At 38.9% G+C, this 144179-nt stretch overlaps 6 protein-coding genes across 18 annotated transcripts; 3 read left to right on the top strand and 3 right to left on the bottom strand.

The window, feature by feature from the left end:
* Window positions 1-4134: 4134 nt before the first annotated feature.
* On the bottom strand, window positions 4135-6292 carry LOC129774699 (FAD-dependent oxidoreductase domain-containing protein 1). Its single transcript, XM_055778572.1, has 3 exons — window positions 6109-6292; window positions 4379-6053; window positions 4135-4325 (listed from the first exon to the last, which is right to left on the bottom strand). The coding sequence occupies exons 2-3, from the start codon at window positions 5766-5768 to the stop codon at window positions 4186-4188; spliced, it is 1530 nt and encodes a 509-aa protein (XP_055634547.1). The 5' UTR covers window positions 5769-6053; window positions 6109-6292; the 3' UTR covers window positions 4135-4185.
* A 6553-nt stretch (window positions 6293-12845) lies between these two features.
* On the top strand, window positions 12846-23231 carry LOC129774697 (apoptotic chromatin condensation inducer in the nucleus). 2 transcript variants are annotated; one of them, XR_008742756.1, is made up of 8 exons: window positions 12846-13093; window positions 13306-14808; window positions 14864-15074; window positions 21063-21354; window positions 21419-21531; window positions 21600-21836; window positions 21903-22030; window positions 22633-23231. XR_008742756.1 is itself a non-coding variant. In XM_055778570.1 (7 exons), exons 2-6 carry the CDS (start codon window positions 13307-13309, stop codon window positions 21798-21800), a joined length of 2319 nt encoding a protein of 772 aa, XP_055634545.1. In that variant the 5' UTR covers window positions 12846-13093; window position 13306; the 3' UTR covers window positions 21801-21836; window positions 21903-23231. The 2 variants fall into 2 exon arrangements, 1 of the variants encoding a protein (XP_055634545.1); XM_055778570.1 differs by having other exon boundaries at window positions 21903-23231.
* A 4131-nt stretch (window positions 23232-27362) lies between these two features.
* Window positions 27363-75238, bottom strand: LOC129774693 (uncharacterized). 6 transcript variants are annotated; one of them, XM_055778553.1, is made up of 8 exons: window positions 74995-75238; window positions 45367-45499; window positions 41861-45309; window positions 29214-29593; window positions 28243-29150; window positions 27984-28181; window positions 27781-27924; window positions 27363-27711 (listed from the first exon to the last, which is right to left on the bottom strand). In XM_055778553.1, the coding sequence occupies exons 2-8, from the start codon at window positions 45439-45441 to the stop codon at window positions 27532-27534; spliced, it is 5334 nt and encodes a 1777-aa protein (XP_055634528.1). In that variant the 5' UTR covers window positions 45442-45499; window positions 74995-75238; the 3' UTR covers window positions 27363-27531. The 6 variants fall into 6 exon arrangements, with proteins under 6 accessions (XP_055634528.1, XP_055634533.1, XP_055634532.1 ...); XM_055778558.1 differs by lacking the exon at window positions 74995-75238 and adding an exon at window positions 63480-63617; XM_055778557.1 differs by lacking the exon at window positions 74995-75238 and adding an exon at window positions 63432-63578.
* A 5623-nt stretch (window positions 75239-80861) lies between these two features.
* LOC129774703 (repressor of RNA polymerase III transcription MAF1 homolog) lies at window positions 80862-94752 on the top strand. Its single transcript, XM_055778577.1, has 3 exons — window positions 80862-82369; window positions 89755-90032; window positions 92192-94752. The coding sequence occupies exons 1-3, from the start codon at window positions 82025-82027 to the stop codon at window positions 92253-92255; spliced, it is 687 nt and encodes a 228-aa protein (XP_055634552.1). The 5' UTR covers window positions 80862-82024; the 3' UTR covers window positions 92256-94752.
* An 11483-nt stretch (window positions 94753-106235) lies between these two features.
* LOC129774694 (ubiquitin carboxyl-terminal hydrolase CYLD) lies at window positions 106236-139736 on the bottom strand. 7 transcript variants are annotated; one of them, XM_055778563.1, is made up of 10 exons: window positions 139587-139736; window positions 138340-138909; window positions 137052-138081; window positions 125538-125862; window positions 125284-125474; window positions 125061-125215; window positions 124778-124996; window positions 124480-124714; window positions 124078-124416; window positions 106236-107542 (listed from the first exon to the last, which is right to left on the bottom strand). In XM_055778563.1, the coding sequence occupies exons 2-10, from the start codon at window positions 138787-138789 to the stop codon at window positions 107349-107351; spliced, it is 3138 nt and encodes a 1045-aa protein (XP_055634538.1). In that variant the 5' UTR covers window positions 138790-138909; window positions 139587-139736; the 3' UTR covers window positions 106236-107348. The 7 variants fall into 7 exon arrangements, with proteins under 7 accessions (XP_055634538.1, XP_055634539.1, XP_055634536.1 ...); XM_055778564.1 differs by having other exon boundaries at window positions 138340-138938; window positions 139587-139725; XM_055778561.1 differs by having other exon boundaries at window positions 138340-138945; window positions 139508-139721.
* LOC129774702 (uncharacterized) lies at window positions 116577-118267 on the top strand. The gene is made up of 2 exons (XM_055778575.1): window positions 116577-117489; window positions 117687-118267. Exons 1-2 carry the CDS (start codon window positions 116577-116579, stop codon window positions 117734-117736), a joined length of 963 nt encoding a protein of 320 aa, XP_055634550.1. The 3' UTR covers window positions 117737-118267.
* Window positions 139737-144179: the final 4443 nt, after the last annotated feature.

Raw genomic sequence — 144179 nt, 5'->3', positions numbered from 1 at the left:
TTAGGGATTTTTCTGTAAATAATTAATTTACGCTCAAAATGCTATGTTTGATTACATGTTATTCTACATACTTCAAATACATTAATAGTAACTTATTCTATATACAGTTAGGATAATTCTTCAATAACAAGTAATTAACAAAAAAACAACAACTGTCATTACAATGATTCTACGAGCAGAGTACTAGGGGACAGGTCTAATCGCAGCGTCAACTAAGTCGATCCCATACGATTTTTCCATTGCCATCTGTACTCGATCATGATCCAGTTTCTTCCATCATTCAGGGAGAAGAATCATCTGGAATTAGCAAAAGCATAATGTGTGACCGAGAAGTGTCTTCCAATGTGCAAAGACGAAACTTAATCAATTGTATCTTTCGGCCTTATTCTGCGTGGCGTGTGAGGTGAGATGACAATTGTCACTTATGTCACGCGATTCCACCAGGCGTATGCCGTGAGAAATCTCACTTGAATGAACTCTCACTTTATTCCCGCTCTCAAATATACGTGACGATTGTCACATGAACTGGGATTTCTAGGTGACAATCGTCGACATGTCTTGAGGTGTCGGCAGTGCATGAAAACAAATGAAAAAAGGAAGAGGAATAATAAGTGTTTTTTTGGGTCGTATAGAATCGATAGTAATGGTATTATATGTATCAATAAATTCAATTTATCTTCAATTTTCACAGTACGAAAGACAAATTGCAAGTAGTTTGTTTTTTTTTGTGAAAGCGGTAGTGAGTCTGTTATTCCTCAATTGGACGAATAAGCACACCGAAATTCTTTTCATTTCATGAAATCTATTTATTTTCTCTAAAATGTATCTATCACATGGATCTTGTGTTTCATCTATCTATCCGCGAGTCATCGTCACCGAACTGCATATCCATTTCAGAAGCCGTGGTATATGCCCGAGCCGGAGCCAGAGCAACAATTTAACACTGAGAGTGCAGAGAGCAGCAGCAACTACGACCAAAACAAACAAAAATGCTAAACTTTACAGGATGCAATCAACTGTTTCACCAAATCTAAATCAAATACCTGCAAATTCGGCAGAATGTCCTGATACACTAACAACAGGCCAGGTTAAATCAGATCTATAGATACGGTACTGACTGCAGCAAAACAAATATCTGACCTCTCTGAGCGAAACAAATAAAATTCTGGGATGCCAGATGTTTTTTCTCAAATATATGCGATAAAAATTTGAAATATTTGTAAATATGTGCTAATGTCTGACATACTGACCAGCTTCGTTTATCATATGGAATCAATAATGTTTTGTCACTATTTTAAATAGCCTGCAGCAGGAATAAAAGGTTGTGATAAAAGTTAAATGTCTGCAAATTCGTGAACACATGTGCGAATGTGGCATCTTTGATCAGATTTGGCAACCAGCAGAATGAACGCCTTGTCACTTGCTGTTCATCCTCTCACATACATCAAATGAACCTCTCACGGCATCCGAAACGACTGTAGGAATAGAGTGAGGAGAGTTGCGTGATGGTGATGTGACAATTGTCATCTCACCTCACACGCCGCGTAGAATCAGGCCGTTTGTTTTTGAGTTGTACGTTGAAAGTTCCATCCGAATCAAACTATTCATTACAACGCTCACAGAACAACACGTGCTATGAAGACAGAAAATCATCAACTACTGACCATATCATTGGACTTGATGGCGTAAAACATCCGATGACGAATCCTTATCGTGAATGAACCATATATCTCGAGGCGGATTTTCGTAGTGAATTTTGTGCCAATCATCCCAGGAAAACGGGGAATCCATCACATGAAACATTGTGTACACATGTCCTTACGGATGTATGTCTGAAATATACAGTTTCATATCTGTTTGTTTCCAATCAAGCAAATACAATTACAGTACCTCAATTTACTCCATGATGTTTCCTCACAAATCGTATAAAAACATGCTCCGTCGGATGTGCGATCAAATGGTAAAGATTTTATGAGTTAATGCTCCACACAATCTCCACGTTGTGTCTCACTACTAGCCCTACTGGAAGCTTCCATCGATTGTTCGTCCTCCTCTTCTGAATCAAATACATCGACGTTGTTTTAGCGATACGATTTCACTAGGTGCGTACTAGGTACTGTTCGAGAACTATGTCCATACTTTACTATATCGGACGGCTCTGGTTTGATTAGTATCCGAAAAAAAAACAAATGTTCACATCCGTACTGCTTTCCGGGCTTCTTTTCCACCGGAGAAATCACAATCACGATGTGCGCATTTCGCAACTTCCCAAATATGACAACGAGGTTACTCACCCTGCGAAGTAAAATGTACGAATCGTTGGTAAAGATGTATATTGCATTTGACATAGTTTTTACATAATTTTGGTAATATTTACTAAAAATGTGTACATTTTACCAATAATTCGACTTCTAAAGATTTGGTAGCTGGGTTTACTAATGTTTTTCTCCAGTGTAGACAACTAACTAACGTTTCACACACTGACGAAACTACTCATGCAACATCAATCATCCGCGTTGACGGCATTGAGCTTCGTATTACGAAATGGGGGAGTAGGCATGACAATATGGGTTTGCAGAAGAAATGAACGCGCTTTTAAAATAAAAATTATGAATGAAAATTATTTTTACCCAACCAAATTAGTACTCTGTGTAAATGAAAATCACTTTTGCTTGCAAGTAGTGAAAAAATATCATACACAAACTGTGTCTAAAGGTAATTTTGTATTATAATGGTAAGTTTTGATGAGAATATCTGAAAATTCATAAAAAATAGTTTAAATTAGGGTCAGAACAACGTACTTCTAGTAGGGAAATAACGCCAAGAAAAAAAATTTCATACAAATTTTAGCAATATAAAACTGCCTTAGGGTCGACTAATCTGATGGAGAATAGTTGGCCTCACACAAATTGATATCGTATCCAGATGTCGACACCATTCCGGCGTCAACGCCAATAGTTACCCGTAAGTCGGCAGAAGAAAATTGACAGCTCTATCAGTCGAACTCTAACCGTGATGGCGAAAACAGTTAAGCTACTCCGTTCAGAAGTGTGCGCTTTCAAAGAACGGTACCCCGCCGCTTTGAAAACGAGCATCATGCGGCACTTTGTGGACGCCGGATACGCCCGTTCCGGCACCTACAATATATTTGGATCGAAAGAAAACCCGGTTCCAGACAGCCGACGACCCTGAGCGACAAGAAGCTCCAAAGGATGACGTAATGACACAGCTTCAGAATAAGATGGTCATGTCGATTTTCCCGGCGAATCGTGACGTGGCGATGGTGATGGACGACGAGACCTATCTCACCCTGGATGGCAACGACTGGCAGGGCACTTCTTATTAAAACTTCCCCCCACGAAGAAAGTGAGTTCCGAAGTGAAGTTTATTTCACACGCCAAGTTCCCCAAGAAAGTGCTGCTGTTGCTGACAATCGGCGAGAAGGAGATGTCAAAGCCATCATTAGCTCCGGACTGGGTGTGAACGTGGAAATTTATAGTGCGAAGTGCCTGTCGGAAGTTGCGTTGTCCATCAAGAAACACCATAAGGACGAATACGCGGTGTTCTGGCCGGATCTGGTGTCGGCTCAAACGGCTCGAAGCGATCGTTAGAGGAGATGGAGCGACTGAATATCGATGTGGTACCCAAGTTGGCGAACCCGCCCAACGTCCCCCAGCTGCGTCCCATCGAGAGTTTCTGGGCAAACCTGAAGCGTAAGATCTACTCCAACAATTTTGTCACGAAGACTGGGAAGGAATTAATAAATAAAACGACGAAAGAACTCAAAAACATGCCTACACGCATGTTTTCGTCTGCCATGGCGAATGTTCCGGTTAAATGATGGAAAGCAGCTGGCAAGGGCATACAGTAGTTTTCCGAAAAAAAAGTCAATTTTTTAATGCAAACGTTAATGTGTTATAATGTGTAATGTATCAAACTCTATTATTCCCATCTCATGTTTCCTAGATAATTTCTTAAGTTATCATGATTGTTTCACAAAATGGTAACGGGTCAGACGGGCCAACCAGACGAGCCCGATGAGCCACAGGTTGAGTATAGCTTTCCCAGACCATCGCCTCTGGAATAGATCCTCTGATATGCCATAATGGGAATTTAAGAATGAAACAGCAAAGAAACGTTTCAAACGTTTATTAAATCTCACATTTTCTAGTTGTGAAGCTATTGTCATACGATATTTGCCTCGTAAAGCGGTTGATCAACCAATATTCGGTCAAAGCCAAAACGTTTCAAATCAATTGTCCGGAAGTCACCGTCAATTATCATTTCCGAGATAGCTCGGCCGATAGCAGGTGTTTGTTGGATACCTGCAATGGAATGAAATATAACTCACGCCACGTCAGACAGATTGCCTCCTTACCATGCCCACTGAATCCTGTTGCGATGTAGAGATTGTTATAGTAGGGATGTGGTCCCACGATTCCATTTTCATCAAACGTGTTGAACTCGTAATACCCGGCCCACGCGCTTTTCACTTTGATCGCTTCGAAACTTGGCACCAATCTGGCCAGATTTGGCCAGACGTGGCTGTCGAAAAACGCATGGTCTACATCTAAGTTGTCCACCGATGGTTCCTCTTCGGGTGGTGGACTTTTTCCGCCGAGATAATTACCCCCTAGACCGTCGCGTCTAAAATAGGTACCCGTGGGGTCTATCGTAAGTGGCGTATTTATTCCTGGACCTCTATCGTTTTCACACTGGTACACATAAACGTAACGTTTTCTCGGTTCAACAGGCAGTGGTACGGTCAGTATGCCCTTCCCGGCTCCGATGCGTGCCATTTTTGCCACTTTCCCCGACTGCGCTCCAGCAGCAATAATGGCAATAGCAAATTTTATATCGCGTATTTCTCCGTTTTTCAACTTTACATATGCCTTATCAAGTCCTTCATACTCACCCGGACTCAAGCCTTCCACAAGAATATCTGATTGTTGGCGAAATTCGAAACCAACAACCTCTGCATCCACATAGTGCGCACCAAAGGATATTGCCTGCTTTCTGAATCCCGACAGTAGAGCCCAAGGATCGAACCAACCCTCCTTTTCCAAACCATGGCATCCAAGCTCAATTCCGTCGGTGTTCATCCATGGAAACCTTTCCTTCAATCTTTTCGCCGTTAGAATTTCATTTTTAGCTCCCAACAAATTCTGAAGTTTTGAGTTTTCCTGCAGCTGTTCTGCTCCTTGTTCAGAGGCTAACATTAGGTAGCCGTATGGGGTGAAATTGATATCTACTTCCTCCCCGAGGTGCTGCTTGATATTTCGCATGAATTCGGCGCCGTATAAACTCAACTGAATGTTCTCTACAATTGAAAATTGTTGTCTCAATCCCCCAACCGACAAACACGTGGATGCCTCCTGATAAGTAGAGTCCTTCTCGACTACCACCACGTTGAGTCCACTTCTGGCACGTTTTTTCAACCAATAGGCGATTGACGATCCCACGCCACCACCACCGATAACAAGAACGTCGCAATGGTTTTGGAAGTCTTCTCTTCGATATCGTTCTAAATAGCTATCAGTGCTATCTTTTTCCTGCTGACTTGGAAGCAGAAACTCCTTCAAATTTTTCATATCATTACCCAGCAGCTTCATAGTCCTTGAAATGGGGTTTTGGGTGTTAGCCCCAACTTTGCTAGGCGTTGGCTCATCGCCTTTAGTTCGATCTGTTGATGATAATCTGTTCGAATAGCGTTGCAATAATTTGAAACAATTTCGATGTAACAGGAAGCTTTTGCTTGTGTAGATCATTCTGGTATTGTTTTCAGTACAATAGATTTACTGAACTGGACACTACGAATCACTGAACCAGAATGCTGCACACTCTGTTTGTAATAGATATTATCTTATCAGTAGATGGCTTACTTCATTCAAGCATCGCTCTGTATTTGCTAACTGTCTTGGCAGTGCAAAAATTAATTTTTAATGCATATATAGGTTTCCGGTTCTATTTGCGCTGGGATGGATTAATTCCGCAACTGTGGGATGCTCTGTATTGCAAATCAGTCTGCAATATTCATGTCAAACGCCGAACATCTGTTGGATGAACACTTTTCAAATTCCTGTTGCTGGTTGGGTTTATCGGTGATACCTCTTCCGATATCTGATTAATATCACTTGTTTGTAAAACTAGTATTGTTACCAATCTCAGTAGGATGACAATAAATTATGCATCAACAATTTATTGAGAAGCTTTGATGTGAATTTTGAACATTCATTCAACACAATCTGTTTTTCTCACGTTTAACCAGTGTTTTACGATAAATGTAAACAATTTGAACTACTGCAAGACTGACAGTTCAACGTAAGCGTTAATGCTAGGTGTATATTCTGAAAAACTATGCTTGGCTAGTGACGTCATTGGATCTGGCTCGTCACCAAACTATTAGCAAACCCGTAGCCAGAGATGTCACCCTTCCGGATTTTTCAGGATTTCCCCGTTATTTTGGCACGTTCCTTGATATCCTGACAAACACTCAATTTAACCCGATTTTTCAGAAATGATCTTGATTTCTCGCGTAATTTTTGAAAAGGTTCTATGTAACATTCACAACTCGAGAAAAAAAGAAAGTTGAAGACCGGAACATTGTTCCGCGAATTGTTACAAAAGGAATCGATCTTTATCACTACTTTTACCACTAGCAGTCAATAATAACTCTTCAAAACCAATCGTAACTGTTGTTGTGTGGTTTTAGTTTGAAGTTGAAGCCTCCGAGCGAAAAATGTTACATTGGACTTTTGACTGACCGCTTCGTACATTGGACAAATTTCTTGTTAATTGAATAAAACACGTCTTGGTTGAACAAATGAACAATTACGAATGAGGTATATTTCTGATTATTCTAATGACATAAATAATCCTAGCTTACTACGACCATTTCCGTTTCTACAACAACACTCCTCCTAAAAGGTTACGGTCAGTCCAATCAGCTTGGCTAACTTCTCCAGTCTAATGCGCTGCAATGGTTTTGTCATGAGGTCTGCTACCATATCTTCAGACGGGCAGTAGACACACTTCATCTCTTGCTTCTCTATCAGGTTTCGAGTAAAATGAAACTTAGTGGCTATATGTTTCATCTTCCTCGTTAGCTTCTTTTTCTCCATAATCTTCAGGCAACTTTGGTTGTCTTCGTGGATGACTACTTGCTGCTCATCGTTCAGCTCTTGCAGCAGTAACTTCAACCACAGAGCTTCTTGTGCAGCCTCAGCCAGGGCGATGAACTCTGCTTCAGCGGTTGATAGGGCCACACAGGTTTGTTTACGACAAGCCCAGCTCACCGTTCCTCCATTAACCTTGAAAGCGAATCCGCTGTGTGATTTTCGGTCATCTCGATTTTCAGCCCAGTCAGCATCCGAATAACCGATGATGGTTCCGGTTTCACCCTTCTTGCTCAAACGTAGCCGATAATTGATCGTCCCCTTGAGATACCGCACCACGCGCTTGAGTTCATTCCAGTCCTTTTGGGTGGGATGATTTGTCTTCCTGCTCAAGATGGATACAGCAGTCGAAATGTCAGGTCGTGTGTTTACAGCTATATACAGGACTTTCCCAATCAGCTTCTGGTATTCGGTGTTGCTAGCTAGTGGGATCCCTTCATTCTCGCTCTTGAAGTATCCTGGATCCAACGGAGTTTTGGCGATCTTGGCATCCGTCAGTCCGCTTGACTCCACGACTTCTCGAATATACTTCTGCTGGCTCAAGAAGTAGTCTCCGTGATGGTCCTTTTCGATTTCCATACCCAGGTAATAACGGATGTCACCCAGCTCGCTGATCTCGAACGACCTCTTGAGACTTCCAACAAGTGCTGCAATTATTTTCGGATCTTCACTCGCTATCACCAGGTCGTCAACGTATACGAGCACGTAACACCATCGTCCATTTCGCTGCTTCCGGTACAAACACGGATCGGATGTACATCGTTAAAACTGCTACCGCTCCAACTCTTCATGAAGTCGTTGGTTCCATGCCCTCGCCGCTTGTTTCAACCCGTACAAGCTTCGGTTCAGCCGGCATACCTTGCGCTCGTTGCCTTGCTGTACGAATCCGCTTGGCTGCCGCATGAATATCTCCTCCTCAAGATCGCCATTCAAGAATGCGGTCTTGACATCGTACTGCTTCACGGCCATCTTCTTCTTCGCTGCGACTGCCATCAACGTGCGGAAAGTGGTTTGCTGAACTACCGGAGCGAACACTTCGTCGTAGTCCGATCCATACTGTTGGCTGAAACCTTGGGCAACCAAACGAGCCTTGAATCGAACCATATGTCCGTTATGTCTCGCTTGAGCTTGTACACCCACTTGCATCCTACAGCTTTCCATCCTTTCCAGCCAACGTCCAGGTCCTGTTGGCGTGAATCGACTCCAATTCCTCCGTCATAGCCTGCTTCCAGTTCTCCGCGTACGGCGAAGCCATCGCGTCCCTGTAGCTCTTCGGTTCATCCGATGCAGCCGATCCATGGTTCGAATCCAACGCCAAGCATTGATGTGGACCGTCGTCCTCATCACTGGAATCCTCGACGTCTCGCGGTTCATCGGGTCTGACCTGTGGATTAGGATTGACGGGGAGACCTTTGCTCTGAACGTGAAAGTCTTTATACTTGCCTGGAAGTACGTGCTCCCTTCCGCTGCGCCTCAACACCTGTGACCGAGGTGGATTTGAAAATTTTCGCGGAGGGAGCACAGTCACATCGTCAGAGTCAGTAGAGGTGTCATTGTCGTCTTCGTCTTCTGAGATTTCCTCTGCGGTTTCATATGCAGCCTCATCGAACTCTTGATCAGTAGGAACGACCATCGATGGAACGCTTCCGAAGTCAACCGGAACCACAGTTCGTTGTTGGTTTGCTGGAAGTCCCTTTTCGCCGATGCACTCGTCGATGAAACACACCACTCTGCTCTTCAGGGAGCACTTCGTCTTGGGATCATACAAACGGTAGCCTTTTGTCTCCTCCTCAAATCCAGTCAATATACAAGGTCTCGACTTCGGATCCCATTTCTGTCGTTTCTGTTTGGGCACTTGCACCATGGCCTTCGTTCCGAATACCCTGACATGGGAAATGTCCGGTTTCCGTCCGCTCCACACCTCTTCGGGAGTCAAGTCATGCCCACGAGTCGGAGATCGGTTCACGAGATAAACCGTCGCAGCCGTTGCCTCTGCCCAGAAGGGTTTCGGAAGATTTGCCTCGAATAACATACAACGTGCCCGTTCGGTAATCGTCCTGTTGGCACGCTCCGCCAGTCCGTTCTGCTCCGGCGTATAATCATCGGTTGTTTGGTGCCGTATTCCCATCTGTTTCAAGAAATTCTGAAACCCGTTATTGGTATACTCCTTACCATTATCTGTTCGCAGGATTTTTATCTTCCGCTCGCACTGGCACTCCGCTTGTGCTTGGAATTCCTTGAACCGACCAAGAACCTCCTCATTAGATTTTGTCTTCAAGAAGTACACGAAAATCTTCCGTGATCGATCGTCTATGAATGTAACATAATAACGGCTTCCAGATGGTGACGATACCTCCATTGGTCCTGCTATATCTGAGTGGATCACTTCCAGTAAATCCTCTGCTCTAGATCCGCTCTTGCTAAACGGAATACGGGTCTGCTTCCCCATTGGACACACAGTGCAATCGCTACGGTTTTCGCTTGAAATTTGTATTCCGCTCGCAACGTCATTCGCCAGCTTCTTCACGCTGTTGTAGTTGAGATGTCCCATTCGCTTGTGCCAGGTTTCTACAGATGCACTGGCGGAGCTCAACATTGCTCGATCAGCTCTAGGACCAGCCCCTTCCAACTGCGCCAGCTTGAATAGATCATTCTCAATGACTCCGGTTGCCACCAGCTTACCTTGAGGATTATAGATCTCACAGCCACTGGATTCGAATGCAACCTTGAAGCCCTTCTTCACAATCTGCACCACTGACAGAAGGTTTGTCGACAGATCAGGGATGAACTGCACATCGTGTACTGGAATCTCGGTTCCGATTTCCTGGCACGCTGGATGGAGAGTTGCCGTACCACAAGCTTCGATTCTCATTGTTTCTTTGTTGGCAGCAACTACGACTCCGTTTCCGCTACACACGTCTTCCAGAAGTTCCAGATCCGGCGTCATGTGGCGAGTCGCTCCCGAATCCAGGTACCACTGGTTCTTGAATCGTCGACAACACCGTGCAAAAAACATCTGCTTTCTTGCTTCCGTTTCCTAAATTCTCCGGGCAGAACTTCGCGATATGGTCAAACTTGCTGCATTTTCTACATTGCGGACCTTTTGACTGTGCCGAGCTTTTCTTGCTTTTTCCGTTGCCTTGGGCGACTTCCGTTTTTGGTTTGAACTTACCCTTAGCAACGAACGCTGTTTTTTCACTTGGCAACAGCTCTTCCTGCAGCAAAATGGTCTTTATCGAGTCCCCCGTTATCGCTGTTCCCGAGTTCTTCAGAGCCATGACCATGGGTTGATACCGCTCGGGAAGTCCAGCTAGCAAAAGAACACCTACAAACCGTTCCGGGATCGTGAATCCAATTTCGTTTAACTGGTGGCATGTCGAGATCATCCTGTTCGCGTAGGCTTCCATGGTTCCGCAAGATTCCAGGTCGGTCCGGATCAGCTCGTAAAGCAGACCAACTTCCCGCGTCAGACCACCTTCCTCGAATGCGTTGTTGAGCTTCGTCCAAGCTTCCCGAGCTATTTTTGCGTCACGTACATGGTAAAAGTTTGCCGGTTCCAGGAACAGGATTATCTTCCCTCTGGCCTTCTTATCCTTGACGGGATCCACCGCTTCCAAACTTCCATCTTCTTTTTTCATCGGTTCGATAGCTTCCCAAAGGTCTTCAACCTCGAGATACGTTTGTACGACGAATTCCCAAGTACTCCAGTTCTCTCTGCCGAACAGTCGTTCAATTCGAATTGCCCATTTTCAACTTCGTACTGGGCCCAAAACCTCTTGTTTAGTAGAATAAAACACGTCTTGGTTGAACAAATGAACAATTACGAATGAGGTATATTTCTGATTATTCTAATGACATAAATAATCCTAGCTTACTACGACCATTTCCGTTTCTACAACAACAAAATTACGTTGTACGGTGACCATTTGCAAATAACTACGAAACAACGCTTCAAATACTTGCACTTTGTGCCAAAAGCAGATCATTATTGTTATAACTCGTTGAATTGCACTGAAAACGATATCAACACCCGAAAATAACAAAAATTATTCAAGGGAATTTTCTTGAATTCAAATTCAATTTAATTAGATTTCCCGTGGAATTTTCTCGTCAGTTTATAAATAGAATCTACATCAAACGTGAAATTATAGGAAACAACATAGGAAAGAAAAAAAAATAGGAAAAAAAGGTATAGAATTATTAAGCGAAGATGGCGAGAGATTTTGATATTAGCCATCCTGATTTCTTCCTGATATTTATTCATTCTTCTTGACGAGCTAAAAAGCACCCCGTCTGGTGTCATTCAATAGAATACGACGCCAAACTACGATGTTGAATATATGTATATGGAACTGCTCACGAGTTCAAGTAAGGAATACCTGGAGGGAGATGTCTGCCGATAAAAATGACAAAACCGTTCTGTTTTGATGGGATTTGGGCTCACAATCTTTCCAGCACCAACAGCTAAAGTTAAAATATTTTCTTTGTATAATATTGATTGAACTATAAAGGAGATGACAAAACTATAGAAAACGTAACCAAACTACACGTATTTTTCTTCGAACAAATTGTGAAAGCTCCACGCTTTTAATTGGCATTTTTCAAACGTCGTAGTTGAAGTAGTTGAACCTCTATAATAGAAAAGAAAAACAATCACCCAACAAATACGCTTACAGACGCTTGTGATGATTTAAGTGCGCTGCACATACAACGTCCCGTCACCGTGAAGTGAACGTAAAGGAATGAAATGTCAAAAATTCTTCCAAAGAAATTGTATAGTAGCGTTCACATACACAACCACCGGCCTTAGCCCCGACCCTTATTCAACAATAATAGTATATAGACTATTTTTCTCAACTAGTCGCGAATGATTTTGACTCCTAAATTTGGAACTGAGAGATATGTTGGTATAAAAAATGCAACCAAAATTAAAACAAAAACCGAGACACGAAGCCCAGACAAAAACCCAATGAACCGTCCGACTCCGTCAATTATTCTTTTCTACAAATTCTGCCGGTCGTTTTCGTTGAACGTATGCTGACGGGTCATTACGTTGCTAGTGTATGTGAATGTTTCCATAAGAATTGCATGGGAGAATGATAGCCGTAATGTGACGTGAAAGTAACGTGGATGTTGCATGTGAATCGCACTTAAGTCCAAGAGAATGGTTTATGGGACGGTGGCGGTGACGCTGTATGTGTAGCGCACTTTAATTGCAAAAACTCGTAAAGAGTATTCCTATCGCTCTTTCATTGTGTTCACACATCTCCTATCTCGTATGTTTACAAACGTGTCGTGTCTACCTGTGTATAGTTACCTTGGTTTAAACATACCATGGCTACCCCAAGACGGGTCTATGGTACTAGGTGAGGCCGTTTCGTCACTAAGTTGGTTAGGGGAGCGGTATATGAAAACAGTACGGAAGAATGCAGAAGGGGAATTTTTTCCTTGAAGTGTGAAAGAGACAGACTGATCACGAGCGAGCTTGGGCACAAGCGTATTGTGTTTTGTTTGCAAACAAAACACAGTAGACTTCCAAGATGGCTGAAGAGTGGTTTTAGCAAGTTGGCCCACCTTAGGATATACTTCTACGCGCCTTGGGCTACCCATTGCGGGGTAGGCTTTTCAGAACATTTAATACAACTTTTCGACCATCTCACATCAGTGTGTACTGTTTCCATCAACGGTAACAATCATTTTCGTGTGCTTCTGTGACACTCCAGCTTAACAAAAAAGAAGAAAACTCTTGATGGTCGCCAAACGTCGCGCGTTTGATTTTACGATACGGACAAGCCTTTAATATTCCCGTCGTTCGATTTCGAAATTACTCTATTTTGAGTATATTTGTTGGATTATTGGGCATCGTTTCGAAAAATTGCGTCGGAAGTTAGTTGAACGCGTAAATTAGGCGTTACTAGGTGAGTTTGACGTCGCCAATGTGTCACCCAGTGAAAAGCAAAGCAAAATGTCTATGGCAAGCGCATTACCCGGCTTCCGAAAATATTTAGAAAAAAAATCTTGCTAGACAATCGAAGTGTTTAAATTAAATTGTTTGTTCAATATTATGGATTGTTATTTTTCAACAGTTGATATAAAAACTAAGAAGTGTTATTTTTATCATATTTTCTAGAATGCGGCGTAAAACAGCTGATAAGACAAAAACCTCGCCCGAGAAATCTTCCAGGCGGACGTCGAGACGGGGGCGAAAGTCTCCCACAGTAAGCCCGGAGCGTTCCGAGGAGCATGATAAAGATCGCCCGGAAGAGGAGGAAGGAACAAAAGACAAAGAAATTACAGAGCCACGTAAAACGGTCGCAAGTGATTCTGAACAGGAGGAAGGACAGAAAAAGTATCGTTCTCGTAAAAGTTCTCGGGCCAAGGCATCCGAGGAAAGGATTATAACAAAGCCCCGAAGATCTTCGCGGCGTAAGTCACAATCCGTTGAGCCTTCCGATAACGAGGAAAGTGAGAGGGAGGAAAATGGTCAGAATGAAGCGGAGAAAGATTCCACCATGATGGAAACTATTCCTGAGGAACATCCCGAAGAACTACCTACTAGTGTTGATGAACCTGTGGAGAGGCATGCCACCGATCAGGTTGATGCTGATGAAGAGAAGAGAGATAGTGAGGAAGTGGCAAAAGTTGGTGACAATTCCGATTCAGAGCACCAAAATGGAGCAAACGTGGAACCGGAAGAGACCCGAGATACCGTGCTCACAAAAACTGATGTTTGTGAACAGTCTCGAGAATCTGGTGAGGTGGACTACGAAAGCGTGCAAGAAGATGACAGTCAACAGGCGGTTTCTAAAAAAGAGGAAAAGAACGAGGACAAGAAGAAAGAGACTTCCGAAGATGATTCATCATCAGAGAAATATCAACGCAAGTCGGAATCGCCCAAACCTGTGAGAAAATCACGTTTTAGATCTCGTACCAAATCGCCCGTAGCAAAAGATGTGACTGAAAAGAAAGAGGACCAGGAAACCGGAGGAAATGCCAACGACGAAGAGCTGGAAGCAGGAGAAATAAAGGAAGATCCTGTTCCTAAGCGTAGCCCTGAGAAAAAAACAACAGATGAGAACGTAGTTCGTAAACCTCTGCAACGAAGGCGTCGTTGGTTGTCCTCTAAACCGGATACTAAATCATCGGTTATAGCAATTTCCACAGACTCTTTGAAAAATATTATATCTGAACCAGTTAAACCGGTGCCGTTGTCAGATGTGAAGTTGGAATCTTCTCCAGAACCAGAAGAAATCATCGATAGCAATGAAGAACAGCCCACCGGAGAACGTCGTCGTTCAAAGGACAAACAGCAGGACAAGTCGAAGAAATCAGATAATGAAAATGTTGAACACGGAACAGAGCAGGAGTTCAAGATGAAACCGGGGGTCGAGAAAGCTGTTGCTGTTGCGCGCAAGATCAGTATCGTCAGTGACGATGGCAGCAATGCTGTGGCCAGACCACCGAGTCCTGCTCGACACCATTCCAGCAACATACTATACATAACGAATTTGGTCAGACCATTCACGGTGCTGCAGCTGAAAGGGTTGCTCGCGCGCACGGGAAAAATCGTGGAAAACGGATTTTGGATCGATAAGATTAAATCCAAATGCTACGTGAAATATGAGACGGAAGAGTAAGTATTAATGTAACAATCTTAACATAACATACTTATTATATGTTATTTCCAGCGAAGCGGTTGAAACACGCCATGCATTGCATGGAGTTCGGTGGCCAGTGTCGAACCCGAAGTGCCTCAATGTTGATTTCGGCACAGAGGCGGCTATGGAGAAGGCGATCATTTCGACACTGGACGATACAGGAACCACGCGTATCACAATTGAAAATGCGAAGGATACCAAAGAATTTGGCTGGAGCCGAGATACTTTGATGCAGGCTGAGGTAAGCATTGAACACAATCGGTTAACCAGTTATAGCTTTTTTTCTCTTGTTGGGTGTGAACCACTGCGTCTATTATTTTGAACTATTGTGGTATTTTTTCTACTATGCTTCAAGCTTATCTACTGCTTATTGATGAAGGAGTAGGCGTAGCGAGATAGGTGCCAATCAAGAATAATTTCTCTGATGAAATTTACAAACCTGATCGGCGACACAAACCAAACGTCCTTAGGCCCCAGAGAGGCCTTATTAATATGTTGAAGTCTACGTCTTGTTAGAGCTCCGCAATTGCAGAGTAAATGTTCCGAGGATTCGCTTCCGGCATTACAGAAGCGACAAATATCATCTTGTACTATACTTATGTTTCGAAGGTGGTAATTGCAATTGATGAGTAATTTTAATACTCGGACTGATTTTTTTGACTGGTTAAGTTGCACAGTCAACCAATTGGCCGCCACTTCCCGGTCTTTCAATTTTTTTCAACACACAATCACAAACAGTGCCATAAATTATCAAATTTCATTTACGACAGTAAAAGTTAACTTCTTCCCAGTGTCTGATGAATTCTCTTCTGCTGAAACACAACATCATATCTCTCATAGTGAGTGTAACGCAAAAGTCCATTTCAATCGTGTCAAGGACGCGTGAACTTTGTTTACTATATTGTATGAAAACAGCACGAATGAATTTCGATAAACATGCATTCGCGCACCTTCCTTACTGCCAATAATTTGAGATGATTATAAGGCAGGCCAAATTGATATTCATCGCTTGCTGTGAACTTCTATTAAATACGATTCTTATGCTAATTAAGAACAAAGAATGCTCCTACGCAGGGCCCGAAATCGTCGACGGTGAAAAATGAAGACCGACTCTACTCCCAGTAGCCCGCTTCGACTAGAGCTGCTTCGGCAGTCACCGCCAACAAAGAATGACTTGACTAGAAAATGAATTGAGCGAGGATGACTGGTGAACTAGTCCAGTCAGTTGTTATTTTAACTGACTCGACTAATGAATACAAATCTGCCTCTTCATTCAACTGACTTCAATCCTCATTTCCATTTGCCCCTGACACTAATTTTGTATCCCCGTATGCAATCTTATTGTACGTCCATATAAAGAGGAACGAAAACTCGATTCCTGATGCAAAAAAGTAGTTACCCCTTCAATGGACGATTTATTTTCTATCCATCGTGAACTGAAACCAACGAACTTAGACATTTATCAAGTATGCTATAAAGGTCCTCGCGTTAGTATTAGTTAGTATTTGGCGTGCAAAATAGCGCACACAGAGCACGCTTTTTTATACGTGTGAGTAATTTTCGTGTCTGATACAAAAAAATCTAGCTCACCTGTAGCGTTTGTCAAACCACGGTGAACTCAAATATCGATGCATGCATAAAGATACATGGGAAAGAGAGAGGAACGAATTTGTTTTGGGAGAAGTCACTTCAAAATGCAATGAGGAAAATTTGACTGGGAAGAATGAAATGATATAGTCGATTTGGTAGAGGGAGATAGCGACTAAACGCCCGACTGACTGTTCAGTCGTTTTGGCGAAGAAACTGCGTGAAGAAGCCAAAATCCATTACTAACTGACTACGGATATAGTCAGTCGACTATCCTCAGTTGACTATGACTATGCCGGGCCCTGCTCCTACGTACAGGAGGCTTTGGATGTATGTAATCTTACCCGCCACTTCCTCACCCAGCATACATATACTGCGGTTAAATGCGGTTAAATGTGGCTTGTTGAATGAAATCGATTTTGATGCGAAGAAGTCAAGAATAGCGGCGAAATGTCTCATGGCCTTCCCACTTCACACGCTTCTAACTTTTTTTAATTTTATTAATTTCCTTTTTTATATAATTTTTGCATTTTTAAATAATTAATAAGCAGAAATAGAAAAATGAATATTAAAAAAATATATTTTTTTATTTCTTCAGAGATAAACATAAAAAAAATCATGCATCCACACTAGCATACCCTTTAGTCAGTTCACTCTCAATTGGTTGCCGTTAAATTTTTGTGTTTTGATTCTCATCAACACGCAATGATATTCAATTCTGATGACTCAAATATCACGGCGATATTGAAGACGCAATGAAAAATTAACTTCATAGCATGTTCACGTTGATGTTGATTCCACTTGTTTTCATTGATAGTATTGTTTCATCTTTATCGATAATCGCTTGAGCAGTAGGTTGTCAATACAAGGTAGGTTGAAATTCGCCATATTTGAATGTTGTGAACGTGACTATTTTCGGCACTGGTCGCGAATTCCATGGTTCTGGACCAGTAAAGGGTGAGTTTGAGTCGCATCTTGCGAGTCCATCTGCTTGATCATTTTCCTCTATACCGCAGTGGTCAGGAATCCAGTACAGCTTTGGTTTCCGTGTTCCCAGGGAATTTTTGAAGAGCACGTGAAAGAATTAACACGTTCGTCGCCCAAAGTGACTTTTCTGAGCTATTTGCGGAGCCCAAATTGCGGATAAATTATTTAATGAAGATCAAATTTAGTTTGTAGACAACTTTTACATGATCTAGCAATATATTATTTAATTTGAAGATGAATTGACAACAATAACACATGCCAATGTCATATTATATGGGTTTCGCAAAAAGCTGCATTACAAACCATCCGCACTATACGTTAACAAGGAGTATAGAATAAACATTATAATGATATGGTTATAATTTTATTATCTTTCTACATATCCTATAGTTACACTTAAGTGCCTATTCTATCAAGTTTCTTTTAGAAATACTATTCAATTTGAACGAGGAAAGTCACCCATATCTGGATGACGCACAGTGGTCACTGAGAAATTTTAGGCGGCCAAAACCCAAAAAATGAAGTTGCATAAAAACAAAAAAGTTTTATAGTTCCTTTTTCTAGGATGTTCAAAGCTTCTAGGATCACGTGTTTCACCCCATTCCGCGGGCGCATCATTGCTCTGGCAACGCGATAAGATACCAGTTTCGCATGCTCGCCGGTGCAACTATTTTGCGTGTGTTTTTCTAACATGTGTTTTGGTGAAGTTTTTGATCGATTTTTGTTGGCTCATTATGTTTCTTGAAGCATTTTTAACGGAGAATTTGCATTTGTTGTCAGTTTCAAAATTCGGTTGGTTGTAGTATGTGTTAACTCCAAAGTAAGTACTACTTTGGAAATTTAATTTTGCTTCGGATGGATTTATAAAACTTGTCCCGCAATCCCCGCAAAACTTTTTTTATGGAAGTGTTTTTCAAAGAGTCTTTTATCACTCAGCATTTGAGGTTTTCACCCGAAATCATCCCCCCTTTTGGATTTTTTCTAGAAATCAGCCATTCCATGTCAAACCGATATAGTGGTTCTCAGATTTTCGTGAGAAGTGGTAGTTTTTAGTTTAGTCGAGAGTTTTTTCCAAAAATGACTTTTTTCAAAAATTTATAACTTTTGAACTGCTAAACCGATTCAGATGATCGACATATCAAATTTAAGCCATTACAAAATGTTCTAAATCTGTTCTCGTTATTATTGATTGTATTCGTTTTCTATTGTTTTCATAGGGTCGGAACCGAGTGCGCTATATTTTTAATTTTTTTTCTGAATGGCTGAGGATTTTTCACATAGTATATTTCGAAACCAGAGAGGCATTTTTTTCGTTTTTGAGTTGCGATTTTTCAAAGTTAACCGATGGTTCGAAAAATCAATTTTTCCCCTCGTTTTTTTGGTGAAACCGAGTTGAAAAATGAACTCTGCGTATCCGAAAACATACATTTTGATATCAAACATGATAAAAACTAAAAATTTTGAACTTTGTCCCCTTGCCCCTCCTCCATGAACTGAAAACTTTGAACTATACCACCTTACTTATGTGTTGCATCCAACTTTAGTGATTTCTCGCCAGTAAGAAATTCCAACTAAGAAACCAGCGTTTACACATGCCTGAATTTATTCTATATATTCTACACATATATACCTCGAAGAAGTGTATCATATATATTCTCACCCGTTTACATCTATTTTCGGCTGAATAAATCCATCTATAGCTATAGATCTCCCTAATGTAAACCCGCCATAAGAATGAAATAAATAAAAAAATCACACAAACCAAAGCATCGTCGAGTGTCAATGGAGTTTCGGTCACTACTTCAATTGATAACATCATGACAAGCGGCTTGAATGGAGGTGCGGGTTTTCAACCGAATGGAAGAGATACAATGAGAAGAGATGTTTATTCACGCGATATTCGGGTGAAGAGAAGTATTGTCAAGCATGACTGATGGTCATTGTTCGTTGGAATTCAAATGAATGAATTGATTATTTTCAGCACTGCTTCTGAGGGAGTTTTTGTGAACGACCCGTAGTCCTTCTTGAGAGAACCAAGTCCGTTCGAGTGGTCCTATGCCAGAGCTTTATTGAGTATTTTCAATGCTTTTGCAATTATGGATCCAGGTTTTTTGTTGGATCGTCTTAGTCCAGTCCGAAGTAATTTTAGCTCTATTGAACAGCTGTTTGCGATGCCGAACGGCCTTTTGTTCCACCAAGTAACGATCCTTGTCGAAGAAACTTTTCTTAGTGGACAATTACTGTTGTAGACAGACAGAGACTATCTTTTAGATTGACTCGAGTTCAAGGGAATACCGTTCCCAATTGTTTTTTTTGTTCTCTCTGCACTGTCAAGCCAACATCCCATTCAAGAAGAATGTGTCTATGATCAGACAATGACGCCTCTTCGGAAACGTGTCAGATTTCTTGTTTGATGGCGTTTGTGAACGTTGGTTCATTACCTTACCTGTTATTACCTTATTACCTGTTAGCAATGTCTATGTTATTTGACGAGAGACGTTCTGGAAGACACTCTTCTCGGTTATTAACACTAGATTGCCCATGGAAGTCATTTTGATTGCTTTTGAATTTCAATCAGAAAAACAACTATGTATTCATTGACACAAGTATTTTAGAATGTTGTGATTTTTTGTACAACATTTAAATGCGTTTATTGATTATAGTAGTTACCTCCCCCCTTTTTCATTTCCGGTGTTATACCTATATTGCCCAAAGGCAGTCATTTTGACTGCTTGGGTATTTGAAATTAATCTAATGACTCTTATCATTGAATTGAGTAAATTTCTTATATGACCAATTCTGCTTTGTATTATTTTTCAATTACCGTACCCAAATCCACATTAAGGTGCATATTTGATAAGTTGCAACTTCTCTAAAGCTAAAGTAGTCCATGTTGTTAGAATCTTCATGCATCTATACATGCGCCTTAGTTAGTTAGGTTGTGCGCTCGCTAGGTTCGTTTGGGAGAGTCGGAATCTCATCTGTTTTTTAGAAATTATATTAAATTTATTACTTTTTCCAGTATCCGAATTCGTTTGGAATCTGAAGTGAGATGGGGTTTGAAGAAACTTACCATTTTTATTCAGTTTAATCGAAGTTCCCAGCCTGGTAGCGGTATCCGCTGAGTTTGTGTCGCTTGGGCCAAGAACTGCCAAATTATCAAGCTTTATGGTTTACGGAGAATCTTCACCAAGAATCTTCGCTTTATCATGTTGACGTCTCTTCGAGCTTTCTGTGACACTACAAGTTTAGAGCCACTAGCCTCGGAAGTTCAGATTACCAGGGTTTTTAAAGTTTCGAGGTTCCATGTTCCTGGGCCCCTGATCTTCTCTGAATACACTGGAGCTTTTTTGAGTTGTGATTTGGCGTTGCTTTGGATTAGTTATAACGAGTAACATGAAATTGACAAAGTACGCCTGATCCTTACATGATTTTTATTCCAACTGACCTAACTTAACTGAATACGAGACCCAAGTCATCTGAGACGGGCTTAAGTGCAGAAAACTACTGCTATTACTATTCTCTCACTTCAAGGGGATAGCTCAAGTGAGAGCGAGTTCCTCTACTGTCGCCATCATTAATAAAACTGAATATCGTTGCAGAGTGGGTTCGGTGGGTGAAAGCTTTCCTAATATTATACATCAATATTCCCCAGGACACTCATGTTATTCGACCGGTGCGGGAATGGGACCTTGGAAAAAAGGATGCATTCGAACATGACCGCGAGCGGGTGGAAGTCGACAGGAGTGGTCGCAGCGAGAATCGAGATCGTGAACGGGAACGGGACCGCGATAGGGAACGAGAACGTGACAGGGATCGTGAGCGAATTGGACGCATCGACGAGGGACGACCGGATCGTGTTGCAACGGCTGGAAGGAGGCGTTCTGCAGAGCGGGACTTCGCAAGGGATAGGGATCGGAGACGTAATAGTACCAGTTTGTCACCAGGTAAAAACGCTCCTTTGTAAGAAAAACAAAACAACACTAAAACGCTTTTACGATTTTATTTCAGCACGAAAATTCAAAAAGAAAGAAAATGAACCTCCCATCAGACTATTGGATGATCTTTTCAGGAAAACAAAAACGACACCTTGCATCTATTGGTTGCCGTTGACTGCTGAACAAGTAAGTTTGTGTTTTTCATTGCGATGATTGTTATTTTTCATCAACCTCTACCGTCTAATTTCTTCTAGATCGCCACTAAGGAGGAACAGCGTCGTAAGATCTTGGCCGAGACGCAACGTCGCCAAGAGGAAGCCCGTAAGCAGGAGGAAGAGCGTCGAAAAGAGCGAGAGCGTCGCGACCGTGAGCGCCGTGAACGTCCTCGCTCGAATTCGCGCGATCGTCGTCGTCGGTCGAGATCACGCGATGATGGTCGACGACGTCACCGATAAGCGCGTTGCGAATGTTGAAACGAATGAAGCAAAAGAGTAAGAGCCACAGTGACAACACGATGAGGGAAACTAGAATCATTCATTCATTTATTAACTCGGCAGAGATGGTTTTAAGCGGACAAAACGAGCGTCACCGAATCACGTGGAGATGTTTCGGATGAGAACTGAGAAACGGTGTCCCAATGAAACCCGTTCATCCCTTCGTTCGCTCGATGACGAATTCGAATAGGGTCTGTGCGGCATATTATTGTTTCTATTTATCTTTATCTCTCATCCAGATTTCAGTTTCCCCCTGGCTCTTGTTTCCATTTTCGGCTCTGTTTTTTTGTCTTACAGCTGTAGCTGATTGTTAGAATTTTACTAGCTGCGATTTTTTCCCCCGATTCGCACACAGTTTTTAACACTAAGCAAAATTTCAATCAAAGTAAATTTTCGTCGCTTTCTAGATTATTACAGGAAAATAGCGATTGATCTTGTTTGCCACAATCTAGCAGAAAATTGTTTTGTTCTTGGAAACCAAACAGTATTTGCTAGGATTTGTCATTTGCACTGATTTTATCGATTTCAATTTACTAACCGTTTTAAGCAACTGTTCACAATATTCAACACAATTATAAAAAAATAGATAGGAATAACAGTAACACTACTTGCGCAAGAGAGAGAGAGAAATGTTCCAGCAGCTTGTTCAAAACCCAGCAGGAATCCGAATATGTAGCGGAAAATGGAACGCAGTTACACAAAACCTGAGACCTAAAACATTATAACCATCAGCGTCGACTGTCATCAGATCAATAAGCAACATTCTCTTCTATATATTGTGTATTCCCATCAGAAGCTGAATTCACATACGCGCGTGCACGTATCTTCCGCCATAACGCAGCTGTACACACTTGCCACTGACCGAACGTGTGAGCGACAGAAAGTGAATACAAAGTTTCCGAGATATTGGGCGGCTTCTGAATCAATAAGAGAAGGATGGTTCACTCGGCACGGTGCGTGAGTTCGAGCTGAGCCGAGTACCAAGACGTTGATTCGATATGGAAGAACCACTAAAAACCCTTCCAAATTATCATGGCTGATTGGACACGATGCAATTTGCTCGTTGCTCCCTCGAGGCACCCAACGAAGCACCATCGTAACATCAACTCGACAGAACCGGAACACTACTGGAAATCAATATGCATCTTGCGCGGAGCTGGAATACCGACGGATTAAAGATATACCAATACAATAGTGACTAGAAATCATCTCTTATCAACTCTAAGGCTTCATCGTACAGACATTCATAGAAATTGAAATGTCCTTTAGTTAGATTAACATTGCAACTATCATTAAATGCGACCGTACACCATTGTAAGAACTATGGTTATTTGAGCACTTGTGGACTACACATACATGAATTCAAAATACAGTTTAAACATTGAAATGAAATGATTCGTAGTGCGTAATTATCTTTGTTTCGTAAGAAGAGCGTACAGATAGCAAGAAAAACGACGGCGGCCGGAGAAAATAAGTGAAAATCCGATTATTGATGAACGCTAAGGGCATCAGTAAGTAATGCGTGACCTAATTAATACACATTTTGATCCTAACAAAGATTATTGATAATAAAATATAATTATTAGATACCCCAGTAAAGTTGTTTCATTTCTCAGTTATTTGTCGATCGTGTGCCGGTTCAACAAGAACATATACAAACATTATCATGTTCAAAGTAGAGATGGTCGAACCGTTCGCGAACGGTGTAGCAGACATGCTACCAGTTGTATAATAAATATTAGTGTAGCGAACTGCTTTACAATATTCCTTGCGCACAACGGCATACATAAATTGTATACAAGCGTTGTGTAGTTGGACGCAAGCGCAGCGAATCATATTCCGTCACACACCTTTCAAGGTTGAGTGGATGAAGTGCCTCGCAATTGGGTCACTTATGCGCGGCTTAGCGAGAATTCCGAGTCAGGTTCCGAGAGGCGATTCCGAAACTCGCGAGAAGTTGACTCAACCTGGCTCATGAGAGCGGACAATTGTTTCTTTGCTCTGTTTCAAACCGTGGGCGGGGGAAGTTCGCGGATTTGAATAGAACATTATTTGCTTTAGCAAATATTGTTCTCCTGGGGGTAAAGATCAGGCACTGATTGTGTCCTGTGCAGTGTTTGGATTTCGATAAAAATCGAATGATACACAATGTGTCATGCAAGTATCCTCTCACGAACATATAATTAAATATGAGAGGATCATTCAGATACTTGTATGAATGACAGTAATCACTTGTGTAACATTGCATGACTATACTAAGAGAGGAACGAAGACTGTTGTTTGCATATTCGAGCTGTATCAAACATCGCAAACCATTTTCGAAGCCTGCATACAAGTTTGAACCGCATATATCGTCCCGCTCTACTATAGCGAAACCCACTGTACAGGCAAGTGCAAAGCAATAAATGATACAAGAAAAATTACGTCATCATTCGGTCACCATTTGCGGAGAGCAACAAATGGGGAAACAGAGCGGTGTTGCTGCTGTGTCGGTGTTGCTCATGATAGCGTCTCGCAAGTGATTGTATTGTATTGATGGATTATTGACACAGATGAAGACGTTGTCGTGACTACGTCAATTCATCGAACGACACACATAAGAACAAGGAGCGCACTCTCTTGTTTGTTTCGTCTCCTCCAACCACATGTTTAGAAATATTAATTCAAAATGAGTAATGATGTCCTAATGATTGAGTTAACTGTGGCGCATTGGATCTACACACGTGTTCTCCAGCCGGTTTTTATCAGGATTGCCTCAATAGCGTGATTGTTACTTCGCATTTCGAGAATGTGTATGTTCAGAATAATTTCAATAATTTATTGTGCTCATCCAAAAAGGCTTCCAGCTCGCCGGCAGTGCGGCTAGCTTCAGTCGGATTGAGGTTCCTTGAGTATGTATGGGCTGATAGTTCGATTAAGAGGATGAAGCGCCATCTGGCATTTAACAACGTAAATAAATTCGTCCTGTTTGAAAAACGAGCGATGGATCATTTATTTGGTATTGTTTATGTAAAAATACAAATACCTCGATTGAAAATAGGAGTTGGGGTGAAAATTAGTTATATATGTATTTTTTCGAACCAAATTTATGCAAAAAATACAGAAAACAAAATTATTCAGAAAAAATTTTTTTTTTGCATAGGACCACCCAAATCGGTATTACCACTCCTATACTCGCGCGGAAAATCTTAATTTGTATACTCTAGACTGTGCGCGTCTCTGTGATATTGCTATTGTGTATTTTTAGGCGTTAATGGTATTTATTCAAAGAAAAAGATAATTAAGTGAAAAAACTCTAGAAAATATTTTTTCTTCAATTTCATTCAGTGCAAAATGTTTTCCATCATTATAGGTAGCATGAAGTGCACTATAGCTACAGCTACAGCTAAGCTGAGCGGTATATGGGTACATCACGATTTATAAGATTTGGACTTTCTCAGTTCATTTGCCTCTAGCTTTGAAAAAGGACAATTCGGAAAACTAAACTAAACTCTCGGCCTTGAAAAAGGCCACTTGGAATGCCTCGCTGCCACTGTTGTCTGGTCACTAGCTGGATGACTGATAAATCGTGAAAGGCTGCACGGGATTACCGGCACAAGAAATGAGGCATGATTACGATGTCTTCGGCTCAAAGGCCGTGCAGTGGTAACCCACACACTTGCTTGATTGAGGACGAGGGCTGACGATCCCTTTGGAGTCCGGAGGACGAAAGCAATAGAGGGATAGCGGTCGTATAAGAGCACGATAATGTCGTTTTTCTTATGTAGGGGAGGTGGGGGTGAAACGGACATGTTAAGAACTTCAATTATATCTTTGGAAACTCATGTTTCCCAAAACTTTGATGCAGTTTCTTGCTATTCAATATACTGTCTCTCTACCTAATTGGTCAAATATTTTACAAAAAAGTGTTTTTCAATGTTTTTTACTGAAATTAAAACAGACTGAAAAATGCAACTTTTTTTTTCGGTGCGGGTAAAATGGACATATAGTGGGGATAATATGGACAGGTTTGTAATATATGAAGCGTAGAGGTTTATCGATCGCGAGAGGAATAATTTTATTCAATAAAGGTCTGAACTCATCACGAATGTCCGTTGAATGATGAAAAAATCGATTTAATCCACCTAGAAGTGATATCGTGCTTTTCAGCAGTATAAACGGACAGACCCTCGACTATTTTGCTTTTGGTTCCATTTGTAGACGCAGGGCATTCCTTAGGAATAGATTAAACAGACTTTTCACAGTCCATCTCACTTCCACTGGCAACTGTCCGTTTTACCCCACCGGTACAATATTTTCCACTCAAAAATGAATTCACTTTTCCCTACATACCTAATATCGCTTCTCTGTTAATTCACAAACTAAAATCAGCGAATTGAATTTTGATATTAAACCACTCAGAATGCTTAATATCGAAGCAGCTAAAATTACATCCACACGCGGAATCATTCATGATTTTCGGTTTTTATTTCCCTTTTCCACTTTTGATCAGTATTCATTACCATAGGGTGGCTTAAATGTTATAGAATAACATGTAGAAGGTATTCTCATTAAGAGAAATTTAAAATTCAAAATGTAACTATACAAATCAACCACCTGACCATATTACCCTCACTGTCCGTATTACCCGCGGTTCCCCTACAATATTTCTTTTCTTTTTATTCTTTCCATTCTTGATTTCCTGTTAACCTGTCCCTATTTTCTCTTTCTTCTTATTTACCTTGTTTGTGACGTCACAATTTTTCATACGTTATACTTGCGGAATCTGTTGTTTAAGTTTCCCTCTCGGTCTGTGTGTTCTGATAATGTCTCCCAAACTCAGTCTTCCAGCTGCCTCTGCAACTTCGTCGAGAACTTAAGCGTTTCCAGGTTCTCTTCGGCACGATGGCGGATATCGAATGCAAACTTCCATACAAAATGGCGTAATGCAAACTTCCAAAGGAGCAGCACAACTGCTTCTGTTAAGCTGGGAAAGAAACGTACCGTAAAGTAAAAGGCCCGCTGGACGGATCTTTTCTTTGCAGTTTTTTCAGCTTTCCTCTTCTTATTTTCCTTTTCCTTCTATGGTTCTATTATTCTGTTTCCTTGTATCTCTTCTATCGGTTTTCTTTTACCACATTTATTCACCTATTTTTCAATTTTTCCAACTTCTCCAATTTAAATTAAATTTTCCATCGCGCAATTCTGACTTCCTTACCCTTTCTCTACGGTAGTGTGCTGCGTCGGAGTGCTACCGCTTAGACACAGCTGAAAATTATCTAGTAACCGGCGGCTTTGAATAAATTTAATGAAATTTTCGTGCATTTATTTGAATTGGGGTAGAGCTCAAATTATGCCTGTTAACCAACGGTTACAAGCGGCCGGTCGCTGGTGTTTGGCGTACATGTATTCAATATGTGGCAACGTCCGTCTCGTTATTTTAGAGCTACACGTTTTATCCTATTTCAATGACCATCGAATTATTCAAGTTTCCAATCTGCGACATAGCTGGACTTCAGTCATCGAAAATAAAATTCACACTAATTACATGTTACACAGGTTTTCTTTCGCATTATACCGCTTAACCTATCAATAAATTCGATGAAATCTGAATCAACATCCTCGATACGTAGTGTAAAAATTTAATAATAATCAGGCGAACGTTCTCTTTGGCATATTTTCACTAACAAATTTGATTTCTTCACTTAACCTCCTAGTGGCAGTAGTTGCAATCTGGATGGCACTTTTTTCCGTTAACCCCACAACGGCAACCACCACTTGTATCTCCTTTCCCGCCGGGACCCCACCGTGGACCTCGTGTCACCCAGCAAATTTCAGTTTTGCACATGCTACACTTCAACCAATCGCATCCCCATTTCTTCATCATAACAACCTAATCAAACGTAGGGGAGAAATAGATGGAATATGATAACGTTTTCGAGCTACATATTCAGATACAAACCTGACACGTGGGACACATTATTGCGTCTCCCTTATCAACCATTTCCTGTAGCATGGCTTTGGTTCGTCTCGCTTCAATGTTCGTATCACAGTCGCTACTCATTCGATCTTGATATTGTTTACAGTCGAGCCCATCATGAATTGCCTGAAATATATGTACTTAACTTTATGAAATGTTCATTATATGTGGAATGATTAGTTTACCCTGCAGGTAAGACAATTCACAATAGTGCAAACGGGGCATTTGAACTGATTCACATTGTCCTCGTAGATGCACCATCCACGACAGTTGGGGGTTTTGCAATGGAAGGTGTTGTCTAAACTACTTTCAGCCTGACGAATTGATTTCGCCAGGTAAGCTTCGTACATATCCTTGGTGATCAGTGCTTTAATTTCTCGCTGCTGCTAATTGGAATAAAATCTGTTTTCTGTTTCTATAACATTATAGAGGTTTGGTTTTTACCTGAATGATACACTCACAACTGTAGACGTCGTCCATGAATGGGCACTTGATCTCAGCTTCCTCACTGTAATTGATAGTATTCACCAAACATTCCTTGCAGAATGAGTGCAAACAGTCGCGTAGTATGATTCCTTCATACTGTTTGATGTTTCCAAAGCAAATAGAACAATCGAAAGGGTCAACATTGGCAATAAGGTCAGCAGAGTCCAGATTAACCAGTTCCATGTAGTGATTGGTTACATCACTGCCATCCTCGGGCATAACAAGACCATTTCGACCGAACTTGACAGGTTTGTCCGAATTTTGTTTGAGTAAAACTGCTCGCACTATTGGACTGGCGGTAGTAATTACAGGGCCGTCAGTCTTTGGTGTACCGACCAATCCATTAGTGTAGGAGTTCGGGTTGAAGTTATCCACCCCACGATATTTGTTCCGCGTTATATTGGGACTTGCGAATGCCGTCATCACTATGTTCTTCTGTTCGGGAACCTGGATGTGGCTGGTCGTCAACAGCTCTGTGGTACTTGGTCTAGCAGAAATGGCTTTGTTTTGCGTAGGACACGCTTTAGATTCATCCAGTAGAATGTTGAAAATATCTGAAGACTTGCGATTACACGAGGCACGATTCAAATCATTACGTGTTTCCTTGTTTGAATCCCTGAGCTGAACACTCGTAGTTTTCGCCGAGCTATTTTTAATCAATTGTTCGACAGCCTGAGGAATAAAATTATCGTCCGCTGAGCGGTATCGGGCAAGAACCACATATGAAGAGGGCCTAGCTTCGGAACATGCTCCACAACCGGGCCGATTCGGGGGATTGATCAGTGTGCACAGTGGACAACTCCATCCTTCTTCGATGTCATTTTGGGGACCTTTGTCTTCAGCTATTGTTGGAAGTGCGGTTGCTCCTATTAAATGAAATTAATGATTAAATACCGATCACTGACTAAATTGAGAAGTAAGTGGTTTACCGAGATTAGATTCATCTTCACCTCGTAGATCATTCTGATTGTCGGAACATTCACCATCTGAATCAGACAAGGTCAACGTTTTGGTTTCATTCGGGCCAGAATGTGATTGCCTTTTCTTCGTCTTATGTTCTTCGCTTTGCGTGGGAACATCAACGATATACAAATTCAAAATTTGATCGCTGTCATGGATTCCATAGTCTGAAATCATCTTCTGCTCGTCTAACAACTCTCTGCCGTTTAAAATCCATCGTTGGATGTGAATAGGTATACCGAATTCTTTATTTACTTTTGCCTTCAGCTGAGCGGTCGTCGCATTTATTGATATGTTGATTTTGAGAGGACCTTTTCGACTTATTTTATCTTTTACAAATATAATAATACTGTGAAATAAGTTTCTTTGTTATTGCGTTTATTTATCAACAGTAATAGCTATGAAATTTCAACTGAGTTTGGATCCACAGAGAACATACATACAGTTAGCTTCTAACTTGGATTGTCATTGGAGGTCAATTTCAAATTCAAAAGTCCCTGTTTTGAAACAACACTTGGATCATATGATAACAGATCCTATGATCGGTTTGAAGCTGGAAATCGTTGTTATTCAAGTATCTAAAAATTAGAGACGAACCAGCCTCCGGCTGAAAGTCTCCTAAATAAAGATAAAAAAATGTAAAAAAAAAGTCTATTTTGATTTCGACATTTGCTTTTCAGTTATCAAACTGGCGTCACTATTCGCACGTCGAGTTAGTTAAAAGTGGCCAAATCACGAAAAGACTTTTTTTCATTACCCATGTCGGACTGGATCACTCAATGGACGCTCTCTTACTTGACAAACCGCGAGGGGTTTGTTGAGATCAAAGGCGCAAGATTTAGCACGTTCAACATCCCTTCTGTTGCACCACAGGGCAACTACTTAGGATGACTCATTTTCCTGATCTTCGTCAACGACATCTGCAGTGTTCTTCGATGTGATTGTTTGATGTGAGCACACTGCAGGCTTTTTTTAGCCTATAGTTTGGTCGGGTTGGGATTCTAGTGTGCACACCGAGCCAACCAAACAGTCGGGTTGGTCAAGAGTGCGCACACTAGCCAACTTTCGGCCGAATATTCTCGAAAGCCTATATTTAATTTGTGTTTGACAACGGAGAAGAGGAGCGTGAAGTAAAATCAAAAAGAGATTCAGAGAGCATTGGGTACATTACATTCTCAGTGATTCACACGGCACGTATGTCGGATGCCAAAATTGAGAGCGAATTGAACTATCGGCCGATAGTTGACCGACAGAATAGTTTGAATGCAATCGGGAAGCCTATTAAACATTGTTATCGGCCGGTACAGAATCGGTGTAGTGTGTGCATATGCATATCGCTCCTTACTGATTAAGTCGTCCGACCAATCTATCGGCCGACAAAAGTCTGTAGTCTGCGAGGGCTCTTAAGGACACAGAGAATGTCAATTTTGTCGCCTTCTAATCTAGATCGGATCTCATTATGTTGGACGTACAGTACGAAGAGTATCGAGTAGGGTTCAATCAAACAATGTATACAAAATTAAAGCATTTAATTGTATCAGCATTGATTTTTAGGATGTTTTCCACAATCACGTCGATTTTCGGAAGGTTTACTTTTTCTTTAACTCTGTTATATGATAAATCAAAAAAGGTACAAAATGGTGATACTAAAATCATGCTGGGTAACGTTGGCCACCACTAGGGGTATGAAGGCCACATGATTTTGCCGTATAGAGGATTTTAGTTTCCTGCAAAATTGTAAATCAAGGTCATTGATCAAGTCTGACAAGAGTGGAAGGTGTTATTTTCCCTGAATTACTTATAACGTGCGAAATGCGCAACTCTTATCATAATAAAACATTATTATATGTGGCATCTGAAAACAAATCAAATTTACTAACAGTACAAGAAGTGTGATTTTCTCAATGAATTCGTCAATTACCTGCGTTCGAATGATATCCTTTATGGCACATCTCTTACAATAGTGGCCGTTTTAACCCAGGTATGAGTTTAGTAGAAGAACCTTAATAATTCTATGAAATGCTCATAAAAACATACCCTTTTCTATATTAGCACACTCAACAGTCATGTGTGTTTACTATTATAACATTGGTTTCACGAGACATGTACATATTCACCACTAAAACACTAAAATTCTAGTGCGCAAAATAATAAATCGGTGCTCGTCGTCATCTGAAATGTTTATTTTTGTTGTTTTATCATAACGTTTCACCTATACATACACCAAAATGGGTATATATAATTGAGGGTTATGCAATACACAAAAATAATGTATTATAACTGTTCAATAGTTGATCGTTTCAATAATCTAGAGAGTGACCATCTTACCCCGGGTGGCCGTCTTCCTCTACCATTGTCATGTATTCGGCCCTGATGTCCTTTGTACGGAAACTCTTGTTCGAGGGTTTTCATCAATCCGTTTATAGATGTTGAGCTTGGGCTGGACCTTTATACCTTTGATTGTTGTAAGTTAGAGTAAGTAAGTTTTTCCTTGATGCTCAACTGTTCTGCAGATTTCGCATCGTCCAGTGATTTTTTTCCTCCTGTTGTCCAACTACTGAATCAATATAGTCATCGTCAAATTAGATCAAATCAGGAACAATTTCAAATGCCTGCTTGATCAATGCAATCCGTGACGTTTGATAGAAGACGCCGAAGTCACCAGCGACCAGAACTGGTCCGAGGATCAACCAATTCCTTCATCGCTGAAGCTTATCTTGCGTTTCTTTTTCAGATCCAACAGTGATTTTTGGACTGAAGTTCGGAGGCCGTAGAATCGGCGCAACACTGCCAGTTGTGTTTTTTCGATCTTATTTCATTCTCGAGTAAAATTTCAAAGCGACATAAAGGCAAATATTATTTATGGTGCAAAAATAAAAATTACCGAAATTACCGGTAATTGATTGTAAAATGACCGGTAATTCGGTAATGGAAAATGACCCGGTATTATCGGTAAAACCAGTTAACAATCTCTAGTGAGCAGATGACCCGAAAATCTACCGTGGATCCTCGTCGTTGGACTGCAGTGTGCTACAGGAGGATCTAAATTCCCTACTGGATTGGTGCAATTGAAATGAAGGTGAGTAGGTGAGTACAAGATTCAACGAGCACATCTCCCCCAACCATCTCCGGTTTCCGCCACAGCATACGCTTCACTTGGTTTCATCCGACGCAACACGGTGGCCTCTTTTGAACTCTTGTTTGAAGCATACTGGAATATACAGTTCAAGTTTGGGCTCCATAACATAGAGAGAAAATAATCCATATCGAAAACGGCTAGAGATCGTTCATAAGATACGGTGCGCCGCTTGCCCAGTGTCAATACCGCAATACTACCGTAATATGAAGATTGCTGCAAATTAAATAAGTTAGAGATCAAGCCAAGCGCCGGATGAGTATTGCAGCTACCTAATAGAGAATCTACACTTCCATGCTCCTGCGCAAAATCTTAGGAAACGAGTCTTTGTGCGCATTCCTGCTCATCGAACTCCTCCTAGTTTCATCCGCTTATCGCTAGTTGCACTCTTTTCAATGAATTGATTGATAAACTGAAGTCAAATTAAAAAACTGCTGCATGAAAAGTACTTTCAGCGGTAGAGTAAGAGGCTTATAAAAATAGTAGTGTGTACTGCTTCTAAAGTTGAAGGTGATATGAAAAAAAAAGGAGGTTGTGTCCAACACACACTTTAATTTAAATGAAGTCGCTTGTTTATAGCTTTGGTTATAATTTTATATGCTACGAGAAAAAACGATTTTAGAAAAAAAAATTAGTGGAATGGTTTGGTCACCCTGAAATGGTTTTTGTTATTGTAGAATCAGTTGACGATAATTCATTGATGATTCAATCTTGTCCTCGCAGAACAATACACTAGCTGATCGTATGTTGTAATTTGTTTCATGACAATTCCGCTGGCCTTTTTCATGATATTCCGGTGGCCTTTTTCATGATATTCCGGTGGCCTTTTTCGCAATTGTCATACACTCGGCTACAGTCGTGTATTTACTTGATGCAGCAGCACCATTGTTCCACTTCTCATAACTATCTATCTTTGGCACCGCATGGAAACAACAACAATGGCAATACTTGCGAGTATCAACTATCATGCTACATGTTATTTAGTATAGCCTCAGTGGTATCGCATCCCTAGACATCGTTCGTACAACGTAAACCAACCAGCACCAAACAAGCGTTCAACATAGCATGCATACAGAGCCATTCATTGGGGGCTTGAAGCAACTAGGAATATAAATATTTCTCATTATTTTGCGCTATTCTCAAAAGAAACGCTTCTGTTAGTATTACAGGTCGGCCTCGATTATATATAGTCGACCGTTTTTTTCAACAATTATTTTCAAATTCTATACATAATCGAATCTCAAGAAAACCATTTTTTCATTAATGTATGAATGTCAAACATTAATAGAAAAATAGCTTTTTTGTGATTCGATTATGTGTTGGATTCGAAAATTAACGTTGAAAGTGAAATTGCGATTATATATAATCGAGTCCGACCTGTACTGGCTCGAAAAAAGTTGCATTACTTTCTCATGCTCAAGATAAGCGCAGCTGTCAATTTAGTGGAGAATATTTTGCTACTAGCAAGCGAATCCAAATCACACACAAAATTCAAAAACGACATTTACTTTTTTGGTGACTAAATAAACCAAATAAACTCTTTCTGTTAATCTCAACTACCTCGAAAAGAGTAACATTGCTTCATTAGGATCAAGATTAGCGCAAATGCAATCCTTTGAAGGCAGTTTTGCAGCTGGGACGCGAACCCAAATAACTCATAACATTCCAGCACGACATTCAAGATGCTTGGTATTCACCAAATATTTTTTGGCGCACAACCTTAATGCCTGCTTCGCCATAGTGTCTGTTCAATGCAATGATCCAATGTCAAAGGCACCAACTAAGCCTTTATGATGACGGAAAACAAATACTGTAAACTGTTTGGAAAAAGATTGAATATTTTCCTCAGCAGAGATTCCTTACTAATACCCTAGCGCAAATGTTTCCGTCCCGCTATTTTCCCTCCTTCAAATAATCGTCAATCATAGCATCAAAAAATTAGGCGATTGTTGCATCGTGACAGGCCCAATGCACATGAGATCAGATACAAATCGGGTTTCAGCGTAGCAAATATGTTCTATAGGGTGGCAGCGAAAATGGTCATGTCAAATTTCAAAAACCGATCATGCACATTTTGTTTATTGGACCAACAAAATTACCTGTGCAAAGTTTCAGCTCAATCGGATCGGCTTGAAGCAACTAAATATACACACACTTATCTCCGTTTTGCGCTCCTCTCAACAGAACCCATTTCTGTTAATATTGTCGGTCTAGATTAGCTTAGCTGTTATCTTTGGTGGGGAGAGTTTTGCTACCGTCATGCGAAACCAAACCACAGACAAAATTTCAGAACATTTATTTATTTATTTATATTATAGCCAAGCTTGATGATTCCCCCCACAATTGTGTAGCTCAGAACCTTAATGCAATGGCGTCAGTTTGACAATGCCAGAGACATCAGCGAGTGAGTTATTTGGTCGCGTCCACAGCTCATTCGGAACCATTCTTTGTGTGGACACCGACTGGACAACATCGTTGCTGGACGGGCTGGACGGCGAGGGATCGAGTGCCTTTTAGAGATGGGCAAATCAGCTCATCGTGGTGAGCGGCTCAGAGCCGTTCAGCTCATACAAGTGAGCTGCTCATTTGGAACAGCTCATCAGCTCAGTTGAGCTTGCAGTTGTCCACACAATTGCATATGAAACGTAATCACCATGGGACATTGCATAGTGTGCATTTTTTTAATAGACGGAAAGCAAAAAATAAACGAATTTAATTCGTCATTGTACAAAAACTAAAACTGAAACATAGAAGATGCTTAGGATATGCTGAACTTAAACAACAGAAAAACCAGCAGTAGCCAAATAGAATGCCTCCAGGAATATTGGCCGAGACAACGTTTTTTGAAAAAAAAAACCATCGAGATTTTTTTTTGTATCCGAGGATATCAAAATAAATCCACTAATAGGTGCAACGAGAAATAATTATTCGCGATCACAAAGGTAACAAAAGGACCAGTATCAATCATCAACATTTATGCCGGGTGGTTTTCTGAATTGTTTTGATTCAGCACGCGGAAATAAATGTATGTGTTTCCACAGTAATGTTTAAATAACAATGTAATATATTAAATTTATTTACAAGCATATAATAATAATACACATTATAATTGTTTGGCCATATAAGAAAAATTTAATGAAGTAATGAATGATGGAATATCTTCAAAACAAAAACCTTTTTCCTATCTGGCATCTCTGCTAAAGCTAAAGTACGAGAGGGATACACGAAAACAAACTGACGTCATGCCATGAAGCGCGGGAGACGAAAAATCCTTTCGCGTCTCGCAATTCACACTCTCTGCAGCTTTTGCGCTCAACAGCTCAACAGCTCAATAGCTCATCAGCTCAACAGCTCATCAGCTCATCAGCTCATCAGCTCATCAGCTCAACAGCTCAATAGCTCATCAGCTCATCAGCTCAACAGCTCAACAGCTCATCAGCTCAGCAGCTCATCAGCTCAACAGCTCATCAGCTCAACAGCTCAACATCTCAACAGCTCAACAGCTCTTCAGCTCAACAGCTCAACAGCTCATCAGCTCCAGCTCCGTAATGAGCTGATGAGCTGCGTTTTTTCGATTGCGAGCCGATCCGAATCCGCTCACTATGATGAAGCGATTCGAATGAACAGCTCATGAGCGGATGGCACATCTCTAGTGCCTTTCTCAAGGCAAGAGGGCGGAGGTGGTAGCGCTGGAGTAGAATAGAGTAGAGTTTTCAAAGGGCTTTTCTCAAGGCTAGAGACGAATGAACTGCAAAAGTTTAAAGGCTCTATAATACAATACCTTCCTTCCTTCATTCGGAACGAAGACGCGTGATGACGCAAACAAGGAAGAACAAGCGATGTTCATTGCTTTGAATACAGACTGAAAGTTTGCCCCAACGAGAGCCACTGTTTATACTCTATGCAAATATTCCCCGCCGTTCTTCTTCTTTTCCTTTGTTCATGGAGACTTTAAATCTTACGATTTCCCCTTCGTTGCTCGTCGATAAGCTGCTCGTTATTGACGACACGGGTAGAAAAGCTCACAAATCAGCAGAACAAATGTATGGGACAATGGAAACGCTATTAGTTTTCATTAATTTTAACCATTTACACACCAGGGAATTGTAATGCATATCAGACAACTTTTAGGGAATTTCCGATTCGTTTGGTATGTAAATCGCCAAAATCAGTTCGCGGCAAAAATAGTTATTAACGTTACTTTATTTCATAACAACGTGACTTGTTTTCTGATTTGGCACCCTTAGTGAAAGACGTAGTTCTACTTCAAAAAGCGGTCGAAGCACATCATTTGCTCGTGAATCCTTATGGTAAATTTCGGCACTTCAAACATGAAGGACAAATGCACTAAGGGAAGTCGGTTTTGTATCGGATTGTCACTGGTCACGAAAAATCATGGTTTCCCCCTGGTGATGCCGGCCCATACACTGTAAAGCCAAATCACGCAGAATATGCAATGCAACTTTCTATTGTGGTTTTATTGTGTAAGGCAAAATGCAACGACGCAGATCGACGATCATTTACGGTAGTATATTTTTTAAAACGCTAATCCGAAGCTACCAGGTGAATGGAAGGCTGTCGAAATATTGCCCACGCCTTACGTAAGATACCCAACAGCAAATCGGGTCGACCAAGGAGGAGAGTATGATTTCAGATTCCTTGGGCGATTCTACTGCTTGAAAGGGATTTCTTTCCAGTTTACGACCGCCTGCACACCACAGCAAAACACTTTTGCGGAGCGGAAAACACGCATAAAGCGTATCGCCCGATCCAACGACAAGGTGGCGTGCAGCGAAGACGAACGTTATATGGGGTTTGGAGCAGAATCTCTCTAAATTGAGCCACCTAGAGTGATGCAGCACCGTACACGAGCAAACGAGGAACACTATGAAGTCATTCGGAAGCGCCAGCAGGAGCATCGATATTGTGACGAAATGGAATAGCTGTACCGTTCGAATGATTCGCAGATGCTCTAAGAGAACAGGAACGTCGACGGCGAAGCAACAAGTCTATACCATAAAACATTGACAACATGAACGACATGAATGACGCTTCGACGAACTCTGCAAAAATGTCGGAATTACAATATACGCACGCAACAAATTGGCATAGATATCAGGACAACGTACGACCGAGAATAGCTATGGAAGCTGATGCACTAATAAATTAGTTCGACTCATCAGAACTACCATGGAGTGAATGGTGTGTTTTGTGCCAGTTTCAGGGATACTGTTGGGTCTCTTCGAATCGCGCAGAGGATTACGTCGAGACAGAGGATGGTTGATTATGTTTGCTGTTCAACTTAGCCTTTTTAGTAAAGTGGCCATCGAATGAGAGAAGCACGATCGTTTAGCTGCTTGGCTTCGCCGACGACATCGACATTATTGCGCGCAACTTTGGAACAGGGGTGGAAGCGTACATCAGATTAAAGGCTGACGTGAAGGTGGATACGTCCTCCTTCGTTCTGGAGAAGAATACGGCAAAAAATAAATACGTAAGAGAAAAAGGTTACAAAAACGAAAATCTACGCCTCCCACCTTCTGTTGTTGCATACGGCGACAAACCGGAGGTGGTATACGAGTTTATGTACTTGGGATCGCTGATAGCAGCAGACAACAAGGAGATCCGGGGACGCATTCTAGCGAGAAACCATACTTTTCCGGTGAATCCTTCATTCGAATCAAGTGCGTCTCCGTACGAAACTGAACCTGTACCCAGACGGAGTATGGCGTAGGCGCTGGAATATTAAGTCGCAAGGGTGGGCTGATAATAGACACACGTGCTTGTATAATACGAATTAAATGAATTTCAGAAGCGCGCCTGGTGACATGTGGAAGTAAACGCTAAGTAAAGGCGATTAAAACAACGCGCTGTTATCGAATTTTCAAATGCTGCACAGTGTTCTCTCCACCTTGCTCCTTACGATTTTTTCTCTACTCGAGAGAAACATTAAGGGTAATCATTTCAGCTCGGATGGTGAAGGTAGCTATCGCGTCCAGGGTTCGGAGAAGTCGGAAGATTTTTTCAGTGACGGTATGAAAAAAACTTGTTACCAATTGGGAGAAATGTATAATGCTTATTGGTGACTATATTGACAAGTAAATACATGATTTTCAAGGTAATGATTTGTACTTGACTTATCAGTCTACCCTCGTGCGACAGATACTCTATATAGCGCCTGTTTTTGTGGCTAATGAAAACAGATAGAACGGCGCAAATTGGCCAGATGACGCGAGATTGTGGAGCACTCATAAGACACGACTCGCGTGACGCTGTGGCTGAACCACAGTTTCTCGTGCTGGTCGTACCGGTCGGGTGATTGTGTTAGTAAATAAATATATCGCGCAAAACTGTGTGAATCAGACATTGTATGCGAGTGGCACGTTATTTACACCAAACTGCGACTGAATATGCGCTCCACCACGCTACGTTTGTGGCACGTATGAGTCGTGTTGGTGGTCTCGTGTTCGTTTACGAGCGCTATACGCTTCTCAATTTGCGCCTTGCCTAAAGGCGGGATTCCACCTATTCGATTTGATGCATGCTACAAGTAAATGCTTCTAGCTCATTGGAGTGTATCATTTTACGCTATAATTGGTATTGTTGAGCGATGTTGCCCTTATCCAATGGCTTGCGGATCGGTGCAGCGTGTATAGCACAACAATGTTGGAGCAACTACGTCATTTATTGACGATTATCATAATTCACCAGAATAATGGAGCAACAACATTATTGATTAGAAAAACAATAACATCAAGACATATGTTGGAGCAGTGCGCGATCGCACATTACTGTGTAGTGGTTGAGGTGGAAACAAAATAAAAAAAAAAGTGCAAATATCATATCCATTGTTGTTTACGTTTAACTTGTAGCATGTATCATGTTGAATAGGTCGAATTCCGCCTTAAGAACCATCAATTGTACACACCACAAAAGGGGGAAAACTGCGGAGGGCGGGACAGAATGTTAGATTTTAGCCCCGTTAAAACGGTTCTCCTCAACAACCCAGATGGCTCCCGATGGTGAAGAGCACTATGCGTTAGATGACTCGATCAGGTTGAGGATGGTCTGCGGATACTATCCTGCCGATGCAATTGGCGAAACATAATCCACGACCGATTAAAATGAAGGCGACTAGTGGATATGTCACGACCTACTAGAACTCAAACCTGCTGAAATTATGTGAGGTAGTGGATTTATATACTCGAGTGAGGCAGGACTGATTGTGCTTAGGATCAATGCGTCTAAGACCAAATATATGCCGACGGGAGTTGCTGAACATAACGCTTGGTAAGAATGTTGTAATCGACGACAACAAGATCAAGGTGATCGACAATTTCGTCTATCTTGTCTTCCTGATAACGACATATGGTAAATGATCTTGGTTTGTCCAATTTGGGGTGTTTTTACGCAATTAGTATCGATACGAGTTTGGGTTTGTTGAAAAGCCCTAAGTCTCTAGTTTCAATACTATCATGAGGCGTTGAAATTGTTCAAATTTTTATGTTTTTTACCGATTACCTTTTTATGATCATGGTTTAACCACCTCTGTTCATGGTTTGTCAAGAAAATGATCATAGTTTGTCCGGCTTTAGAAATCACCATTTTTGAATGAAAACATTCGAATTCTCAAGTAGATGTTGCATTTATCATTGCTTGAATTTACTTGAATTTACTTCGTCTTCATATTGATCCATTCATAATTTAAGCTTTCTTCAGAATTTCGCATTTTCTTGGGCATTTTAAAAGTGTTCACTTCAAGACACTTAACATAGAGAAACATTATTTCTGCTATACGCGAAGGACACAATAAACAAACTGCAGCGCTCCAAGCGGTTGCCATAGAAATCATGTGGACAAAACAACATTATTGAATTGGACAACTCATGATCAGAATTGAGTTCATTAAAATGCGTTAATTTACTGCTTTAGCTATGTAAATCTGATACAAATGGTGTTCAAGAATGATGTTTACAATATTTGTAAGTGTTATAATCCAGAAATGGTCTGAATGCGTGCCAAATAATCATCTGTTGGTTGATTAAAAGTTAGCTCAAGTGAGGGGCGCATTGACACCAATAGAATGTGGATCTTATAATCCTTTAAAACATGTGAACCCGTAAAAATATACTATATAACTACTGTGAATCATGAAGAAGACAATATTATTTATATGTTTCGAAATATTCGAATACCTAATTTGACACAGGTGCGCTGAACTAGAGCATTCAAAACCGTGGACAAACCATGATCACATTTTCGACTAGACAAACCAAATTAATTTATCTTGCAACAATACCAGCATGAGTTTTGAAACGCATAGCTCAAAGAAAGTAGTGGTACAATGTGTTAAAATCTCTGACTATATCCCCTTATAAGGTATGTAAAAAGTATGTTGGATCAGGTTGAGCAGGACTTAGAGAAAATTGGAAAGACGAGGTCGAAAAAAATGGTATAATTACACATTAGAAGTATACCGAAAAGTCATCTCAAACATTTGATACCTTATTACTCCAAAATGGATGCATATTTTCTGGATGTGTATTCACAGCATGTTTTACCAAAAACAAAAAATATATATCAGCAAGTCACTTGTTTACGTTTGCAGAGTTATATAGTTGGAAAACCAAAAAAAAAGGTTTCGCATATTTAGTTCACCGAGAAAAGCGTGACATACAATCAAATCATCAAAATTTGCTCGAGGAGTGTGAAACGAATAATTGAAAAGTTTGGCAATGATTATCTGCTGAAGGATCTGCCAAGAAGGACCTGCACGTAAACCCGGTTCTAGTGATCCTGGATTAACCAGAAAGTCGAGGATTATATTCGTAAGCTTCGATCTGTCTTTATCTGCGACTTGGCCAAGAGATATGGTACCAGCATCGGAATGATCCAGCGGATTAAGAAGAGATATGATTTGAAACCTGCGAGAAGCAAAAAGCACCCAAACAAACTCCGGAATAACAACATCGTTCTAAAAGGCTCGAAAGCTTTATGAGCGTATTCTGGATAATCTTAAACACTGCATCTTGATGGATGACGAGACATACGACAAAAAGCATTTCTGAACGCTGCCGGGGCCTTTGTGTCTAAATCAGTGATTAAATCAGTTTGGGAGAGTGTATCTACTACGGGTACGTCTGTTGCGGAGACCAATCGACCAATCGAACGTTATTGGGCAATTGCCAAGGGCATATTCAAGAAAAATGCTCCAGTGTCTCGGGGCATATCAAACTCCAGGAAGAGTTGTTCAGCAGCGTCCAGGAAGTGCACGAAGGCTACTGTGCCGAATTTAATGAGAGGTGTCAAATCCAAGGTACGATCATTCTACAAAAATCAGCTATCTGAGCGTATGATTGTTTTCTGTGTTCCATTCATTGGTATTGCCAGAACTAAAATAATCGACTCCACAATAACCCATTGCTTCAAACTCTGATCATGGAATTTCATAGAAGGTTATCGGTTTTCCGTTCAACTTACCTTATATCGGTGAGGCTACTGGCGGATCCAGAGTTCGACCTTGCAGGACTTTGCCGGGTTACCGAGAGAGATACTTTCATTTTGGCAAGATCCATCGCCAGTTTGGCTGCTTGATCATGCGCGCCATCACCAATCGCATTCTCCAGATTCCTTAGCAGCTTATTGATCGCCAGCGTATTCGTTCTGTTCATCGATATGCTCGTGTGTTTTAGTGTATTCCGGAAGTTCTCCACACCTTGCACCGAACGCAACTGATTGGATATTTGACGAACCGTTTCTTTTTGTCGGTTTGAGAGTTGGGATTCTTTTTGCTCGACGCTCAGTGCTTCGAATTGGCTTTCGTCCATCGCTTCATAACGCAGCTTGTGTACATCGTTGGTTAGAACCAACTTCGACTCGTTCAATTCGGTCACTGTCTCGGGTATAACCGAAGTGCTAGCCTTCGGTTCCTTTGGCACACCCTCCCATTCTTGGTTTATAATTTTGGATTCCGTCGATGTGTTGATTGGTTTTATGTCTTCAGGTTTCCGAATGAAGGATTTTTTAATTGCTCCCAATTTATATGGTTCCGCTACAATGGCAGCGTGCTCTTCGATGGGTGGTTTACGAACCATCTTGGGACTCATTGTGCGTAACGGACTAGGGCTTTTAGCACTTACAGGAATTGCGGAAACGAACCCATTCTTACGCTGTACTAAAGGTGATTTACTATTCGCTGGGGGTTTCTGAAGAACAGGATACTTATCAGCTAAAGCCTTTGCGTTCATAGCCCGTATCATTTCGCGTAAACGTTCTTTTTCTTTTTCCAAAGACTCCTCATCCATATCCTGGACATGTTCTGGCTGGTCGGCGCTTTTCTGCGTTTCTGAGTTTTCATTTCGGTAACCTTCGATATTCGTACTGAATTTAGCTATTCTAGCGTTTCTCACTTCATCTAAATTCACATGCACATAACCACTCTTGTTTACTACACTTTCAGACACAACTCGCGCAGGGCTCACCGCATTCTCCTTGAGTTTTTCATCATCAAATTTATTGGTGCTGTAGGCTTCGGCATTTGGGTTAAAGTTTTTTATGCTATACAGTTTGTCGGGTGAAACTCGATTCATCAAACTTTTAACGCCCATTTTGGGCGATGAAAGCATTTTTGATTGTCCGAACGATTTCTTTGGCACCTCAAGTTCACTGAGTGAGTTGTTACTTACACTAGGGTTCGTTTTGGGCATAAAGTACTTCATCACCCGTTCAGTCTTTTTGTCCCACTCACCAGCATTGGGTTGCTGGTGTTGTTGTTGCGGCGACTTCGGTTCGGGGATAGGCTTTTTGAGTGGATGATTTGGCCTCAGCGGTGGTTCCTCTAAGATGCTGAGTTTATCGTAAGGTTTTATACGTTCGCAAGCTTCGCAAATTATTCTCCAGTTGGGGTTTTCCAGGGTGCAATAAGGGCATGGCCATACTCCGAGTAGATTTTTATCGCCCGGAGTCTGCGTGACCTCCTCTGGTGGTGTGGATTCTTTTGTAGCAGTACTGCTTGAAGTAGATGGCGTCTTGATGGCTTTTTGTTCTACTCCGAAATATTCTTTTTTGGGAACAAATGAAGCGTTAACAGTAAACTTTGTGATATTCGAAGAGTTTGCCTCAAACTTAGATATTAATTCTTTGGTTGACTTCGGTTTGTCGATAGTGTTTTCCGTCGGTTTCACCGCAAAGGATTGTGTCCTCTTCACCAGTTGCTCGGGAGCAGAAAAGTAGATCTCCCTGTCATTTTCCCGTTTCAACGCATGTTCCTTGTTTATAATTTCCGCTGCTTCACGATCGAGCTCACTTATGTTTGGAATACCGATGCCCGATTTACGTTTCTCGTTGTCCTTCTCTCGACGTTTTGTGTCATCCGATTTTTCCGTCATTTTGGCAAACAAATTGAATTTGGCCCCACTACCACTACTACCCGTGGTTCCACTGTCTATTAGCGAATTTCTACAATAGCCCACTTCCGGTAGATCTTCCTTTTCTTTATTCTTGCCTTTTCTTTTATCTATAGTCTTCAGAATAATGTCTTTCTTAAAAGGCAACGAGCTCTCTTGATGTTTCGTTCCTGAAATTGGTCGTTTGTACCAGGGCCTCGGAGATATGGGAGATGTAGGAATACCCGGTTTAGTACTGCTAGTCACTGCTTCTACATACAAATAATCATGAATAGGCGACCTTGTTCCATTCGTGTTTATAAAATTCTCCTCTAGTTTCATAACATCGCTGTTTGTCAACATGAAGGGTGACGATGGATTATTCGTTGGGGTAGGAGGATCTCTCTCCAGTGGGGCTTGAACCTTACGAATATTGTCGATAAGCTGCTGCTTTTGTTCCTCCGTCAATCCGCCAGGTGTTCTCTCTTCCGAAATCCCTGGCAATGGTGTCGTTCTAAGCGACATCGTAAGTTCTGGTGTAACTGATATAGGTGTTCCTTCAATAATAGCTTTTATTTCCTTATCTTCAAGGAGACTGGTATCAGAAATGGCTTCACCTAAGGTCGGAGATGCTGGCAATAGTGGTGGCGGTGGCGCGGGTCGTTTTTTCCGCGACAATGTAGATCCAGGAGACAGTGTGCCATATGAAGAATTTGTCAGTGTTCTGTCTATTGTGTGGTTTTCGGGATATCCTTCATTGCTGTCGAGAATGAGTGGCGGTGGTGGTGGCGCTCGTCTTTTACCTTTAACATGTACATAGGCACCGGCTTTCCTATCCTTAGAGCTGTCACTTACCGTTCTTCTATGCTTCTTGACTGTGCTCTCTTCCTTTCCGCTAGTACAAGACTTGTTAGAAACTGCCTTAGCGGCGTTGGGCAAACTTAAATCAACATAGGCAGACTTTTGATTGTCCCTAGTAAGTGTAAGGTCTTTTTCATGAGTTAACACATTTTCTCGCAAACTGGAAAAGATGTTATACTTTTTTCGGAGCGTGAGTTCGTATTTCTTGTCCAACTCTCGTGTACGATCTCGCTGCCGTACGCGACGCTTGTAACTATCAGTATAGGGACCTGGATTGATTACGCGTTCAGCTTTTTGCCAATTTCCGACGGCTTCGTAGCAATTCGGAGGCACAAACGCGAAGCCGTTTGTAGCTGTGCTTAAGATACTATCACAACTCGAGCTCTTGGATAAATTATTACAGTCTATAACAGGACTAGGACTCAGCGATAAACTATGCGCTCCATTATCTAGGCTTTGGCTCACCTCATCCGAGGAACTTTCACTCGAAGTAGTACACTGCGATTGCGGCTTAGTTACGTCTCCACTGGCTCGGTTGTATTGTTGCTGTGCTTCACCGTCCTTTGGGAGATCAATCTCTGAATCTGTGTGCTGGTTGATGTCGTCTTTACGAAACCATCGGAAGAACGAATGCAATCCGCCACTTCCGGTTGTGGATAACCGTGAATCTGGAGCATTTTTGGTCTGAAATGAACTCAAAATTAGTCTTCCTTCAAATGGAGATTGACTGAGTCAAAGTACTTGTGAATATTTTTTCTTGCTGGCGCTTTTTTTCCTTTCGTTGCTCAATACTTTATCGCCATCCGATCGGTTCATATTATGCTCGAGTGGCCGTCAAGAGAACACTTCCAAGTATCATTATTTCGCCGAGTTTCTGTGAGAGAAAATGTCGAAAAATGTATTGGTTAACATGTTTCAACTTATTATTTTATGCGATATATACGTGAAGTAACAATAATTTAATCCTATTGCCAAACTGCGTTCTCGAGACAATCTCAATTTTGCTACACAATCTGTCGGAGCACTCTCCGCACAAGCGTGAGTATCCGAGTGAACGAAGAATCTTTTTGAAAGATTTACATCTGAGTTCTTGCTTCAAGCCGGAGATGCCACGTTTCTAATAATAACGTCGTTGCAGCATAGTCCTGTGGTAATGTGACAATTAAAAAAAACTAAAATGAATGAGAACCTTCTTGTTTCACCGATTTCTCTCTCTTCAGCCTAACCACGCAAACCGATGCGACCTTACGGAAAAAATAAGAATGGAAAGACGGAAACAAACCAAGCAGATTTATTATTACATTTGTCTCATTGCACGTCCGGTTTCGGATGCTTTGTGTGAAAACGAGCTGTGAAATCAAGCTGAGGTGTTGTTGATTCTGTTGAATCTGTTATTTTGATGAGCCAGCGTGTGTAAGTGGATGCTGTGAAATTTGCGCGAGTACAAACAGTAACTACGTATCAGGCAGCTCCATTTAATTGTTTGTAAACCAACCAAATAATCTCGGTAACATTTGCGCGAAGTGTGCCGAAATCTTGTCTTTTTTCTTTCGAATGCTTCCCGAAGAGCCTTGAACTTTGATGATGTTTTAAATCAAAATCGCGGTCGATGTGGTTGAATGGAAATACCAAATCAAAATAAGCAGATGTTAACCGTTAGATTTTGTAATGAACGATCTCTGAACGATCTGATTGAAAGATTTGGACTGGAGGTGAAAAATTTTCAAGATGCATTTTTTAGCCCTTCATGTAGTATGATTATCTTTTTTAGTGAAACTTGTTTAGATTAGAATTTGAATCATTAGGTCTAGCATTGTTGGCTGTTACAATGTTACAGGTTCAGACAACCTTTCTGACAAAGCTTGAGATAAGATTTATTTAGATTTCAGACTTCAGATAAGATGCACTGTACACGTTTCTGTTAACGTAGGACTACGTGCAACAGGAATGTAGAGGATGTAAAATGAAAACCTAAAAAGTTTGCTTGTAAAGAAAAAAATAAAGATTTTGAACGCTCATAGCTCGACCGTTTCTTGATAGGTCGCAGAGATGTTAGAATCAAATGATTGAAAAATTTCTCCCATCTATCACAATAAAGAGAATTATATCATCATATTGCATATACAGCCATTCCATGCCAAATCGATATAGTGGTTCTCGGATTTTCGTCAAAAGTGGTAATTTTGTTCTTTATCGCAAAACCTAGACCCGTATTTTCTTAGCCTTTACAAAAATATTTGATAAGTTTAAAGAAAAGGGATTTAATTTTTTTTTAATTATTGGTTGTAGTGGTTTTTTATTGTTTTCATGGCTTTGGACTAGAGGGCGCTATATTTTTTTATATTTTTTCTTGAAAGCTGAGGATTTTTCACATAATATATCTCGATATAAGAAATACTATTTTTTTCGTTTCCGAGATATGATTTTTCAAAGTTAACCGATAGTTCGAAAAAACAATTTTCCCCCTTTTTCCACTACAAAAATTCCTATCTTTTGGACTACTGGACCGATTCAGATGATCAACATATCAAATATGATTAGTTTTGTTTGAAAAAAATACTACTTTCGCGGAAAATTAGGATTTTCGTTTTTTGTAATTATTGATTGCAGTGTTTGGATTTCGATAAAAATCGAATGATACACAATGTGTCATGCAAGTAAACTCTCACGAACATATAACCAAATATGAGAGGATCATTCAGATACTTGTATGAATGTCAAGGCGCGTCCACATCATGCCGAATGATGCCGATCGGCCTGCACCAGGCGGCATATTCGGTTCGTTATGTAATGTGGACGCCCCATCGGGTGCACGTAGCCGAAGTCCCATCGGATGCACGAAGCCGTCACGAACACACGAAGCACAATGCCGTCAACGCTAATTTACCTCGTTTTATTTTGGTTCGACTTTCTCGAACCGGACCCACTTGTTTCGGGTTGGGTTCGGTTTGATTCGAGTCGGTTTTCGGCACGTCGACAAGCCCGGGCGGTACGTCCACACTTAGTCGGCTTTACCGGGCGGCCAAGGCCGATTGGCGTAATGTGGACGCGTCTTCAGCAATCACTTTTGTAACATTTAGTGATTAAACTAAGAGAGGAACGAAGACTGTTGTAGCATATTCGAGCTGTATCAAACATGGCACACTATTTTCGAAGCCTGCATACAAGTTTGAACCGCATATATCGTCCCATTTTACTATAGCGAAACCCACTGCACAGACAAGTGCAAAGCAATAAATGATACAAGAAAAATTACGTCATCATTACGTCACCATTTACGGAGAGCAGCGAATGGGAAAAGAGATAGAACGCGAGAGTTTTTGCTTCTCACTTCAAGAGACGAATGAACTCTCAGAGTTTAAAGTCTCTCTAATTCATTACCGATTACCGATTCTCACTGCATTCTTTGTGTGGACACCGACTGGACAACATCGTTGCTGGACGAGCTGGACGGCGAGGGACGGAGTGCCTTTCTCAAGGCAAGAGGGCGGAGGTGGTAGCGCTGGAGTAGAGTTTTCAAAGGGCCTTTCTCAAGGCTAGAGACGAATGAACTGCAAAAGTTTAAAGTCTCTATAATACAAGACCTTCCTTCCTTCCTTCTCACTGGAGCGGTGTTGCTAGTAAAACTATGCGGTCTATATGAATATACACATTTCAAGGGATAGAGGCGTTAAAAATGGAAAATATAATCTGCATACCCTTCCCTTAGCCTCTATCGAGCTAAATAATCATATAGTTTGCACTCTCTGAAACTTAAAAATCAGGATCTGCTACATTAGCTGAATATGAATCTTTCGCTTTGCGTTGTCCGTACGATCCTGCTGTTTCATGATGCATGGAGAGGTCGGTACACTGGAGGAAAACATTAGTAAATGCAGCTACCAAATCTTTAGTAATCGAAACATTGGTAAAATGTACACATTTTTTGTACATATTACCAAAGTCTTGTAAAACTGATGTCAAATTCAATGTACAACCCTACCAACGTTTCGTAAATTTTACTTCATAGCATTGCATGCTTAGCAACTGTGTGTGTGCATTCTCCATTTCTTTAGTGGAAGTGGAGCGATTCGGAGGTAAACATTTTGTTTCTGTAGATTCATTGTACCTAAATATTTATTTTATTTTTTAGAAATACCACTATTCCACGTGTTGCTCGCGGTTGTTACAACGTAAGCCACATCAAGGAGAGCGGAGAGCGTACGACATGCATTGTCGAGGAATGATGTTTCGATGTCTCGTCCGACTACGTAGGTGAATAAGTGGGTATATGAAAAGCGCTGATGGCCCAACTGCCGCTCACAACAAACTTCAACGAAAACGAAAAACTGCAAAGGTTTGTGTGAATATTAATATTAGAATATTAATAAGAATAAAATTATTTGAACACAGCTTCCGATTTGAAAATTTATTATTCGATAAATATCGTTATTACTGTTATTATCCCTTTACAAATGAGGGCCAACATCTCCATTGATATTGCCCCTAAATTGAGCCAACATTGGATTTACAAACCGTGTTTTGTTTGAAATTTATGTCTACCAATTTGTTTTGGTAGAATGTACTAATAATTAGTAGGGTCGAAAATGACTAGCGAATTGGTAATATTTACCAAAAAATTGGTCATATATACTAAATTTTCCTCTCAGTGTATGCATATGTTAGAGGCAAAGAAGAAAATAAGCTTTCTGCACCGAAAGCGTATAGGATAGCTTTGCTTGCATGCTGGTGTGCAATGAAGTGCGAGCCGATGCAGAGTTGTCTCTTTCTCTTTTGTGTCGTGATTTGCAGCACATAACAACAATAGAATACCGCTGGGGAAAATGTTTCCCGAAAGATCATATTTGAACGAACGAAAGCGATTTTTCAATGAGTGGATCATTTGGCAAACACTGATTGATTGTATAAGTGTTTCATAGTTTTCTAGGTTAAAGATGGAGGGCGCAATATTTTTTGAATATTTTTTCTGGAAAGTTGAGGTTTTTTTACATAATATATCAAAAAATCAGAGAATTGTTATTTTTTGTTTTTGAGTTATTATTTTGCAAATTTAACATGTTTTAAGTTTCCGTTAAATCTTCCTATGTGACTGGACTAGACCTATGCGACTAGAATTCAATATTCTGGCAACAATGATATGTTTTCAAAGAAGGTTGGCTTATTGGCTAAAACATAATATGTCGGTCATCTAAATCGGTTCAGTTATTCAAACATTATGAATTTTGAAATAAAGAGGGAATTTTTCACGCTTTTACCGTGGGCTACCGATTACTTCTTCATTTCTTCCACCAACCATGCTGCCGTTTTCTCCGTCGGAATCAAATGTTGGAGGAAATCGGAGTTGTTGTTTGGTGGCGCTATGTGGATGATATTTTTGCTACTGTGAAAGAGCGCCATCTGCCGCAGACTCTGACTGTGTTGAATTCTCGACATGACTCGATTAAATTCACACTTGAGAAAGAGTCGGATGGAAAACTCCCTTTCTTGGATCTTATGATCACAAGAAAAGAGGATAATACTTCGAAATATGGCATCTACCGAAAGTCTTCCTTCTAACATCCGACTCCAACCATTTCGGTGCACAAAAGTAAGCTGCCTTTCGTTCAATGTCACATCGTCTTTTCAACATTCCGATGGAAGAACAAGAATTTGAAGCAGAAAGGAAGAAAAAACACGAGGTAGTTTCCTTGAATGGTTACAACGAAGATTTCATAAACAAGATCCTCCGAAAACACGAACGGAAAAAACACCGCCAAAACACAACCAAACTTCAACCGCAAAAAGAAGAGATTCAGAGGATCAGCCTTCCGTTCTACCCGAAAGTGACAAATGCCATTCAAGGAGTCCTTAAACAACATGGGTTTCAAACAGTCTATAGGAGCGTTTATACACTGAAAGACCTTCTGTGTTCCCTCAAGGATAAGATCCCGCCGGAGGAAAAGTCCGGTATTTACGAGATTCCGTGTAAATCTCGCCCGTCGTTGTACGTTGGCTTAACCAGTCTTAAGCTTAAGGTACGTTTGAGGAAGCACAGAAACGCCGTGGAAAATAAGCGCCCCAACGAATCGAGTGTAGCAGCTCACTCTACGGGGATAAATAATGAAATTGACTGGGACAACGCAAGACTCAAAAAGTGTATCAGGAAGGCCTCCCATCTGAACGCATGGGAATCCATGTTCATTCACACTGCTGAGCCGTCGCTTATGAATGAGTTTGAAGCCCCGATTACATCGAATTTATTTATTTATTTGAAAATTTATAGTTGAAATTATTCAACTTAACCAAACAAAACATCCAATGACTTCATCTTTCTTGACGTGTACTATACCAGTACAAAGCTGTTTCTTTGTGTTGTAATCAGTCTACCACCCTATTTATATTTTGTAAGTACCATAAGTGTTGTGCCACTTATGTGTTCCGGATCCAAATTGTCCGGAATTCAAATCATGATTGAAAAAAGTGTCCGCAATTCAAATCATGATTGAAAAAAGTGTCCGAATTAAAAATCACAGCACAATGAAGAAATTTTCCATGTAAATATTTTTTAGTAGTTGAAGCTTTTATTGTAAGCGCTTAAGTGTCCACATTTCGATGCATTACGATATAAACCATTTTCGCCTCTCAGTGGAAGCATTACGTGCCCTTGCACAATACAACCAAACACAACCTTCAACTCACTAGCAATGCATACCGCATCCTTAACGCTACTCTTCGTGGCCAAACAAACTTGCGTAGAAGCCCATGAAGTTTCTTTAATTTTGTTAATTACTAGCGGAAAACTGCAGATATCCCGTCTAAGGAGGATCGGAAATCGTCCTCTGTTCCGGAGATGTGGGATTTGTTTTCAGAACACTTTGCGTAAGTGTTTGTAGCTGATGTAACCACCACGTCCGAAGCCGAGAATTCTGCAGCTAGCGTTCCGGAGACTTCAATAAACTCGTGGTTATTCGCTGTTACTCCAAAGATCGTTAAGAAGGGCATAAAAAACAGGAAATGTTTAACAGTTCCTGGGCCAGATGGTATTCCTGCAATAGGTTTTTGCCGCTGGGCTACAGCTTTGGCTTTACTACTCTCCCGTATCTACACAGTTTCGCTAGATCAAGGATTTTTTCATGACGAGTGGAAGCACTTGTTTATGTATCCCGTCTTCAAAAAGGAGACAAGTGTATGGTGACTAACTATCGTAGCATATCCACCTTATTTGCTGCATCTAAGCTTTTTGAGCTGATCATAAACGGTTAACATCAATCTTCTCAAGTTTTCATCGTTTTGTGTCAACCGCCTAGAGGGACGCGTTCAAGTTCAAACATTCGCGTCTTGGTGCCTCTGAAGAATTCATTAACTGGTTGAGGACCAATTCGTGTATTGGTGCCACCTGAATAAATTCACCATCAGCATCACTAAAGGGTCCCTCACACGATAAATAATAATGACATTAATTCATCAGAATGACAATAACAATGATCGTGTAAGGTTGACAAAATTGATACGAAGGGCAATAATGATGCAAATCCGAATTTTCTGATCTCGCTCCATCATTACTGTTATAGAGCAGGGACACTATCATTCGAGGTGTCTAGGACACTGTGCGACATCTTGTGTCAAAATCTATGTTTGTGAGCCAATTTACTCTCTATCAGATTAATGGGCCCAAAGCAATTTAAAATTCTTAAAACTTGGATGAAAGTTATTATTTGCTGTTACTTGAATGTATAAACCACGTAGCACTGAATTTTCTATAATTTTTCTGAAATCCCTACTAAAACTCATTAGTATAAAATAAAATTACCACCAGAATTAGTTTTAGCTCAAGATTTACAGAAAACCTCAAGTCTTAGCTCAAGAATTACAGAAAACCTGTTGCTCTATTACATAGAGCAACATATTTGATGCGAAAAAAAAAGATTTTCATTTATACTTTTTGATTTTAAAAGTTTGTTTCTTCTACCTGGAAACCCGTTATCATTTTCGCTTCACTACGATGGAGCACGAAGCTTAAAATGGTAATTCGCTATAGCGACGGTGCAGTGTCGACATCTTTTGCCCAAATGAGTGGGTGAAGCATACGGGTGAGATACGGTGTCGACATCTACGAAGGTATTAAATGGTAATGAATCAAGCAGAGGCTATTGAGATTACTATTGAAAAATACAGTTTTGAACTGCGAATAGATCAATGAAAAGAGTTTCAAAATTGTTTTCGAATGTTTATAACATATTGTTTTGAATCTTCTTTATCCATCACTGAAAGATATTATATTAACATACCAAATTGTTGAAATAATAATTAGAAACCATTATTAGGAACAACTTTCGTTCTAGATTTTTTCATTGTTTGCAGAAAACCTTCCTAACCTTCCTAAAACGTAAAAAATATTGCCCCTTCATCGTCGCGCTTTCGTCACAGGCAAACTCGCAAGCACACGACGATAGTCAGGTCGTGTAATTTCGCGAAATTTCGAGCAAATAAACGCGTAATTTCAAGAAATCGCGTAAAAAAAGAATCCAGTGTATTTTGAACCTTTTTTGTTGAGAACATTCCGTTCCAAATTCCCCGATCGTCTGATTTTCTGTGTAATTGACACATCTATCACTGTAGACAGTGATTAGTCAAGAGTCTTTATAAAGAATTAATTTTGAAGTTTTCAAATGGGATTTTGAAATATCCTTTCCTAAAATATCCTTCAAATACGATTATCATCGTAATAAACTTAACACTAAACCTACCACGAGGGATCAAATGACCCATTTTTATCTTTTAGTCAAAATTTTCTTGCAAATTACATTGTCACAACATCATTTGCCTACACTACTTTTCCTAAAACATACATCGAATGTATTTTTCAGTGTTTACTCCTCTCTTGTTATTTTTTTTACTGAGAAATATTTGTAATCTGCCTCAAATACCGCAACGGATCATTAGACCATTGCAAACATTTATATGATATCAGATAGATTTGTATGTGTGGTTGTGATACAAAACCATTGCATTACAATTTTTTTTTGCAATTGCTTTATATATTTTGTTGTATTTGTGAATGAAATGTGAATGATTAAAATTAATTGTATTGCTGACTATCCAAGCGAGCTAACAGTAACCATTCCAAGCTACAGTGCTATTTTGCGTGTAAAAAATTGTAATTTCAATATTTTGCTAATGATTGTTATTCCAAAATGTCGAAATATACAGGAGAAATATGGTATGTCACGTTTCTCAAAAAAACTATATAAATCGAGTCATTGTGCACTAACTAGCTATGAAGGGTCACTTGACCCGTTGTGGTAGGAATAGGTATACATGAAACATCGGTAGCTTTAGTGTTAAGGGATAAACAGGTGCATCAAAGAGAATAATTGAGTAGTCCTACGTTAACAATGTGGTCGTGTCTTGGACACCACTTGGATCTATTTTTTCATATTCTTCACGGATTGTTAGCGTTATGAGGTTTATAGAGGCGTTCATACTCGAATTTGACTTAGGACAGCATCTTCTAGTAATAATGAAATAATATTAAAGTTGATAACTATTTTTGCTACGAACTATGAGCGGGGCAAAGGTGCGCACGGGGCAAAAGTGCGCATTGACCTTTTTGGAGCAAACGAGCATAAAATTTCGAAAACAGTGTATTTGTTTGATACATTATTACACCAGCAGCTCACACATATAAACAAGATACATTTCATGAAAGTGGCAAAAAGTTATGAGGTGAAAAGAGTTTTGCGATGTTTAGATCTATTTTTTCAGTTTTGGAGATGATGATTAACGCACCTAAAATAACTGGAAAGTTCGAAACTACACTGTCAAGGAAATCTTCATTCTATAGTAGATGATAGTGCGTATTCGTTTTTGTGGGAGTCTCGAACCGTCGGATTGCGGCAGACCTCGATATTTCTGAACCAACAACCTCCAGCACGAATTCAACCAAGTTGCAAAACTGGCAGGAAGAGATTGGGATTCTACTTTTATGAGGAACCATCGTCTGTGTCTTCGAACCCCACAACAGTGCAACGAAGCAACAGCGCTGCAAGGCAAGGGTTGGAATCCCTAGAACCGAATCCAAGATTAGAAAGAAAAATAAACAATTGCTTAAAAATAATTCAGAATGAATTTCAAATGAAAAATGTGTTTATTTTCACCATGCATTCAATTCAATAACCTTTTTTTTATCCCATTTATTTATTTATCAGGCTCTTAGCATTTTATCTGTAACAGAGCCGGGTTTTTATCGTGTACATGTACAAATGTTTATGTTTCTATAAATTGTAAATTACACAGTAGTAGCAGTAGCCATTTAGGCGTTAGGTTTTCTGTGCCATTTCATTATGGAAAATTACACTGTAGTAGCCATTTCGGCGTAAGGGTATTCTATCTGTTCTTCCATTGTTCAGCAGACCGGACAGCGGAGGCAGTTGATATTGATCATTGTTGGGTTATTTATAGAACAGCAGCCCGATGTTTCTTGCGGAGCAGAGCAGTTGTATGGATGAATCGATCTTTGTTCCACCGTGGATCGATCTCCATAGCTGATGATGGTTGCGTGGACGTAGTTATTCTATAACAACAACACAAAGACGGTCAATTGAGGGCCCTGAGTTTGAACTCACGATCGATCGCTTAGTAAGCGAACGCGTAACCAAGTGGCTACGAAGACCCCCTTCAATAACAATTATCTTTTCTTTTTTTTTATGTTTCAACATTTTTTTTTTTTGAAAATGAGTTTCAAACAAATCAAGTGAAGGTAACTATAACCACTATGGGGCAAAAGTACGCATTTTCCATTCTGTATTAAAATAGGTTTTTGTCTAACTACAAACAAAACTCGAGAAATTCTTGTACTACGTTTAGAAGGTGATATATATATAGTTACAATTTGGTAAGCAAACTGAATTTTATTTGCTTTTATTTCAAGAGTTATTGGACGACAACAGTTAGGTGCGCACCTTTGCCCCGCACTACTCTACATATCAGTCGATCTCTAAGATTTGTTAGTTATACGATACATGACTACTATGTAAATATACTACATACTAGAAAATGGTTTAAATTGATGAAAATTAGAATTAGAAATTAGAATAAGGATCAAATGGGAATACCACTACGAATCAATCGCACGTAAACGCACGTCGGTCAAATATATGTCACATGTAAACGGACACTGTGGAGAGAGGGAATATTACAATTTGTGCTCCGCACAATGACAATTTGCTCATACCACCGAAGCATAAAAGCAGAATATTTGCAATTAATTTGCCATTAACCAGTCTTTCTGTTACGTCGCAAACGGAGACAACATTTAACATTCATTGCTGCAAACAGTGATTAAAATTTTTCTTCGAGCTAGCCAGAGGAGTTTATTTCAAGTTCACAGGTGTATGTCGTTTAGAAACGCGCTATAGAAAAAATATTATTGATGAAATTATTAGAATGACCAGCGCTGTCTCCAGACATGAACGTCACTTACATTAGCAGTGTGTTTATGATTTTCCCTTCACTGTAAACAACAACTATATTCAATGAAGCTTTATGGAATATAACACCACATTTTTTTATAGAAACGTACATTATTTCCTTCTGCCTTCAATTCTAGGATCAGCATGCGAAATCCGTTCATTAATAAAATCCGAAATTGCAAACAGAACATCCACCACCACCGTGTATGACCTCATTAATGCCTCTCATGAAGTGGCTCGAAGACTTAAAATAGTTGCCGTTGAAGTAAACACAGTCATATAATGTGTGTAATGGAAACCGCGAATGTTTGCCCAAGCAGCGATCAGTTGGAATCAACCAGATGCCCCGTCGTGTGCATATTTTCAACGAGGCCAAACTTATGGTTGCAGTTCTAATCAGAAGTAATTGCGATAGCATTGAAAATAGGTAGGGTAACACGGGGTGAGTTGGGCATATGGGGTGATTTGGACCACCCCTTTATCTCAAAAAGTACGGCTCGACTTGGATTTTTTATAATGTCATCTCCTTTTATTGTTAAGCCGTATGTACCTAACGTAAAAAAACTTTGGTAAATTCGACAGGTGGAAGGAAACGGTAGCATGAACACAACAAACACTTTGATTGTCAAGAAATGTGAGTTTTCTGATCGTGGTTTTAAGGTTTTTTTTCCGCTGTGCAGTAAAGTACTGTTCGTCTACAGAAGAGGAACAATTTGATGCAGCGAAACTGTAAGTTTGATAACAATAAACAAAATTAATTGCATTTTAATTTTTGCATGTTGTGTGGGGTGACACGTTTCTGTTGGGTGAATTGGTCCTAAAGGTTTGAGGCTTTTCTTTGGTCTAATTGATCCCAGATTCCGGAGAATTACAAAAAGAGGATGGGCAGACAACGTTGGAAGAAGGAGGAGCTTGAAAGAGCAACTCAGCTATCAAGAACGCATTTTTTTAACCAAGCATCGAAAGTGTTGGAAAATGCTCGAACAACAGTAAGAAGGTCCATGCAGAATTCGAGATGGTCTCAATCCAATTTTTCTGATTTCTTTCTGATTTTTCTGGAATCTGACCAAGACACTTGGTATCGATCCCAGAACACTGTTACTGATTGTAACATTATCCCAAAATACTTTACATAAACATAAGTATTTTTTTTTTCGATAAAACACACACTGGACCAAATCACCCCACAGACGGCATCAAATTTTAATGTCCAAAAATCATCTCTTTTATTTTATGATATATTTGGTAATTTGAAACTTGATATAATGATTAAACATTATTGATTGAGAGAAAACAAGTATAGCTCAGTATACAATGTGACATTTTTTATTTAGACCGTATTGGTTTAAAAATATTAGGATTTGCTTGGGGAGTCTAAATTCCCCCCCCCCCATTTCCCCTACTCGTACGTAAAACATTTCCCTGTATCAAATTCCTATTGCATTGATAAAAATGCATACAAATATGTTATTTACATTACAAAATCTTCTTGTATGGCACTAAAGTTCCCCGTGGAGCCTTCGCCGTTTAAACGTAGGTATCATTTGAATTATTTTATTAGTGGTACTAAGCTGTGATTGTTTATACCAAATAACACACCTTAAATGTATTCTGAGTGGTATGCACTAGGATACGCGTGACCACAGTGAGTACATGTCGGAAGAAAATTCCTTGACGAAAAATCCCTCGACCAGAACGGTAGTCGAACTCGGACCCTATGATAATGTGGGGCGCTAACCGCTCGGCGACGAGAGCCCATTTACTAAATACAACACCCATTGGAATATGCCACCTTCAATCACTAATAATCAAATTCGATGTTTAACCCTTTACCTACGAGCGTCGTCTATAGGCGTCATCCGCGCGAAGATTTGTGTGTACGAGTGTCGCCTATAGACGACATCAGGGTGATATTGCACATCGATCACACCAGCGCGATATGCATACTTTTCGGTGCAGTGCTCCGTTCAGCGGTAGCACTTCGGCGGAGCACACTGTCGTAGTGAAAGGATTAATTAAAAGTAGCCACAGCTATCAGATTTCATTTTCATTTGCTCACGAATGATGCATCCTAACAATATTCTTTCGATCACAAGTTTTTGTTTCCCCGCACAGAAGCAATGGTTATTTCCGGCCAATCGAGATATAAAATTCTTGCCAAAGAATCATGTCAGCTCTCGCTACTTTTACATGTGTTTTAGTATCTGCTGATTTTGCCGATCTGTCACTTCCGGGATCCCGGGCAATGATCAGAATTTCTCCGAACCTTTTAAGAATGTCACACACCGTGAATTTCGTGAATTTTAAAAGTTTTGCTAACTCTAGACTTGCTGGATAGACCGGGATTTTCATTTCTTGTGTGTAGAATCATCAGTCCTGTCCGGTCAGTCGTCTATAACAAATAAATACAAAATTCCTTGTTTAACACTTTCGACGCCCCGTTACCCAGATATGGGTGACACTTTCCACGTTCAAATTGAATAGGATTTTCAAAAGGAATTTGACAGAATAGGCACCTAAATGTAACTATAGGATATGTAGAAAAATAATAAAATCATAACCATATTCATATAATGTTTATACTATACTGTTTATCAATTTATAGTACGGATGTTTGTACTGGAGTTTTTTGCGAAACCTATGACTATATATATATATATGACTATGGCATGGGCTATCGTCGTCAATTCGTCTTCAAATAGAATAAAATTTCACTAGATCATGTAAAAGTTGTCTACAAACTAAGTTTGATCTTCGTTTTATAATTCATCCGCATCTACGGGAAAAGACGAATACAACGGAATATAGATGACTCAAATTGAACCATTCCTTCCTCGGGTTTTGCGCTAACCAACACATTTCGCCTTCCATTTTTATTTATAGATATTACTAGCTGACCCGGCAAACTTCGTCCCGCCTAAAATTTGGTTTTTGTTATCAATACCTTCAAACATTCACGTTTTCTTACTAACGCCAGTTCTCGGGCACAATCGCAGAACTGTTCATTGATTGATCAAATCGACCCCGTTGAATTTACCTTTTACTATAAAATTCCTAGTACTTCTACCAAAACTCATCATTATAATATCAGATTATTTTCAGACACAATTCGTTGGAAAAAATCGGATCGATATTCCAAAATTAATACGGTAAACTCGGCGTTCTCGAAGTAGTATAACATATATGTATGTATAACATAATTTTTCGTTACATTTTTCGTAGAATGACCCCTCTTTGTACAAATGGAAGACGTAATCCTACGTCAACAACCGATTCTGACCTGACCTTCTTCGTTTTTTTCCTTCAAAACATTGTACATACCGTGGCAGCTTCCTAAAATTGACTTATTTAAAAAAAACTTCGGGATGAAAAACAATGCAATTTTGACGAAATTTGTGTTTTCATAGAGCTATACTGCCGTTCTACGCATAGTTGTCCCATGTTACTTTTTGACAATTTCTACTTTTCTTCATAAAACGATGTTCTTATGCCTAGTCTTTCGGAAAAACACAAAAAAAGTTATAGTTTATTCCCAGCTTTCAAAAAAGCAACATCAAGCTCAATTCTCCCATGTTGATATTCTATTCATAACTGTCCCACCATACATTTTTTATGGATCCATATCAAAAAATCGATTCAAGTACAAGAGTTTCATGTAACGCTTTCAGCAGGGCTAAAGTACTCATTTCTGGTTTGGAAGAACGAACTAATTCTCAAACAAATAAAAAAAAAGTTTAACACCTTGTTAGCGAATGCCTAATAACAACGAGATTTATATTCTGCAAAGTATTGCAGATCACTCCCTTCTTCATAAAACGAAGTTTTTAAGCATAATCTTTCGGAAAAACACAAAAAAATTGTTTGTTCCCAGTATTTCAAAAAACAACATCAAGTTCAATTGTCCCATGTTGATATTCTTTTAAGCCTGTAACCTTAATTAATTGATTCAAGTGAGGGGATCTATTCACATTTCATTAAACAATAGTTCTCTGCATATGAAAAACCCATTGAATTGCTAAACCGAAATGCCTTAAGCTTCTGGTAGACAAATATGCTAGAAAACTTCGAATGCGTTTTTCTCAGTTGCTGATTTTGGAACATAGGACAACTATGCGAAGAACGGCAGTATAGAACGTTCAATCGCCAACACTTTCTATTGCTTTTTTTAACACTTACACATATTTGTGATTTTTGTGATCCGTAAGTTTGATTTACCATTTCATCATTTACTATGGCATGCTATTGTTCGAGTAACGCCGGATTTCACAAGGAAACTTTGTTCGACAATGGAACACATTTTTGGTTAAATAGATATCGTGACATCGTGAAAAGGTCACTGTTTGGTGCGTTTTATGCGCCGGTGGAACCATTGCTTTCTTCACGAATGACAACGCTCATAACGTAATAGTTAATGTTGATCGCTGCAGGCCCATGATTACCATCTTTTTTTGTACCTCAATAGAGTGTCTTTGATATGGAGGAGCTATGATTTCAACAAAACTATTCATTCAGACGTCAGACGGTTGAAGCCTTGAAAGACAACATTCGCTACGTTATCAGTGATATATTGGGTTGGGGAAAAAGAAATATCATATATTGTCAATATATGGCAACACTTAAACATATCTTGTGTTCTACTTATCGCATCGGGTCATACTATACGGCTATTTGAAGACGACAATCTGTGCCACAAGTGTCGTTTTGACAGTGTTGTGATTGTCCTTTTCAGACTCAAGTTATAGCGCGTCAAAGATGGAGTCCACCAAGCATGAAATTCGCCATATTTCACGTTTTTAATACCTGCGAGGTAAAACTACAACGAAGGTGGCCGAAAAAAATCGTGTAGTTTATGGACCCGATACTGTAACGATTCGCACAGCATAGCGTTGGTTTGATCGATTTCGTTCTGGTGTAGTGGCTGTTGTAGATACACCCCGTACTGGTAGGCCAATCGTCGTGGAAACCGATAAAATCGTTGAAATCATCCAAGTAGACCGGCATGTGAGCACTCGCTCGATTGCCCAGGAACTGGGTATAGACCATAAAACCGTTTGGAACCATTTGCAGAAGATTGGATTCCATAAAATGCTGGATGTATGGGTGCCACACGAGTTGACGCAAAAAAATCTTTTAGACCGAATCAACGCCTGCGATGCACTGCTGAAACGGAACGAACTCGACCCATTTTTGAACAAGATGGTGACTGGTGATGAAAAGTGGATCATGTACGACAACCTAAAGCGAAAAAAGTCGTGGTCGAAGCGCGGTGAGCCGGCTCAAACTATCGCCAAGCCCAGATTGACGGCCAGGAAGGTTTTGCTACGTGTTTGGGGGGATTGGAAGAGAATCATCCACTATGAGCTGCTCAACTATGGCCAGACCCTCAACTCGGTTCTCTACTGTGAGCAGCTTGACCGTTTGAAGCAGGCGATTGACCAGAAGCGGCCAGAAATGATCGATAGGAATGGTGTTGTTTTCCACCAGGACAACGCTCGGCCCCACACATCTTTGATGACCCGCCAGAAGCTACGGGAGCTCGGATGGGATGTCATATTGCACCCACCGTGTAGTCCGGGCCTGGCTCCGAGTGATTATCATCTCTTCCGGTCCATGCAAAACGCTCTTAATGATAGTAAGTTGGCCTCAAAAGTGGCTTGCGAAAACTGACTGTCTGAGTTTTTTGCAAATAAGGAGGGGGGGGTTTATAAGGGGGGAATAATGAAGTTGCCTTCTAAATGATAACAAGTTTGCGAACAAAACGGCGCATATTTAACTTATATTGGATAATTTTAAGTATGTAAAATAAAGCGTAAAATTTCGATCAGAAATACGACATTTCTTTTTCCCCTACCCTATATAAATAGTCTCCATTGCAGTAAAGGTTGGACTTCCCAATTGGAAGAATTATCTTTCAAATGGAATCAAACTCATGACAATTTACACAGTTTATATGCATTTTATTTCTATTAACAGTTATATGTCTTCGTAAAAGAAACGTCCTGCATATAGTTTGAAAAACAGAGGGAATCGGATCGGCGGCTGATGAATTTGACGATTAATTTCTCTATGTTGGTCCATGAATTCAAAATCACCATTCTCGAAGCGTTGAAACTACTCAGTCAGCAGCTTCACCATATGTATTTTAGAGCATTCGTAAGTTTAACCATGAATTTATTCATATACAAAATTAAAGCCTTCCGTCAATGACAAAAATGTGGCTCGTCAACTCGAGAATAGCATCATGATGCAACACACAAATTAGATAATGTTTCTATGGGTTCAAGTTTATTGTATAGTATAGCAGTATTCTCTCTTCTAGAGGTGAAAGGAGGAAGCAAGGTTGTAAACCTGATGGAGCATACAGGAATGGTCCATCGAATGGTGATCCAATGTATTTTGATGATTGATCTTATCGAAGACAAGTTGATGTTCAACCCCAACTAGGTAAATTTAAAAGCTTGGCAGATAAAATCGAATATAATTATCACGGGCTATGGCTGCTATGCGTTTGATCATCTGGTAGTGGAATCACCTGATTTTGTAAAAAAAAGCAATTATACTAAACACAATTAACCAATCAAATCAGTTATCAATTCTCTATTCAAAATATTTTTCTTCAGGACAAGTTTCGCAAATTGAAACAGTTGCAGCGACGTAGATCAAATCTCTCGAATCTCGGCTCCTACTGCCTGCAGATGAGTAATGTATAGAAATATCTGTGCTCAGTAAAAAGTGCAAGACGAATTTCGTTTCACATCCCTATGACTCATTCAACAGAAGAGTACTCTGGTAGCAGTTGTTCTCCACCAATGTGTTATTTTTTGTTCAGTCACATCACTCCGCCGGCATTAAAACATCATTATAAATAGGAGGATTCATTCTGTCAAGTTCATCTTACCGACTCTCGGATATCGCAACGAGGTTAAACAGTCGTCCGATCGTTCCTGACACCGGGTGCGCAGCGGAAAAAAATAAACTTCTGGATCGTCACTTTTTATATTCTTATTCCATTAAAACAAGTTGTGATAGATTTATTGTCAGCGAAATTACGATTTTCAACAACACCAATCAAGAAGAGACTTAATTCACATCCGTTGTCCATGTCGATAGCGCACATCTTTTGTCATACCTTCACGTTCATATGAAGAAAAATAATCTTCTCTCAGCATACCATTCAAAGAAATTGCTATGAACAATTTCAAAACACTATAACTTTTTGTGATGTAACTTACGCATGGAACATAACAATGCAAGAGTCACGGTCTAGGCGCGAAGTTGTTTATGCAAATCTTGCCCATTTCCTTAACCGCGTTCTAGAGCGCGTGCTACAAATTTTCACACCCCGTTTTCGCTCACCTAAAATCAACCGAAGAATCACGTACAATAATAATTTTTAGTGCTCACCGGCGATAACCTCCAAAATCCCGAACCGAGTCGTTACCGTACATTTCGATGAGATGCGCGGAATTTCGAAACCGTTCGCTCAGCGGATTGAAAGTGTACTGAACGACCGGCACAAGCAAATATTGTGATTTTTCGAAGTTGGGTTTTATAAATATAGATATTTTAAAGAATCCACATATCCGTGCGAACACACTTGTGGTGGTAAGCTAGTTTTGTGACGAAAACGAGAAAGAAAAGTGACGAAGAAATCTTAACGACAAACACGGCTCACTCAACAAACTTCGAAAGTTGTCTCATGGAACGTCGAGCTTGATGAGTACTAATTTTAGTCTAATGAAATAATGCTGCATGGAACCCGGACAACTCGAGTATTTTATTCCGCGTGTTGAGAAGGATTGCATAGCGCTTACCGGACTAACTGATGATGGAGTGCAAAATATGAAAATGTTAGGACAAACTTTTTATGTCTCCTCTTTTTCGGTGGGTCCCATCACATCGAGTACAATCATCGTGTAGTTGAGCCATAACCTATAGGATTCATCAACACATAAATCGGGTTGGAGAATGATCCAGTTGAAACTCGGATCGAAGACTCCGATGATTGACATTCATATGATTGCATGCATGTAATCGGTATTGAAAAAAAAACATCCAAAACATACCGAAAATTGTTCAAATTTGATATATATATATATATATATATATATATATATATATATATATATATATATATATATATATATATATTAGGCTGTCAAAAAAGTTCTGCGGTTTTTTTTTTGAATTTTCATTTGTTCATAAAATTTGTTACAATCATCTGTTTTAAGTCAAATATGCGCCGTTTTGTTCGATGACTTGTTCCCAACGAGATGCCAACTTCATAATACCCCTGTTATAGAAGCTCGCTTCCTTATTATCGGCAAAAAACACGGATAGCCAATTTTCACAGTCCTCTTTTGTGGCTAACTTCTGACTACCTAGCTCGTTCGCCATGGACAAAAACAGGTGGTAGTCACTTGGTGCAAGGTCCGGACTATACGGCGGATGCAAAAGAACCTCCCATCCGAGCTCCCGGAGCTTCTGGCGCGTCACCAAAGAAGTGTGTGGCCTGGCGTTGTCCTGATGGAAGACAATGCGGCCTCTGTTTATCAAAGATAGCATCTTCTTCATGAGTGCTACCTTCAAGCGGTCCAGTTGTTGGCAGTAAAGGTCCGAATTGAGCGTTTGGCCATAGGGAAGCAGCTCATAATAGATTATTCCTTGACAATCCCACCAAACACACAGCAGAACCTTCTTATTCTTCTTGAATGGCGTTAACGTTCCCTTGTGGAACTTTTGCCGTCTCAACGTATGTATTAACTAGCGTCATTTATTAACACTTGGTTGAGATTTCTTAAGCCAAATAACACGCCTTAAATGTATTCCGAGGGGCAAGCTCTTGAATACGCGTGACCACAGTGCAAGTCGAAGAAAATTGCTTTGACGAAAAATCCCCCGGCCGGAACGGGAATCGAACCCGAACACCCGGCATGACAATGTGAGACGCTAACCACTCGGCCACGGGTGCACAGCAGAACCTTCCTGGCCGTTAATGAGGGCTTGGCCACCGTCTGAGCCGCTTCAGCGGGCTTCGACCACGACCGTTTGCGCTTCACGTTGTCGTAAGTGACCCACTTTTCATCGCCAGTCACCATCCGCTTCAGAAACGGGTCGATTTTGTTGCGATTCAGCAGCGATTCACATGCGTCGATACGGTCAAAGATGTTTTTTTGCGTTAACGTGTGTGGCACCCATACATCGAGCTTCTTTGTGAATCCAAGCTTCTTCAAATGGTTAATAACGGTTTGATGACTTATCCCCAGCTCTTGGCCGATGCTACGGCTGCTACTATGCCGGTCTTTCTCGGCTAATTCAGCGATTTTGTCGCAATTTTCGACGACAGGCCTTCCGGAGCGTGGCGCATCTTCGATGTCCTCTACACCAGAACGAAAACGTTGAAACCATCGTTGTGCGGTGGAAATGGAAACTGTATCGGGTCCATAAACTGCACAAATTTTATTGGCAGCTTGAGATGCATTTTTGCCTTTGTCATAGTAGTACTGTAAAATATGTCGGATTTTCTCTTTATTTTGCCCCATATTTGCGACACTATAACTCACGAACGACTTAACCAAACAAAACACTGTCAAGGACTATATTATAGCGCGCAAAATACCTTTCCAACAAGCTATAGTTCATACTGAGAAAATGTGATAACTTCGAATAAAAATGTTTTGAGGGTTTTTCGTCTGAAAAGTCGATTTTTAACAAAAAAAAATCGAGACGACAGTAAATCTCGACCTTCCATGCAATATGGCATCATCGAATTTTTTTTTCGAAACCACCATTTTCATGTATGGTGGTTTTTCGATTTTCAAAAAACTCAAACTTTGATCGCTTTGTGCTACTCTCCCTCCGATTGCGTTGAGGTTTTTCGAGGCCGATTGAGTTGAGGTTTTTCGAGGCGGTGAGCATTTTGTGTAGGGTATCTTTTTGAAATTTTAAGGTTGATTTTTTCCCATACATTCATTGGCACCTTGATATACAGTCATTCCATGCCAAACCGATATGGTGGTTCTCAGATTTTCGTCAAAAGTGGTAAGTTTGTTCTTCATCGCAAAAAATCAATTTTTCCAATTTTTCTCAAAAATGATTTTTTTCAAAAACTCATAACTCTTGAACCATTAAACCGATTTTGGTGATCGAGATATAAAATTGAATTCAATGAGCTAGCTTTTTATTAAAAAAATATTGAACTTGCAAAAATAAAGGATGTTATTCTCTTAATTCTTGATTGTAGTCGTTTTTATTGTTATCATGGCTTTGGACTATAGGGCGCTATATTTTAACATTTTTTTTTCTTGAAAGCTGAGAATTTTTTACATACTTTTTTCTTTGTTTTGAGTTATGATTTTTCAAAGTTAAACGATGATTCGAAAAAACAATTACTCCCCATTTTTACCACTGCAAAAGTTCATATCTTTTGAACTACTGGACCGATTCAGATAATCGACATATTAAATTGAAGCTTATGAGTTAGTTCTCTTTGAAAAATATTACTCTTGCGAAACATTGGGATTTTCGTTTCTGTAATTATTGATTGAGTCTGTTTTTTTATAGTTTTCTCGGTTAAAGATAGAGGGCACCATATTTTTCCATATTTTTTCTTGAAAGCTGAGAATTTTTTATATAATATATCTGGATATCAGAAATGCTATTTTTTCGTTTTTCAGTTATTATTTTACAAATTTAACATGTTTTAAGTCTTCGTTCTAAATTCCTACGTTACTAGACTAGACCTGTGCAACTAGAATCCAACCTTCCCGCAAGTGTGATATTTTTTCAAAGAAGATCAGCTTATTGGCTTAAATTTTATATATCGATCATCTAAACCGGTTCAGTAGTTCAAATGTTATGAATTTTTGCAAAAAGTCATTTTTGGATAAAGGGGGAAAATGATTTTTCGAACCACCGCTCAACTATGAAAAATCGTTTCTCAAAAACGAAAAAAAATAGCATCTCTAATATCGAGATTTGTTATGTAAAAAATCCTCAGCTTCCAAAAAAAAGTATACAAAAATATAGCACCCTCTAGTCCAAAGCCATGCAAACAATAAAAAACGACTACAATAAATAATAACGAAAATAAGTTTGTTTTGGTAGTTCAATATTTTTTATTAAAATTTTATTATTTATTATTGGCTTCAATTTGATACGTCGATCACCTAAATCGGTTCAGTGGTTTAAAAGTTATGAATTTTTGAAATCAGTCATTTTTGGGAAAAATTGGAAAAAATGATTTTTCGGATCACCGTAATGAAAATGGGCACAATAATAAAAAAAATGGGTCTAATGTTTTGCAATGAACAACAAAATTAACACTTTTGACGAAAATATATATACGAGGGCAGTCCCCGCTCGCTTTTACACACGGTCAAAACAAAACTACGATAAGGCGTCGTGCACAAATTACGTAACGCGAGAAGGGGGGGAAGGGGGTCGAGTTTGCGTTACTTACTGTGTATTAGAAATAGGAAATTGGGTTACGCAGGGGGAGAGGGGGTCCAAAATCTGGATTTTTAGCGTTACGTAATTTGTGCACGACGCCTAAGTAATCTCTCTTGCGAATACTGACACCATCGGGCGATGAGGCTGAGTACTTATCGGACCGCCCTCGTATACTGTATATAGCCATTCCATGTCAAACCGATATAGTGGTTCTCAGGTTTTCGTGAAAAGTGGTAGTTTTGTTCCTTATCGCAAATAGAGCCGCATTTTTATTGATCCATTATGGTTCTCATTTCAATCAAATCATCTTCCTCTTTTTACCAAAAATGATTTTTTTCAAAGATTCATAACTTTTGAAATACTAGATTCGGATGATCGAAATATCAAACTATAACCAATCTTTCCTAACTAAATATCACATCTGTTGAGAATTTGGATTTAGTTTTCGTAATTATTGATGGTATCTGTTTAAATAGTTGCCAAGACCGCGATTGTTTATATAGTTTTTTGAAAGCTGAGTATTTATACATAACATATCCAAAATTCAGAGAGGCGTTTTCTTTCGTTTTTGGGTTATGGTTTTACAAAGTTAACCGTTAAATCAAGTTCTCCAAAAAAAATATAACTTTTGATCTGCTGGACCGATTCATATGATCAATATATCAAATTGAAGAACCAGAAACGGAAACAGAACCGAAGCCGGAACCAAAAACGGAAACGGAAACACTTGACCGTTCAACGATCAACATGCAAACACAAACGCCCACACACATATTAAAAGCAAAAGGTCAATTTAGGACCACCCTGCCTTTTTTCAATTAATGGGCATGCCGTGTACTACAGGTAGAAGATAAATTCTATTTATATAGCTTGTTTTGAAGAGCAGACCATAAGCAATCAAAATTGTCTAGTAATTGTAAATTGTAAATTTTCGACATCTACAAGAATATTCAACTCATTTTTCGTACAGTTCATAAAACTAACTTCCTTCTTTGAAGCATTGAAAACACACAATGCAACCTAAACGCTAGAATGAAGGGAGCTGGAAAAGATAATTTTTCTTCCAACAACGATTAAATGAAAAAGATTCAAATATTTCCTCATATAGAATACGTATACGTATCAACGTTTATTCGTCGCTAGATGATCTTGATGATCATATTTCGGGCAACGCTAATTCAATTGTGATTATGGAACGTGAGCCTGAAAGATGACATTTTTGGTTAATTTCTTTGTAAACTAAACTTTGATAATTCATCAATCGTGCCAAAAGATATATAATTGAATTTCCGAAGAAATATGCTATGTGTCCTGAATATCGGGACTATCCTGTACCGCCGAATATACTAACGACCTGGTGTAAAATATCAAGGGAATGGTTGGATAAAAGAAATGAGACCGGATCTTGCATTTTTGGGAAGCTTATGCCCTCAGAAATGTTTTCCTAAAAGGATTTTTCTATATTTGATTTCGCTGGAAAGTTGAAGCCAAAAGTATGAGGTAACCTCAAGAGATACAGTATTGCTGTACGAATTTTTAAACGCGTTTTTCTCGAAACCATGTTCTTTCAGCTGGTGGTATCAATATCTCAGGATCTACTCGACCGATTTGGCTGAAATTTGTTATCAGTATGTAAAAATTATCTAAAGCGTCACATAGCAGTTTTTTGATATCTCATTTTTTCGATTTTTTTATGAGCTTCTAAACAGTGATTTTTTATGAAAAATAACTCATTTTCAACTAAAAAAGGCCGCCATTTGGCAATTTTTCGAATGTTCAAAAACCTCTATGTAACGCTTTAGGTATTGTCCTAAAATTTCAAAATATTCAATGGAATTCGTCCTGCGACACCTTGCTTTAGAACCGATATCACCAGTAAGGTACCGATTTTCAGACAACATCTGAGCATCTAGCTGTCAACAGCGTGTTAATCATTATTCGTGCATTTGGAAAAGACATTTTCAAATATACCTTAACCCCGATGCGTAACGCCGGTCCAGACAGGGGTCCTCCCTTAAAGAATAACACTCGGATGTAACCTCAAAATGGCAAAAGGAGCAACCGGAACGATAAGAGCTGAAGGTGACCGCAAATGCATGCTTTGCGACGACCGCTACAGCAAAGACAATATGGTCCAGTGCGACGTGTATGACTTCTGAGCCCGTTTTAGTTGGGCTGGTGTCACATCAACACCGTAAACAAGCTCCCGTAGATGTGTCCAAAGTGCACGTACATACTTCTAGTGTCTAAAGAAGCTACGAAACTCCTCCGAAAAAGCCAATTAGCGGGAAGAATAGTTCGAAGAGCGACAATGAACCCGATACGGGCAGAGGAAGAACGAGGAAGCCTAGTGGAACCGCTGGTGCAGTTGCATCAGGAGAAAAGCGAAAAAAACGACAGAACCAAAGGCTTGGGAAGAAGAAATACAGATTTTAATAAAAAAGAATAAAAAAAAGTGCCTTGATCGTCGTGGCAAAGGAAGAAGTACAAAACTCAGGTCTTCTCCAGAAACTACGATTCGATCCGGATCCGAAGGTGCTGTGAGAAAACGTGATGAAAACTAGGCGTACCCAGAAAAACAAGATGCAAGAAATCCGGCTTTTTAGAGCTCAGACTTTATCTCAAACCCGCATCTGCAAACCTCACTGTTATGCAGATGTCCCCAAAAAAGGTAATTGAGTGCAGGAATTTGGTCGAAATCACTACGAAGAAGAAGCTTAGGAGTACGCTATTGCTACAGTGCGCTTTAACCCCGTTTGGTCATCATGTAAAAACCTGCAGTGGTCTTGACACATCTAGGCTGTGCACTGCACAGTGTGCAAGAAGTAGGGTAAATAATCTTGGTTTGTCCAATTTAGGGTGTTTTCACGCAATATTCATAAGTGTTATAATCCAGAAAAGGCCGGGAAAAGTACCAAATAATCATCTGGTGATTGATAAAAAGTTAGCTCAAATGAGGGGTGCATTGACACGCATTGACACCATTGTTTTTTTTAATAATTTAAAACATGTGAATCCGTAAAAATATACTATACAATTACTGTAAATCATGAGAAAGACATTTTTATTCATAAGATTTGAAACATTTGAATACCAGATTTGACACAGGTGCGCTGAACTCGAACATTCAAAAAAGTGGACAAACCATGATCATATTTTCGACTGGACAAACCAAAATCATTTACATTATGGTAAGGAGATTCATGTCGCAATAAACTGCACATAGCAACCGAGGTGAATGCTATGGGCGAAAACGACCGTATGAAAAAGTGACCAGCGCTTTTAAGCTTACACTCAATTCGACAAGTTGGAAGTTCCACACCCAACAGTGCAGCGAGCCAAGAAGAGTGTCGAGTCCTACAAGAAGATCCGAATCCCAATGACAGGCAGGACGGCCAAACAACGGTTCATGAATCTGTATACGGAGCCCTCCACGAAGTTCGATTGCTTCGAGACGGGAAGTGATGGGTGACGAAATGTACAAGACAGGAGTTTTACACGGCGAAGAGAAGAGTAACGATGGCAGACACCTTCAATATCATAAAACTATCCAAGTTTGGTGGACCATTTGCACCTGCGACTGGAAAAGCGATATTTTTATAGCCACCGGCACTATAAACCAGGGCATATACGAATACAAGGAATACCTGAAGAAACAGCTGCTATCGTTTCGCAACAAATACGACAAATCCGTTTTGTTTTGGCCGTATTTTGCATTCTTACATTATGTAAAGAAAGACAATGGAATGGTATATAAAAAATAACATAATGGCTAAAGAAGCCGCTGCAGAAAACTTATTGGCACCCGAACGGTTATTCGTATTTGCCAAAATGGATACTTCTTCTTCTTCTTGGATGGCACTAACGTTCCCAGTTGAACTTTTGCCGTCTCAACGTAGATATTACCTGCGTCATTTTTGATAGTAGTATTTAGTTGAGATTTCTATCCCGAAAAACACGCCTTGGTGTATTCTGGAGTGGCAAGCTCTAGAATACGCGTGACCACAGTGCAAGTCGGAAGAATTTTTTCGGACGAAAAATCTCCCGGACAGAACGGGTATCGAACCCGAACCCCAGGCATGATAATGTGTGACGATCACGACTCGGCCACGGGAGCATGGATGCTTAAAATTCTTTTTTTTCTTTGATAAAATTGATTAAACTACTAAAAAATGAATGATTTCTTGAAACAAACCACATATTTTTCTCCGACCGAATTTTGATCGTTCTACCCTTCAAGGGAAATTCAGATCGTTTTGCATGTTACTGAAGCTTAGAAAAAAATACCTTAGCAAGAAATTTAAAAAAAAATCCTTTTATTTAACGAAGTTATAACCATTTTAGTGATGCGATATCTAATCTAGTACGGTCTTCACGCAATACTTCAAAATCGTTTTTCTCGAAACTGCTTTTTCCAAACTGGCGTACGCATAATGTCAAGTTCTACTGAGCCGATCTATTCCAAATTCGGTGTGAATGAATCTTTATACCGCTTTCTACCACATGAACCAATAAAAAATCATGATTTATCAATTTTACTAATTTAAAAAAATTAATTGTTCACTGATTCAGAATCTTTTCCTTTTTTTTGTTTCAGATATCCAGAAGGCCTGGAATCGTGTACGCCATGGCACAACTTTTTCCCCCCTTACTTCACCAGATTGTAACTATTTTAATTTTGAATAAAATAATGGAGGAGATAATGGATAGTAAAAATATTCTTTGTTTTTTTTTTTGTTCAGAGCTTGAAAAAACGTCAAAAATTGTTGACACTACCTTAGAACACTCACTCAACGGGAGATAGTTTATCAACGATTATGGAGCCCAAACCAGATCGATCTCACTCACTACCATGCAGCAGAGCACATGCTGTGTGAACAAAAAGTAACGTTGCAATCATTGCAGAACCGTATCGAGTTTCTCCCGATGATGCTAACTGGGTTGTGGAAAGGTCAGGGTTGGCTGCAATACAAATTACGAATATGCACTCCAATCTAGAAGCAGTATCCAAGTCATACGACGGCTTTGTGATCACAGATATCAATGGCATCTTCATTTTCAGTGCCTAAACATCGCCAAGATGATGACTGTCGGTACGGCAAAGATTGCTGATCGGAAGACAGTTGTCTTCGAAAGGGATTTCATTGTCTAGGCTGTAGCGTGGAGAAGTATATAGGAAGCTATGACTATGCTAGATTGAAGAGTCCGTGACGTCACCTTCTAAGGTTCCTCAATGACGGAAAACATGAGTTGGATAGTGTGTGAGGAGTATACCAAAAGTGGCCACCAGGCGATCCGAAATACTAAGACCGACAAGAAGTCCAGAGCGGATTGGTCGAAGAACTTCGTGGATGCACGTGCAGCCCATGAACATGAACATGAACGCATATAAGGTAACCAAATCTTCAACTATCGCTTGCAATGCTACAATGCCTAGAAGGAATGTGGAAAGAACAATTAGCAGTGTCCGCGCTAGCTGTCTTAGCCCAAAAAGCGCGTCCAGAGTTCTAGAAGTACTGGAGACAGGAGTATGAAGGGCTCTTTCGTGCGGCAAGAGCCGCTGTGAAGAACGAAACAAAAATTATTTAGTTTGCTACAAAGATGTGTGCGAAAAATTGAAAGCGCATTGCATGATATCCCCAAAACAGCTTTGAAAGTGGCGATCCAAGCGTTCAAGGATTAATTTCGAACGGCGATGCAAGAATGCCTGGACGCAGACCACTTCCATGGCAAGTGACCATCCATGCGGTGATATAGATGGAGATGACGGAGTTTCACAAGACTCCATCCTTGTGCCAACGCTATAACCTCTAAGCGCAGACAAAATACAAAATAGAGTGAGAACAGAGTCATTAGTTTTTGGGCAAAATACTTATAGTACAAGACCATGGACATTATCCACATAGATTTTCGTAGTTTCAGCCATCGGTGGATTCATGATTTTGCGGGGTCGAATACAGATTGATGAAGGCTTCTGGATGAACATTCAAGTTTTGCAGATGTTTTAGAAAATATTCAAATACAAATAAACACGCTCTCTAGTCTTTTTTATAGTCCCGTCACCTAATTTAATCTTAAAATTTGGTTCATATCAATAATAGAATAAAATTCTACAGTCTCCTTAATAAATGTGAATAAATTTTCATGACTTTCATCACTTGTCCTTGAAATATTCGTATCCAATGTAATAATCTTCAAACACGTGACCTTCAAAAAACCATATATCATATAGTCATTTTCATTACTTTTAGTGAATACGATTCGAGCTCCAATGAAATTTTCCTTGAAATATTCGTAATAATCTTCAAACACGTGGCCTTCAAATCGAAAGATGCAATATTCTGATCGACAACAGTTGACAAATTGCCGCTACTCGAACAGACACAAACACTTGAGACGATTGCTCAATTTGCATTGTTAGACGGATGGACTCACTGACTAAACTTCAAATTCCGAACCATGCCTTGTAGAAGCAGTTATATTGTTATATTCATCTCATCACGATTTTTCTATTCCGAATATTCAGCTCGTTGTGATTCATCTTGTACCTGCTGTAGACTCAACATATTGAGCATTGACTAGGATTACCCTTTGTTTATGTTTTACGCTAATATGTATTGTTTACTTTGAATCTGCAATGTGTTTTTGCCAAGAACCGACAAAGCAGGAATGCGTCATATATACTCACATCTAAACAAGATCACTTCGGTATTTTCGGTTACTTGTATGATACTGTATTTTGCCTAATTATTCTTACGCTTTCCTGAAGTTCTCTAAACAAACATAGCAAAACTCAGTGCGTCAATGCCGGCCGAGAGAATGTTCAATGTTTTCGACGCCGCAATCAGATATATTTTTAAATTAACGAATTTACGCTGGTTTGTATTCCTAAACAAGGCTTTTATTTGATGAATTAGTTATAAAGCTGACATTTAATAGAAGCCTATGTTGATCGCGGGTGCAATAGCGACGCATTGAATTTCCTCAATCTTATATTCATTTATGGAAATTTCTCCGACAAGGACTTGTCATACCCAATCATTAACCTATAACCGGTGATTAATCTGACTCACTTAATCTATGTCAAATTGCTAGTTGTATGTGTGCATATGCAAAATGAAACCAGAGAATTGATATTCGGATCCCGCAGGTCGAGGAATTTGCGTCCAATCCACAACGCTACAGCAAGCGGATAAACACATTTTCTTCACACTTACACTACTGTGAGGCGCTTGAGGCGTTCAAATATCAGCTCGAAATATGTGCAAACGAACGACATATTCGTGCCATGTGCATACTTCAGATTGTAGATGTGCGACCCGATCATCGTGACAGTGAGAATAAACCTCCCCCTCATCAAGTAATAAGAGTTGAACAATAAAACTAAATTAACCACTCATGGAATCATTAGCAATAAGAATTGTCACTCGTCTGGTACTCTGCACTTTCCAGAGCAGATGATACGTACATTCTACAAATACTTCGGAGAGGCAGAAGGCAATTAAGACGTACTTCTCCCCGTATGGCTCCCAGCGGCTTATTCCGTATTCGATGTTGATCTAAGCACGTCACTTTGGCTGAAGAAAAATAGTTTACTTTTTTTCCCACGCACTGTTGAGCAATTTAGTCGATGTTAGTGAGATGACGACCGTTGGATAATCCCAATTCCGCGAAACCTTGCAACAAATCTAAAACCGCGAACCGTTCGCTTAGACTGCCGCCGAGAAACTGAGAATAGTGACGTTCGCAACGGACTCCCGCGTATTCAAGAATTGATCATATTTTCACGTTTCGTGATTTGCTCGATCACATTTGCGTATGCGATCTCTTTCTCACGTGCGTGCTATTATTTGTCACTAAGTTGAGATTTCGGGAAACTTTCATTCATTCAACATATGCTATCATCTTATGTGCAAAATTTGAAAATAGAAAACTATGTTTACTTACCACTTGTGAATTTATCGGTGTGGTTCTCGTTTGAGTTTTTAGTTATTGAAGTTGCTCAGAAAAAATCGTGAAATTAAAGTAGAAATTTTTAAATGTTTGGTTCAATTTTTCGGTCCACTTGTTTCTGACATATTGAGCCGTGTCAATGCGTCGAATTGAAATTGAACAGGAGTTGCAAAATGAAATGAATATATTAACTGTTAACCATAAATTAACTGTTTCATACTATTTTTAATGTTTGAATAGATTGAAATCCATGCGTATAACAGGGGATGGCAGGGGAATTATTTTAGTGTATTGCATTACTCTCAATTATGTATACCCATTTTAGCGTGTGTATAGATGAAACCTTATGATAGACAACAAAACTAAACTTTTCAGATAGTGACGAGCACCGATATATTATTTTGCCTGCTAGAAATTCAGTATTTTAGTGGTGAATTTGTAAATTTCTGGTGGAATCAGTGTTGTAATAGTAAACACACAAGCCTGTTAAGTGTGATTAAATATAAAGAAAACATTAAGCATTTAATAGAATTATTCAGGCGCTTTTACTCGACGCATTCCGGGAGTTAGACGGCCACTATTGTAAGAGATGCAATTTGCCATAAAAGATATAGGGGAACCGCGGGTAATACGGACAGTGGGGGTAATATGGAAAGGTGGTTGATTTGTATAGTTACATTTCGAATTTCAGATTTCTGTTAATGAGAATACTTTCTACATGTTATTCTTTAATATTTAAGCAACCCTATGGCAATGAATTCTGATTGAAAGTGGAAAAGGGAAACAAAAAACAAAAATTATGCATGATTCCACGTGTGGATGTAATCTTAGCTGCTTCGATATTAAGCATTTTGAGTGGTTTCATATCAAAATTCAATTCGCTGATGGTTATATTTCGGTTTGTGAGTTAACAGGGAAGCAATATTAGGTATGTACGGAAAATTAAATTCATTTTTGAATGGAAAATTTAAATTATTGAAATAATTGTACTGGTAAAACGGACAGTTGCCAGTGGGAGTGAGATGAACTGTGAAAAGTTTGTTTAATCTATTCCTAAGGAATGCCCTGCGTCTATAAACGGAAATCAAATCGCCAAATGTGGACTGTTTAGAAGCTGCCTATAACCAAAAGCAAAATAGTTGAGAGTCTGTCCGTTTATACTACTGAAAAGCACGATATCACTTCTAGGTGGATTAATTCGATTTTTTCATCATTCAACGGACATTCGTGATGAGTTCAGACCTTGGTTATTCCTCTCGCGAACGATGAACCTTTACGCTCCATATATTACAAACCTGTCCATATTCCCCCCACTATATGTCCATATTACCCGAATCGAAAAACAATTTGTACTTTTCGGTCTGTTTTGATTTCAGTGAAAAACATTGAAAAACACTTTTTTGTAAAATATTTGGCCAATTAGGTTGAAAAACAGTGTGTTGAATTGCAAGAAACTGCATCAAAGTTTTGGCAAACATGAGTTTCCAAAGATATAATTGAAGTTTCCCTTAACATGTCCTTTTTTCGCCCACCTCCCCTAATTTGAACGCACGTTATTGACGAATTGATTGAGAATATCACTCCACATGAATTGTTGGTTGAATAACTCAAGGCGCATTCATGATAAATTTGTTTTTTTTTTGTGATGCAACATATAATAATTTTTAATTATGATAATTTCACAAGAGTTGCGCATTAAGCACGTCATTCTGGGAAAATAACCCCTCCCACTCTTGTCACGCTTGATCTAAAGTACAACGGCCTTGATCTGTAGTACAACCACAATCGAACTAATCGAACGAAAATAATTATTATTTTCGTTTTTTTCGATAAATCATATAACTTTATTCTAATTTATATAATGCATATTGGCCAACATACAAATGTACACCTAGGCGGCGCTGCGGTGAAAGTGATGATGGTTTTGAATTTTGCAATGTGAGTTCATGGGAGGTTTGTAGTTCATTTCATAAATTACAATGTTATAGTCATAAAAGATTATTTGATTGCGATGAGTTTGGAAGAAAATTAATTCTGCGCAATTTTATATATAACATGTTATTTTCTTACCTCATTCAGTAGTGAAAACTGTATAAATGTTGGCAATGGTTGATCAAAAAAGGAAATTCGAGAGCACAATTAAAAACAAGTTGAAAAATGCATGGTTCCTGCATGTGAGAACTACCTTGGAAAGTCCGGAAGTAAAACATATGTGATTTGTTTTTGAATTTTAGGTTACATTATCATAATTTTCTTAGTTCAAAAACAAAATCCAGATGTCTCACCGATCGTTTACGTTTTGCGTTAGATCACCAATTATGAAATCCACTTTTGATGTTTTCTATATTTATTGCAGTAAGTTTTAAAAATACGATATTACGTTAAGGGCATTGACCGTGACTTATCATAAGCATTCAGAAAAATACACGTACATGAAAATGAAAATTGTCGTTGATTAAGTGAATAAAAAATAATATAAGACACTGGAGAAAAGAGTAACCAATACCACTGAGAATGTATAGTAAATGTTTCATTTACTATACTTTCAATTTCAATGTTCGGTTGAAGGTTTCCCAGAAAAATATCGCATACACACATGTTTTTGCAAAATTAAACATCTCAAAAATCAATTGAAGATATTTTATCATAGCTGGCATTCTTGTGCTGGACTGTTTACATGTAGAACGGTATGAATTGAAACGTCGAAAAATGCGCGATCTAAAGCGATCAGTATGTCATAGCACACACTGAGCTCCGATTAACCGCTATGCATCGCATCTCATCGCACCGCATCGCTTTTACTATGTCTTCCGCCTTAGATTAGGTATAATTCCCGATCAGTCAAGGATTTTCCCAGGTTAGCAATTTCCTCGAGATGGCATGGAACGAACATTAAACCTAAAGTAGAAACCAGAATTAGGCGGCGGTGACACTGGATGCAGAAAAGTGGTCGTACGAATTGTATGCAATAGTGAAGCTAAACAACCACATTGAGTTGTATTGGTGTGGTTACATTGCTTCCCCCTTGCTTCGTTCGTATTCGTCAGCTTCTATCGAACAAAATTGTTTGTTTCTATTCGTACAATCAAATTTTCGTGCGTACTCCTATCCAAAGTAACCTTAGCCTTATACTCAGCATTGCGCAGCTGCATGGAAGCGTTCGCATATCGTTATGAGCCATTTAAGATTGGCGAAAAGAAGCATTATTTGTTTTTTTATAGTTTGTGCACAATGGTCCAGGAAGTACATTTAAGTGGAAATTAGCATCTAGAGCTCGACAGTGATTCTCTAGACGAAAACTTCTTCGATAAAGTTGATACATATGATAAAGCGCTTATTTTGATGTTGTCTACAATAGGGTTACCAAAATTTTCAATGAAATAGAAAATCTAACTTTCTTATATTTATAGATAGAGGTAAACATGGTTCAACAATGTTTTAGCCTAGGTTATTTTAAGCAATTTTGAAGCACAAAGTTTTTTTTTCTATCTCTTGAAAAAACCGATATAACGCTTTTTTTTAAAGTTGTTTTAGGGTAACCGTAAAAAAAGGGTTTTTTGCTCGAGACGCTGATTAAGAATAATCCTCAGTACACGACACATGAATTAGCAGCTTCATTACAAATACAGTAGAGCCCCGATTATCCTTGAAATAGTCTGGCAAGGTCACCGCGAATAACGAAAATCGCGGATAACGCGTTAATGATGCAACACGAAATAAAAATATTTCAACAGGAAACATTTAATGGATCGTATTTCCGTCATCTCGTATTTCCAAACTCACAGTTTTGAAGCAAATCGTGACTGGTGATGCTAAATCTAAGCATTCATAACAATATTGAGTGAAACAAAAATCTTTGAGCTAACCAAAATGAGGGACGGTTCGTTTGGTCTTTGTCTGGGTTTTGTGTCTCGGATTTTGTTTTGATTTTGGTTGTATTTTTTATGCCAACATATCTCTTAGTTCGAAATGTCGGAGTCGAAATCATTCGCGACTAGCTGAGAAATATAGTCTATATATTGGGTAAGGATCGGGACTACGGGGTTAAAACATTCAAATAATATAATTCAATGATTTTCATTAAATTATTCTTCATATTTAGAACTGATTCTAGGCATACTGATTCGAAAGAGGGCATTGCAATTTAAAATTGTTGTAGGTGGCGACACCATAAATAACATTAAATAAATCATTCGTTTGATGTAACGATGCTGGTGCAAGACTGCATGTTTGAATTGGTGGAGACGTTGATAGAACGTGGACGTTCTTTTCCGTACCGTTCTATGTGAATCGCACATAATGCGGCACTGTCATCTTATTGTATACTACAGATCGGACTCGATTATATATAGTCGACCATTTTTTTTCAACAATTATTGTTACGGACGGAAATGTCAAATCAGGGCCGGTGGTAAAATTTGTTTACGATCTAGGGATAATAAAAGAAATATGTGTTTCCCTATCTCGAGCAACGGCGAGAATAGGAGAAACTGAATTATGAAACACATGTTTTCCCCGTATCTCGTATAGGAGCGAGAAAGGGAGAAAACAACTAGAAAATAGGTACTTAGAATGACGCAGGCAAAAAGAGATTGCCGGATAAGCAGGTAGAACACATGGCAGGAATAACTGAAATGACGCAGGCAAAAAGAGTTTGGCACCAAGGCAAAAGAGAAGTAATGAATACCCTTGCGCACCAACAGGCAGTTATTATTGTGATAAGATGTTCAGGTAGCTTATCGCTATGTGTGGTGAGGGTAGAATTAAGAACTGGGGAGATAGTTTTAGTATAAAAACTGTAGAAATCACAGAAATAAATTACTCTCGATTCGTCCACGGAAGAAGCGTTTTCCTTGTGAGTAGAATCCGAACCAGCTAGTCAAATTACTAGCATCTAGGGAATTTTGACATTCCCTAGATTAACAATTATTTTTAAATCCTATACATAATCGAATCTCAAGGAAACAATTCTTTCATTAATGTATGAATGTCAAACATTAATAGAAAAATAGCTTTTTCGTGATTCGATTATGTATTGGATTCGAAAATTAACGTTGGAAGTGAAATTGCGTTTATATATAATCGAGTCCGACCTGTATATGTTTTGAACTATATCGGAAATATAGTTATATAATTATAATTACATTATTATAGTATTGTAGTTATTAGAACTTTACTACAGATATGATTAAAGTTCACTGTACATCATTTTTCAAATAAAGCCTAGTTAAAAAAATAATATTGCATGTTTGTTTCGACTTCGTATCACGCTTTTTATGGCTTCCACCTAAAAGGCTTTTTCCGTTACCCGAGCTCCTGGTCGATTCTGTTATGCTCTCTCATTCTTCCACTCAACGTCAGTATTGCCATCTCAGATATTGCTTTATTCCTTCACTTCAGTTAAACGCTTCGCTATATATCGGATTGCAGAAAATTTTCTCACAAGTAAAATAGCAGCAAAACAGTTTAAATCGGTCGTAAAATTTAGCCAATTATTATGTAAAGTAGAGTTTTGAGTGTTGCGACGCATCTTGTAGTATTATTTTTGTGCGTGGAACTCAATCCCGAGGCGAATAAGTGAATTTATTTCATTGTCCCAAAGGGTTACGAAGCAAAGATGACGGAAAAATATAAGTCCTCTTTATACATCTATATGTAGCTGTGGTAGATTTGACCCTGCTATACGATTGTGTGCGTGAAGTGTATTCCCAGACGCGAAAGTTCAATTGCGTGTGTTGACAAATATTACGCGATAAATATGCTTTGAAAGTGTGGGCTTATGACTGAATGATTACGGACTCAATGCAAGCCGTGATTGTGAAGGCACCGTGGTAGTGTGAGACTATTTTGTTCAAACGAAAGACGCTGAACCTTTTAATAGGTTGGAGATTGCCTTGTTTTTGTTTATAGCATCTCTGTCGTGGACGCAAAAGATATTTGAAGATCTGAGGTAGTAGGAGGTGAAACTAGAAATCAGAGTGGAACAATTCCAACAAAGAAAAACTTTCTCTTGCGTATCTGACTCCGGTTGACTTTAGCAACGAAGTTTACTCGACGCAACAGCGGTAATCTCGTAGAATTACCGCACGATTTGATTGATATTAAATGTGCCCCCAGAGAACACAAATCTACAGCAATCGCCGAATCGACACACCGAAGATATTGAAGAAAAGACTCTGTGTGCACCCTACGACCATGTTCAGAATCGCCAGAGTCAATAATAGTCTTATAAGAGAGCGATCGCCCAAGATGGTCAAGTACTCGATTCCACAGTTCTGTGCTCCGTTGAGTTCGCTTCACTGTTAAATAATCAACTTCCTTGTAGGAAGCATCTTGTTGTAGATCAACAACATCTAAGCTTAGTTTTGTAAGCCAAAACTGCATCGTTCGAGGGTGTAGAAAATTGTTCAAAGTAAACCAACATCTAATACATAATTTACCGTCATATAAGCAAACATTCACACAGTCCTACGAGTGGAAACAAGGCGAAAGGAATATCCCAAAATCTTGACTATTATCTTGAAAACAACATCAAACGAATCAAAATGAAGCTCTTGGAAAGTACCAGCTTTGAGGCGATAAACAACGCTTTGCACATCCAAACCGGGGACAGTACCATCCATGGTCGCATCGAGAGTTATTCCTGTAAAATGGCGGGCAACGATAAGGCTCTATACAAACGTTTCACTTCGGAGCAGGCTCCAACCGATTTGCAGGCCTTATCGCCACCGCAAACACTGCAGGATTTCTCGCCGCAAATCTTCCGTAGCTCATTATCTGGAGACGAAGGTGCTACCCTCTGCGATACGATTTCACGCAAGACTTTGTTCTACCTGGTGGCTACGCTAAATTCGGCATTTGAACCGGATTATGACTTCAGTGACGCAAAGGTGAGTATAGGTTTGTTAGCAATATTCGAAAGCGCGCATTGTGATGATTTGTCGGGAAGCATTTGCAAAACAAACTACTCGACAAAACAAAAATAGAAATTCGAGAAATAGCTTTCCGGCTGTGATTGTGTATGCGGGAATGTTTGTGATTTTTCAGAGGACTGTATCGATCAAGAAGAAAACGTCCTCTCGCCGTTGAGCGACTATTTTTAGATAGATACAAAATTATACCCTCGGAGGAGAGGTACACGGGTAAACAAATCGAGGGGCTCGCTTTCTTTCATTTTGCTTTTTTCCTGTCAAGAATTTGAGTTTCTCGATCACATAAAAAAGAAAATTAAACACAATCACGGCTTCTTTAGTAAATACAAGAATTAATTAATTAACCATCATCTGCTCTTTCGATGACATGGATATTTGACTCAATCGACACGGATGAGGTTCAAATTTAGTGATTCGTAAGTGAAGCATTTAAAACCAAGGAGCCTGACTTAAGGAGGTATTCTAAGATAAGGGCACGATTTTTGGACGTTTTCTCGAGCTCTGAACAAATGAAACAAAGAATATTTTTACTATCCATTATTTCATTATTTGTTTCTTTGTCTTCTAACAATACAACAAGAACTCAACGGAAAAAATATTCAAGAATTTTCCAAAATTTGTCAGTGAGACGTAGGCGCTTGCTCTTTTGTTTTGGCCATAGCTTTCATTTAATCTGACAACTGTTGCACACGATCTTGCAGATGGATAGTTGAATGTTTTCTGTATTGATAAAACATAGTTTTCATTCTGAAATATATTTATTTCACGTTTACACCTCATTTTTAGTCGTACATCGCGTACATTTTCATTATTCGCGGTGACCTATCCAGACTATTTCGCGGATAATTGTTCTACTGTATTTCAACCTTTGAAAAGTAGTACAATTTTAAATATATACAGTTTTCTATTGGTTCATGCGATAGTGAGAAGTATGTATAATGATTTATTCACATTAAATTTGAAATAAATCGGTTCAGTAGAACTTGAGATATCGTGTACGACCGCTTGAAAAAACTTGTTTCGAGAAAAACGCATTTGAAACTTCAAGGTACCACATCACTAAAATCCATAAAACTCGGTAAATAATGGGATTTTTGAAAATTCCTTTCTTGGGTACATTCTTGAACGTCTATTCTTCAGAAATATAAAGAAAACAAAATGATTTTTGAAATTTCTAAACTAGAATGTCCTCTCATGGAAAATCCTACTCTGTAAGATCGAAAAATAACAGATTTTCGTAATTTTTTCGGAAATTGAAATCAAAGTTTTTCGAGATTGATTAAGATGTGACTGACAGACTGTGAACGGGACTTGTCGATTGATGTCGATTATCTGAATCGGTACAGTAGTTCAAAAGTTATGAATTTTTGAAAAAAGTATTTTTAACATGAAATATTCACCGTTGAAAGATACATGTTTTTCCAATAATTTGCTACAGAGGCGAATGCCACATTAGGCAAAGTCTCTTTAAAAAAAAATAAAAAAATTATTTGCTGTCAAAAGATTTCAGATACGCCTATTACTAGCGCTGCTGTAATATAAACAGTGATTCTAGATTCTAAGGGTGGGTTTAGACTAGTGATATATTCGTGTGAAGAAATATGATGAGATTTATAGAAATCGCATCAACCGTTTACACTAGCGCGAACTTATATAATGCATATATTCTTATTCCCGTGAATTTATTCACCTGGAGTAGAACTGCATCCAACTTTAGTGATTTCTCACCAGCGTTTACATATGCCTGAATTTATTCTATATATTCTACACATAGGGGCTGTCCACATACCACGTGGACAATTTTAGGGGGGGTAGGGGGTATGAAAATGTCCACGCTTGTCCACGGAGAGGGGGCAGGGGGTATAGGCTATGTCCACGTGGACACGAAAAATGAATATTTTTTCTAATATAATCACAACTTTCCGCCTAACTTAAGTATTCAGTATTTATGAAGAAACGAATTGAGCTGCCTGAGAGTGCTTCATATATCATTGAACTTCTGTAATATCATTGTAATATCATCCTTCACTGAAATCCATATTCTAAGATAACTCGCGTAAACTGTGAGCGACCGAGATATTTTGTATGATCCTATAACTATTATAGTTGCGGGCTATACATAGACGTTCCTAGCTCAAACCTACAAAAAATAAACGATTCCATAATGGTTAAGTTTCCATGATATTACACATATGGTTTTTTTTTATCAAATACAATTTTCTATAGAGCATGTATAGAGCTCTCGAGAACAATTAGTCTTAGGATAATAATGTCTGTATAGTTTGTCATGCAGAATTTCGTGTAAAATCATTTTTTCTCGAAAAGTTAGAATTTTTCAAAGTACAGCGCGGACTCGATTATATACAGTTTTTGATTTCTTTTCGTATATAATCGAATCCTGTATATAATCGAGTCAAAAAAAATTGTTTTTATTCGTTTTTTACGCATGTATTTTTCATTTTTTGAATATTTTTATTCAATTTGGTTTTTGATTCATCTCCTTTTAAGGTAAGTGAAAAACTTAAAAGTAATTTTTATAATTTGTAATATTTTATTATTAATTTCATCGTAAAAATTTATATTGAACTAGATTGTTTCTATCGATTAAATTGAAGCTCTTCAACCACCCTACAATTTTTTCTTTGACACCCAACTTCTATCTTTCTTAATTAGACTGCAATATCGATATAAACTATTCTTGGTGAAAATTCAAGCAAAATCTTCAAAAATCACGATTTTTACCCCACTGTTTACCCCACATGTAATAGCCACTTAAATTGCATTTTAACGTTGAAAGGTTACATTTCTTCTTGAAATAAGTCATATTTGAAATATAAAAAAAAATATTTTTTTCCAAACTGTATATAATCAGGTCTATAATTGTATATAATCGAATCACATATAATCGAGTCCGTATATAATCGAGTCTGTATATAATCGAGTCCTATCTGTATTGGAATCCCGTCAATTTCTAGGAATTAATATTTCATTTGCTTGAAACGATCCATGCACCACTAGTCGTCAAACTTGAATCAATTGACCCAGTATTCTATTTTTTTTTTCAGAAAATTTCGCATAGACTGCAGTTGTAAAACATTTGAATTGATTGATTGAAGTGCCTTTTAGAAGTCGAAAAATACTTAAAATTTTTCGTTTCTTAAGGGTTTTATTATTTTTTGATGATAAACTCGATTGTTTCTATCAACAAAATTAAAGCTCTCCAATCCTTCTACAATTCCTTCCTCGACACCACAATGTTATTCCTATTGTTATCTTTCACTATTTAAAATGTTCTACAACAGAATATTATGGAAAATTTTCTCATCTTTCAAATGAATTCAATTAATTTTTTTTTATCTGTATTATAGTGACTTTCAACTCATTTGGCTGGTTCGTCACTTTTACTTCCATTTTTGGAATAATGTCGGGAGTGAGAATTGATTGTTCTATGTAGCGTACTTTTGAATTGGGATCAATTTCATGCAAAAACTGGTCTCAAGAAATGTTCAACTTTCATAGTTGAGATTTGAGCTCGATTTCATAGTTGGGAATCAATGAATCGTGAGTTTTCTGATGTAATGCTTCCACGCGAGCACTTTGGAAGCCATCTAGACACTCAATGCAGAATGGTCTATAAGGATTTGAAAAATAATAAAATATCTTAATACGCTATTAATACCCTCTGAAAATTCTCCGAACTATGGCGGAAAAGATTTTGAATTGCGCTACCGAGTAAAGGTGAATCGGAAATCCAGAGATTAGCAGTGATCGATCATATTCCGGAGTGGGCAAAGATTTTTTTCATCTAAAATTTTGAGTAACACTGTAACTCTGCCATAAAACAATGCATCTCTGTAGTAAAATGTTCTACTGGAATTACATGTGAATCAAATGGAAGCAAATTAATCAAGTTGATTGGATTATTACTGGTGTCTATGTGATATCAACGTATTTTTTTTGCAAGTGTTTAGAAAATCGTTTCCATTTATCCATTTATTTTTATTCGATTGGCGATTGGCAATTCAGATGCGAATTGTTCCTCATCTAGTCAACTGTAAATTGCGTGTTTCCGTGTTAGCAAAACCAGATAGCCTTTATATATTCGCTTATAATGGAAAAACAAAAAATATCATATACTCACAAGTATTTCCAAATTAACCTCATATGAAGCATGTGCTTTGTTGTTCTACCCATTTCTCTACCATACAAAAACAATGGGCCACAACTGGTACAGGGTACAACTAGTGAAATTTGAAATAAAAACAACCTAAGGGGGGACCCCGGTCTGGAAAATCAAAAAAATCGAATTTTTGTTTGTTTTTGCATTTTTGGGAAGCTTCTGCCCCTTTTAGATATTTGATTTCGTTGGAAAGTTACAGCTAAATGTATGACCTCACCTGTACGAATTTTGAAACGCGTTTTTCTCGATACCGTGTTTTTTCAACTGGTGGTATCAATATCTTAGCATCTATTCGCCCGATTTAGTTGAAATTTTTTATCAGCCTTTAAAAATGGATTATATAAAGCGTTACATAGCCGTTTTTTGATTTTTTGATCTCATTTTTTCGATTTTTTATGAGCTTCTAAACAGCGATTTTTTATAAAAAATAACTCATTTTTAACAAAAATGGCCGTCATTTCGGCAATTTTTCGACTTTTTAAAAACCCCTATGTAACACTTTAGGTATTGTCCTAATGTTACAAAATATTCATTGAAATTTGTTCTACGACACCCCGTTGCTTCGGAATCGATACCACCAGCAAGGTACCAATTTTCAGACAGCATCTACGCATCCAGCTGTCAACAGCATAATAATCATTATTCGTGCACTTAAAAAGTGAAAAATACATCTACACATATACCTTAAACAATAACTAAAATACCCGAGCTCTTCACTTTATTCGTAACATTCGAAAAAAATCCAAGAAAATTAATTATTTTCCGACCTTCCAGACAGGAAAAAAGTGGAATTTAGGTGCAAATCAGTTCTTTCCTTAATTATTTTGATTATAAAAGGAAAAATGTCCACGTGGACAAAGGGGGGTAGGGGTATGAAAATGTCCACGCTTGTCCACGGAGGGGGAGGGGGGAGTCTAAAACCGTGCTTTTTCTGTCCACGTGGTATGTGGACAGCCCCATATATACCACGAAGAAGTGTATCATATATATTCTCACTCGTTTACATCTATTTTCGGGTGAATCTATAGCTATAGATCTCCCTAATGTAAACCCGCCATAACTGAATCATACCTTAGACAATACTCAACCTTTTAAATAGATCGTATCGAAGTCCATTCCTAAATATAGATAGTATAAGAATAGAACTCAAAAATCAACTCCGTAAAAACTTTTTAAACTTTGTAAAATCATAACTCAAAATAACTGCTTTAATTTTATATGTCGATTATTAGATTCGGTATAGTAGTTCAAAAGTTATGATTTTTAGGAAAAAATAGGAAAATATATTTTTCGTACCATCCTGAAATCGAAATGGTCAATTATAGAATTTCAGGCCTGGGAGCTATCCAAAATCCTCCTTCACGTACTTCTCGTCATCCATCAGCATGCATCCTTCGTACTTCGTCTTCGTCTTTTGGCCACCAAATTTGGTTTCAGCGTCCTGTTTGATTGCTTGTAGGCACGAAAATTACGGTAACCTTCTTGCATACGGATTCTTCGAATGGAACTTGGGTAGAGTTGTTTTTTTGGCGATGTCCTAGTCCGAGAGTTCCGTGTTTGGTTTAATTGTTCTCAGTACCTTCAATCTCAGCTTCCGATCGTAAGTTCAACTACGAGGCGTCCTCTGATCCATCCGAATAACAATTGAACGTTCACGGAAACGTTCCAGCATATCATACGTGATCGATTCAGCTACTCTCAACGATCTCGCGGTTTTAGCACCTGATCACGCCGGAATTTTAATGGGGGTGTCCAAACCCAAATTTCTTCTCGGTTTCCATCCTGCAATATTTTTTTTTCAAAACAAAACGAATTCACGTGAATTATTCACCATTAAAAGATACATGTTTTTCAAATAATTTGCTGTAAAAAATGAGATGATATTTATGATATTTAATGAGATGAAAGTTGGAATAAAGAATCCGTGCCTGTTACAAGTCGTTGGGTGCAAATATTTTCAGAAATTGAAAAATTTCAATAGCAATTTGTGAATCATATGATCATATTTTGTGTCTACCTGGTAGTGCCGCGCCGATTGAAAGGCGTATTTTCGTAAGATTCTATGGTGTGTGGACAACGGAATAGAGGGAAAGTAATTGTTGAACAGAAATTTGATCTGGAATATGACAAATTCTATGATGAAGTTTGTAAAAGTCATAATCTCCTTTGTAAAGTTTTATCATCATCTAAACATTTCTTTGTTGTATAGAACGAGGCAGATTCACCTAAGACTGTTTGATTTTATTCTAGGTTTTATTCATTTGATAAAATTCTTCAAAAAAAATGTGGATATCTGCGCGGGGATAAAAGTTCGACAATCGTCGGCCTATTTGTCGAAACATTTATACAGAGGCAACGCGTGACCAACTGAGCGGTCTGTTCAATCAACAATGGTGTGTGTTTTTTATATCATTTCCATCGGCTTCGTTCAGCAGAAAACTTTGAATCACAACTATCATTTTTACGCAAGACAACACATTAGTAGTAGTGATCGCTTCACACATAGCTGGCTGCGTTTGCCCTGTCGCTCTTGAAGATGCAGAAAAGTGTTTGAATGACGACGGGTTCAGATGAAATGTTAGAACCCGGTAGTCATTACTGTTTATTTCGTAGTGTTGTGTTGTGTTGCGTGCGGGTTGTGTGGTGTAATCAAGTGCAGCCATCAGATTACATTTTTTACGGTGCGGAGGTTAACCCAAACAGAAAATAAAATAAGAATTTTTTAACACTCGTCGTTCAAGGACTCCAAGTGCTCCCAGGCCTCTTCGAGTATTGTCCACGTTTCGTGCCCGTAGAGGACAACCGGTCTTGTGAGCGTTTTGTACATGGAACATTTCGCACGATTGTTAAGTCTGTTTGATCTTAAGTGTTTGTGGAGACCACAGTAGGTACGACTCCCATTGATAATGCGTCTCCGGATCTCGCGGCTTGTATTATTGTCAGACGTCACCATTGAGCCAAGGTAGACAAATTGGTCCACTTCCTCGAACCCATCGCCGTCGATCACTACACTAGAATCTAGTAGGGTCCTGTCGTGCTCGGATCCGGAAGATGTTGTCGTAGCAAGAATAAATGTATGTCAACTGCTTCTGGATATCGTAACTAATCAAATAGTTTTGTTTTAACAATATTACCAACAAAAATTTTCACTTTCTTTTTGTAGAGTCACGAGTTCAGTAAGGAGCCATCGTTGCAGTGGGTACTCAACTCAATTGAGAGCAATCTCTCGGCGGTAGCTGGTGAACAGTATCACAAGATCCGTACCGCCCTCTGGTCCACCATCGAGGATGAAATCTCGCTGAACGATTGTGACATTTATAGCTACAATCCGGATCTCAACTCGGATCCGTTCGGCGAACCCGGATGTTTGTGGTCGTTCAATTACTTTTTCTACAATAAAAAGCTGAAGCGCATCGTTTTCTTCACGTGCAGGGCCATCAAGTAAGTAGATAAATATGTTTATTCTTTCTTTCATAATGTGTATAAGGCAAAGGTAGCATGTTTTCACATGAGAATTGTGAATTAAATGCAATTGTTGGGTACGTTTTTTAACAATGTATTTAATATGTTAATTTTCTTATAAAGTTCATTGAACTTCCAACAATTTTGTTGAATTTCATATTTTCCGCCCTATCGCTGGTTTTTGCAAGAAACCGCATGTGGAGACTGTTGCCATCCTCGTAGGGTTTATTATTTTATATATTCTTTTCATATCCGCACAATTTTTATGAATCTTGATAATCGATCAGGTTCATACCTACGAGTGTTGACCCTTGCTTGAAGGGGCTGGAGATTTTGACAGATCAGAAAAGACCACGCAGACCACGGCTTACAGAGACAAGGCTAGTTCTTTAGCGAGTAAACTTTTTTTTTATGACGTCATCTGATTCGTCAGTGTAAACAGTCGCCAGTTGTATTTTGTTTTCCGACTTACGCGTGAATGTTCTTGAAATGAAAAATCGAAAATGGTTCAATGCGCTGTGAGCGGATGTATAAATTATGAAAATGACGTTATCGGGCCAAAAAAGAGATTCTTTCGCTTTTCGAAAAACCGAGAATTATGTTCTTTGTGGATAAATGTTTGCGAAGCCAACAGTGATTTGAACGTAGCCAAAGCGAGGGTATGCTCCGATCACTTTTTAGATGAGGACTACCGATTGAAGGACATTCTACTAAACACCGTATGAAGCAAACGAATGCTGCGGGTAGATGCGGTTCCAAGCCATTTATGCGGGAAACAATTTTGTTGCGAAAAACGAAATCACCGTATCCGAACGGAAGGAAATCGTACAGGAGGCTATTTCTGAGTACGACAGGTAAGGGAATTTCAAAATGTTCCTCCTTGTTGATGTTCATCAAAGTAAATCCAGAACACATTGTTTACTTCAATGAATCAGATGACGTCACTAAAAAATGACTGATCCGGAGTAGCTAGCCTTGTCTCTGTAAGCCGTGAGAAAAGACGGGAATGATGGAGAGGATGGAGAGATTCGCGTTGACGGCGGAATGGTGTCGACATCTGGATACGACATAAGTTTGTATGAGGCCAACTATTCTCTATCAGATTAGTCGGCCCTAAGGCAGTTTTAAATTGCTAAAATTTGCATGAATTTTTTTTCTCGGCGTTATTTACCTACTATAAGAACGTTGTTCTGACCCTAATTTAAACTATTTTCTATGAATTTTCAAATATTCTCGCCAAAACTAATATAAAATTATCATTAGACACAATTTTTGTATATCTTTTCACTACTTGCAAGCAAAAGTGATTTTCATTTACCTAGAATACTAATTTGATTTGGTAAAAATAATTTTCATTCATAATTTTTATTTTAAAAGTGTTCATTTCTTCTGCAAACCCATATTGTCATGCCTAAAACCCCATTCCCTAATACGAAGCTCAATGCCGTCAATGCGGATTGGAGACAGAATGAGAAGCTGTAAACAGTGGTTTGGTTATCGCAGCTAATTCTCAATGAATCCCCGATTGAGAAATAGCTGCGATAAACTCTGCAGATGGCAGTAGAACGGAGCTTGTTTCCGGCCAAACGCATCAGTTCAAGGCCATAGGTGAGGCGGCTGTTGATGATCGCTTTGGCCATCGTATCTTCCTGTTATTTCTCCGATGGGGTTTGGAGATTGTTTTAGGCAAGTACAACCGACTTGCGCAGCTCTTCTTTACTTCTTCCAAGTGGCGCTGGAAGTTGAGGTTATGGTCGACCAATACTCCAAGGATCTTCAACGTTTTACGACGTGAGAAGCCGTTATACAGTTTTATCCTGTAGTTGGAACTCTCCCTAGGCAGAACCAACTCCTGATGGCAAGAACGGAGCCTAGAGGTTGCTGCAAATCGAAATTATTTAATTTTTAATTTTAATTTTTTTTTAGACATACGTTATTTGTTCAAATCAGTTCATTCAAATTAGCCTAAATAATATCCTGGAGTTTAGATGATAATCATGCATATTCTCCAAAATAATTTGGTTTCAATATATTACTATCGAAAGGAATTGAAATGTATTTCACATCATCTACCATACACATGAAATTGTACTTGAAACAATGTTACCTATAAATTATTATTTTTCTTTACATTTCAGTTCGGTTTATGCAGATTCTGGATTCAGCAGTGATTTTGCAATGGAGGACGAGGAATGCTACTAAAACTTGAATCAACTATTTTGCACTTTCGCCGCACAATATGTGAACATTTAATGAAATAACTTTGCTACATAATATTGATGACCTTCAAATAACCTTACCCGTTTGAGAAAACAAGCAAAGCCAGTAATATTCAATGTAGACAATTTGGTACTTTTCATTTCATTTCAACGGAAAATAATGGTTACTTTACTTAACGAGAATTATATATTATTCCTTCATACTTTCTTTTCAATGATTAAATGCAAAACCGATTAGGTCAAACAATGATTAAACGATTTATATGCTTAGCAGCAGATTTGCTGATAGAATACCCAAACAATATTTAAAGACATTGGATGGAAACACAATTTTGAACAATTTTTGCAAAACACCACACAGCACAGCATTGTTACGTGAAGGCAGGTGAGAGCTGCGAAGTGAGAATTTACGTAACCATGAGTGCGCGATGCTGGCAATGCGTAACCAACTGGAAAACACACTTATTTAGCGTTTAAGGCATATTGACTATTAACGAAATCATACATATATAGATCTAGTACTTCAAAAAAAGTTCTTTGTTTTGTGATTGCACTGGGTCGAAATTTGGATGCGTTTCTCGGGCATAGCGAATACTCACTGACAAAAAAATTCCATCATCTACCAAACACTTATTCAAATGATGAGCGCAAAAAAATATCGCTAGAGAGTGTCTGAAAAAAACAGATATCGAAACCAAGAAATGCATATTCTACATTTCGTCTCAGCCTGCAGTCGCCAGTTGGTGAGATTGCCCCTGTTTTTGGTTGCCAACGAGTTGCTTTTCTTGGTATGGTTTTGGACAAACATATATCAAATTGAAAACTAACAAACAAAATGCGGAAAAGCTTCACTCCAGGAAAGTCATAAAAATTCGCCAGAATACTGGATTTCTCCTGGTGTGGATATTCGTTGGTGACCATCAACAGTACAACAGTACACTCAGTAGGATAGGGCGGACTTTTTTGGCTGTCATCGGTCAGTCTACGGAACGCGATGGCGGTACCGCACGTGAGAACTATTCTTTTGACTGTACTCTGTGATATTAGATCTTAAGAAATCATAAACACAATTTGTAAAGGGCAACTGAATTAAAATGCTTCTGAAAAGTTTTCGCTTTAAATGGATAAAAACCTTTTTTTTGTACCGACACATAGACAAATACTTTGTCTGATACTGACATTTATCTGATCCCAACATATGAATCTGACTATATAACGAGGAACGATATTTGCTTGTCGAGCATAGGAAACCGTGGTACTCATCTTATTGTCATCACCATCAATCGCTGAAGTACAAAATTACTCATTGTGATAAGTAGCTTTAGGAATAACATATCACGGTTATCCTCGCGGCAAAATATATATCAATACGAGAAGAAAATCTGCCCCTGGAGCTCAAGAATTTGACTCCTTGTGTAATGATGTGACGCATAAAACCAATTTAGGATTTCACCTGAATTTTCTGTTTCACATCAATTGAGTTCGATTTGTATTTTTGTTTTGTGCAATTGGAGGTCAAATCGAATAAGTCAATCAGTCAGTCAATCAACGATTGAAGTTATAGAAAACCAACTTCCCATAATGTGAGCGCATTGAACACAACCAATAATAACACCCAAAAAGGTCAATCACCATTACTCAGTTGATTCCACGTCCGAACCAAACATGGAAATACACATACATCACGTGCTGTTGCTGCTTTATGTTCGCTGCAGTTCTGACATAAAAGCAAAATGGAAACACGCGATGGAAGCGAATGCTTCCATTCGGTGATACACAATGAAGCCCAAGGTGTCGACAACCTTTTCCGTTTAATGTGTTTTCTGAGCGGCCGGCACCCGAGCTGATTGCGCAAGATAACAAAATATTTAATTGTTGCGAGCCGTATACAATTCGAATGATCTCACAACACCGACGCCCCAACTTGCACTAAAAATATTTACCCGGTCGATTATTGAACCAGTCATGTTTGATTGCTACAAAACACCTCCACCATACTGCAATGGTGCCAGAAACGATAAGAAGCATGCGCTTGTATATCCACATCTACTGATAAAGACCAGTTTGTAAACAAAGCATGTAAAGTAAGATAATAGGCATCGAAGACAGGTATTTCCAGTAGGGGCAGAATATCGGGCAAACGTATCTTTTCATGGTCGGACCAGCGGAAGCTTTCGGACTAAACACCCCTGAGTTTAACTATTTTCTTTTACTTTGTGATGGATTTTCCGTAATTATTGTTCTTCACATTTGTCCGTAAATAAACGGTAAGACGAAACGCAAATATTTGCAAGAAAACATTTATATTACTCACATGATTGTGCACCTTGGATAATATGGTGATATAATAAGGAAACAATATTTATGTGTTTAGTAATTAGTGCTGTTAAAGAAAGAACACAAGAATCATTACAATGTTGTTTGAATTAATAGTTCTCTATAATAAACCTATCTTTCTAATAATGAACGATGAATAATCATTATCTTCGTTCGTCGTTTATTATTCCGATATATCACATCCTGTTACGCTAGAAAATGCAGAGAACGACTGTCGTTTACAACACGAAAGCACTGAATTGTCAGAATAATGAGAATATTTGTGCGGATTCCGTTTGTAAGATGCAGAGAAACAATAGTTTCAATACGCGAGTGACGATTTGGTTCCTCTGAACAGCCTGAGAACACTGTAACCTTATTATTTTTATATATTAGTTCCATAGGGCTTGCACTGGCTCAGAAGAACTGTCTAGAATATCGTGGGATGAGCAATGGGCCCCAAACAAACAAACAGCAAACAGACCCTCTAAGCGAATTGACGCCATTATAAGCGTCATTGCCCAGTCCTGGTGATACTCAGGACTAGAAACAGGCAATATCACGATGGTCCTCCTGCGAGATAGTGAAGTTGATCGCAGGTCTTGCAAGCTTGTTGTGGCACAAGAAAATTTGAACCGGACAAATCGACATAGACCCAGACGACGAAAACGGACTAACGATTGGAAACTCGGGACGTGGAATTGTCGATCTCTCATTTTCATCGGAAGTACGCGTGTGTTTTGTTTTGGTTTGGGTCTCTGTATTCTCCTTTGGGAAACGTTTTAGAAACGCTTAAATATATGCAATTTGTAATACCGCGATGTACTCATATACCGCTAGGCTAAGATAATGGGCCTGATCACGAATGTCTCTTCACGGTTAAAACCAAGGGATTGCTAAGATGTCCGCCTTTCTGTAGCCAACATAGAAACTTATGAGCATAGAAATCATAACCTGAATTTAAAAATGAAGTGCTCCGTGCGATCCTGTGGCAGTTATTTAAATTTAGCCAAGAAAGCTTCCGGATGGATATAAAAACATCGCTTGCCGAAGGAAACTATCCAACGTAATCAAATATCAACAAATATGACTCCAAACAGTAAACAATACGTGAGCTCCCTTAGCGCGAGCCCAATGTCCTGGAAAAAAGGTAATGAAGATGGTGATTTTTCGAGCGACAAAGCATGCGCTGCCATAACTATTTTTCAAATAGTGACGTCAGTCCGTTGTGTTTATATTCGATTGCCTACCACATCCATGTGAAAATGCTATTTTCTGTTTGTGTTTTATCAATGAAAAACATACATTTGATTGAAGTTCCCGCTGATTATGAATATAATGTTACAGCGTGCAGTGGATATTTGTGAAATAACGTTGAAAAAGACGAATAAAAGTGATATTTCAGTACAACATTTTCACTCCCCCACGGCCATAGAAACGAACGAAGTTTCGTTAGTTTTACCGTACCATAAAGATATTACTATGGCTCTCAGTGTCGGTTTGTGTGATGTGGGAAAATAGTGTTCAATTTAGCAGCATTTCACCGAAAATGTTAACGCTCCTGAGGACTAAGAATACAACTGTTCTCTGGACCTTTCTACAGTATAAATAAAGGATATAAGTAACAATACAATTGTCATCTGTTAAAAAAACCGTTGCAAGATTTCATGAGAAACTGGGCTCAAATCATCATGAAACCGTGAGTATTTTGAACATTGTTTTGTCTCTTCCATATACACTTCATAGAGAACGCAAATAATTACGACACAAAATTTTGCATGCGAATAAAAGTATACTTCGCCTATTGCTTCACCTCGATATGTACCTCATTGGCGCGAGCCCTACTTTATGCTGCCTACGCTCAATTTGCATTGGTTGGGATAGGGTTGCCAGAGCCCCGGTTAAAACGAAATATTTGGATGCAAGGTTATATGTACTCCATTTCGTTTTCACCGTGAAGTGACGTTCGTGATCAGGCCCAATGGGGCTGATTCTGATACGCGAATGAGAAGAGACAGCTTGGAAAAATTGCCTCACTCAATTTCCGAAGGCGACTGTGGTGAGATTTTTACCGTGAATGAACTCATAAACACTCACCCAGTTCTCGTGGACGATTGTAGTGCCTTTTTGTGACTTTTGAAGACGAATTCTCAATTGTTATCGACTAATACGTACAATGGAAGCCAAAAAGTGAGTGCGATTTTTTTTAACTTCATTTATGATAGAATTTTATATTGGGTTGGGGGAAAAGAAATGTCGTATATTGTCAATATATGGCAACACTTAAACATATCTTGTGTTGTACTTATCGCATCGGGTCATACTATACGACTATTTAAAGACGACAATCTGTGCTACAAGTGTCGTTTTGACAGTATTGTGATCGTCCTTTTCAGTTTCAAGTTATAGCGCGTAAAAAACGGAGTCCACCAAGCAAGAAATTCGCTATATTTTACGTTTTTACTACCTGCGAAGTAAAACTGGACCCGATACTGTAACGATTCGCACAGCACAGCGTTGGTTTGATCGATTTCGTTCTGGTGTAGTGGCTGTTGAAGATACACCCCGTAGAAACCGATAAAATCGTTGAAATCATCCAAGTAGATCGGCATGTGAGCACTCGCTCGATTGGCCAGGAACTGGATATAGACCATAAAACCGTTTGGAACCATTTGCAGAAGATTAGATTCCAAAAAAGATGAGTGGGTAATGTCGGGGACATAACCGGAGTGACGTAGGACTATACAAAGGGTACAGCTTTTGCTAAATATATATTTTAAATATATTGTTTTATTTTCTTCTCCTACGTGAATACCTACCTATCTAACTGAAAAATGGATTAGTTTACTGTTTACTCTTTATGAACATGTTGGGGGTTCTGAAAAGAACCTCTGGTGTTGTGTTTTTGCGTTTTTTTACAAACTTTCTCAATTTTTTCTCACTATCTTATAGTTGATTCTTGATTTTTGTCTGAAGGCTTTGTACTTATTAAATGTTCTACGCCGGTCATCTTTCGGCGTATGCAAATATCGTACAATCAAAATGATGGCTATTGAGCACATTACCGTACCTTAAACTGTGGTTTCGGAAACGAATGAATTGTAAGATTTGTAGTCTTCGCAAACAATGTAAATAAAAATGAAAAAGAACTGAGGTTTTGGAGACGAACTCTACGATCTGTCGAGAAATAGACGAGCTATAAGCTCCTTAGTTATGTTTCTATACAATGCAGATGTAACCTCAGTCAATTTTCAATATCAGTTATCAACCAAAGAAAGCAGTTTTTGCTACCGAGAAAATTCGTGAATGCCATCCTGCATACAATGTGTTGTAATTTGAAGCCACTTTCAATTCGGGAACCATGCATGGGTTTGTGAAAACTGAATGATCAATTTAAAAGACGCCAACCACCAATAAGTTCAAAAACAAGCATAAACAAAATAAATCAGTTCATATTATATATCATATTATGTATCTTTAGAATGCATTGGTATTGTGAATAACTTTTAGTAACTCCTCTTTAAATGGTTTAATGGCCCTGAAAAGCGCCGTGTTTTACGGTGGCTGGTTTTGCCACCAAAGCAGTCTGTATAAACAAACTTTTTCCTTCTTCTACCTGCTGCCGTTTTGCGATTGCGTTTGCCACTCGCTGAAACTAGTTGTTGCCACCGAACCGAATGTGCTCTGTTCTGTAGGCGGGTTTTCTTATTGTCGTGAGCAGCTTTGCAAGCCAACTCGAGCACTCCGGCGGCCGAAATTCTATAACCGCTATTAGGTATACTGGTGCGCCGGCACCAATCCGTTGATGCGATGTGATGTGAAACGATGCCATACAACCACACTGATTTACGGTTTGAAAGAGAATGATATATTTTTCAGCGGATCCGCGCGTTTTGTACTTTAGCGGTACACGCTCACAGGATAGAGACAAATCGGCAGACTCAGCCAAAGGGGCGAGTCCAACGAGACGAACGAAAGAGCGTTAAAAGGCAGCGATGGCAAAAAAATACATTCATTACGATTTGTTCGCTCGTTGGATTCACATGCAGACTAAAAAGGGTCCTTTTCAGGATCACAAAATTATCTTTAATCTAAAGAGTTTATTGTTTTGTTATCACTTGATATCCCCATCTTGTTCGGCTAAACCTTCCTGTTTAACGATTGCGTTTGCCTCTCGCTTTCTCGCAACAGCTTTCACAGTTGGAAAATTTCTCCCATCCAGCTTGTGACATGTTGTACAGTAAAGTGTCAGTGTAGCATTGGAGGCGATTTAAACCTGTAATTGAACAGTGACAGTGGTACAGTGTCGACTTTCAATGTGGGATCCTAATTTGGACCCCGAACTCTATGTTTACAAAAATGTCCAACTAAATATGTCGCATTACTGGTCCGTCAAATTAGCTAAATGTCGAGCTAAATGTAAATTACTGTACTTTCAATCTAGAAGTAATTTAAGAATTGGTGAAAATTGAATAATCAGGAAAATCCCCAACCATCAATAAGCTCAGAACAACTGCCAAATTCACATACTCATCATATCCTGGCAAACAAATTAAGAAAAAATCAATTTGTGTTTTATTATTATTTTGGATATTGTTTTAGAAAGCATTGAACTGTATTTCCTAAACTCTTTTTTGGAAGGGTTAATGGCCCTGAAAAGCGCCTTGTTTATGGAATGGTTTAGAAAACTTAGAAAAAAAAACCATTTCGAACGCCCTCGATGCCACCTTGTTTGGATTTGCCACCAAAGAAGTTTGTATAAAAATCAAACGTTTTTCTTGTGCTACCTGATGCCGTTTTGCGATTGCGTTTGCCACTCGCCCCTCGCTGCAACTGCCTTTTGTCTTGATGTCCACCGAACCGAATGTGTTGTGTTCTGAATGCGGGTTTTATTATCGTCGCGAGCAGCTTTACCAGCCAACTCGATCACTTCGGCGGCCGAAACTATATAACGCCGGCTAGGTGGACTGGTGCACTGGTACTAACGCGCTCGGCCTAGCTACCCTTGCGGAGCAATTGGCGGATACACATACGGGGAACTGGAGACCAACACGGTTCGAGCGGGATTTTGCCTTTCCCTTCACTTTTTCTCCTTTGTCATGTCCAGACATGGATGCTTGTGTTGGTTTGTTGATGTGATGGAATGCGAAACGATGTGGTGCACGGTTTCGATGAGAATGATCGTTACGGCAGCGGAGCGGGGATTTTTAAGCTGACTGGCTGGCTCGAGAATTACGCATGTGTGAGACTGCGACCAATGTTCCGTTTATATTTTTTCTTTTTCCTTTCCAATCGTGCTTCATTGTATTTCGCTGCTGCTCTGGTTGCCCGTTTTGGTCGATACGATTTGAGGAGCACAAAATGGACCGATCAAAAATGGGCACATAGTGCATTTGGACAATGCTTGATATTTCACAATTATTCAATTGTTTATCTCATGAAAAATGAAATGTTATTCGTTATGATAGATGCGTAGATATATTTCCTATCAATTGATGCAAACACCTTTGCGATCTATTGAGAAATGTTCGAGTTATAAGCGTTCCAAATCTTGCATTTTTTCCTACTTGTTCAGTGCCTAGTTTTTCATTTCACCCCTATATCTTCCGGTTAGACGTAGAGAGTCTCGGTCGAGCAGTCTTCGAGGGTGCACGCGTTTCGAGTCGCTCCTCGTTTGATTTTTCTTAGCACATATTTGGCTTCGGTTAAAATTTGATTTGTTCTACTTTGCGCGTTAGTTTAGAATTATGTGTAGGAAAATATGCAGATTTGTGAAATGTAGTGTAATGTGTGTAACTTCGATGCGGAAATCCTTCGAAATTTTCAGGGTAGTGCGCGTTTAGAATGATTTTGTACAGCCAATAAAGGCATTTTCTACTATCCATCCGTGTACATTTCCACGGGTGCATACATGCTCGGACTTGTTCATTCCTGTTTTTTTTTCTATTTGAGCAAGGGTATTTGTGTTCGTGTGTATTCTAATTTGATCCAGGATCGGTGTGCGTCAAGTGCATGTGGCTGAGTGTACTAATATGCTGCGTCGAACGCTGCAAAATAGGCAAAATGATGTTTCACGGGGATATCCAGACAATACATCTGTGTTAGTGCTTTTATTGAGCAGTGATGATATCACGGTTGATTGAAATGTTTCAGGCTCGGATAACAGATGGACGGTTAAGCTAAGTTATCGCATGCATTATTGATTTTTCTTTTCTCCCCCTCTTTTTTCTCTACTACCTTCTTATTCTGCGCACTTTGCGAAAATCGATCAAATTCTATATTAATATAGAACGGATGGCCGATGATGGGTTGAGAAAGGCTTCGGATAGAACGCACGGATTCTCGTGTTAGGTGCGGTTTTAAATCTCCATTATTATTTGTCTATTGTAAACATTTGTGAGGTACTATCCTTTGTGAAATGTGCTAGTTTATCATCGCATATACGAACGTCCTTCAGATAGTGTAGCTGTGGATGTAAATTCGAAAAATGGAAAATACAAAATGCGTTGCATAGGAAAGGGTTATAGATGTTTTACCGTTGGTCGTTTGCGAGATTTGATTCATCTAGAACTGATGGGTGTCGGTTTTTTTTAATAATTATGATCACAGACGCATACTGGTTTCATTAGATTAACAATCTCATATTAGAAATAAATTTTTAAAAAAATACACTTTGAATATTGACCATATATGGACGGTTTCACTGTGTTTATTTAGATAATTTGTTGTACTTATAGTGTCTGTAAATAACTATGCTAATTTGCATTGATACATAAATTTAGGAACGAAGCCAGTGACGTCAATTCGAATGTTCTGCAGGCAGTGTATTCTCGATTGTGAACAGGTGCTTTGTTTTTTAATTATTAGTCTAATTGATTTTGGAGGGGTTTTTTCGGTTACCTTCTCAGGTTTCCCAAAGATAACTCTCCGCCGCTGCGATTGGAGTTCTATAAGGCGTAAGGACCATGAATGACGGAATATATCGCCGCATCGATTTATTTTAGAGGAGTTCTCAAGGTTACCTTTTCAGGTTTCCCACAGTCAACTCTCCGCCGTCGCGATTTAATTTTGATGGAGAGTACGTGCGATAGATTATTGAATACATAGCCGGTACGATTAATTTCACAAGCTTTCCTTCTAAGGATACCAAGAGATAATTTCTGTCGCGTGTTGTAATACGAGACTTCGTTTCGTCTAGTAGTTGATAGTTCGCGTTTACATAATCACATCACTTACCACAGTGAATCCTGATTCATACCTTTTCCCACTAACAACTATCCCCTCCATGATAAACGCTAGGGAACCACGCTATAGAGGCGACCCTTCTGGCCTTCGGGCGGCGAATATCATACTAACATTCCTTCCCTTCCCCTGGTGACTGTAAGGACGTGGCCGGCGTCGTTATTGACCATTCAAAGCTCGAATCACCGAAAATTGCACAACGAGAATGATTTGCTAGTCCCAAGCGTCATTCTGTGTGTTCTTTGTGCAATTTGGTTGGTTCAGGTCAATCACGGAGAGCAACTACGAATTGTACAGTCTACCCAAGCTCAAACTCAAGCTATATCTTCCGGTTAGACGTAGTCCTACGTCAAAAAACTGGATGTATGGGTGCCACACGAGTTGACGCAAAAAAATCTTTTAGACCGAATCAACGCCTGCGATGCACTGCTGAAACGGAACGAACTCGATCCATTTTTGAAGAAAATGATAACTGATGATGAAAAGTAGATCACGTACGACAACCTAAAGCGAAAAAAGTCGTGGTCGAAGCGCGGTGAGCCGGTCCAAACCATCGCCAAGCCCAGACTGACGGCCAGGAAGGTTTTGCTGTGTGTTTGGTGGGATTGGAAGGGAATCATCCACTATGAGCTGCTCAACTATGGCCAGACCCTCAACTCGGTTCTCTACTGTGAGCAGCTTGACCGTTTGAAGTAGGCGATTTACCAGAAGCGGCCAGAAATGACCAATAGGAGTGGTGTTTTCCATCAGAACAACGCTCGGCCTCACACATTTTTGATGACCCGCCAGAAGCTATGGGAGCTCGGATGGGATGTCCTATTGCACCCACCGTATAGTCCGGACCTGACTCCAAGTGATTATCATCTTTTCCGGTCCATGAAAAACGCTCTTGGTGATACTAAATTGGCCTCAAAAGAGGCTTGCGAAAACTGGCTGTCTGAGTTTTTTTTGCAAATAAGGAGGGGGGTATAATGAAGTTGTCTTCTAAATGGCAACAAGTTTGCGAACAAAACGGCGCATATTTAACTTAAATTGGATAATTTTAAGTATGTTAAATAAAACCTCAAATTTCGATCAGAAATACGACATTTCTTTTTCCCCGACCCTATATATTTCAGGTTACGTGTAACAAATCGGATTGAACTTACGAAAATGCGTTAGGCATTTTCAAAGGATTTGAACGATCTCTCGATTCGATTCGATTCGCCGTTCCAAACGGGCAATTGCTACTCCAGCTTCAAAGATGTAGTCATCATCTACATTGTGAAAATTCGGACAAAACATCTTCTGCAGCCACTATAACGCGGAACCAAATTAAAATGTAAGTTTACAATAGTTGACCCTAACTGATACGAGAAACGCAATTCCGCATACCGTTTCCTTTCTCCAAAAACATAAATCAGACTGTCAAAAATTACGTATAGCTACTTAAGTAGTTAAAAATCGTGTATGTTGAATCAACTTCTTCCATGTGTGAGGAATTTTCGGTGTCATCCACTAGTGGAGGAGCATCTTCACCAGTAGTTGCGGCTGGAATATCGTCTGTGCTCATAGCTTCGTCCTCATCGATTCCAAGACCCAACTCAACCATACGATAGATGCGAGATGCGTGCACACCAGATTCGAACAGTACAATTTCAAGATCCTTGACAGCTTTATCATTTTTATCGGCTCAAAGTTTATGGATAAAATTTAGCTTTTGAAAATTATTTAAATGTGATAATAAATATATCTTATCTTGATGGCTTTTATGTGAGAAGACTATAACATTAATGTTCACTGTAATGTTATAAAGAGCCTTTGCAAAAAACACAAGCTTTAACATATATACCAATGAGCACTGCACCATTTGTCATTCATTAGATATTTTACTCCAAAATGAACTTTCCATGTCATGCCAATCGCCTTCGGCGATACGGTGACCTGGGTTATGTGACTTGGAGGAGTTCATTGCTGTCACATTCTATTCGCGCAGGAAAATCAGGCCCAATATATAACGTTTGTATACTCTAAAACAAAGGTTATCAAAAGGTGATCCGCGGGAAATGTGTGTCAATTGTGCGGGAATTGTCAAAATTTTCGAAAATTTTGGCCACTCTATTGTTGACAACATGAAAATGAGCGCTCTTATGATATGTAACAACTTTGTCGAAGACAGTTTTTGTCTAGAGAATAACTGTCGAGCTCTAGATGCTAATTTCCACTTAAATGCACTTCTTGGGCCATTGTGCAATGGCATATTCTTGAATGTCTTCTTTTTTTAAATTTCTACACTAGAATTATAGAGCAATTCTAAATGAAATCGATAAATGACAAAACATGAGTATTTTCGATTCAAATGAAAGTACATATTCCGTTTGGGTTGGAGGAAATATGAGTTTTCTACAGCAATTGAGAATTTTTGACTCAAGTGTAAATTTTGAAAAAAGGCGTATCGATTTTAGTAAGAGAAATCTTTGATAATGTATATCTCAAAAACTATGAGTCGTACCGAAATAGTGTCTTAGAAAGAGTTATAGAGTATTGATGTTTAAACGTGAAAAAAAATACACTGAGAAAAAAAATAAATACACTGAGAAAAAAAAATAATATTTAAAATATGTACTTTTTAATTGTTTCATAAAAAAATGAAGTCATGTAGAAAATTTAAAAAATAGTCCAAGATGGTAAAACTATTTTTGACGAACTTTGTGAAACATAAAATTTTTGTGAATTTTCGAAAGTTCGAATTTTTGTATGTTGACAATCATTTTTAGCCTCAAATTATGAATCCTGATGTGATTTAAAACAAATAAGCTCATTGATAATGCAGACTTCTAAATGCAGAGATATTTAATAAAATATTTCTAATTTATTGCCTTTTAATATATTTGTCGTGTTATACCCTCATGCTCAGAAATTTCTTCCTTATAGAGTAAAGTATACCACGATGGACTGGATTGTTATGTATTATACCACATGTCTTCAAATGTTTTTCAACGTAACTCCTAAACATATATTATCACCATAATGATGTATATAGGTGGTCTCCGTAGCCACATTGGTTGCGCGTTCGCTTAGTAAGCGATCGATCATGAGTTCAAAACTCAGGGCCCTCATTGACCATCTTTGTGTTGTTACAGAATAGCTACGTCCACGCAACAATCATCAGCGATGGAGATCGATCCACGGTCGAAATAAGATCGATTCATCCATACAACTGCTCTGCTCTGCCAGACACATCGGGCTACTGTTCTATAAATAACTCAACAATGATCAATCAACTGTCTCCGCTGTCCGGTGGTCGAACTGGATAATGGAAGAACAGAAAGAATACCCTTACGCCTAAATGGCTACTGTGTGAATGCACCATATGTAATGGTATAGAAGGAATACTGGCGAATGGCAACTGTGTAATGTGCTAATTATAGATATGATAACCATGTGACATGTACACGATTAAAATTCGGCTCTGTTACAGCTAAAATGCTAAAATGCTAAAATGCCTTAAATAAATAAAATTTCACGAACATGACGGTATAACACGACAAACATATTAGAAGGGCCTATTTGCTATTAAAAGGACAATAAATTAGGATTTTTTTCTTAGTTCTTCGAGAATGGCTGCATTTAGAAGAAGATTGATAATGAGCTTTTTTGTTTTAAATCACATCAGGATTCACAATTTGTGGCCAAAGATGATTGCTAACATAAAAATTAATAAAAAATCGATGTTCCACAAAGTTTGTCAAAAATAATTTTACCATCTTGGGTTTTCGAATTTTCAACATGACTTCTATTTCATATGAAAACATAAAAGAAAATAAAAAGTACATATCTTAGATATTGCAAAATAATTTTTTTTCTAAATAATATATAGAGTACTAATTTTTTTCTCAGTGTATATTTTTTTCATGTTAAACATCAATACTCTTTAACTTTTTTCAAGACATTATTGCGGTACGACTCATAGTTTTTGAGATATAAGTTATCAAAGGTTTTTCCTACTAAAATCGATACGCCCTTTTCAAAAGTTACACTTGGGTCAAAAATTGGAAAAATCATTATTTCCTCCAACTCAAACGGAATACAAACTTTCATTCGAATCAAAAATACATGTTTTTGAAATCTGCATTTTTAGGACGATTTCATTTGGAATTGCACTATAGTGATACAAACCCTCTAAGCATGAGTGTGCCATACCCGTTCATTACGGTTGTACGCGTAGGATTTTCGGACTTTTATAGAAGATCGTACTGTCAGTATTTCGAGTTTCATTTTTATCAAGACTAGGTACGGAGTTGTCTATCCAACAAGTTGGACGTGTTAAACGCAATATAGTAGTTCACTGTCCTGCTTGTCTTCAAACATTCGCTAGCGCAAACGGTTCTCAAGAAAGTGTACTGTAAAGAATATTTCCCACCTCTTAGCAGATAAATCTCGCTATTGCGTTTATTTCTTCCACTAGTAAGTAATATTGCATTGTTTCCAATTATAACAAATTATGCTGTTGCCTCTGAAGCAATCGATGATTTAAGCTATAGGTACACTTTTGTCATTATTTTTTTTTTTCATTCTTACTTCCGGTCACAAGCGGAATCGAATTGCCTTCGCTGTATAGTTGTTCGGTATGCTCAATACTCGGTCAAATGTTAAATATAGATTCGCAATTCAACTAACGCAAAAATCGCTGAGCGATCATAATAAAGCTAGAGTCTTCCGTGCGGAGCAGTCCTGATTCGTAGTATTGACCCACCTTGAAACACGAAACCCTTTCAACCATGTTGAGATAGATGGTGAGCGATGGCATCGGCTGGGTGATCTCTCTTTCTCTCTTAATATAATATATTTCTTGTTGGTTTTTCTCTTTCTACTAACTCTCAATAAAGCTATCGTCACAATTGCTTCAATCAATTTACAACTATGAAAACATATAAAGCAATTTCTATTGATTTCTGGCCCATTTAATCTACTTGAATTCAAATACTCACTTCTTATGATTGTGATGTTTGTGTGTTTTCGTTTTTTTCCTTTGCAAACTACGAAAGATATCCTCTCACATATTTGTTTTGAACCTTGGTGTTAGTTACCGTTCGTGTATTGTATTTCGTTTCACTTGTAATATGTCTTTATTTCAGCAGTCCAACTGTTTCCAACTTGTAGGTATGTAAATATATATTTCTCTGTCTGGTTTTAGTACTAAATCTCGATTCAATTTTTTTTGTTGCAATATTTGTGGTGATTACACACTACACACATTACATTATCAGTAACACAATTCTAGCCATTTCACGTTTCGCAATACAGCTGTTTCAGTTTGGTTCCAATGATATTAAGCGAGGTTGCTTCAAATTTTGCACATTTTTTGGAAGGTTCATAGCTACAAGAGCAAATTTTTTTTCATAATCTTCTCACAAAACCATACCATCATTAAATTCCATATTGCAAATGTTGCTTCTAGTCGAAACGTTTTCTTTATTTAGAAGTAAAATCTATTGTGAGGAAGGTAAAGTAAGGTAAGGGAGTGAAAAGGGATAATTTATCGATACATCATAACGTCCGTGCTCTGATACATGCACATGTATGCATCGCAGAGCAACCGTTTCGCGTGCTCGGGTAACATTTTGTCATTGATAGCCTTTTCGTTCATCTGTCGAGCACCGTCTTCCGAGAGCCAGTGAGGTAAATCGGGAACCGGTATCATTTCCGGAATGTTGTAACCGTTTTGTTCCCCTAGAAAAAAAAAGTTGTTAGTTACTTGCCGTTTCATACTACTGATGTTTATTGGACTATAGACTGCAGACCAGTTATCATTCATAAAAAACTGAACATGGAAACAGAAAAAAAAACTCATCTCAATTTATACATATAGTTGTCCTCTTAAAAGTAATCCTAGTCTTCTACGAATTTCTTCTGGTGCCATATTTATAGAAATTAAATCAATGGATCGAACACCCTCCGGCGCACAGTGTTACGATACTGAAAAAAGTCCTTTTTTAAATATCGGTGTACTATCCAGCTATTGATGATGATGATGATGATGACCCACCTCATACCCCTACAAAGATTTGAACTGGCCGATTTATCTAGATAATATATAAATAATATTAATGTTTAACCAAATTAAGAGAACAGTATTATAAAACCAAAATTAAAGCGAACTGACTCTGTTGCAGGCATGAAATTCTATTAATCGAACATTATAAATAGGCAAAAACTGTAAAAGAAAAACAATGGTCCTATCCGTATCGACATTAACATAATAATAATCTCAACCTCAGGCCTTACGACAATTCTGAATGAGCTATCCCCATTTCAGTTTCCACTTCAGACCCCACATAAAAAATTCATTAGGTATCAGTGTTCTGCCAGTATTCACTTAACATAATCCAGCCCCACCAAACGCGCGCTAGGATCAAACTTCCGTAGACAACGATCATTTTTTTACAATAACAAAACATTAACAAAACAAAACAAAAATTTCATCATCATCAGTACGAACATGGTAGTTAAACCTGTAAATAAATTTTATAATTTTTAATCAATTGGAAACATAAATGAATTATTTAGAAATAATTGGTAAAACCAGTTTACAAAACAGATTTTACGTGTGAAATACACATTTTCTTAAACTCTGCCATTGTTGCCGCACGTTTAATTTCTCTGGGCATCGAATTGAAAAAAAATACCTTTATACAACAACGAGTTCTGCGACCTACTAAACATAAAGTTGGGTGTTCTTGCATCATTCGCGTTTCTTGTATTGTATCTATGAACATCACTTCCTCTTTCAATTCGATCACAAAAATATTGAGGCAGCATATCGTTTAAAGTTTTAAGGATGAGTAAAGTAATCGTCAAGTAATTAATTCTTCTGAGCCAGAGAATGCAAATCTTAGTCTATGTGCTCCGCGGTTTCTTTTTAAATTTCTTAAATTTTTTTTAATAAAAATTTAAGGACAGTATCATCCGCGAACAAATTAATGTCACAGTATCGTAAGACTCGTCGCAGATCATTTATGTATAAAATAAACAAAATGGGCCCTAAAACACTTCCCTGCGGCACCCCGAGTGAGTTGCCAATGGGATCGGAAACAGAATCGTTAAAACGAGTCTTTTGAGTTCTCTCGTATAAATAGCTTTCAATCCATTTGTACGCCATTCCTACGAGTCAAAACAATTTTTTTTCTTTATTTGTTTTTTTGCATGTATTTTTCGTTTTTTGAAAATAAAAGAGGAATTTGATTATTGATTCATCCCCTTAAAGTCAGAAAACACCTTTCTCACATGAAAAAAATAATAATAAAAAATGATTATCCAGATTCTCTCAGGAGGTGATAGACGATTATATTTGATGAAAAAATCCTCCTACGCATATGTTCGAATTTCAACAATGACAGAGTTACATAACTTTTTTTTGTTTCGGACTCTGTTGCTTCAAACTGGCTCTACATTAAAAAGTATGCTACAGAAGACGATTCTGATGCTTTCATTTGAAAGATAAGAAAATTTAGTACAGGATATAGTAGTGGAACAATTAAATTAGTGAATTTTAATAACATTTTGGAAGTGAAACACTTAAAAGTTAATAATGATTTATGTGTTATTATTAATTTTATCCTAAAAATTTATATTAAACTAGATTGTTTCTATCAATTAAAATGGAGTTATTTATCCGCTCCACTATTTGTTCTTTGACGCACAACTTCTATCATTCTTAATTTGGCTGCAATATCGATATAAACAATTCCTGGTGAAAATTCAAGCAAAATCTTCAAAAATCACGATTTTTACCCTACTGTACATGTAATAGCCACTTAAACTTCACCTTAACGTTGAAAAGTTACATATCTTCATGAAATAATCCATATTTGAAATATAAAAAAAATATTTTTTTCCAAACTGAATATAATCGAGTCCAAAATTGTATATAATCGAGTTCGACCTGTACTGTATTCCTTTAGTCAAATCATTTCATTTGATACCAATATTGAGGGGATTGCAAAAAATACATAGTCGACCATTTTGTGGCGGCGACCTTTTTCGAATTTATGTTGTTCATAGTGTAGTGTATTCTCCAAATCAAGCCATTCGGCCATTCAGCGGGCAAATTGAATTCTTCAAGATCATGGAATACGCAGTTTTATAACGACAGTAGAACTAAAGTTATGTTCCAAATCAGAAATACTTCATATTGTCATATGTCAGATAAATCATTCAACAGGAACGGGGTCAATTTTCTATTAATCTGGGACAACCCAACAAACATTCAAACATACATAGAAACAGGTCAAGCTGAATGAAACCATTCAAAAAGTAATTAGTTGTTTGGAGACTGCGGACATCTTGAAAGTTGATTTTTCATTATCTGCTATGTTCTACTAGTCGAGAACTTTCTTTTGATACATTTTTGGACATTTTTCATAAATAACTGTATTCTACTAGTCAAGCCCTTTCATGTGATACCCATATTGTTGGGGTTGTGAAAAAATATGTATGGCGCCATCTTGTGGTGGCGGCCATTTTAGATTTGCATTTTTCATAAATAACTGTGTTCTGCTAGTCAAGCCCTTTCATTTGATACCCATATTGATGGGGTTCATATTCAATATAGAATTATTATACAAATTACTCAAAATTTCCGAAAATCATATATATATATATATATATATATATATATATATATATATATATATATATATATATATATATATATATATATATATATATATATATATATATATATATATATATATATATATATAAATATATATATATATATATATATATATATATATATATATATATATATCCTCTCTAAGGGGAGAAGAGGGGAGGGGTCTGACTTTATTATATCATATTTTCTGTATCAAACATTTATTCCATGTAACGGAGAAACATGTTATTTGCAAGTGGTTGAAAAATCTACAACAAGAATTGTGTCTGAAAATTATCTGATATTATAATGATAAGTTTTGGTAGAAGTACTCCCTCTTCTCTACATAATATGTAACAAATGGTCATTTGCATAAAAATGTTTAGATTTAGTTGGACTTATTTCTGAACAAGTTTCTACAAGCCATTCCTCCTAGTAGTTTCCGAGTCCATAAGAATCAGACAGACAGACAGAAGAAATCCATTTATATATATAAGTTACCGAGGCAACCGACTTCAACCCTAAATCCCAGGAACAACACATATCGCAAAGGCTCGAGCAAATACAACAACAACAACAACAGATAGCGACATCATTGGCATCGTTAGAATCAGGCAACAAGTCAACAGACACACAATTCTGCACTCCGTAACCCGACGCCAGAGCCAGCACCGGCACCAAGAATGCAGACTCGACATACACGAGCGACGGCGAGCCGAACATAACACCTAGGAATCCCAGAAAGTGCTTTATCAATAAGTTCCATTTAGATTAGCTACCCATATATAAACGTGTGAAAAATAAATTAGAGTCAGTTCTTGTTCCAACCAAGTAGTGATTACATCGCGTGTTCTTTTTTAAAAAACCCTTCGAAAACCCTCGGGACGTAATTGGCGCAGTCGGCGCGGATCAAGTACAGGGCTGTCGCGAGTGAACTCTGGATACCATCCTTGAGTGAATATCAAGCGGTTTGAGAAGAATATTGTGTGCGTGTTCGTCCGGTGTCCGTTTTGGTGGGATACCAAAACAAGTGAGTGAAACTCGTTGGCGCCTTGGAAAGATCCGGCGTTTCCATCATCGGAATCACTAGCGGCTTACTAGGTGATATCAGGTGAGTAACCCTTTTTTTCATTATTTAAAACTTTCGCCTTCCTACTATCTGGCTACCCGGCATAGGTACGCCAACTGCTTCTTCTAACACCCTTCCCCCAAACTAATTAATTAATAAGTGAATTACTAAGTGAATTAATAAGTGAATTAATAGTGAGAATAAGATTATTGTGCATGAAAACCAGAAGCATGACATTAGAAACATTAGAAAATTTAATCGAAGAGCTAAGCTCTCAACTAGAGGCCCAACGCCTCAAGATTGCAACCCTAGAGGAAGCAAGAGCCTCAGAGGGGAGCAGCAATAACACCAACCCGCCCCCGCCAAGCGCAGCGGGAACAACAGCGGCTAGGTTTGATGCGCCTCGGATACCGGACGCAATCAAAATGATTGTTCCCTATAGAGGGGATAGTAAAGACAAAAAATCGCTCTCCACTTGGATCAATTCCGTGGAAAGCAAAATAGGTTTCGCGAAAAATTTACTGCCCGCAGAAGCGGACGTTGCTCAGATTATGGCACTATGGGTGGGCATAATCCGAGATAAAATTATTGATGAGGCTAGTGACGCATTGGCCTCAAGAAACAATCCCACGACATGGGAAGAAATGAAACTAGTATTAATAGAATACTTTGGTGACAAGAGAGACTTAGGCACTCTCGTCACTCGAATATCGTACCTACGACAGAGTACGAAAAGTATAGCAGATTTCTACAATGAGTGTAGGGAACTACTGTCCGATATCGTGGCAAAATTATTATTGGACGATGAAACTAAATCATGTTTAAAAGTTCTCTCTAAGAGTTACGAGGACATGATATTGAACTCTTTTGTGGATGGGCTAAATGAGCCTTACTCCACTTTAACAAGGACATCTCGCCCAAATACGCTTTTGATGGCATTTCAATGGGCATTGGATCAGTATAACGCTACCCAGCGTAGACGGGAAAAATTCCCAAAAATTTTAACGCCTCCACAAAAACCAATTGTGCACACAAGTTTCAAACCATCGTTCCCCTACCCTAGGCCTATTCAGCCGCAAAATCCTCCACTCCTAAGACAACCTGCACAAAATCCCCCATACCAAAGACCACCTTTCCTAGGCACCTATTACCAAAAACCTCTCCAACAAAACCCCCAATTCCAAAAACCGACAGCACCCTACATTAAACCCGACCCCTCAGGTCATTTGAAACAAATGGTGCCTTTCCAGAGACGAGAAGCACAAGTGAATAATTGTGAGGCAACATCAGACGAAAATTATGAACAGTTTTGGGAGCAAACACAGGACGCCTGTGCCCCGGAACAAAATCATGAAGAAATAATATTGCCACCCGTAGTAGAAGAAACTCACGAAGAGTTAAATTTTTGTATGGTCCCAGACCAACAAATAATGGAGTAGGGAACAATTTCCTCCCGTATTTAGAGGTCCCGAGAAAATCAGGTAGACCATTGAAATTTTTAATAGACACGGGGGCCAACAAAAATTATATAACCCCTGAGTTAGTCCCCACAAAAGGCATTGCATCAGGGCCACAACATAAAATAAAAAATGTGAGTGGCGCCCATTTTATTAATTAATTCACGTATTTGAATCCTTTCCTTAATACTACCAAAGGTGTGCCAAGTCAAAAATTCTTTCTATTCCGATTTCATGATTACTTTGATGGACTCATTGGTTTTGAATCATTGAGATCTATAGGGGCCATAATTGATACGGTATTCAACACAATCACCATCAATGGTACTAGAATACCGCTGAAGAAAAAATTCCCCGATAAGGAGCAACTGAATTTCCACCAAAATGAAACCCTTGTGAAGCAGTTTCCAGTACGGCTTCAGGAGGGAGACTTCCTAATAGAACACGATATTGTGATCGGACAAGATGTCGTCATACCTAGCGGGGTATACAGTGCTCGAGATGGTGTGACCACTTTTCTTTTAATAAACACTGGCGATAAACCAGTAACGGTCTGCATAGACAAAGAAGCCTTATTTACAGAGCTTCATAATTTTGAAGAGGTTTCTCCCGAATCTTTTCTCACAAATGAGAAACGGGATAAAGCCAAAATTGAACTAGGACGGTGCATTAGAACCGATCACCTAAACACGGAAGAAAAAGAGAAACTTCTTAGTGTTTTAAAACTATTTCCTGAAGCTTTTTATAGCGACGATGAGGAATTAACATTCACAAATGCTGTGAGACACAAAATTAATACAAAGGACGATGTACCTATTTACTCCAAAAATTACCGCTACCCCTTCTGTCATAGAGAAGAGGTCCAGCGACAAATAACTAAAATGCTCAACCAAGGCATTATTCGACCGTCCCAGAGTCCTTGGTCATCACCAATCTGGATCGTACCGAAGAAGATTGATGCTTCCGGCACGAAGAAATGGCGGCTCGTTATTGATTATCGCAAATTAAATCATAAGACCGCAGATGATCGATACCCTATTCCTAATATAACGGATATACTCGATAAATTAGGAAAATGCCAATATTTTTCAACCCTTGACCTTGCTTCAGGGTTTCACCAGATAGAGGTCCAAAAGAAAGACATCCAGAAAACTGCGTTCAGTGTCGACGGGGGACACTACGAGTTCATCAGAATGCCTTTCGGCCTCAAGAATGCTCCAGCCACGTTCCAGAGAGTAATGGATAACATTCTCAGGGAACATATTGGAGTGAGATGTCTAGTCTATATGGATGATATTATCATCTTTTCGACTAGCCTTCAAGAGCATATAATTAATTTAAAATTGATTTTAGAAACGTTAAAAAATTATAATATGAAGGTACAACTCGACAAGTGTGAGTTTCTCCGGAAGGAAGTTGCGTTCCTAGGGCATGTAGTTACACCCGAAGGAGTAAAACCTAACCCGGAAAAGATAGATGCTATAAGAAAATGGCCATTGCCTAAAAATGAGAAAGAGCTAAGAGGGTTTTTGGGAGTTATTGGCTACTACAGGAAGTTCATTAAGGACTTTGCAAAAATTGCCAAACCCCTAACTCAACAGCTACGGAAGGAAGAAACTATAAAGCATACAAAGGAATTCATTTCGGCCTTTGAAAAATGCAAGAGTATACTGAGCAGCAGTCAAATACTGCAGTACCCAGACTTTGATAAGCGATTCGTCCTTACTACTGATGCATCCAATTTCGCATTAGGCGCGGTTTTATCACAGGGCCCTATCGGACATGATAAACCCATTGCCTATGCATCCCGAACGCTGACCAAAACAGAGGAGAAATACTCCACGATAGAAAAGGAACTCCTTGCTATCGATTGGGGTTGTAAATATTTCCGTCCATATTTGTATGGCCGAAAATTTACTCTGTTTACGGATCATAAGCCGTTAACTTACGCTTTGAGTTTAAAAACTCCGAATGACCGCCTAATCCGATGGAAATTGAGATTGGAAGAGTTTGACTATGATATCAAATATCGACCCGGCAAACAAAACGTTGTTGCCGACGGTTTGTCAAGAATTTTACCCGAAATTAACAATAATGAACAGGAATCATCTTCTGATACTGAAGCCGCCCATTCGGCAGACTCGGATGCCGAGGAACTTATACAAATGACAGAGCACCCACTAAATTTTTTCAAGAACCAAATAATAATTAAAATAGGAGACGAAAATTCTGAAGAGTTTGATGAGATCTTTCCAGGTGTCACACGTCGTACAATAACCAGGTTCGCATTTGGAGTACCACTGGCGATAAGGATACTGAGAGATTACATGCACCCCAGTAAGATCAACTGTATACTCTGTCCCGAGAGATGGATTAATACTTTACAGATCACATACAAAAATCATTTTTCCCGCAACAAATCTTTTAAAATTAAACTAACGCAAACTCTTCTGCAGGACGTCAGAACACTTGAGGAACAGAACGCCCTGATCGAAGAGGTCCATGGAAGAGCTCACCGAGGCGCAGAGGAAAATCATGCTGAAGTCATCAGGAGACACTATTTCCCCCAAATGCGTAAGAAAATTCAACTTTTTATCAACTTATGCGATACCTGTCTTCAGAACAAATACGAAAGGAGTCCCTATAAAATTAAATTTGCAGAGACTCCTATCCCAGAAAAGCCACTTGACATTCTTCATGTAGATATTTTTATATCTTCCCCAAATCTCTTTATTTCGGCGATAGATAAACTATCGAAATACGCAATGCTTATTCCAATTAAGTCCAGGTCAATTCCCGATGTCAAGCGAGGCATAGTGAAATTGATTTCGACTTATGGAACTCCAAACCTACTCGTTTGCGATAATGAAGTGGCATTCCGTTCTATAGAAATTAGAGGACTGCTCCAAAGAGTAGGAGCAGAAATGTATTTTACCCCCTCTAACCATAGCGAAACTAACGGCATGGTAGAGCGTTTTCACTCAACCCTGTCGGAAATATTTCTCTGTATAAAGGCTAAATATAACGACCTTTCGCATAAAGAAATTTACAAAATTGCAACAAGTCTATACAATTCGACCATACACAGCGTTACGAAAATGAAACCCATCGAAATATTTTTCGGTATTAAAGAAGGGGAAGAAAGACCCTTGAATTTGGAAACAATCCTCGAAAACAGGAACAAAATCTTTGACGAGATAATCACAAAAACTAAAACAAATCAGGAAAAAACATTGGAAACCAGAAATAAAAATAGAGAAAACGAACCGAATTTCTCAAGAGGAGAAGTTATTTACAACAGAATTCAGGGTATAAGAAACAAGAAAAAACCGAGATATAAGTCCCAAACAGTAAAACGCAATAGAAGAAAAACCTTTGTAGATTACAGAGACATAAAACTACACAAATCAAAAATCAAAAGGAAAAGGAAACATGAATGACCATTATAAAAAAAAAAATATATTCTATTATATATCACTAGTTTTACGCCAGCATAGAAGCACCTAACATTGTAAACCCCTTTTCCAGATCCTTTTCCTGATATTCACTACGATCCCTATTCCGACAACAGCATCCTTTCTTTCGATGAGAAATCTCAACGAAGACCCCTTGTTACTACTAAACGTAGGAAATTGTAAAATCCAAACAGGAACCTTAAAAATCATACATCCCATAAATCTGACCCACATTCAGGAGTCTATAGACTACCTAACCACTTCCTTTTATGATAAAGTAGATATTAGAAATCCATTAGGAGATGTAGTTAAACTAAAAGTGAAGAAACTTTATAACAATTTCCTCCAAATAAAACCACTCCAACATCACCGACTTAGAAGATGGGATACGCTGGGTGCAACATGGAAATGGATCGCAGGGTCGCCGGACGCGCAGGACCTCCGCATTATAAACTCCACGCTCAATGAGTTAATCACACAGAACAACCAACAGTTTGAAGTAAACAATCATATCAACGAAAGGATTTCAAACCTGACGGGGACCATCAACAGAATCATCGAGAACATGAAAACGAATGAATTATTAACCAACGAGATCACATCAATAATCACGATAATTAATATCGATATCATCAATAAACTATTAGAAGACATTCAAGAGGCCATCATCCTATCTAAGACGTCAATATCAACAAATAAAATACTTTCGATTCAAGAAATCTCTTTTATAAAGTCATTATTACAAAATCAAGGCGTGACAATAGACCTCCCAGACGACGCCTTTCAACATGTAATTCCCAAATTTGCAGTAAGCCAAGGGACCCTTCTGTACATCCTTCATGTTCCTCGACTGGACAACAAGACATCCTCCGTTATTCAGCTGCACCCCTTAGTACACAGGAACCAAATCATCAACAACTATCCGGAGCATGTCGTCAAAATCGGAAACACCCTTTACGCTACTAGCAATCCGCAGCAGTTCGTTCAGAAAGCAGCATATTTGAAAGCAATAAACGACGCTTGCATTTACCCACTGATTTTTGGTAAGAAATCCGAGTGCAACTCTACGTTTTATGACAGAACAACTCAAGAGTTAATCACCGAAGGTACGCTCTTGATTCAAAACGCAAAAGACAACCTCCTACGAAGCAACTGCGGACCAGATGATCGCACTTTAGTTGGAAATTTCTTAATAACATTTTCAGATTGTACTATCAACTTGAACAACCAATCATTCCAGAACAACGAAGTAGTACACGAAATGGACGTCATCCACGGGGCACTCCATAACGTCAGAACGACCTGGAACAAACATCACTATTTCGACATATCAACAATTGGTAATGAAACATCAAAAAACCGGAAGGAATTGGAACATGTCTACTTACAACAACATAGCTTGAATCTGAAAGTTTGGACCTTATTCGGCGGATTCTCATTAACCAGCATTACTTCTCTTTTCATTGTTCTCATGATCATCAAAATTTACTTCAAGAATAGAGCAAACGGATCGGGACGATCCTCACTTAGGGAGAGACCAGTTACCGAGGCAACCGACTTCAACCCTAAATCCCAGGAACAACACATATCGCAAAGGCTCGAGCAAATACAACAACAACAACAACAGATAGCGACATCATTGGCATCGTTAGAATCAGGCAACAAGTCAACAGACACACAATTCTGCACTCCGTAACCCGACGCCAGAGCCAGCACCGGCACCAAGAATGCAGACTCGACATACACGAGCGACGGCGAGCCGAACATAACACCTAGGAATCCCAGAAAGTGCTTTATCAATAAGTTCCATTTAGATTAGCTACCCATATATAAACGTGTGAAAAATAAATTAGAGTCAGTTCTTGTTCCAACCAAGTAGTGATTACATCGCGTGTTCTTTTTTAAAAAACCCTTCGAAAACCCTCGGGACGTAATTTATATATATATATATATATATATATATATATATATATATATATATATATATATATATATATATATATATATATTTAAATGGATTTCTTCTGTCTGTCTGTCTGATTCTTATGGACTCGGAAACTACTGAACCGATCGACATCAAAATTGGTATGTAAGGGTTTTTGGGGCCGGGGAAGGTTTTCATGATAGTTTGAGGGCCCTCCCCCCTCTCTAAGGGGGGGCTGCCATACAAATGAAACACAAATTTCTGCATTACTCGGGAATTTATCAAGCAAATGAAACGAAATTTGACATGTGAAGGTCTTAAGGTGCAATAAATGATTCTATGGTGGTTAGATACACCTTCTCCCTCTCTTAGGGGGGGCTGTCATACAAATGAAACACAAATTTCTGCATTACTCGGGAATTAATCAAGCAAACGAAACCAAATTAGATATATGGAGTTTTTAGGGCGTAATTAATGTTTTCACGGTGGTTAGACACTTCACCCCCTCTCTAAGGGGGAGTTGCCATATAAATGAAAGACAAATTTCTGCATGACTCGAAAGCTAATCAAGAAAATACCATATTTAGCATACGAAGATTTTAAGGGACACAAAACGTTTCTATGACGAATAGACACTCCTCCCGTCTCTCTGAGGGGGGAGAAGGGCTGCCATACAAATGAAGCATACATTTCCGCATAATTCAGGAACTAATCAAGCAAACGGAACTAAATTTGGCATGTGGAGGTTTTATGGGGTAGAAACATTTCTAAGGTGGTTCGACACTCCTCCCCCTCTCTAAGGGGATCTTCCATACAAATGAAACACAAATTTCTGCATAACTCGAGAAATAATCAAGCAAACGAAACCATGTGGCATGTGAAGGTTTTAGGACGTAATAAATGTTTCTATGGTGGTTCGACACTCCTCACCCTCTCTTAGGGTGGGCTGTCATACAAATGAAAAACAAATTTCTGCATAACTCGAAAACTAATCAAGCAAATGGAGCCAAATTTGGCATGTGAAGATTTTAGGGGGCACGAAACGTTTCTATGGTGAATAGACACTCCTCCCCCCTCTCTAAGGGGAGAAGAGGGGAGGGGTCTGACTTTATTATATCATATTTTCTGTATCAAACATTTATTCCATGTAACGGAGAAACATGTTATTTGCAAGTGGTTGAAAAATCTACAACAAGAATTGTGTCTGAAAATTATCTGATATTATAATGATAAGTTTTGGTAGAAGTACTCCCTCTTCTCTACATAATATGTAACAAATGGTCATTTGCATAAAAATGTTTAGATTTAGTTGGACTTATTTCTGAACAAGTTTCCACAAGCCATTCCTCCTCCCTTTATGACTGCGTTACGTAATACAGTAAACATTCGCTAACTGGGCGAAAAGGGAAGACCAGTTATCGACATTCGCGTTTTAACTGGTCCGGCATGCAAAACGTCAAATAAAATCGAGGGGAACTTCAATGAATTGTTTGATTCGCGTTGATCATGAAATTCGATAAGCAAACGGGAGAAACCCCAAATAGCTTGCTCAAGCAATAACAGCAGGTTCAAGGAATCCTTCCCGCGATATGTAGCGGAAGGTTGCCCTAATCCGACCGGTGGCCCTGAACCGACCATCCCTTGGATCTCAGGAATGGCGCTACCTACCGAATTTTTATGAGTGTCAAATGAAAGGCGTTACAATGCTTGGAATTTGGTTATATGGTGACCTTTTTCCTGCTCCTTCCATTCTAGCGTTTTAGCGCCATTTTGTGTTATCAGTGCTCCAAAGAAGGAAAAAATAGATTTTTGACCGGTATGGGAAATGAGTTACACGTTCTTTCAGATGGCGAAAAATTACAAAACAGGCAATCTCGATAGCTTATGGTCTGATAAACAAAATAAGCTATGTAAATGTACATCTACCTTTTGCCTCTAGTACACGAAATTCGATTGTTCCAAAAAAGTCGGGTTGGTCCTGAACCGACTCCCAAAAGGTGTTCCTAAACCGACCCCTAAATAGTGTTCTTTAACCGGCCCCCTGTTTTTCGGCCATATTGCTGGATTATAGCAACGATATACAAAATAAGGTAATACACTCCCGATAGCTAGCAACAAGTTTCACCAGTTTGATAATGATAACGTCACTACAATCTAGCTCCATTAATTCAAACATAACAGATGAAAAACACCTTTTTCAGAATAACATGAATGCGAAGAATGAATCAGAAAATGTCGAATTTAGCCATTTACTATGATCATATAAAGCTCTATACAACTGCGTAAAATAATCGTTTACCGTGTATGGTGACGAGATCGATAACGATGACATCATATTTCCGGAGTGTATCAGCTCACGTTTGTGTGTACCGTGATTATAATGAACTGTCAAACAGTAAAAGAGTTTTGCAACATCATATGTAAACATCCTGTATTTCAGCTTGTTAACAGGGAAAAAGTAATTAAAAGTGAGTAAACATCATTTTCTAACGACGATTGACCGTAAATTTTTTAGATATGGGACGAACATTCAAGCCAAAAATCCCAAAACGTGATCCGGCGATACTTCGTTCGGCGGTTAAAGCAATGAAATCCGGATGGTCACTTCGCGCAGCCGGACGTGAGTTTGGAATTCCTCGATCAACTTTATTATTACATCGGAAGAATAATGAACATGGAACGCCGAACGAGGAGGAAAGAGCCGTGGGACAGTCGAACGATCAGGTGGACAATATTAAAATTGTGGAGAGAGGCCACAGAATGGTAAATACTATCGTACTAGAGATCTATCGTATATTTCTTTTAATGATTTCTATTCTTGTTTCGAAGGTACAACGCTTCACAAGAAACATCTATCGAAAACCACCTTCTGCATGCGTCAGACATTTATTTCGGATTGACATCGGTTCAAGTGCGAGCCTTGGCCTATGAATTTGCCAGACAACTGGATGTTGACTATCCGCCCTCTTGGAATCGGGATGAATTGGCCGGCTTAGAATGGTTTCGCTTTTTCATGTCCCGACATCCAAAATTATCGCTGAGAAAACCTGAAGCCACTAGCTTAGGCAGAGCCAGCGCATTTAATCCAACGAATGTTGCTGCCTTCTTCGCTAATTACTTTCATGTAATGAACGAAATAAAGATCGGACCATGCGATATCTGGAATGTTGATGAAACGGGTGTATCTACAGTGCATAGAACGGTCCGTGTTATATCTCGCTGTGGTCGGAAGCAGATCGGGCAAATCACATCTGCCGAGCGTGGACAATTGGTGACACTTGTTCAAGCTGTATCGGCAACTGGAATGCGTGCACCGCCGTATTTTATGTTCCCACGCGCACGTTTTAAAGAGTGTTTTTTGAATGGTGGGCCGTCAGGTTCAACTGGAGGAGCAAATCCGAGTGGATGGATTAATGCAGAGTTGTTTCTAGAATTTTTCAAAAACTTTCAAAAATTCACTCGCTGTGACCGTGATTACCCTGTGCTTGTTCTGCTAGACAATCACGAATCGCATCGTTCCTTGGCAGTACTGCAGTTTTGTCGAGATAATGGAATTCATGCTGTGTCCTTCCCGCCCCATTGCTCTCATCGCCTTCAGCCACTAGACGTCAGCGTATTTGGTCCGTTTAAAACTGCGCTTAACAAGCAATTCGAATTATTCTTGCGAATGCATCCAGGGCGCGGCGTTCATATTTTCGACATTCCGGCGATGGTGACACGAGCTCTAGAAGTGGGATCTGATGAAAGGAACATAAAAGCCGGATTTGAAGCCACTGGAATTTGGCCGATGGATTCGGACATATTCAAAGATATCGATTTTATGCCGAGTGCCACAACCAATCGAGCTGAACCAACAACTGTTGAAGACGAAAATGAAAATGAAGAGGAAAGAAATGAACCATCACACCAAGCATAAATAAAAGAAACCATCGACCGATCGCTATTCCTAAGTTCGACAATTGAATTCGCCATTCCCGGAAGCTCCACCACGCATTCAGAAGAAACAAAGAGGTCGTAAGCCAGGACGGACGATGATTTTGACAGATGGTAAATAAATTGAAAAAATCGATGAAGAAGAAAGACAACGTCGTATCAGTGAGATATCCAAGCAGGATAAAATCCAACAGCAAAAAGTGAAACGCGAATATTTAAAAAATGTAAAAATGGAAAATAAAAAGCAATAAGAGGAAAACAAGAAGTTACAAGGATTGAAAAAGAAGCAGCAAGAAGAGAGGAAGAAACTACAAGAAATAAAGAAGAAGCAACAAGAAGAAAACAAGAAGTTACAAGAATTGAAAAAGAAGCAGAAAGAAGAAATAAATAAACTACAAGAAATAAAGAAGAAGCAACGAGAAGAAATGTTTGATAGTAAAACAAGAGAAGAACATAAAACAGTGAGATAATTGTAATAAATAATTTTAAAAAATATAAAAAATAATGTAAAATAAACCACAGAGGAATAGGTCAATTAATTTTCTTACTGATTGATATTTCGAATAAAGGGAACCCTAAAATCGTTCGAGAAAATAGGGAATAGAATTGATTGTAGGCGATTTTCTAATTGTTTATATCGTTTGAAATCATTTTTATATTCACGTTTCACCCAATCTTGGGATATCAGATCCGTCATTTCCGACTTTTTGGTAGTAGATTCGCTGCAAAAAATAGGGAGTCGGTTCAGGACCATGGAGGGGTCGGCTTAGGACCACCATTTTTGAACATGTCGAAAAAAGGCACTTTCGATTTTGACTCTGTTTCCCCCTTCTTTTACTCTCAAGAACCATTTCGACTGATAGAAAACATAGTTAAAGAGTTATACCATACATTCCAATGCCGAAGTCGCCAAAAAACAATATTTTTATGTGATGGATTGCCTTTGCAATTTAGGGGGTCGGATCAGGGCCACTTTCCCCTAAATAATGCAGAAGAGTCATGGCACTCTCAATCCGACTACGAAAGCAGGAACGTTGTGGGTCATAAAAATACCAAGCTAGCGCCGTCATTTAATATCACAGCCTAGAAGTCGGCCCCTCCAGGAACAGTCGGCCCCGCCAGGAACAGGCGCTGTCGTGCTTATGAATTTTATGCTCTTCGCATCGAGACAGAATACTAGTTTTCTTTGAACGCGCGGTGATGAAAGTTAATCTCAAGCGCAGCGCTGCGTTTGGTTTCTGAAGACTGGCCAGGAAGGAGCAGCCAGTGCGTGTATGCCAACCAATTCAATTCTTAAGGAATACGAAAATTTCCCCTTCTCCTCTCCTATTTTCCTTCTCTATCTGGCTCTGCCCGGCCAAATCCCAGAAGACATGGTACCACCAGATCACATCAGTAGACGCATGCCTTCAGTTGTGCGCTCTACGTGATCTGGCCTACCGTAAGCGTTCGATGAAGGGCCTTTTCCCCCTTCATCTTCGCCAAGGCTAGGAGCCATGTTTGGTGGCTCCAGAAAGGCCTAGCATAGCTAGGAGCCAAACATTAGATCATTGAACTTGATCTGATCTGAGTCCACAAATCCGCGCTTAGGTGTGAATACTTTAGGTGGATCGTGGACTTGCGGAATCCCTGACATAATAAACAGAGCACAAAACTACAACTTTAAAAACTCAAAAACACTTCAGAATTCGAAAACCAAAATAAAATAGAACAAAGCACGACTGAAACAATAACAAGATTATGATACTGCTGCCCTTGGCTGTCGAATAAATACCTTTTCTATCGGCCATAGAATCGAAAAACACCCAAGGTGCGTCCTGCCCGGAAGCCGTCTTCACAAACGCAACATAGTGGGACGTTTCGATACATACGACGGCAAAAAGTTCCATAAAAAGCCTTGGCACTGGGCAGTGAGCGGCCATCATTTTGAAATCTTTCGGGACCGTCAGTGAACTCGGTGTATGTTTCTGCCGTTTGACATGCTTGTGAGCTGCCTCAAGACAACCCTCGCAAAAGGCTGTACTTTCCAATCCCACTCCACCTTGCATGATTCCAAAGCACTCCCGACATTCGTGTTCCGCTAGCTTTCCACAAACAGTGCACTGCCGCGGCGCTGGAATGAACGAAAAAAATATTAGATTTTCGTTGATGTTTGCAACCAGTTTTAATTGAATACAATCTTCAATGATATCTGTGACGTCCAATACTTGCGATGGTAGTATTCTGGGATACATCTTGAAATTTTTGCCGAAACGGGGCATTTGAATGATCAAACATGATGGCACCTCCTTCAACTTAATGTTCGATGTTAGGAAGCTTTGCTCGAAGAGTTGTTGTACAGAGGGTAGCTTCAATTGATCATCTTTCTCCACAAAAAGTTGATAGTAAAAAGTATCCAAACCGGAGCTTAGCTGTAAGAAAATTCGAACAACAAATAAAGTGAAGTTCAACGAGAGCATTAGTTAAGGTAGCACCTTCAGGAAAGGATCCGCCCGTAAAATCTGAGCCAGCAAACTGTTGAGAAATTCCTCTGGGTCCTTCTCTTCGCTGGTGAGCCCCGTAACGGAACTCAGTCGATCCAACAGTTGTCGTAACTTCATGACGCGGTCCGCACGCACAAAATGATGTTTTCTCAGCGGATTTACAATTTCCTCTCGCAGTACACGTTGAACCTCGTCGTATTGGGGATTATCCTGTAACACAAATGATAACGAGTGAGGGTTTCAAAGTGAAATCTGTCAGAAAAACCATCAGTACCTCGGGTTCTCGGGGCCGAAATAACAAAGAATCAAACACACTCGTGAATGTGAACATGGCAAATAAAGTGGCATCCAAATAACACGAATTGTGGTGTCCCTGGATACCCTTAAACTTTCCACAAATTGAATCCAGATCGCCTTGGTTGATGATCTCTGTAAGCATTTTTTTTCAAATTGTGTTATGTTAATAGCCTTTCTACTGAAAAAATGGATTTACATACTTAACGGAGGTACAGCTCCTATCACGACGGGACAATCCATTTTGCCAAACATGCTGTTGTCAGATTTCAACGAAGAGGCTGCTATTTTAGTTGTAGCCAGAGAGGCAGTTCCAAAATCTTGGAAGCGCCGATCCAAGTTACACTGTGCTGGATATACGAACACTGCCCGATTGGGAGCACATTTGAATAATCTAAAAGACACCAATTTCGACTTTTACAACATCACACATCGACCCATCAATTGAATTTGTTACCTGATTCCGTTGTACGTTCCATCGCTTGTTTCAACATTGAGGTCGAGCGGTTCTTCCTCCAACTCGATTCCGACCATGACCCGGGTGTTGCTGCTGCTCGCACCAAGGCTGTGAAGCGGCCCGATCCAGCAAATTACGCCGTACAAATCGCCCTTCTCGAAGTCCACTTCCACCACCGAACCAATCTCGAGCAATGGATTATCGGGTACGATGTTCAGCGGCGATGGTTGGATGAGAGCTTCCGATTCGTCCAATGGAGGCGAGTTAACAGTCTGAGGTATATTGTTGCCATTGTCATACATGGATGAAGCTCCATTGTTTGGTTCTATGTAGTCCAGATGATCCGACATTACGAAATCGTAGGCAGAAAATATAAAGTTAATGAAAATATCGATAAATACATAACATTTCTGGAATAAATTGTTCCTGGACATATCGACAACCAGCGCTATCGATTATATGATGGTAAACAAACAAACGTTGGATATAACTTATCATTGATTCCGAAGAGTAAAACGATCAATACAATGCGGTTACTTTTTGATTAGTCATACACTTTTCACTCTCTCACAATATGGTGTCCACTTCCATTGTTTTCAAACATTTGACAGAACAGACAAGACAACAAACGGTTTTACGCCTACTAAGAACAAAGGCTAAAAATGTGGGTACAAAGGAAATAGACCTTGAAAGTTCGCAGAGAGACATACATCTAACAACATCCTTAGCATTAAACGTTATTTAAATTCCAAGGACGAGAGATAACCACTATAAAACTCTATACAGAGACTAAAGTGCGATTCACATACAATGTCACGTCATGTTACGTCAATTATTCTCCCATGCAATTCTTATGAAAACATTCACATACACCGGCAACGGCAAAATATTTCGTTAGAGAATAACTGACGCAATATGACGTGGATATTGTATGTGCATCGCAACAGGACTTACAGTGACCCAAACTAGAATTCGTACACCACCATGCAGATGACCCATTCCAGCGTGACGTGATAACGTTTTGACTCGCTAAAAACAGTTTTTTTAAATTTTTTTGTATAAATCACACGATTTCCAAATAGTAAGCAATATCAAAGTAAAATCGAGAAAATTTCCTACAAGAATCTTCAGTTGGAGAATATTTTACAGTTGGATTCGCTTGTTGCCGCCCAATACTTTTGTGACATGACAACACCTGTCTTTTTGCGGTTTCCGACATTTGAACATTAATAGTGTATTTTCTGTTCCGTTTCAAAACATACAAATAAACTTTGTTCTATGATTTTTCAACGAAAGATGAACGGTGTTTCCTGTAAACAGTAGAACCCCGATTATCCGCAAAATAGTCTGGCTAGGTCACCGCGAATAACGAAAATCGCGGATAACGCGATAGCCGACTAAAAGATATGTCTGCATGAAAACTATGTTTTATCGATACAGAAAACATTAAACTATCCATCTGCAAGGTCGTTTGCACCAGTGATCAGATAATATGAAAACTTTGACCAAAACAAAAGAGCAAGCGACTACGTCTCACTGACAAATTTTGGGAAGCTCTTTAGAATTACTATGGAACTCGCTTTCGCTCGCGGATATCCGGGGTTCCCCTGTATTTAGTTTTTCAAAAAACTCGCAAGAACATTGCAAAAATCGGTATTCATTTTGTGACGTGACAACGCGCTTTGTGCGAAAAAACAGTCTCCATAAAGCATTGTCACGTCACACAAACAATAAGTTGTATTAAATAAGAATTTCACCGTATTGTAGCAAGCTATATACTATTTTTTTATGTTTTTTTATTACTCTTAATACTTCTCACTTTCTACTGAGATCGCCCTTTCCTTTCCGAAGGTCAATCCTATAGGGGATGGTGGTCCTAACGCGACCGGTGATCCTGAACCTACCCCCGTTTGTATCTCAGGAACGGTACTTCTTAACGAATTTTCAGTAGTATCAAATTAAAGGTGTCATGACGCTGACAATTTGATAATATGATAATACTTTTTTCTGGCTCTCTTCATTCTAGCGTTTTAGCGCCATTTTGTGTTTTCATTGCTTTTAAAAACAGAGAAGAAATATTTTTGACCTGTATGCAAAATGAGTTCAATGCTTTTTTAGATTGTGAAACATTGCGAAACAAGACAATTTTATTTGCTTATGATATTGTGGCAGTATTTCCCTTTTCCATATTCTTTCTCACATCTTCATCCCATTATCCCTATCCATAAATAGTCCTTCTCATTTCACACTAAATGAACCCAATCTCCCAAACCCTCTTTAAGCGCAGGCCATAAAGTATTAGTCATCCGCTATACGATTTATGACTGCGATGCAACATTCCCATGCTGTAAATAAACACCGCACTTGTATCAACATGTTACGCAAGTGCCGGTTGTATTATTTACATTCCATTGAGGCTACGTTTGCGCTAGGCAAAGCGGAAACCTGAAGACCTACTTTTCCTCATCCTCACTTTTTCTACGTAATTCACCAAATGCGATGCTCCGCCCAGCTGAAAATGTTTGTGTAGAGTTTAAGTTTATTTTGTCAACTAGTATATAAGAACATATTTTGTAAGAGACAGAGGCTCATCAGAGGTAGTCATAGTTTGTAGTTGAAGGCAGACCACGGTTCGTGTCGGACCGGGGTCCTGCGCTTTATATAAATAAACAGTCTCATTACAGAACTAAAAGATGTTGTGCATTTTACTTTTTTTTTTGGTTTCAATATGTTGGAACTGGAAATACAACATTAACGTTCAACAGTCCGAAACAGAAAACAGTCAGGTGTTGTCCCGTCACAAAAGTTATTGACAAGCCAATCTATTAATAAAATATTCTCCAATTGATGATTCTTGTAGCAAATTTTCTCAATTTCACTGAAACATCGTTTCACATGAAAACGCCAAAAAATGATTGTATTGAGTCAAAATATTACCACGTCACGCTGGAATGGATCGTATACTTTGCGTGACATGACAACAACTTATTGAGACAGTTGATACTCCTCTATTTGTAGACCGATCTTAACCAAATTTTGTGGGATGTTGACCCTCATTGTTTGCTTAGAGAAACCCAAGTAGAAAAATGTTTGGACTTTGGTGATAAACTAAAACTAAAACTGATAAACTAAAAAAATGCTCTATTTTTGTGACGTGACAACGCTTCAAAATACCTGTTTTTCAAATCCTTGTTTCTCACAAATTACACAATGAAACTTGGTTCTTTCCGCGGCTTTTCAAATAAGTATTTAATTATCCATTCAATGGTATATAGACATTAAAGTTTGGTTGAGCAAGTGCAGAGATATCTCAAGAAACATAAAAATAGTGAAAACCTAAAATATTTAAAATATAATTATGTAGTTTTTAAACTCGCCCCTCTCAAAGGTTGGTGCATGAAAATCATGTTCGTTTCCAAGAATTTATGATACAACTAGTGCTTATTCTAATAATGTTCTCACGATTTGAAATTTGGTTCTCTGGTGCATAACCTCATGCAATGGGTCAGATCTCTTTCAATACTTTTTTTTGTTCCATTCAGTTGTGAGTTACAGGGTGTTAACAATGGAGCTCACCAAAGAGAAAATTCGGTATATTTTACACTTTTGCTTACGCAAGCCAGGCCGCTGAAATTGTGATTGGTGTGTATGGTGTCGATGCTGCAACAGTAAAATACGTGCAACTTAATCTATTTTTCAAAATTTTTAATTTTTTTTTTTACATTTTTTCCTATTTTTTTTGATTTTTTTTTTCAGTGCAATATACTAAATTGAGATCTCTATTGTCAACAAATGGACCATTTGAAGCTAGCGATTGACCATAAACGTTCAACCCTGACTAACATAAGAGGTTTTATGTTCCATCAGGATAACGCAAGACCACAGATTTTCGAGAGTTTGATTGGGATATTTTTATGCATCCACCATTTAGTCCGGACCCGGCACCAAGCGATTATCACCTTTTCCGCGCATTGCACCATTTCCAGAGTAATATGAAATTGGGATGACGAGAAGATTGTAAAAATCTACTGCTAGAGTTAATATAAGGACAATAAGGACCAAGACCTCTATGATAGACACATTATGAAGTTAGTAATGGATTACTTTTTCCCCAACCTAATATTTCCAGATATTTAATCTAGTGTATCCTCAAAACCATCGTGAACGTTTCATATTGATATCTTTAGCCGATCGATCAAAATTTGGAGTAGATTAGAGGAGCACTTGATCGCAAATTGTACCAGAAATACAAAAGCGTACCCTAGGAAAGAACGATTCTTAACTTTCGTTCTCATGAGTGTACACTAGGGTACCAATGAATGTATGGGAAAAAACTACCCTAAAATTTCAAAAAGTTACCTCATACAAAATTTTCATTACCTCGAAAAAACACCCTATGAAGAAAATCAGTCAGTAACTTTGTATGCACATTTTTTAATTCAATTCTGGAATTAAATAACGTTTGGCGATGTTGAACTTTCACAAATTGGCTGAATCATTAAAGCGATGCGATCACCGCATCAGGCTAACCTTCATAGTCGACATGATCGGACTCGCCACCCCAGTCGAAGTGTTCCAACACGGTCAGCGGTATGCTGTCCAATAAGTCTGAATCAACGTGATCCGGAACCATGATTGCTACTCAAATTTCACGTTTGAAAGTTGAACTGTATGCACGCGCATAAGATGTTCGAACACAAAACAATGTACACTAGACTAGTTCAATGAATTATTTACGTATTGATTACATCTAATATTCCCGGATGGAATTGTGACACAAATTTTATTCACTTTCTATGGCGAACTAACACTTAGTTACACACGTTACAACCTCCAGTTAAACGCATTTTTATGTTCTGCTGCAAATGCAAGGCTCAACGAGCGCTCAAATGAGGAGTATGCTTCACAAAACAAAGAACACTACAATTAAAATCATTTCTATTTGTGGAAGAAATCCGATATATGAGACGGATTGGGAACGATTTCATTGCAGGACTATTTTTAGCCTGACAACATCTTCGGTGTGAATCACGAGTACAAATCACGCAACCTGTGATGTTGCGTCTTCTCACACTTGTCCACGACTAGTTTGTTTTACTACCGATGGATGCTGTTCATTCCCCTAAAAATATGTTTATTTTCGAATTTCCCTGCCGGCAAGCTGCTTGCGCATTGACAAATCGCGTCGAATTTTCATTTTCCCGCGGGGCATTTACAGAGGGAACCCTGTAAGTGCACTGTATATCTAGTTGTTAAAAGAAATATTCAACAAAAGTGTGCTTAGTGTGTGTTATTCCAACTATTAAAACCATCAAGGACTAACTCTGAAATGATCATTCTAACACATATGATGTTAACACCCTAGTCCTACTGACATAAAAATTTTGCTGTACGGTGCATAAACTTATATTGGACTTCATCAGAAATGATCATTATTGTCAAAATCTATAAAAATAAAAATTATAAAAACAAAACGTAATGAAAAGATGAAATTGAAAAAAAAAAGAATTTCGATTTCGCCAGTCAACATCTGAACGAGTAAAATAAATATTGTAATTGAGCAAAAATTCATAGTTTACAATGCTTCTATTAGAAAGAGTACATCATAACGAGAATATTTTCTTTTAAATGCTCCTAAAGATTTCATAAATCTAGAAAAGATACAAATATCGTCGCTTGCGTACAGCAATGGGGTGTTTGCATTCGATAATACACTGAGTCTCGAAGTCTTGGTAGGAGTACACAGGAGCACAAGGTAGACAATCGGTAATCCACATCCGGGATACCTTAAGTAGCCGCGATCCAGATCTTCTGTTTCATCTATATCTTCAAATACGCCGATGTCAATGTTTAATTATGTTTCCTCTGTCATCTTCCTGTACCATATTCCCTCCTATACGACCGTTAAACTGTAGAACTTGTAGTTGTACAAACGTGTGTACACATACTCTTTACAAATACAAACAAAACAAACCGAAGATTGTGCCAGCTAGTACCATTGTAGATGCAGGGAACAGACTAGGTGACGTTGCTGATTATTGGTCAGTTGCATCCCAATAAATAGTATTCCGTGTCGGTTACGCACAGAAAATTGGAAAATTCCCAACAAATTCATTATGAACTCGAACTTCGACTATTACAGTAGTCGTTCGCTAACTAGGCTGGAAAGGCATCCCAGTTAACGACATCCGTTTGCTAACTGGACTAGTATGTCAAACGTCAAATAAAACCAAGGGGAACTTCTATGAATTGTTTGAATCGCATTGACGGCATTGAGCTTCGTACCTCGAATTTGGGAAACGACAATGACAATAGCTTCGTATCTGCAAGCCAATACAGCGAGTATCATCCTACTGTGAAAAATGCTTTCCGCAGTAACCTAAATCCAAGAATGTTTTTTCTCCATTTTGAAAGTTCAGTTTCAGCTCGCGAAAAAATAACCAAATTATTTTGGGTCCGTCCATCGATACCCCAGGAAGCTTTCTCAAGAGTATTCTTCAAGACCTACTGCCGTTCGAAATCGTCCCAAAAACATTGACGTTATGTAACGAGTTACCAACTTCTTCTTTCCTTCATCCCAAAATCTGACATTCAGATCCAACTATTGATTTTTTTTTAGTCTTTTTCAAGACTCGTCGAAGTCTTTTTTTTTTTGAGATGTGATTTGTGACACATAACTCTCTCCAGACTTCACAGGATCTTAGCATGCATTTATCGATAGTTTTCAAAGTTGAACAGCAGGTACTGTTGCACAAGTAAATGATCAACGCCAACAAATCAGCAACACCACCGGTTCCAACATCCCTGGAGGTGCTTGGTTCGAGCTCTTGTTGTGTTAATGTGTTAATTGTTTTAATTCCCAGATTTTCCAAGTTTTCAGGTAGTCGACACGCTGATAACGTCGATGTCATTGGCGAAGCTAATCAGCTGGACGGCGCTTGTGAAAATCATGCCTCTCACTTCGCACAACTCACACAAGACACAACACTTTCTTCATGGTAGGTATCACTTAGAAATCGAACTAATTTATTGAGGAAACCATACCCGTGCTTTACTTGCCAGAGCTGTTCTCGATCCTCTGTTTCGTACGTTGCATTGAAGTCGATGCATATATTATACTCCCGACTTTTGGGTATATTATACTCCCGACTTTTTAGTAGAGGTATTCGTCCGTGGTATCGCGAATCCCTAGAATCTCGCTTAATATTGACCCACGAACTCTCTAGCTAAAAATGTCGTCCACGTAACCATCGTCAGCGATGGAGATCGATCCACGGTGGAACAAAGATCGATTCATCCATACAGTTGCTCTGCTCTGCAAGAAACATCGAGCTTCTGTTCTATTGATAACCCAACAATGATCAATATCAACTGTCTCCGCTGTCCGGTCTGCTGAACAATAGAAGAACAGAAAGAATACCTTTACGCCTAAATGACTACTACTGTGCAATTTTCCATAATGTAATGGAACAGAAAACCTAACGCCTAAATGACTACTACTACTGTGTAATTTACAATTTATAGAAACATAAACATATGTACATTAGGGTGGCAGCGAAAATGATCATGTCAAATTTCAAAAATCGACCATGTACATTTTGTTTATTGGCCCAAAAAATGACCTTTGCAAAGTTTAAGCTCAATCGGACGTGATTTAGGGGTGCCTCAAAGCGCTCAAAGTTTGGAAATCGTAAATCTTCCAAGGGGGAATCAAATTTTTGAGCACATTGAGGCACCCCTAAATCATGTCCGATTGGTTTTCGGCCAAACTTTTTTTTTCGAGATGACACAAAATCTCGACGTTTCATGCCTTTTTAAGTCATTTGGCATCGAAAAAAAATTTCGATTTTCCAAATTTCCTTTACCCTTGGAAGATTTTCAAGGATAAAAAAATCCAAACTTTGAGCGCTTTGAGGCAGCCCTAAATCATGTCCGATTGAGCTGAAAACTTTGCACAGGTATTTTTTTTGGGCCAATAAACAAATTGTACGTGGTCGATTTTTGAAATTCGATGATGATTTTTTCCATACATCCATTGCCACCGTAATGCACATGTACACGATTGAAACTCGGCTATGTTACAGCTAAAATGCTAATGAGCCTAATAAATAGATAAATGGGATGAAAAAAAAAATGAACATTTTCGTGTTCAATTATCTTTTTAAGTACTTTCAAACAAATTTACTCGATGTGTCCTCCACTTTTATCAATGATATCTTCAAATATTAACACGTAGGCACCTTTCCGTCAACTTCGTGAGCGCGATTTGTTTGTCGATTTGTCGACCGTCATAGAACAATGTATGGGTACAACAATCCTTTTGATAACTGTGTTAGATCGTTCAATGATGTAAGTATTGTTTTTGATTTTAATTTGTCTAAATGTTTGTTCAAAAGTAGGTTAAGGAATTTAGACTAAGATTCAGTCTGTGGAGTTTTTAGACGATGTAAATAAATGAAATGAAATGAACGTAGTCTCCCAACATAGACTACAATATGCACGTCGTGGCACAGAGTGAGACAAGAGTGAGATGGTTTGCAGGGAAGCACTTGGTTCTTCTAAATATTAGTATACATTTCGGAATTGATTTTAACACTAGCATCAATGAAAACATAGAGCATTTTCAAACCGTTTGACGCCACCAAGCTTTGGATCATCCTGTAAAGACATTTTGATACGATAAACTGTCAAATGACATCCTACCACCTTGGCAATCTCCTTCCACGAATTACTTCTTTGGCTTTTGGATGTACATTTTCCTAAATTCACATAAATTTTAAACAAATACACTGTCAACAATTTAATCCAATATTAAAGTTTAAACATTGTCGCATTTTTATCTGTCGCACCCTATAGTCCAGCTACCGTAGATTGGCTCACTTTTGGGCTGACGCATCAATAGCGTAACAAAATCAGCGTATGTAAATCGTGGTATAAAATTCATCGGACCTCTAATATAATAAATACTGCACAAATTTCGAAACGTTCAACAAAATTTTGGATATGTCATCATTGTTTTCTATTGAAAAGTTTTTATGAATCGCAAATATTGTCACTAATACCTAGCCTAAGTTTGCTTCAGCTCTTTCAAGAATTTCGATTGCATCTGTCAGTGGTTTTAAAAATCTATGTAAGTACATTACATTGATACCAGCTACAAATCGTCGTCTTTGATAAAGTTATTCACACTTTATTCAAATCCCTCTACAATCATTGGCATTATAAAAAAGGGGTACATTGAGCTTCATAATATTTCATTTTAAAATCTGATGTCCCTTATCTAAACCCCACCCAACGATTTTCTTTCTCCGAAATTCACAATTAGAAAAAACACCACCAACTTTGAAATCTTCAGCGCTCAAGGAAGTATTATCCCCCATTAGATTACGTCTAATAATATAACGTTGGGGAAATTCAATATTTTCTCGATGGCTGGCTGTAGTGATCGATATCTCGCGTAATATCGATCATACAATTTCAAGTTTACGCCCGTTGTAAAGGTGACATCTCATACTGAAATAAATTCTCTTGCTGTTTTTTATTGTTTTATTCAGTTGTGAGTTACAGGGTGTTAACAATGAAAGCCAACAAAGAAAAAAATGGGTACATTTTACACTTTTTTATAAAGGCGAAAATGCAAGCCAGCCGTTGAAATTGTGAATAGTGTTTATGGTGTCGATAACCTTAAAGGAGTCCGCCACAAAAGTCTCAGCTTTTTTAATGAATGTACCTAATAACTCTACGAGAAGTTCAGAATGATTGTGGCAATCGGCCATCAGAAGTCAACTTACCAATGTGATGTTGTCTACCATCAATTAAAATACCCACTCAAATATTGTTCGAGGACACTACCTTCTTCATTTCTAAAAAACTACGCAGCGTAGAAGCTGACGCTTTTCTCTGGAGTAAATTTCTGTAGTTGCGGCACAGTTCACAGTTCGCGACAACCCGTCTCACAGATGCGTCTCGAAACTGTTCATATAACAAGAAGACAATTTCAAAAAAAATCTAAAAAAAATTGTTTTTCATTATTTCACATTTGTAGCTCAGAGTGAAGAATTATCGTAGGTAATTTATTTGTAATTTCCATATTATCCCGAATATCCTCAATTTATCTTCTGTTTGAGTAAAACTTCTCCATCGTGAAGAATGTAATCTGGCGGCTACACTTGACCAAGGCGCCTCTATATATACCAGGTGAAACAATCATATGAAATGCACTTTCAGCCATATTGGAATTGCTGTCGGTATTGTTTACAAATAGCATCAGAACGCTGCCGGCGGCTCTCTACAAACTGCTGCGACGCTTATTCGAACGATGCCTACTTTGTTCGGCTTTCGCGAATTTATGTGAAAAAGACGGGATGATTTTGTAGAATTTCATTCTCATCCAGTTCATCCACTACTCTCGCATGTGAAAATGCAAAAATGTCGTATCCTAGCAATAACAAAACAAACAACCCCCGCTCCACAAACCGTAATAGCCTTCTCATTGAAGTGATGATGTTGCTTCACCTGTTATACATTTATACAAGCGCCTTGCACTTGACTACACCACCCGCACGCAACACAACACTACGAAATAAGCAGTAACGCCTACCGGGTTCAAACCTTTCATCTGAATCCGCCGTCATTCAAACACTTTGAAGCGATCATTACTACTAATGCGCTGTCTTGCGTATAAATGATATTTGAAGTTCAATATTTTCTGCTGAATGAAGCCGATGAAAACGATAGAAAACACAAACCATTGTTTATTGGTCAGGTAGCTCATTTGGTCGCACGTCGCCTCTGCCGTCTCATGCCAAAATTATTGGTGAAAGTCGTATACACGAGCCAATCGATATATTTAGACCTTCAGCAATTACTTTAACGATAATTTGACGATTGGCCAACACTATTTTCATCACTTCATCAACGTATTCGTCCGTTGTCATCTTCTCGACTCTCAAATAACATTTGTTGCCACCGATAAACGTTGTTTCGGTCCAAGGTAGCTTCACAATATGCCACAATCAACGTTTGGAATACATTTTTTACACAAAATTTGAAACTGATTTTCTGATCCTGATGTTTTGATATAGGCAAAAAATCAAATAAGTGCCACGTGCAAACGAATCGGCTATTAACCCTTTCGTTACGAGCGTCGTCTATAGACAACATCCGCGCGACGAGCTGTGTGTACGAGCGTCGTCTTTATACGACATGAAACTCAAAAATTGGCTGTGGTGTCTACTCCTTATGTCTGATACGATGTATTTTTTCTTACGAAAAATAATTCGAAACCGATTCTAAACTCCCGCTGAACGAGGAACCCGAAAAAAAATCACGCCCGAAACCAGTCGATAGTAAGGTTAATTTCAAACCATTTTAAATTGCAAGAACACTGAGTGTCGTATCTTGTCTCACGCCGCGTTTTACTAAGTATTGTGAAGTCCCTACATTTGCTGAAAAATTAAAACTAACAGACCAATATAAAAATCCATATAAAAAGTAGATTGAACATGCACTCACCTGCCATTGTTGCAACGTCTATCATAATTTTCTGCTCCTTTCTATGGCTCAGGTCACCGGGTTTGGAGTTAGCCAAGTGACTCAGCGGATTCATGGATTTGTTACGCTCGTAACGATTGAGAAAATGGCTGCTGCTGGTACTGTTGCTACTACTGCTGCTATAGCCTCCGCCACCGATTCCATTCGTGATATAAGATGGGGTTTGCGTCTTCTTATCACTATTCAATAGCATAGCAGCTTCGCCAGCAGCAGGAGGCCAATTTCTGCCGAGAATATCTTTGAGATCAACATCTTTGCACTCTTGTTCCAGCAGTTTTGCCGGAGGATCTACTATAATCACATCGCTCTCGTTGCTTGTCGCTTCTTTGATGTCAGTATTATCAATTATTATTAAATCCCTATCCTCAAGACTTAATATGGTGCCCGATTTCGACGTCTTCTTACGGGTTTTGGAATGTTTAAGAGTACTATTATTGGAACTAGTCTGTGAGCTCCTACCCGAACGGTAACTGTCCTCTGTCTGGCTGTCGACATATCGGAAATTTTCGCCCATTCGATCCATCGGATGGTTGTTTATAATACGGCTTGAGCTGCCCGTGCTGCTGCTACTGTCTTGTTTGGACAAATTTGGACTCGATACGGAGGCAGCCATCCTCTTTTGATACCTATGGTCCATATGATTCCGCTCGAACGATGTATTGTAATCTGCCGAGTTTCGATTGTGGCCAATCGGTTCAGGGGTAAAGGAACGCGTGATGGGTTCTTCTCGGGAATCACTGCCAGCTTTGCCGAGCTCTGTCTGCCGTTTGCCGCCACCGTTACGTCGCACTAACCGCGATTGTATATGATCCTTTGCAGTGCTGAACAGGTCCTCAATCAAATTTTTATTAGAATGTTTTGTGGAATGTTCAAAGTCATCTATTACGAGCCAGTTTGCCGCCAGAATGAATGCCAAATTTGGCGGTATGCTCATATATTTTGAAACAAAATCGAGATCATCCTTTTGCGGCGATTCACCGGCATTCAAATTCTGAAACATAGAACATAAAAACTGATCAAAATTTGCTCAAAATACTTACAAAATACGATATTTTCAGTTTCATTTTTCTCTCCTGCTAATTACCCTTTCGTTTTCTATACTTTCAAGCCAATTCATAACATAACATAACAAGAATGCTAGTATTTTTTTAACAGTATCATTTTTGAAAAAAGAAAAGTAACATTTGACGATTCTATCCAATGGACAAGCACGTATCAAATCTATAAAATAGTAAACTTTTAACTTTACCAGTAACTCCATGCCAAAGTAGTATCCGGGTCCTATCTCCGTCACCGGCCCAATGAACCGAACAATGCAATCGAAGAAGTCCTTCGGTCGCCCAAACGCTCTTCCAGACACCTTGACAATCGAATCCTTCGGAAGTTGCTTCACTATGAAACAACGTTTTGTTTGTTTTGCAAAATTAAGTCGCTCCTGCGGGTCAAGGATAGCAATTACATAAGGCCATACATCATCCGGTACAGTCTGCAACACAGACTGCGAGCATTGCAGCAAAGGACTTTCACTCCACTGTTCGGAACTGTAATCTTTGATTTTAACGTTCGCCAGTTTCGCAGATGGCCTTTTGACTATCTGCAACGTCATTCCAGCTTCAATTCCAATCTCGCACGGCGCACCATCCTCTGCGATTACTTTCGCTTGAAAGTTATCCGTGCTGATGGCGAAATTCGATGTCATTTTCGCCCGGGTCGTCTATCAATGACCATTTGTAAATTTGCACCAAATTACAGGTTGAATTTTCACTCTCGTTTGATGCCCTTTTGGTTTATATCTGCTTTCCTGTGTTATGTTATTTTTCTGTATGCAAACAAAACCACTTGATACAACTAGAAACTACAAAAAGTTAGAGAATAACACAAACACACATGCAAAACCGAAGCACAACATTCATGCATTTTCACAAGGTTGAATGAGTTCACTAGTATAACGCAGTGCTGCCAAGCCAACTTCGATTGCTACTTTGCTTCTTGAAAAATATATTTGTAATTGCTTTCGTTCAAAATCAAAGTAGTCATGAGTACGTATGAAACTTTTGCACATGACACAAAACATGAAAAGGAGAAAATATAATTTGATCACAATTCACTATACCATCCGCCATTTATGCACTTGGCAGCACTCCACGTTAGGGTTTCACTATGGATTTTACATGGAATCGATTATTTTTGCTAAGAAAAACAAGACAGCAACTAGCGAATTACAATATATCCCGGACACAAGCGTTTTCTTTTGCAATCAACAGCTTAACAACAAGGAATGCTTTTTGGCTGATTACTTTGTCGTTTCCCTTTAGTTTTAATTTCGCTTTGTTTAACTTTTCTAATGACTGAAACGCAATACAAATGCATATACAAAGGAAAGTATGCAGAACAGAAAACGGAGCAGAGCTACTGACTTGAATGATGTTCTCCATGAAGAATGGAGCCTAAAAACTTAGTCATGCCAGTTTGAAGCAACTTCTTCAACAGGCTTACACTGAATTTGCCGGTGACATTTGATTATAACGCCAATCAGACACTTTACCACTGTGATTTCACTTTTTCTGTGGGAAGCAACTTGGACGACAAGCAAATGAGACGACGACGATGTCAATAACAGTGAGTATCCAAATTGCGAAAAAAAAATATTTATGAATGAAAACGAACGAAATTAGAGTATCATATGTCCAATATTGAACTAGTGTTAGTATTTATGCTACGCATGTTTGACAGTTTTGCTGAGTGCCTTCCAAAGCAAGGGGTACATAAATGGTAGTTGAAGTTTCACATTGCGATTTACGTTCGGTATCACATACAAATTTGAGGTAGGTATAACATCGCCGTGTGAAATCTGATACACCCAGGTACCTCGTTAAAAAAAAAACGTAAAAAACCGCGTTAATTGGAAAATTCACGTTAATTCGAAAATCCGCGTAAAAAAACCGCGTTAATTGGGAAATCCGCGTAAAAACCATGTCAATTGATAACAGATATCAAATGGGACTATCCTTACGTTCAACGGAAGTAAAAAGTGTAGTGTTGCTCACTTCCGAAAGTCCGGAGTATTTTCCTGCAATTTCGTTGGTTACTAGTAGCTATAATTCGTTTTTCATCACGAATGAACTCATCTGCTGTTGCTAGAAGATTCCCTTGTGATTCCTACACTCTGCTGCCGATGCACGGGCTGTACCACTGTTGGACCTTCCAGAGCTAAGTGGACAGGGAAAAACATTCCGACCGGTGACCGGTGAGCTCCCCGTTACCCAACACCTAAAACCACGTGAGAATCGTGATAAGGTGCGACACTAATTTCCTTCATGAGCGCTAAGTTCTGTTAGCACAGGTTAGCACTAATAACCGTAGCAAGACGCCTAGAAGTATATCCTAAGGTGGGCCAACATGCTGAAACCATTCTTCAGCCATCTTGGAAGTCTACTGTTTTTTGTTTGTAAACAAAACACAATACTCTTGTGCTCAAGTTCGCTTGTGATCAGTCTGTCTCTTTCACGCTTCAAGCAAATAATTCCCCTTCTGCTTTCTTCCGCACTGTTTTTATATACCGCTCTCCTAACCCACTTAGTGACGAAACGGCCTCACCTTAGGATATACTTCTAGGCGCCTTGAACCGTAGTATGGTCTGATGGAGCATAAAAGAGAAATGTGAGCTGAGGGAGAGATGTGATATTGCACTGGTCTTTTTTTTTACACGGATATTGCGTAAAAAAACCGCGTTAATTGGAAAATCCGCGTAAAAAAACCTGGGGGTAGTACTAAATTATAGATTCAGTCGTCAGTTACAGTACATTTAGGTTTTTTAAATCTGTTTTACTTCTGTTTACAACAATTTGTAGTTTTTTTTAATTCGTTATTTGTAACAGTTCCGTGTCAGCACCAAGGTTGCCATAATAAAATCTGTGTTTTTGGTCTCAAAAAATCTTTTTATCCGAGTTTTTTCTTAGAAATCTGTATTGAAATCTGTATTAACGCTTTGCAGTCGTTTGGCTGCTCTTAGCCACCACAGTAAAGAAGTAGTTATGCAACAATATATCAGTTCACACTTTTTCTAAACGAATTTTAATGTCTTGTGAACTTATTCATGAAAAAAAACGGTGATACTCTGAATAATATAAAATAATATTCAATATAAACAAAAGTTTGACAACTATGCTTCAGGATTAATGGAAATAATATCTGATGCTGTTCACTTAGCTGATCCTATGCTTCAGGATTAATGGAAAACTCCATATATTGCGGCACTGTGTAGATGTAGAGCAAGAGGTGAAAGACGACAAACCGATTATTTTTGTGATACATGCGTAAGATATAATACGAGGAAAAAAATATAGCAAATATTTTTCAAACATGAACATAAAAACATTGTTTAGTAAATACTTAGGGACTGTCCACATAACACGTGGACAGAAAAAGTACGATTTCAGATACCCTCCTCCCCCTCCGTGGACAAGTATGGACATTTTGTATACCCCTCCCACTGCTGTCCAAGTGGACATTTTTCCCTTTTTTTCTGAAAAAAATGATCGGAAAAATAGTTGAATTGCGCCAATTTTATGTTTGTTTGCATTCTTTATTTTACTTTTTTACATTAAAATGTAAGAAAAATTAAACGTACCTTATAATAGCGGTTTCTTCTCAATTATTTGACAAACTTTGGGGAACAACAACCCGTTTGTTTTCTTTCAAATTCCTTTTACGTTGTGTTCAAGTTATAAAACATTACATTTACGTTCTAGCAAAACATCACATGTGAATCTAGTCTCGGACATTTTCTATCATAAAACAACGCAAGCTGGCTGAGCTGTTTCAGTTTTCAAGAAAATCAGACAATGAAATCAAGTGCTTCGTTATTAGAATTCAATTATTGGAAATCATTGAAGAAAAACTGATTCTCGAAACAAGATGGCGAGTGTATAAAAATCGATATGGATATTATCATGTCTTTGAGGATATAAACATGTTGTGTTGTGCTGTGTAGTTTTCGCGAGTTCAAATCCATAATTGCCGGTCAATCTAATAAATGTAAGTCAGTGCTTAATATCTGATGCTGTTCACTTAGCTGATCCGCAAATTCATCGTCCCATAAGACCAGTTTACTATTGCAAAATCTTTCCTTGTCTGAGTCTCAATAATGAGTCCCCGCGCTTCATCTACCAATGATGTTTTTTCGTTTAACTTCATAAATCTTGGGAAATATTGAGTTGTTTGGAATAATCATACTGATTTTTAGGAACAAATCAAAAGCAAAATATTTAACAATCGTCATCTTTTACGCAACTTTCAAAATACATCATCGCAGAACTTTTTTGTTTCCTCATCAAAAAAACTGTGTCTAATGAGTCGAAATTCTTGACCTTCTATATTTTTTCTTATCGGCCTGAACAAGTGATAATAAGGAGACGCAATATCTGATGATAGCGGAGGACTATCCATCCTAGTCGAACTCTAAGAATTTTTGGCAGGCCGTCAGAGAAACATGAGGTTTGGCTGTATTCTAGAAGAGGACACCTTGACTAAATATGAACGTTTACTCTAGATTGCCGATTTTGATTCGATTCGTGGCGGATAGTACTCATGACACAGATTTTTTCTCCTATCTCAATAGATACAAAGAATGACTTTCTGTGGGTGACGACCGGCTTTGGTACCTAATGATGATCCATTCCGCTTACCTCAAAGATCACGAATTGCTCCAAACAGTGAGTTTTCATTGGCGAGTTGTTGGTGGAGATGCGATCCATTCAATGTTTTCGATCAAAAAGTGTAGAATTTGTACATTGTAGCGTTTTACGTAATCAAGCTTCACCAAGTGCTCACGGAAATAGATACTTGTAAGGAACCTGATAATTGATGTGTCGTATACCGAAGATTATTCTTGATCAGCGTCTCGATTCGACTATCATCAGTTGCGCACACGAACTTGCTGGAAAACCCTATAACTAGAATAGTATTCCAGAAAATATTACAATCCATCGAAGAAGAGCATCATCGCTGCTACGGAAACTTTTCGAAAGATAAGGTCCCCGTGAAAAAATTGTTGATTGAGTTCTTAAAAAACATAACCTAAGCGGTTTTTACATTGACAGTTTCGAAACATCGAAAACAATGTCGTGTATTTTTAATATTACTCATGTACAATACTCTCAGAATACAAATTTCAGCAACATATTTTAAATATATGAAGAAATATGAAATTTCCACCGCGCTATACTATCTTCTTCTTCTTCTTCAATGGCACTAATGTTCCTAGAGGAACTTCGCCGTCTCAGCGTAGTATTACTTGCGTCATTTTTTATTAGTACTTAGTTGAGGTTTTTATGCCAAATAACACGCCTTGAATGCATTCTGAATGGCAAGCTCTAGAATACGCGTGATCACAGTGCAAGTCGGAGGAAATTTCTTTGACGAAAAATTCCCCCGACCAGAACGGATAAATTCCGTATTTAAAAAAATATTTTTCATATATTATTGAATACAGATATACATTTTTTTCAAATATTTATTAGTGTCCACGTGGACGGAATCTATAACCCCTTCCCCCTCACCGTGGACAAGCTTGGACATTTTCGCAATCCCTTGCGCACCGTGAGAACATGAGAATGCAGTACTACACGCAACATATGAATGCTATATGAAGAAAATTGATGAATAGGGTAAAAATATTATTGAGATCAAGCCACAATTAATATTGGATCGTTATTTTGAAAAATCTGTAAATCTGTATAAAAACCAAAAAATCTGTAATCTGTATCTACAGATTCTTGGTTTCAAAGAGTCTGAAATATCTGTATAAATACAGATTATTCTGTAGATATGGTAACCCTGGTTAGCACTACAATGAACAGCACGCAGACAGGTGACCAATACGACATTTAAGAGGATTAGACCGCAGGAATGCCAGGTGATTTTTTGAAAAATCTTCACACGGTACTAAAAATGTCTTCAAATGTCTTCACAATCATATTGGATAAAACTAAAATTCATAACATACTTTTGAACAAGGTTTGATAGCTGATTCAGTGTTTATTCTTATTGGTATTGTTATATAGTTATATATTCAACTAACCTTGAGGT

The sequence above is a fragment of the Toxorhynchites rutilus genome, chromosome 3 (genome assembly GCF_029784135.1).
Source record: "Toxorhynchites rutilus septentrionalis strain SRP chromosome 3, ASM2978413v1, whole genome shotgun sequence".
Classification (NCBI taxonomy): domain Eukaryota; kingdom Metazoa; phylum Arthropoda; class Insecta; order Diptera; family Culicidae; genus Toxorhynchites; species Toxorhynchites rutilus.
The sequence above is the reverse complement of the archived record's forward strand: the minus strand, read 5'-3'. Positions and strand labels throughout refer to the sequence as shown.

Excerpts from the sequence above, each read along its gene's own strand:
- LOC129774699 (XM_055778572.1), bottom strand. The coding sequence starts at position 5,768 with ATGATCTACACAAGCAAAAGCTTCCTGTTACATCGAAATTGTTTCAAA. Across the intron at positions 4,326-4,378 it reads AACAGGATTCAGTGGGCATG|GTATCCAACAAACACCTGCT; the intron begins GTAAGGAGGCAA and ends ATTCCATTGCAG.
- LOC129774697 (XM_055778570.1), top strand. The coding sequence starts at position 13,307 with ATGCGGCGTAAAACAGCTGATAAGACAAAAACCTCGCCCGAGAAATCT. Across the intron at positions 15,075-21,062 it reads ATACTTTGATGCAGGCTGAG|GACACTCATGTTATTCGACC; the intron begins GTAAGCATTGAA and ends AATATTCCCCAG. Across the intron at positions 21,532-21,599 it reads TGCCGTTGACTGCTGAACAA|ATCGCCACTAAGGAGGAACA; the intron begins GTAAGTTTGTGT and ends AATTTCTTCTAG.
- LOC129774693 (XM_055778553.1), bottom strand. The coding sequence starts at position 45,441 with ATGAACCGATCGGATGGCGATAAAGTATTGAGCAACGAAAGGAAAAAA. Across the intron at positions 29,594-41,860 it reads AGTAGCCTCACCGATATAAG|TATTATTATATTTGTAAAAG; the intron begins GTAAGTTGAACG and ends CTTATTTCACAG. Across the intron at positions 28,182-28,242 it reads GTTGTGAGTGTATCATTCAG|CAGCGAGAAATTAAAGCACT; the intron begins GTAAAAACCAAA and ends TCCAATTAGCAG.
- LOC129774703 (XM_055778577.1), top strand. The coding sequence starts at position 82,025 with ATGAAGCTCTTGGAAAGTACCAGCTTTGAGGCGATAAACAACGCTTTG. Across the intron at positions 82,370-89,754 it reads ATGACTTCAGTGACGCAAAG|AGTCACGAGTTCAGTAAGGA; the intron begins GTGAGTATAGGT and ends TTCTTTTTGTAG. Across the intron at positions 90,033-92,191 it reads TTCACGTGCAGGGCCATCAA|TTCGGTTTATGCAGATTCTG; the intron begins GTAAGTAGATAA and ends TTTACATTTCAG.
- LOC129774702 (XM_055778575.1), top strand. The coding sequence starts at position 116,577 with ATGAGAAATCTCAACGAAGACCCCTTGTTACTACTAAACGTAGGAAAT. Across the intron at positions 117,490-117,686 it reads CATTTACCCACTGATTTTTG|AACAACGAAGTAGTACACGA; the intron begins GTAAGAAATCCG and ends CAATCATTCCAG.
- LOC129774694 (XM_055778563.1), bottom strand. The coding sequence starts at position 138,789 with ATGACATCGAATTTCGCCATCAGCACGGATAACTTTCAAGCGAAAGTA. Across the intron at positions 124,997-125,060 it reads TTCGGCCCCGAGAACCCGAG|GATAATCCCCAATACGACGA; the intron begins GTACTGATGGTT and ends TTTGTGTTACAG. Across the intron at positions 107,543-124,077 it reads TTCTATGGCCGATAGAAAAG|GGGAACAAAACGGTTACAAC; the intron begins GTATTTATTCGA and ends TTTTTTTTCTAG.